Raw genomic sequence first — 144,179 nt, forward strand, 5'->3', positions numbered from 1 at the left:
TGACAATAGGACAGCATGCTCTCAAATTCATTCAGTTATTTTAAACCTCACCTTTTAACTTCATACATTGTCATTTACTTATCCACAATTTTTCTGAGACATACCTCAGGCTTGATAAACACACTGAGAGTGGCTAAGAGAGTAACTTACAAGTACAATGCCTGACTCCATTTTACATAGTTCACTGGGGCAGATCAGACATAGGCCCAGAAAAGTGAAGGAAAACATTTGAATGTAACACCTTCAGCAAACTGCCTCCACCACCTTTCTGAATGGATAGTACTTCACACCTGCTCAATGAAGGGCTTGATGAAAGAATAAATGAGATAATGTCTGTAAAGCCTGGGAGATTTCTAAACTAAGGTACCATGTACAGATTTTAACCAGATTTGATACTTTAACAAGCTGCATTATTTCTGTGCGTCACCAAGAAGACTCTTTTGCCCTGAAATTATTAGCATAGCTTCTAAGTGAAAAGGCCAGCATCTTGTCAGGGGCCTCAGTAACACGGAGAGTTCTCAGGAACACTGAATTCTAATGCTACGGTTAATCCTCAGCAATTTTCTGAAATTCTGCATGCTTCAGCTTCACCTACAAAAGACCTTAACAGTGATTTTTCTACAGAACAAACATCAGCAAAGAGAATTGGAAGGCCCTTTGTAAAAACAACTGTTAGGACTATTTAGAGAAAGCCAGCAACGTGCAAACTTGTCCCCACTTGCTGAGAAACCCAGGAGTTGTTCTGTTGAACCACCCTTAGTCACACAGTAGAAAAGCCTCCCAGCCTGGCTCATGACGGGTCTTGTCATAATTCAGCTGGAGCCACTGGTAAATATCCACCTGTCTATTACTCATTAATAGAGAGAGACAGGATGTCAGCTGTTTCCGTGACTTGGAGAAACACAGGCTTTTACCACCTTCTGGCTTACTCTCAAAGTCATATTAGAAACAATAAGACAGGCAAAGATTTTTAAAAGGACAGGAAGATACAATGTCATAAATAAAAATAAATCATCGTTGTCTGATAGATACAAAGATTATAGCCTTTAACTTGCTTTACAGGTTTTGATAATTCAGCTTTGGCAGTTTGGTCATCTTCTTAGAAGATGGGGAAAATAAAAGTCTCTAACCTGACTTACATATTAGGAAATTTTATTCTGCTTAAGCTGATACATGTTTTGATTATGGGTTGTTATTAACCCTCACCAGTAATATTTAGATTATGTAACTGATGCTATTTGGGTAATAAATAATTTATGTCATAATATGTTTCATTATGATATGATTGGAAATCTGGCAATTTGCATATTAAGCAGAACTGCTTCCTATCTTCAATTTTAATCCCAGGATGTACTTCTTGTGTCAGTAGCAATACTAGTGGTTATAACAAATAAACATGAAAATTCAGTGGTTTAATGCAACAGAATTTTACTTCTCACTCATCTAATAGTTCAGGACAGGTGTTCCTGGAGAACAGAGAGCCTCTAACAATCTGGGAGTCAAGGACCTGGGCTCTATCCATGCCATGGCTCTGCTATTCTTGAGAATTATGTCATCTGAATTCACTGGTAGGAGGGGACAGGAAGCAGAAAGAAGGCACAGCACTGATCAGATGCCTTTGCCTAGAAGTGAGATATCACATATGTGACCCAGCATAGAGGCAAAGGGACTCAGACATGCAGTCCCTTTGAGTTTGCACCTTGGAAGGAAGAGCACAAACTCTAAGGGACAGTGAGCCACCTCTGCCACAAGTATAAACCTATATAGATGAAATGCATAAAGCAAATTATTCCCAAATGCCTCCTCAACTCATTGGGTGCTGTCTGAAATTTTGCAAAGTCTCATTTATTTAGGTTAAGACTGTGACTTCCTGTTATAAGGCAAATATTCTTTCGACCGTTACAGTTATTTACATTGTGAGTGGCCTTCTGCTCTGTTCTATTTAGAAGAAATATAATAAGGTGAAAGAGAAGTGAAAAAATGAGAGCCTGAGGATATGGAGTAGAGAAGGAGGACTAGGAGGAGGGCTATAGAATCCTCTTCTCTGAGACCTTCTCAAACCTGTAGCCAGAGCCCTGGGACCCCCAAGGACCCTTTTATCCCCAAGGAAACCACAGGACAAATTCTGACCCTGGCAGTGGAAAACTGGAGATCCTGAACTCAGCTCTGGAAACTCATGGTCAGTCACACTTGCAGCCAGTCAGGCTCTTGTCCCGTAACCAGAACCAGTGTTTGGCCTTTTGACAGCTGCTGTGACAAAGTCCTTGTCTTAAACTTTTCCTGTTATTCATTCCTTTCCACAATATCTGGATAATGACTTAATTTGCGTGGCAATTTCATGAACATCAGTCTCATACAATCTTTAAATAATCAGTGTGTAGAGTAGGCATTTTTGTTCCCTTTATAAAAATAAAGTAATGGAACCATAGGGAGGTTAAATACTTATTCAAGTCAATGCAGATGGTATGTGACAGAGCCAAGACCTGAAATCAACCTCTTATTTCCATCCAATATTCTTTCCCGTATGAAATACTGTCCTACTGCCTGTGCTTCTTCCTCTAGGTCTGGAATATTTGGCCCTGTTTGCTGGCACAGTCCTCTAGCCCTCTCTGCATCCAGAGTACTATTCCTTTGATGCCTTTATCCCACAGATAATTAGTCATGTATCACTACTATGTCCCAAGCACCAGGTAACCAAACAAATAAATAGACTGCTTCTCCTTTTGGGGTTATTCTATTCACCAACAAACAAATATATAATTTCATGTGACAATAAGTACTACAAAGGAAACAAATAGAGCAATATAAGAAATGCAGATGGGAGAGGTGGAGAAACGGGGAGAGGAAACCTATTCAAATGGGGCTGTCAAGAAAGTCTCTCTGAAGGGTTGACATTTAAGCCAAGAGCTGGAAACTGATGAGTCAGCAGTAAGAAGAAAGTGGTGGTATTGGGTAGGCGATAGTCTGTGTGTCATAGAAGAGCTTAACAGGTACAAGGAAGGGGAAGGAGGCCAATATGACGGAAGCATGATGGAGAGAGGAAGAAAGATGAGTCTGAAGAATAGGCCGATCCAACCACTGAGAAGTTGAAATTCTTTTTGATTTGTGGTTGGGATCTACTGAAGGGTTTTTAACAGGAAAGTAACGGGATCACATTTATTAAAAGATTATTCTCTGTGTGCTATGGAGAACAGAGGAAAGAGGAAACAGTGAAGGCACAGAGGCACTGCGGTGGCCCGGGAGCCAGTCGATGGTACCTTGGAATGTGGGAGTGGCAGACAGATGGAGTTCAGCGCACAGAGCTGAGATGCGTTTCAGAGGTAGAATGATAGAACTTGCTGATGGACTAGCTTTGAAAGGCAAGAGAAAGGGCGGAATTAAGATTGTCTTTTCAAGCCTTTGGTTTTTGCAACAAGATCCTAGAGGTGGTATCTTGCAAGTGTTCACCCACTCTGCATGTTTCCCCATATTTTAATGTTTCTAAAGTCAGGATGTGTCTTAGCATCCATATCAAAGGAAATCTCTAGAAAAGCAGGCTGTAACAAGGTTGCCATCACTTATAAATATGTATATGAACTTGGCCTAGGATAGAAGGCATTTGCTGGTCAGATTGTCAAGTCACCTAGGTTATTTACACTGATTGCACAACAAATGGTGCATTTTAGCATGTTTTATTTAACATATTTGCATACATATTACACTATAAGGCAGTCTTAAAATAATAAGGTATTATATATGCAGAAGAACAAAAAATAAATAAAGCTGAAGAACACAAATATACCAAAAATAAACCACATATTTGACTCTGGAAAACTGATTGTTTTACTCTAAAACAATAAGCTAGTGTTTTCCAGGGTCTAAAACCTAAAAAGAGCCACAAGAAGATAAACTGGGGCTGATGGGGTAGAGGAGAGGCTGGGTGAACTGTTATTGAGATATGTATAAATGTATAAACGCCTGTCATATAGAAGGTAATGTATTAAGGCAATATAAACTGCTCAGTCCTAAGGATTTCATCATAGAGTTTTCAATTCAAAAAGAGGTTAATTTGAGCCATTCAGATATTAAACTTTTATCTGACTGAAGCATCTGACTGCCAAAAAAGCTGTTCAAATTTTATCGAGATGAAATATACCAGACAGTTCACTTGTACTTTTCCTCTGCTTTAGCAAGAGAAATAAAAGGGCCTTGACTGCCTTGTTGCAGGGAGGTGCGCTTCCACCCCCACCACCGCCAGCCATGAGAAAGCTAAATATACACGGAGCATCTAAGGCCTAAGTCCCGCCCAATCGGCCATCAAGAAGGACAATGAGGGAAAGACAGAACCAACTCTTTGTGTTCCAGGAGGTTAACGCAGCCTAATCTCCAGTGGGTGATCAGAGCTGCTAAGGAGCAGCCAACCTGTGTACTGTAACTCTGGGCTGAGGAGGCAACACCTGGCGCTGAGAATTAGCATCGTTGATCAGACATGGCACTGATGTAAGGACCGAACTTGACGAACCATGCTGACCTGTGCTAGGAGCTGAGTATGTAAATAAATAAAGGCCAACCAATTGAGAAAGGCTATTTTTTCAGACTCGTTACAGCAAGGGAGTTAGCCACTGTCGCTTGCATTTTAGCAGAGACTCAAAGGCAGGGAGAGGAGTGGAAAAGCTTTATGGTGGAAGAAAGGGAAGGCTTCAGTACACCCTGTTTGGAGGCTCTTGGAAGTGGGCTAGCTAGAAGCGGAACATCCTATGTGATTAGTTATGGGTACTTATTTGGCTTTCTCTGGATGGTCCTAAGCTAGAAGTAAAGGCAAAAATTAGGAAAGCAGTCATTTGTTAATCCAGCCCTGGGTGTTTGGGATTGATTGTTACAGGGTTGTTTTGGGGGTTTCTAGGCCGGTTGTTAGAAATAGCGGTCTGACTTCCTATAAGTCTGACTTATAGGTAGTAAGTAATAGACTGGTTCCAGGCTGGTTGCTGGAAGTAATAGGTTGGTTTCTTGAGTGGTTTGCGGCTCAGAGTTCTAGTTTACATGTGGTCTGACTATTATCCATTTGTACATTTCGGTTTCTCATTGGATTCTGGAGACCTCACTCTAGTGGGGACCAGCAGGGGCTCAGGCCAAGGAAGACCGTGCCTGGCAGCAGCACCACCAGACATAAAACTCAGATGCTTCTAGCAGCCCGTTCCTACAGGAGGACAGTGCTCACAGTATTAAATATGGACCTGAGCTGGACTATGGGCAGGGCAGATGGGAGGAGAACATAATTCAGCAAAGCAACGAAAATTTATGATAGAATAAAGCCCCTATGAATACCATCTGTTCTATCAATTTTACTTTCATTACAGCGTATGATATATCTATGAGTGTAATTAAGCAGGAGCCCTTTACCATTAAAAAATATTAGCTAATTGGACTAGGTTTAATGTTGGAATACCATCTATGGCCATGCCATCCTGAACAAGCCTGATCCAGTCTGATCTCGGAAGCTAAGCAAGGTATGGTCTAGTTAGTTCTTGGATAGGAGACCACCTAGGAAGACCAGGTGCCGTAGGTGTAAAAAATTAAAAAAAAAATTTTTTTTAATTAAAAAAAATAGAAAGGTCAAAATATCAATGAGAGTCTCACATGTAGTGTTCTTGCACATACCGCATGGTTTTTAATTAAGATAATATGGATTTATATGCTCGCTTCATTGTAAGAAAAATAATTACGAAAATCCATATTCAAAAAAATGTTGTCAATATTGTGACATTAAAGTAACAAGCATCAAATACACAGATAATGAACATGGGACTGAGAATTTCCTTGAAAAAGAATCTATTTCTCTTAATGCTGTATTTTAGTTGAAGATACCAACAATGAAAAATAATTTACTTAACCTTGTTTAATAATTATTTGAAGATGCCCAGAAAATGATCTGGGTCCACCTCACATGTACCAATATTGTACTTACTCTTTGCCTATTCTGAACAAGGCACTGTCAATGTTGTTCATTCTTCTTTAAATATTAAAATTCTATCTGTTACGACCACTGTGTTATCTCACGAAGTGTTTTCTAATAATGTTAAAACAACCTGACACAATAGATATTATTATTATTCTCATTTTACTGGAATGAAAATTGAGGCTTAGAGGGGCTTTGAGATTAAATCAAAGTTACCCAGCTAGTAAATGTGAGAGCTAGTCTCAGTTTTGTCTTCCTCTTCAAAACTTTTGCCCTTCCTATCTTTTGTTTCCTTGTGACAGTCTTCCTTGGGGAAAAAATAATTTAATGGGACTCATCAGATATATCAGAGCATATACAAAAATGAGTATTGTGCTTCAAGATATTTACTTCAGGATGGCTAACTACCTATTTCAACTTCGAACTCTTATGGAAACTGTCTTCAGAGCCTGTCTACAAACTGGAGAAGACAATGAGTCTCAAGCTTGCAGTCAATCACCCCTCATAATGAGTAAGCAGCTGCCTTCTTCCTTCAAGTGAGTTTGGAGGCATGAAAATGCCTCAGCGTTCTCCCAGATAACTCTCTCACCCATAGGGTGAAGCCTGAACTCCCTCAATAAGAGCTTAATCCTTTTTAACTTAAAAATCTGACTTGTGTTAAAGTGAAAAACTCTATAAGAAGAAGAACAAAGGATCTAAACAAAAAATGGAAAGTCAGATGACCCTCACTGCAATCTATACCGATGATCTCTTATCCTATTGTAGAGTGCTCATTTACTCACATTTTTTCTGTTTGGTTCCTAAATTTGAGGGGGGAAAAAAATCCATGCTGAATTGTTAATAATATATGTCTATCCTCAATGTCTTGCTTTATATTTTAACAGTAATCATTTAGAAATATATTCTGATTAATAAAATTTTCAAGCCAATATTAGAAAACACTTTTGGCAGAGGTGTCTTTCCATTCTGATAATCAATCTTTCTTAATCACTTCAATTCCACGTCATCTGATTAGCATATGGTTTTGGATAACCAATCCAGTTTCACATAGAAGTTTGTCTTCTAGATAAAAATCCCTAGGAATTTCAATCTATACCAATTTTTTTCAACAAGAAAAAAAGTGGAGTTATTGCGAATTATTTATTTAGAATGAATAGAAGTCTTTCAAAAAATAAGTATTGGTATAATTCATTTATTATTCTTTATAGAAGAATTATTCATTTTACTACCTATAACAGAAACTCCAAAAAAAATCTTATTTCCAAAACACAAAATATATGTTTTGGAATTTAGAATGTGGATGTTCTTATCCCCTTACATGACCAAACAGGAAGGCCTAAGCCCCAAAACCACTCAATTTAGTGCCTAAACAATCCTAAATACTTGTTAAATACTCCCTTCCCTTTGTACTGCAGAAATTCACAGCAGGTATGAATAGAAGAAACAGCCACATCTGTGTTTGTGGGACTTGGACCCAAATCAAAATGGACCATATCACATTTCCATTTTGTTGTTTCCTCAAGCTTTGTCATTCATTTAACATTTTCTTAATACTTATGAAAGATATTTGATAGAAATGATTTCTATTAAAGAGGCATAATTTAAGTTATATATTTTGCTTACTCCATTTCTGTCTTGATGTGAGTGACAGTGAAAACAGATTTATTCTCACACCCAGGCTGTAGTGGTCAGTATTTGAAGCAAAAGGAAAAAACAAATCTATAATCACCTTACTTAATCTTTAACTTGCTTTTGTTCCTATCAATGGATCCATAGTTCAGAATATTAACAGATGTTTTTAAAAATTGAAAAGAATAAAGCAAAGACAGAGGAAGGGAAAAGAAGAAAATAACATAGATATCCTATAAGCAGGATTGTACCTGCTTATAGGAAGGCAAAAAAATTAAAAGCAGTCCCTCTTTGCCTTCCATCTCTCAAGCACATGGTTAAATAATTTGCAAACTGTAGGGGCAAAGAAATTTTGCCTTTCTTCATACATTTCCCTCTCCTGATGTCTCAATAACCAAAGTAAGTTTTTTTTTTGGTTCATCAAATCACCTCCTCAGATTCTATTTAAATGACATTAACATTTGCCCACTGGGACTGACTGATATTATCAACTTACTTGACAAGGGCTATGAAATTTGAGACAGACTGTGGGAAAATGTTGTCTCAATAGATAGTACTATATTTCTGTTCCTCTTTTCTGGGCCAGAATGTCAGTGAGATAAGTCTCTGAATCCACACAAGTTACTTTCCCTGCCTAGGCAGCACATTGCATGGCAGATGGCCGAGTGCAGACTAATGTTCTTTAGTAACTTAAGTGTGGGATGGAGCCAAACCAAATCATTATCTTCACTTTTTTTCTTCATCAGAGAAACAGCCTTGAAACTCATGACTCCATTCTTAAACAGTGAAATGTCTTTTTAAAAAGCTCCTGGGTAACAAACCAGGGAGAAACTGTATGTATTTATCTCTAAGTCACAAAGAACATTCTGTAAGAGCAGAGAATTTTGATAAATTAATATTTTCCAAGTGATATTTTTCTTTCCTTGAAAAATGTTTTTATTATCTCATACATACTAAATGGTATATAAAATTATTCTTTTATGTATTTTTTAATAGAATGTATATAGAGAAATAGACAATGCTAATAGAGGGCTCTTGTGTATTCCTAACTGATCACCTCTCCCTTCTCTCTAAGGGCAATCATCATCCTAAATTTATTAATCATTCTTCTCTTTTCACAGATTAACTTCATATGTATGGATCACAAAACTATTTCCTGTTTAGTTTTGCTAGCTTTTTAGCTTTACATAAATAAAATCACACAGTATGCCTGCTTACATGATATGCATCTTTCACTCACTTTTTAAAGATTCTTTCTCTCAGTATTTAAGATTTAAGGTCTATGTTCACACTGCTAGCTTTCATTCACATGTACTGCTATATAGCATGGTATTAATACACCAAACTTTATTTATACATTCTATAGCTGGTGAATATTTGGATTTTCTCGTTCTTGACTCCTCACGAATATGCAACTATGAACATTTTTGTACATGTCTCATGATGGTCATGTGCAGGAATTCTTCCAGGAGTTCTAAATACATATTTTAGCTTTACTTGGATGGGGTTAAACTGTTTTTGCAAAGAGGCTCTACCAGTTGACTCTCCCACTAGCAGTGAATGATGCTTCCATTGCACCATATTCTTTCCAAGACTTAGTAGTACTTCTCTTTTAATTTTGCCAGTCTGATAAGTATTAAATGGTATTTCATTTGAGTTTACTACTAACAAAATTAAACATATTATATGTTTATGAGCTGGTCATGTAACCTTTTCTATGCAAGTCTATTCAAGTCTCTTACCTACCTACTATTGAGTACATTCGTATGTGCTTTATTACTTGATGAGTAGGGGCTCTTTGTATATTTACAATACCAACCCTTTGTTAGTTGTAAGTATTCGTAATATCTTCTCCTAGGCTTCTGTTCATTTTTTATTTTCTTCATGGTTTCAAATTTGTTCAATTTAATGTGGTAATTATATTATTCCATTCATGGTTTGAATTTTTGGTGTTTTCTCTAAGGAATCCTTTCTTACCCAAGTTATGGTTCAGTATTGTCTTCTAAAAGTTTTATAGTTTTGTCTTTCACATTACAAGCTTTAATCCACTGGAATGATTTATCTGCTTGCCCTCATGTTACCAATTTACATAATCAGAGTAGTTATGAAAACCAGGAAACTAACATTAACACTCCAAACTAAACTATAGAATTTATTAAAATTTCATCAATTTTTCCCCAAAAACATTTTTTTTATGTTCAAGCCTCAAATCCAAAAATTGCACATCTCATTAGTTGTATGTTCTTAGTTTCTTCTGATCTGACAGTTTCTCAGTCTTCTCTGACATTAATACATTTCATGAGTGCTGGTCAGATATTTTGTATAATGTACCTCAATTTTGATCTTTCTAATGTTTTCTTATTATGAGAATAGAATTATGCATTTTTTTTTATTAAGAATATCATAAATGTGATGTTATGCCCTTCTCATTTCCTTACATCAAGGGGTTTATGATGTCATTATCTTAACCAGGATCACTTGGTAAAGACAGTGTCTGTCATGTGTCTCTACTGTAATGTTATTTTTTCCTCTGCCATTGAAAATATCTTAGTAGATACACTTTGGATTATGTTAATGTCCTATCTCTTCGTACTTTTGCCCACTGATCTTAGTGTTTTACTTGAAACAATTTCCTGAGATGTTAACCTAATGTCATTCCTTCTACATTTATCAATTTGAATTCTTTCATAAGAAAGAGCTATCCCTTATCCCCATTTATTTATGGACTCAATTGTTAATTTACATCAATATGGACTCATGAATATCTAGTTTAATCTATGATTATAATCTAACACTATTATTATTTTATTTCTCAGATTAGTCCAGTTTTGACCATTGGACTTTCTTTCCAGGCTTATCTTGAATATTTCTTGCTCCAATCCTGTAATCAACCACTTCTCTGAGAATGTCTAGCTCCCCTTATTGGATAATGGTATTTAGAAACCAAGGTGCTAGGTTTGCTTATTGCTACTAGGGTGCCATGCTCCTAGGCCTCTCAGCAGACAGAGCTAAGAATGTGTATGTATACTAATTCACACTTACATATACACATCTATATTTATTTCTATACCTATCTATTTGTGTATATATGTATATCTCAGATACTTTGAGTTCATACTGATACCTCTGATTCTAAATTGACACAAAATTTATTTTAGTCTTCCTCTTTTTCTTATTTTTGATATCTTTTTCTGATAGAGATAAATCTGACTCTCAATATCTACAATTCATTCACTTATTCCTTCAATACTAGTATACACATAAAGTGATTCCAGAGTTTCTAACCCATAGGAAACAGATTTACTAACTTGAATACAGTTTTTGTCTAGAGGGTTTTTTTTTTTTCTTTAGCCATACAATATCTAGTCAAAATATACTTTTCCAAAGTTACTCAGATTAGTTCTTATCTTCCCCATCCCCTTAGGAGAGTTGTTATTTATTTGTAATAACAAGTAAATTTATCTGTTACTTTTTACATTTCATTTTGGGATCTCTACATCCTGGTTGATTTTGTTTTTTGAGTACATAAAACATGACTATGGTTCTTAGAGTCAAAGCTATTGAAAATTTATATTCAGAGAAGAGCATTAACTCCTCCTCATCCACACGATTCCATTCCCGTTTGTCCCTTCCCTCTGCCATTTACCTTTTTTAATGGCCTTAGTACTCTGTTTTCTCATTTAACTTTTTACTATCTAGTTTATCAGGTTTGTTTTTAGTATCCATTAATTTCCATCTATACAGCAACAGGTTTTTTCTATTTTCTTATTTTCTTCTTCCTTTTTCTCTCAATTTTTAATTACATTATTTCTGCTTTGTCATAGTATGTGACATTTGTAAATTTATTTTCTATCCTCATTACTTTACTCAGTCTTAGATGTACTTTTATATCTTTTTAAATGCTCATCATTAGTCCTTTTGCTGAAATTTTCCCCGTCACCACTTGTTTGGATAAATTTCATCCTCTAGCAGATTCCTCAAAAACAAGTAATAAGTACAGGATTCTCTCATTTCTTGTATTCTGAAAATTGTTTTTCTATGGCCTGAATAATTGACAGATACTTGGTAAACAAAACATCCTTGGCTTTCACTTTTCACTGATTTTTTAAAAATGTGCTCTCTTGTTGTCTTTGCTTTATGGGTGAGTTTTCAAAAGTCTAATGCCAATCCAACTGTTTTGCCTTTGAACGTTATTGGGATGTTTTACCTAAGGCCTTGAGAAGTTTATCTTAATCCTTGAAATCTAATAATTCATTGGTAAGTTATTTTGGCTTTTATATATAATTGTATCATCTGAGATAAATATTTTCTTCCTTTTTCTCTTTCTGTCTGCTAGTCTGACAGTCTTACTACACAGACAGGACCGCTTTCTTGATTATAGCCCAGTCCAGTCCCACTCCCTATGAATAATTCTCTGTAATTCCTGGCTCTGTGCTCTTGGTTCTGCTTTCTGAGTTACCCTATAAAAAAATGGCCCAAGGTTGCAGAGGAATAGATTTCTAAGCTTGTTCCTTTTGGCAGTAATTTAGAAATACAAAGTCCTATTTTTACTTTGTGCTGGCTCTGCCCCCTTCAGTCCATGCTAGTCTAAACATATATTTAACTTACCAATGTAAAATGCTGAGACAGGTGGCAATAAATTAAAAGCATACTAAACGCTTAAAGAGGTAATTAAGAAAATAAGCAGCTTTAGGCTCTGATGCCAGGCAGACTTGGGTCAAACACATAATTTGCCACTTACTAGCTCTGCAAACACAGTCTCATGTAAGTTCTCTATATTTCAGTTCTATCATCCTAAAATGTGGATGAGGGATGTAAATGAGTAAACTTTTAAAATATTTCCAAGGCCTGCTACATAGTGAAAACTAAATACATTTTGGTTATTGCCAAATGGTTATTATTCCTTCCCACATAGCATTCCTATTCTTCTTCGTGAACGAATTAATAAGATCAATGGCAAGAACTGAGCAGAAAGAAAAGAACTCCAAGCTAGTTAGCCACTTTGACCACATTTTTTTAAAATAAGTATAATAAATAGTGGTAGAAGTTTTCTTGCAAATTTTATTTCATTTTAGTTTTTAGGTAAAAGCAGCACCATTTAATTTTTTAAAAAAAAAAAAAAAAAAGCGCACTGACCAGAGTTTAGAAGTCTTGGCTCCTCATACTGGCTCCTTCTCAGCCAGGAGCCACTTGTAACTCACAACCCCCCTCAGGCTTATTTTCTCTGTTTGCAAAGGAGAAATTCTATCCCTGTCCTGTTCTCTCTCCGTGGTTATTGTCATTATCAAATGAGACAATGAAGCTGTCCAAAGAAGAAGAGAAACATCACTGAGTGCCCACATGTGCCAGGTCCTAAAGGTATATCATCTTGTTAAACCTCTCAAAAACCCTGAGGGAAAGTATTATTTGAACAACTTACAGTAAAACCGAGACTCAGAAAGCTTAAGTGACTTGTTTTGGGTTACTTGCTAAATGAATCTAGATGTGCATCCAGCCTACACATTTTCTCATGACATTGCACTTAAGAACAATCGTCCTCTTGGAATTATTACGTCTGGGATCGTGTTAATTAGACTGAATGAGGCTGACTCAGAGAGGCTGAGACCTGGAAGCAGGTGGACTCACTGAGGTGGGTGCGGGAAGGGCAGCCAGAGAGCCGTAGCCAGGGCGGCAGTAATACAGTCAGACAGGCAAATGTAGGAAATCAAAATGGAGAGAATAGAACATCTGGATGGAAAGGCATCCACAAGAGATCCAGAGGTATGGAAGCTTGCAGGCAAGGCAGATAAATTAGCTCCAGCATAAGGAAATCAGCAGTAGATAGTGGGACCTCTGCCACGGGTTAGAGATCACAAGGCAGGAGAGATTTTTTATCTGTTTTGCTCACTGCCACACTTCCTATGCCTGGTAGATGGTAGGTGCTCAATGAGTAATTGGATAAATGTGAGGGTATAAGAATAGAACGACAGTGTTTTAGATAGCTATTGAGATAGTGAAGCTCAGTTATCAAAACTGCAAGATGACTTCCACTTTAATAGTCTAAACTTAGTGTTGAGTCAAGAAATCCTGTTTTAGAGGGATCTCTTATTGAAAGTCAAAAATTGACCTTGCAATTCAAGTAAGGTTAAACCTGACTTCAGTGGGAAATCAAGCCCACACCTTCTCATTGCTTCATGAAAGTTTTCTCTGACCTAACCCCATTCCAGCTGTCTGTAATGCTTTTCTACCTACAACCTCTCCTAGATTAGTGAGCATTGGGCATCCCGGTACATTCACAAATAGACTCTGAAAATATTCTTTTCTTTAGTTACCCACATCCTCATTCTCAAAGTTCACCTTGGAGGAAAGATCCTAGCTCTCAATTCCGGCTGATTCTCCTGGAATTCAATCTATGTTCCTATAGGCTCAAGTTTCTGCTGGCCCTTTCATTGATACAAAACGTAAATTCCTAATTTGATTCCCTTTTGGTACAAAGCATTGCCATTACTGTAAAAAAAAAAAAAAAAAATGGAGGTGTACCATTACCTCTCCTGGCAAATAAGAACTTCCATATTGACTGCTCCCTGAGACTGGACCAGAGTCTATTCCTCGATCTGTGTATTCATGGGAAAGGACTTTGCATTACACAGTTCCATCCTTAGTTTTCACTCCCTCCCTTCCATCCCCTCCATGTCAGTGATAGGTCTCTCTTCTCTTCATCACTAAACTTTGGCAAAAGTTGCCATCTTATTTCACAGCCAGACTGACTATTTATGATACATAGGTGTCTTTCTCCTGATAATGGTTCCCAAATATGAGCTTGCTTACTTCAGAATCTCTTAACTCAGTATAAGGTCCTACGAACCATTGGAAAACTTTGGACTTTAGTTTGTGGGAACTCATAATCTACTCTGGTTATTGAAAATAGCAAAATAAAGGTCTCTGTGCTCTGTTAGTATATCTATCCCTAAACACTGAGAAAATAATGCATAAGCTGAGGCAGAAAAACGAGCTGGTTAACGATGTTGTAAAAGAACATTTAACCAGCAGTCATCTTCTGTGCAGAAGGAAAAGAAGAGCCTTTATTAGTACAGAGGATTTACATTTATTTCTCTATTATAATGAAAGCTTAATCAAATATCCACTGGTTCTATTTATATCTATCCAACACAAAATAGTTGAGAGTAAAAGAAAGCATTCTCTCTCCTCATTTTAATACCTGATATAGAATGCAAATACTTCAGTAAACTACTTAGCTTAAGATCAAATTAATCATAGCCATTTCCCATATTAACTCAGAATGTCAGACTAAAGAATAACAATATTAAATTATTATATTCTAAAAAGTGGATAAAGGGAATCACTCGCTAAGATGATTTGGAGAGAGCATAAAAGGCAGAATTCATCAGTAACTTTATACTTCAAATTTTATTTAATGTAAAGATAAAAGCATTTTTCTTTTTGCCCAACTATATTTTTTCATAGAGGACCCTGACACATTTTTGCCCCTCAGAAAACTACTGCATATGGAGAATAAAAATGCTAATAAAAACCTTTCGGATTTCTTTTAGTTCCTAACACACACTCTAGAGTTCATGCTATGGTTATCAGGAGAAATCTATGAAAAATAAAGCTGAATAGAACTGCAGGTCATTGACTGGCTTAATTTTGTCATGGAGGGATAAAACCGGAAGTGCCATGTGATGTTGACTGACAGAAGTGAAAAATGATAAAGAAAACACACTAAAGAAAAGATAGTGAAAAAATTAATGAGGTCTGTATTCTATCGTGGCCAAGACCAGATAAAACTGATATACGTATCATATGTTTCAGCAAATGAGTAGGTTCCAGTAGCCTCTTTTAACCTTTCTACAACCTTGTTCACACAATCTTGATGACAGGTAATGAGGGTCACCTGGACTTAGATAACACTTCTAATGGTACAAATTACATTATTGATGTCCTAATACCACGGCTACTACAGCCCAAATATTGTACAGTGGATTACATAAGGTCATAAATTAGAGAAAAAAAAAATTGAGGACTACAATAAAACTTTTAAATTACATTCTTTTAAAAAATTATAGTAAAATATACGTAGCATAAAATTTATCATTTTAACTATTTTTAAATGTATAATTTAGTGTTAAGTACATTCATATACTTCTGTACAACCAATCTCCAGAACTCTTCATCTTGTAAAACTGAAACTATATCTACATTCATTAAACAATTCCCCATTCGTCCCTCCCCAAGCCCCTGACAACCACCATTCTTTTTTCTATCTCCATTGATTTGACTGTTCTAGGTACTTCATGTATAAGTAGAATAGCATAGTATTTGTCTTTTTCTGACTGGTTTATTTCACTTAGCATGATGTCCTCAGTATTCATTCATGTTGAGTATTTGTCAGAATTTCCACCCTTTTTAAGGTTGCATAGTATTTCATTGTATGTTTATTCCACATTTTGTTTATCCTTTCATCCATCAAAGGACACTTGGGTTGCTTCTGCCTTTTGGCTGTTGTGAATAATGCTTCTGTGAACTAGTCTTTCTATTTTAATACTGTTTATACCTCAGACCCACACTCATGAAAAAAACTGCCATATCAAGTCACTCACATTCTTATTAAATGGGAAGACTAACCACAAAAGTGTAACATAATTTAATATATTAGCAGAAGATATCTTTTAGAAAAGCAGAGTCCCCAAACATTATATTTCATCCTCAGAAATTTTTCTTGTTTTGTGCTTTTTGTTGTCGATGTTTTTTATTTAAATGAAAGCTTCCAATGTATCATTCGAGAATATTTTATTAAGTCACTATTAATACACTCAACACCTATTGGTTAATCTTGTCAATACAACATGAGCCCTTGATTCTTAGGAGAGATAGCTAACTACCTGTTTCTCTGAAAGAAGAGAAATCTATCACAGATTACCACTATATCCTAAGGTTAACTGAAAATAGATAGATTCAAAAATGATTTTTTTAAATATAAAGCCACAAAATAAGAGAAATATATGATTAGAAAATTCTAGATATCTAAAGACTAAAATGTAAGAGTATCAGAGGATGGATAAGCATTTTTAAAAGGCAAACTGCAATAAAAGCAGGTACTCAAATTACACTAAGTCACTACGACAATTGTACTGGCACGGTTACTGTTATCTGTGTGAATCCAAGAAAATATCTGCCAGGAACAAAGAGCAAACTGTGATGGGATTCAAGATAGTAGCGTCTGACTACAAGTTAGCTTTAAAATTCCTCCAATTTTAATGAATCTCAGGGTATTTTTATGGTGTTTAAGATTAACATAAAAGGATTGTTAAAAATAACTACTATTAAGAAATGAATCAAATGATTAAATTTAGAACAAAGAAACCACTTTCTAACCAAAATAGAGACATGGTCTTGGTATATTCAGTATAGAAACCTGATACTGATCTTCATCTGTTCGAGCATGTGTGAACTTCACAATCTTCATTTCAGTGTAAGTGTCTGATCAACACTGACAAATGTATTACAAATCTGAAATCCCAAAAGGCCACTAAAGGTACAGAAGAGAAACTCATATTTATTAATACCTTTCTGTATTGGGCACAATACAAGGTATTTTTATATGCTTTTCGCTAAAGCCTATAGCAACTCTGCAAGGCAGGCAAGAGCAGCTCTGTTTTACAGAAAAAGAAATTTGAGGCTTCGAGAAATTATGCAATTTTCTCTGCATCACACAGCTAGTAAGTGATAACACAGAGATAAATATTCAACTCTGAATCTCAAACCCACACTCCTCCTTTAATGTGAGCTTAAATCTTAGAAACTCTTCCTTCAATATCACTATACTAGATGGTTGCATCTCAAGTGATTGTATTATTTTTAGCTATAACTTCACAAAGATTGAAGCAATTGAACCATGTGAATCTGATAGTTGACTGTATGCTAAAAAGAAATGTGAAATTATATATGCGGTGTTTTTTTTTATTTTCTGAGCAGCTGCATCATTCTAAATTATTAACTATTCTAGAATGTAATTTGAGGTTTTCTTTTGCATATACCATTTGTCATACAGTAGAATCACAAATTGATAGTGTTGTAGGAAGGAATGTGTCGATCATCTTATTTTGTTAATATTGTCGTCTACATTTGATGTCTATAAAAATTTTTTGAATAAGTGAATAATTGATTGGAGGTACAAATATGAATATAAACGAAAAAAAGTGATGAAATGGCATATAATCACTCTGGGGGTTTCAGAAGAGTCAGGAGTCCCATTTCAGGACACATGTCTAACACTCAGGAATCACAAGACTTTCTATGATGCACTAGATCTTTGAAGCACAGGAAATCCAAGAAACAGCTAAGAAAAATCAGATCTATCGTTTCCCTTCTTGAAAGTTCAGTAGTATTGCAGGTTCCTGCCCAATGAAAGTGAATATACCTTCCACTTACTTATATCTTAATGATGGTAAATGCACTACCTTAATCCACCAAAATATTTCAGGTGAAGCAGATGCCCTTGTATTATTTGAGTTATCCCAAATTTATTATGACACCGATTAATTTGCAGGTACTTCTCATGTTATTAGTACCGCTATTTCCTAAATTCTCAACTTCCTATTCCCTAAAATCTATTTGTGAGCCTTACAAACTAATACTATGTAGAGAGTAATTGTTCTCAAATTAGGGTTGAGTAGGTAGGGTATTAGAATGCCTAGGATTGAATGGATGGGATACCAGATGGTCCTATGTGATTTTCTGAACTACAACCCTGCCCCTGTTCTTTCTCCCTTCTGAGGTTTTGATGCGTACCTATAAGATGCTTGCAATAATCTTGGGGAACAGGCATAACAGATGAACTTTGAAAAATTTACAAACTGGCAGTTACAAAATAGTCATGGGGGATGTAAAGTATAGCATAGGGAATATAGTCAATAATAATAACCATGTATGATGCCAAGTGGGTACTAGACTTATCGAAGAGATCACTTTGTAAGTTATATAAATGTCTAACCACTATGCTGTGCACCTAAAACTAATATAGTATTGTGGCAACTATAATAGAAAAAAATTTTAATTAAAAATAATTATATCCTACCCTAGGAGACGGGGATAGGCCAGAATCTGGGGCAAAGGGCCAATGTGTATGGCTTGAAAAAGACCCAAATTTATCCTGATACACTTAACTTGAGACTTATGCTAGTGGCTCCCTGGGTTTCAGATTTCATTGCCAGTAAAATATTTCTAAATATTTCTAAAAAAAAGACATTATGTAGTTTGAAATTTAAGACAATTCCTTAAATGCAAAAGATTCAACTCCATGAAAAACTCACTTCTTTGCTAGAACAAATGAAAACTTTCTGAAGCACATCAGACAGGAACAATTTCACCCATATGGTCTGTAAAGTGTAATTAGCACCTCACTAGTTACAAAGCAAGTTTCCTTCCTTCCTGCCACATGATCTTTACTATGCCTGGAGAGAAAGAACAGAAATTGTTATGTTCATTTCAAGGATGAGAAAACTTCTGATCTGGGCTGGTAAATGTGATGCCTGAGGCAACATGATCAGGAAATGACAAAATCAAAAGTAGAACCCTAGACTTTTCTGTGAAATACAGAACTAAGAGCAAGCATTTAGAAACTTTTGTAGCAATTTATGAAGTAAATTTTGTCTGTTAAATCTAAAAATAAACTAGGGTTTGCTCTTTGTATGTCTTAAGGCTTTCTATTTCCTTTTTCTCATAATTTTACTGTATTTTACAAAGTATTGGTCCACAAGAATTTGAAAACTAAGGCAAAAAACCAAATTCTTCAGCACAGATAGTTTGAGAAATCACTGTTGGACTCTAAAATTCCTCCCAAAAGCAAATCAACCCCTGCGTGGGTATGGGTGAAAATAAGTGTATATAAGCAATTCCATATACTATTTCAAAATAGTTTATATGTAATAGTAAATTAAAGCGAATATTCAAAAAATATGAGAATGTTCTTATAAAAGCACACGATACGCAAAGAGATAAGGACTGTACCCTAAAACAGCAGAAGAGCCAAGGACAGAATCTGAACATGAAGGTTAAATGTTACCATCAAGGAAGCAGGATGAGTTTGACAAGGTGTTTAGTTCTTTTGTGGCACATGGATGAAACCACAGTCCTGCCCAACCACAGCCCCAGTGCTGACCTTTCCAGGTGTCCTCTGGTTGTCGGCTATTCCTTTAGGTCACTGAACCCCTCAGAGAGAACATCCAGTGCCCTCTGGTCACCTTGGGTCACTCCACAGGTCAGGAATGCCATCCCTGACACCCAGAGGACTAACGATGTAATCTGTTTAGTGCAATCCCATAGTGCTTTTTATTTGCTTTTTTGTTTGTTTTTTAGACAATATTTAAATTAGGGTTCAATACAATTTATAGCATTCAAATAAGATTACTTTTAGAAGTAACAACCTGTGTTCTGCAGTTTTTATCTATGGTAAGTTGGTCCTTGAAAGACACAACGTTTATAATAGAACTGCCATGAACATTCTCGTAAACATAAATTGTTTCATATTTAGGTTTCTTTTCATTGCCTTAATTTTCAGGCAATTCTTCTTCGTTCCACCCGAAGTAGCACTTTACTTTCCCTGACATTTATACATTCAAATAATTGCAGATAGTTATAAAGGCCTTTGCTGTCTCTAAGCCAAGGTGAACCCATTTCATTCCCGTCACCCGTCCTCCTAAGTCAGTCCCTCCAACCCCCTCAGTCACCTTCGTGACTTCTCGTCTGAACTTTTTTCCAAGAAAATGTCTACATCTTCCCTCATCTCAGGCTCCCAGAACAAATGTGGTTTTCAGGTGCCATTTCATCAGAATCACTTCCCTACCCTGAGGTAAATCTCTTGAATTCTTCACATCCCTTTGGTCTTTTCCCCTCATCCTAAATTCATTGCGGGTTCAAGGTATTTCACTGCCCAGGGCGAAATGAGACTTCTCCTTTTCTTTTATGCCACATAATTGGATTCATTTCAGAAAGTTCACATGCTCTTCTGTGTACTTCCCCCACTCTAGCTTCTGAATTATAGATAGACTGTTAAATTATCTGGCTATAAGGGACCATAAATAAATTCAATGTCTTGTATTCGGAAAGGTTATAGATTCTACGAGGCAAAAGTATGGAATCTGGTAATTCCCTTAATTTCTAAAAGCCTCAGCATCTTCATCTTCAAAAGTGAGCCATAATAACAAAAATAAGAATGAGTATATAACAATAAAAAAATATATATGCAAAATTACTTGTAACATCTAAGGAATTATATAAAGTAAGGCTTTTTGTTCTTTTGTTATAATAATTTAGTGTTTGCTAGAAAAAAATAATTAGGTAACAAAATGACTTAGCAAAAATAAACACTGCATGAGGAAGAAATGCCACTGGTAATATGGACTTCATGCTTTCTCCCTCAAAAGCCTTTAGAATCATGAAGGGTCTGTTGTTTATATACATAGAGTTAACTCTAGTCCTATCACACTCAGGGGCTGTGTGTTGGCTTCCATGACTCCTAAGAAACAGCCTTTTTATATCTATAAAACCTCATGTTTCAAAAACAAAAGTTACATTTTCAGTCAAAGTCTAAAGGCAAAGGAATTCAGATTTTCTGACTAATTTAAAGAACAAATTTATTTTTTCTACAGGAAATGTTTAAATAAAGCCATTTGCTATAGATAGCTTTTAAAAAGTCAGACCATTTTACTGAACGTACTCAATGTTGAACACTCTCAGCTTTTGTTCAAAAGTAAAAACATTTCCTTTCCATGTCATTTCTGACACATTCTTCCCCACCTATAACACTCCTATTGTTAGTAATGTCAGCCTACATTCAATTTCTGTACAACCTTCCCCAGGATAGAGATTAGATTAATTAGTAAAGGAAGATCCACTCACCACTCCACTCCCACTACGAATGCTTGAATGTACTAGATACTTGGCCCAGATCCTGCAGGACTGAACCTCTCACTCTATTTGTTGGGTGTGTTGATGGCCAACAGTTCTCAGTTACTGTCTATCTCCAGTAATTGCCTTGCACAGGAGAAAGCCCCTTACCCAAGGTTCATCACTCCACTCACCTCCATCCAATGACTGGTTAATTAAAGACATTAGAAGCCTTGGAATTGGCTGAGGCCTTTGTTGCAAGCAAATTGTAGTTTAACCTCTCCCAGGGTCCAATCACGCTTCTTCCTTCATTCCCCACAGAACTCACACTCTCTTCAATAAATTTTCTACACCTGAACCTCTGTCTCAGATTCTGAGAATGTGGCGTGGTCCAAGGAAGCAGACTCTGAATTGGGACTCTGAAGGATGAACAGCTGGCCCACTGGCCATAAAGACCTCCTCACTGGTAAGAGTACAGAAAGTTTCTTATACAGGTAGCAGTACAATTGTTAAAATTTTCTCCAGTGGAGATCTGGGCTTGTGTACTAGTGGAAGAGAATGCATGGAATGATTCAGTATAGCAGACATTTAGATGCATGTTGCTGGAATCAATTGATAATTTGGGAAAATAGAATAAACAGATGAGAATGAGTAATCACCAATTAAAGTATAAGTGTTCAAGCTGGTGACCTCATTAAGTAGTAGTATATATAAAGGCTCTCATCTTTTACAACTGAAAGGAAAGAAAACTTGGAAAGAAATCTACTACTTAATTTAAGAGTAGCAGGGCTACAGGAGAGATTGTATTCTCAACTTTGACACATTTGCTACTCCCAGGTCAGGGCCCTGATTGGGAAGTAAATACTGGGAACCTAAAACAGTGGGTAAGGACATCTGAGTTGATACATTTAAAAATCTTGAATCCCCAGATTCTCCTGAGCCCTCTGGGCCTGCAGAAATGGCCCACTCCTCCCTATTAAATGCTAGTGACTAACCTCCCTTTTCCAAAAATTGCAAAGAGATTTCTGCCTTGGAAGATGACACAAAGAAAGCACCCTTGATCTACTCCCGCCATCTAGCCACCAGACCAACAACTAGAGTTAAATCAAAATATAATCCCACTGAAGAAGTATTGTGTCTCCTAACAAGGTGAAGACATTACACCTTAATATTGCTGCAGGCTCCAAGAATGTACCAGCAGAAACACGCAAGACAGAATTCTGAGAGTACTACATCAACTAAACAAGAGAAAGTTTCTATTATGGCAGCACTCTTTTGTGAATAAATTTAACACAATGGTCTATAGCCATGCCACCTTGAACAAGCCCTATCCAGTCGGATCTCAGAAGCTAAGAAGGGTCGGCTTGGTTAGTACTTGGATGGGAGACCACCTGGGAAAACCAGGTGCTATGGGTGTAAAAAATAAAAAATAAGGGATTGTAAGCTGAAAAGGTCCTTGCAATCTGTGAGGTCAACCAAGGGTTGCCTCACTTAAAATTAATTAATTGATTGATTGATTGATTTAACACAATGGCAAGGACCCAGGGAGATAAAACTAACACTTTGCTTAGATGGCTCTGGGAAGCTTAGAGAAAGTGATAGCCCTCACTGAATAAAAAGACATGCCAGAACTATCATCGTTAATAGTGAAGAAGGAATCAAAAGTCTCAGAGAAGTGGGCATGTAAGAGTGGGTATAGCACTCCATAAATATTTGTCGAATAAACCAATGTACCTACTAAGCTCTCAAGACTCAGCTTTTCCCACTACTTTCTCTTCCAAACACCTGTCATTTAAAAGAACAGACAGATGACTTTCTCGCCACTCCCCAAATACAATAGCTGTTTGTAGACTGTGCCTTTGTATAAACTGATCACTGCCTCAAATGCTATTTCAACATTCTTTTATTCATTCACCCAACAAATATTTATTGAGTGCTATTCCCACTCACCCTGTCAACTCCAATTCACTCTTTATGTCTGTCATCTTCTCTGAGAAAAGGTTTGAGCCTTTTTCTACAAAAGTGGTGTTTTCTGGGCCATGGCACTTTGGACCTTCTGTCCTGGGACTCTCCTCTTTAAATTGCTCCTTTCAACTTACCTGTCTTTCTCTCTACATCACTGAGTCCACACAGAGCAGAAAGACCGCCATCTAGCTCAGATCCACAAAAGATGTGTTGCTTATACATTTTTCTTTTGTCCGCCTAGCTTCACCTACAACATTCTTCTTGTAACAACATTCCTACTTCTTTTCAGGAACTATTGACCTCGTCTCCATCTTCCCAATCTATGTGGCTCCAACTACTAATCACAGTTAGTCACAGATGTCACACGTGCCCTTGGTCACAGAGGTGGGCATGTGACCCAGCTCTGGTCAGTAGTGAATCTCCTTGCACATCATACTTGGTCCAAAGATAGAATGTGACCCGACCCAGACCAATAAGACTTCTTCTCTGAAATATTATATGTGGGCACTGAAAGGAGGAGCTCCCGCTTCCCTCTGGGGTCACTAACTTAAAGCAGCCTATGGCTATGACCTCCTGTTCTCACCACTTGAAGGAAGCCCATCGGAAATAAGGAGAATGTGGCCAACAAGCAGAGAGAAGCAGGGTGGGGAGAGCATACCTAACAACACTATTTTAGCCTCTTAAATCCCTGAGGCCAGATACACCCCTACTCATTCAAGTAAATCGTAAAAAAAAAAAAAAGTTCTTTGAATACAAATACAATTTTAAAAATACTTTTAAAACAGTGTTCTTTGTCAAAACTCAATTCAAACATGTTAAATTATCCCATAAATTATTACTGAGTCTCTACTATGTGCTGGGCATTCTTTTTAGATGCTAAGCTGACACAAACATCTTACCCTTTTCATAATAAAATGCCATTTTATAATGCTATTTGAAAATTAGTGTACCTCAGAAAAAGCTTAAAAGCCCTTAGAATATTATTAAAAATATGTATTTTAGAGTGATAAACCCAATCCTCTTTAATTGTATTTATAGTCTTAGTTATTGGGGTAATTTCAACTCTAACATGAAAGCAGATAATATTTTTTTAAATGGTATAGATATAGGATCAGTAATGTAAAAGTTAGCTAACCAGTGAAAACAATATATCAAACGAGGTCAGGAATAAAAATGTATACTGTATATATTTACTCATAAAAATTAAGATTGATTTGATTCTTGATAAAGCAAGAATGATAATGTAGGAATCGTGTTGCTTTTAAAGAACCTCTCTAACTCTGCCACCTAAATTTACAAGTTTTCCCTCAGATCAATTAGCGTGAAGCAGATGTGCCAGACTGTAGGTTCAAGTGCTCAATGTTCTTGAAAAGCATGTAATTCAAAACTTAACATAACTTAAGATGTGATCTCACTAGGACAGAATACAGGATTACTATCCTCTCCCAACCATAAGTCCTGAATGTAGAACTTTGGCATTCAAGGATTAAATACTTGAGGTATACACTCTTGAAGAGTATTTCAAAACTGTGGCATGTACTTTCCTCAAGGCATCAAATGATGAGGATTTTTCAAGCAAATTACTTAGCTAGACCTGTGTTTGTTTTCTAAATCTAGCTATGCATCAGAATCACAGTTTTTAAAAACTAGGGCTATCTGGCTACTTACTTATCAGTCTGACAGATTCTGAATTAATGGATCTGAGATAAAGAAAGAGGATCTGTATTTTTTTCAGTTCCTAAGATCATAATAATGCAAAGCCAGATTTGATATCTAGAAAACATCCCAGCACTCCTAGCTGAATGAAGCTTTCTTTTTCCTTACCAGTTATCATGCATGGTCAATTTTTCTTAATGTTTATTAAGTAAAATACAAAACTTTAACTAATATTGAAGAGATGGAAAACTTGTGTCACAAAAACATGCTTAGAAAATATGTGATGTATTTCCATATTCAAAAATTTGAGAATTCAAGAAGATCTCAGAACATAACCCTCCTGAATGTCAAGTCTACTGTTTTTTTATATATATAAATTTTAAGATTGAAATGGCAAGCACATTATATTAAAAGTTATTCAATTTTAGAACTTGAACAGACTTTGGAACTCATTCTGTCTAACTCCCTCATTTTACAGAAGAGGACTCAGAGATATTGATGTTAACATATTAATGGATTTCATTCACATGGCCAATGAACTCTAAATTGTCTATGTTAATGTAAAATTTCCAAATTCTGCTTTGTTGAGCACAGTAGTCTCTCGAATCACTAAAGCCATTGAAAAGTATTGAACCTGATCCCTGGAGTCCTTTGTTTCATTGGGTTAGTAAATAAGGAGATGGTTCCATTTATAAAAACCTCTCGGTTGACAACCGTGACTTTTTTTATCTGTTAAAATGGTCAGTTCACCTGATGGTTTACAAAACCTCTAATTTGAAAAACAAGGACAGATTCCAGAAATCAAGTTGACAAATATTGACAAATTATTATGTCGTGTTCCAAGACAGAGCACAGTATTCTACAACTGGGTAGATTATGATAGGTTTGTGGCTCAGGTTTACTTCAGAAAACATTCAAAACTGGTTAAGTTAATTAGTAAATCAAAGCAGAACAAATAACTTTCTAATCATAACAAACAAAATTTTCAAAAAGAATACTAGTTATTGGTTTTCAAGAGAATTCTACCTCAAGTTAAACATATGACATTCTTTGTAGCCATATATACATTGTTTCATCCATATACAAAGCCAATTTTTTCTAACAAGGAAAAAATACATGACAAAAATAATACTAATTCTTAAAGTCCATCTTTAAATGTTTAATGCGTTTCTAATTAAGGACACTTGTGACTTTAGGTGGCTTATATTATGTCACTATTTTTATATAGCAACACGCCAAAGAAACCTGTCAAGTTTAGACTAAATTTGTATAAGGCAAGATTCAGTATGAAACATATCCCAGATCACTTCAGACATTTTTAGCATACATATGAAGTGTGTCGGAGACAGAGTGCCCACAACAGATCTTCTACAAGTCTAGAGGGTTGTGGTTTGACTATAAAATCTGAAAGTCATATTTAGGTAAGATATACATCATTGGTCAACTATGCTTCAGACTGTGGGGGAAATATTTCTGAACAAGTAAGTGAACTAATTTGTAATGAAGGGAGAGACATATCTGAAAGGATCAGAGTTTGAAGGGAGATTATTTCTTTTGCTCATTAATTCATTTATTCAATAATCCTACATTGAGCACATTCATCACAAATATAAACTGGAAATTTAGGTCTGGGCCTTCCCATTGATAAGTTAAAAGGTTATATAGTATAGCCTTGTCTGTTCCAGATTTACTGAACTGTTCAGTTTGAAAATTGACTTAAAGAAAAAAGATATGTTCAGTTATTTATTTATACTATAGATAGTATTGAAAATATTATTTAGGAACTATAGTGAGACTGCTGAAGCTACACTCTGGGAACTTCTGAATAAAGAAAATAAATTGCACTCTCAGACGAAATTTAAACTAATAGTGCAACAACTACGAAATCAACAAATAGGTCATCCCATGAGTAAAGGAGACAAAAATTTTAGGCTGGCACAGTTTCAGAGTCCATTTGAATATATAGTCAGCTCTATTTTCAGGCAGTGGATAATCCATTTGAGCATTTTTAGGCATTAATTAATCTACCCTGATTAAGCCTTAGGGCTGGGTGTGGGATACCAAATAGGAAGAGACCTCTGAGAAGAAGAGACCATCATCTAATTTTAACAATAGCACCTCTTTCCAGGCCCTTCAATTTCCATCAGTTTTTCTAAATGTTGAGTTACACATAATATTAATTAGTTTTCAACACAAAAATAGTGGGTAGGGGCGCAGGAGATATTTATTTATTTGTTTGTTTGTCTGTTTTAGGCGAGGCAACACTTGGCTGACCTCACAGATTGCAAGGACTTTGTAAACTTACAATCTTCTCTTATTTTTTAGTTTTTACGCCTACAGCACCTGGTTTTCCTAGGTTTTCTCCCATCCGAGTACTAACCAGACCCAACCCTGCTTAGCTTCCAAGATCAGACGGGATCGAGCTTGTTCAGGGTGGCATGTCCGTAGACAGATTTTTTTTTTTAATAGTGATATCATACAATGTGTATCCCTCCTATTACTAATTTAGTAATTTCATCTTATCACATCTAAAATTGACTAGTTATTAATTCATAAGTCACATCAGAAGTAACAAATACTGCATTTAGGAAAAACAATGGCCCATGCTATGCCATGAAATTTTAAAAACTAAAGAATAGTTTGGAAAAAATAGATCTCAATATGACATCAAAAAAAATTTTTATTCTAAGTATACTAGAGCAAATATTTGGAATTCATGTGCTAACATTTCTAGTTCAGAACTTCTCTTCAACTTTCTATTCTGTCAACAACTTTCTCATTCCAAAAAAAAATCTCTAACCTCTATTAGGATGTACAATTTTTCTTGAAGTCCTCAGCTCTTAAAATGCCTTGTATCCCAAACCTTAATATTAAAAGGAGGAGAGGGCACAAAAGACAAAGAATGGCTTAATCTAATCATTTGAATTTCTCTTTTTTCCTAGTTTAAGGTGAGAAGTATTTTTAAATAAAGAGTTAGTGACTTATGGGGGAAAAAAACCTGTGTCATATTGCACAGCATAGAAAATACTTAGGATTTTTATAATACAATATTGTGTTACCTTAAAATGCTTAAGTCCCTCATCTCCCAAAAATAACAGAAAAGCTTGAAAAATCTTATATAACAAACATTTAACAGCTTAACAAGAAGATTAAGGAATAAAAATAAAATAGAAATTAATAATTGAGGTGAGCCCAAATGTGCCAACCATAAGCTGAAATAAACAGAATTGAGAGTAAAATCTGTGATCTTTCTGAGAAGTAAGGCTGTTTACAGGAAATACAGTCACCTACATCAGTGCTTTGAACATAAAAGTGGAAGCACATTAATTTCTTGAATAAAATAGTAAATATTAATATCATAGATATTATATATGGACATTGTGTGGCTCGGTAGCTACACAATGTTGACAACAGTTTTCCAACAAATATAGACATCCTCTTTCAATGACCCCTATTTTTCAGAGATCACATCATGGAGATAAAAATAGGTCATGATAATGGCGTTCTCCAATTTGATCCCAACTGAGAAAGCACAACCCATTTCAAAGGCCTCAACAAAAAGAAAAATCCCTAAGAAGTGCCTTGCTAACCATGACTTGGCATCCACCATGTTTTTTCTCTCCCCTTCCCGTAGTGATTAGCTCCTATCACTACTGAGGCCAAAAATGGCAGCTGCATCACTGTCGCTCACAGAAGAAGACATCGCCTATGGTAGACGATGACACTGCTATTACCACCGAGACCCATCAACATCCAAGTCAAGACCACCTCATATCATAAGTGTTGATATCTGTACTGAGACTGCCATCTCCCATTTCTGCAGAAGTCCTGGCATCAGAGGTAATTAATGAATCAATGGAGATTTTCTTAAAAGTGTTTATTTTAATATTTATGATGGCTGTTATTATTTCCCCCTTTACCAAGGGCCTGATTGGACCCTGTGCAGGCAAACAGCAAGAATATAGCAAATACATTTCAGGGCATTTTTCCCAAATTAAATATCTCCACAAAGTAATAAGGTTAATTCACCACTAACCTCAAATATTCTATTTGTCCCCAAAGGACAACCAATTAAACATAGAAAAAAAAATCTGATTTTTAGAATAGAGGTGTTGGCATGCATGCTGCAAAGGGATAATTTCAATTAAAACAAGTACCTCTCTGAGAAACAAGCACTCTTAAAATTTAAAGCAGTGAGGAATCAAGAAAGTTTGGCTAGCTGTGAGAGAAAGCTCTCTGCTCCATGGCAAGTCAGAGCATGCGGAGAAGTCAGAACTATTTCAGAAAATTTGCACAGTGGCTCCTTACAAACTGAGAGGTGATTTGGCAATAATCTACATATTCCTAAAACAACGACACCGTGAGTACAGCACATACCCAACATGGATAAAAATGTTTTTATTACCCAGGGCGCCGACTTCAAAAAGGTTCAAGTTTCATTTGCAGAATTTCAGACAAGATCTAAATAAGTAAATAAGTATTTGTTTAGGTTGCCCTTTTTGAATATTGGCATGAGAGCGAGGCTGGTTAGGAAATGTTAACATGCTGCGTGCCATGGTGTTACCTGAACTGGATGACCTGACATTGCTATTGGAGTACCAAGGCCACAACAAGGTATAGTAATCCTTGGAAAACACGACCATACCATACACTAGCAGAACCTGCAAACCACTGCCATGAAGCAGCAAGGACTGCTTTAGTTAGTATTTACAGTTTGTGTTGCGCGGCCAAGTCTCTTAGGACAAAAAGCAACAGCATTGCTAGGATTCATCTACCAACCCAAGCTTTCAGGACCAAGTATTCACAAAACATTACAAGAACAAACTTCCTTCCCACTCCCCACCCCAACCCCATCCCCCATTATAAAGTCAGTCATAAAATTGGTGAGTGACTTCGGGGTAACATTTTGACCAATCTTGTCCTGAAAAAGAGAATCAAATACCTTCAGTTTAAAAATGAAAACTGGACCCAAAAAACAAGTGGAACTATATACCATGAGCTCTTTGATAGAAAGGCAAAATACCAACTAAATTTTCCTAAGTTACTTTATAAATTTAGCTTAATTCTAATAATCATACACATGGAACTTTTAAATTACGTATTCCAAATTTAAAAAAAAAAACAAATAAAAATTTTAAAAAATAAAACAACAAAAACAACTACAAAATTTCTGAAATAATAATAGTAGTCAAGGAAACTAGCCCTTCTCAATATAAATTATAAAGCTACAGCTATTATAGACAGTATGATTCTGTCATATGAACATGCAGATAGATAAATAAGATAGAAATTGCAGAAATAATTACAAAATATAATATTTGATTAAAGTGACACTTCAAATCGATGGAGAAAAAGTATGCAATAAAAGTACAGGTACAACTGGCCAGAGGGAAAAAAATGGATTCTTTACTTCAGAACTGACAATAAAAGAAATCCCAGTTCAATCAAATATTTAAACATGAAAACAAAACATTAAGAGCATTAGAAAAAAAAGCGGAAGTCTTTCTATTTTTGATACAAAATCCAAAAATCGTAAAGTAAGACTTTAAATTTGATGACATAACAATAGAACATTTCTACATAGTAAACATATATATGTATGTATACCATTAATTAAGTCATAATTCCAAAACAAATTAGGAATAATATTTGAATTCATGTCAAAAAGAAGTTCGATGTCTCTAAAACGAGCTTCTGGATATCAATAAGAAAAGACCAATAAAAAGCAAAATTTAGGCAACAGACAAGTCACAGAAGAGTAAATCTCTCTTAAAAATATGAAAAGATATTCAAAGAATAATTTTTGTTTTTTGTTTTTTTATTTTTAAATTTAATTAGTTTCAAGTATACAGTACCTTGGTTAGACATCTATATATAGCTAGTAAAATGATCCCCCTAATTGCTCCCTTCCTCCCCTGACCCTCCACCTAGCCAACATATTAATGCCAACTGCATTCCCTATGCCATGCTCCCCATCCCCATGACCATCCATCAGCTACTAATTTGTACTTCTTTAACCCTTCACTCCATTCTTCCAGCTCCCCAAACCCTCCTCCCCTCTGTCTGTCACCAAATTGTCCACTATATTTGTGAGTCTGTTTTTGATTAGTTGGTTCTTTTTAGTCCTTAGATTCCACATATAAGTGAAATCATATAGTATTTATCTTTCTCTGTCAGACTTAAATACTTTCTAGGTCCATCAAAGCAATATCTTTTTCCATCCTCTTCCTTTTCACATGTAGGGGTCTTATTTTCTTATCTTTGCAGCCACTCTATGTTTTGGTTGGAGCACCTAATTCTTTTCCATTTAAAGTACTTATTGATAGGAATGTAGTTGTTACCATTCTTTACTCCTGTTTTCGATACATGATTTTTGTTTTTAAAGAGGTCCCTCCAACATTTCCTGTAGTACTGGCTTAGTGGTGATAAATTTCTTCAGCTTATTTTTGTCTGGGAAGGTCTTTACCTGTCCTTCAACTCTAAATGATAGCTTTGCTGGATAAATTATTCTTGGTTGTATATCCTGGGTCTTTATCCCGTCTATTATTTTTTGTCAAGCCCCTCTGTCCTTCATAGTTTCTTTTTTCAGAAATCTGCTGCCAGTCTTATGGGTGTTCCCTTGTAGCTAATTACTTGTTCTTCTCTTGCTGCTTTTAATAGTCTCTCTTTGTATTTAAACTTTGGCATTTTAATTATGATGTGTCTTGGTGAGGGCCTCTTTGGATCCCTGAGTTTTGGGATTCTCTGCGCTTCCTGGGGTTTTATGTCCATTTCCTTTACCAGGTTAGGGAAGTTTTCCATCATTATTTCTTCAAACAGCTGTTCAACATTTTGATTTTCTTCAGTTACACTGATCGGACGGATATTTGGAGCCTTAATAGTGTCCCATATCCTCCTTAAATTATTTTTATAGTGTTGCCATCCATTTTCTTGCCATTCTGACTGAGTGTCCTGATTGGCTGTCCTGTCCTCTAGATAGTGCATTTGATCCTTTTTAAAAATCATTTTGTTTATTCCTTTGTTTATTCTATTTAATATACTTCTCATCTCAGATAATGTGTTCTCCATTTCAGACTGGTTCCCTTTTATAATTTCCATTTCCATTTTTATGTTTTTTATCTCTTTGTTGAAGTTCTCACTGAATTTATATCTACACTTCCCAAAAGATCATTGAGCATCTTTATAACCAGTGTTTTGAACTCTGCGTCTGTTAGATTACTTAACTCCATTATATCTGGATCTCTGCTCTGTTCTGTCATATGGTTTCTGCTTCTGTGTCTTTCCATTTTGGCTGCCTTTCTGTGTCTGTTTCTATGTACTAAGTGAAGCTCCTAAGTCTCTCGGTCTTATTAGTGTGGATTTGTGAAGTAGGTATCCAGTGGCACAGTCCTGAGAGGGAGTCAGCTGCAGGCCAAACTTAGCCCAAGCCTCTACCCCTCTGGAGCCACCTGTTAGGATTTATCAAGTAATCCACAGATGCTGTGCTTATAGTTGCCTCAAACGGCCACATCAGAAACCGGGGCCAGCTGCCTCCACCAGTGTGAGTCTCAGCAAGGAGCACTATAGTTGTTGAGGATACACTTGGATGTGGCTTGGATGGGGCTCAAGTTGGGGTCTACACCATTTTGTTGTTGTTGTTCAAAGAACATTTTTTAAATGCAAATTAAAACTCTACTGAAATTTAATTTTTTACCATTATCAGATTGGCAAAGTTCAAAAAGTTTGCTGATAAACAGTACTAGCAACCATATAGTAAATAGGGAATTAGACTGCTGCTGGTGGACATGTAAATGAGAGCAATTGACAATTACTATCCAAATTTAACATCCCTCATTTAGAACAGAAATAACTTCCCTTAAGTCTTTAAGGTCCTTGTTTGCCTAATCTATCAGATCCCACAACCCTGTCTAAAATTTAACTTGGTTACCTTGATCCCTGACACTGGATTAAAATTTGTCATCTAAACTCAAAGCAGATATGTTATTGCTGAAATACTCCTTTTCCCAGCGAATTCTTTAGAAGGAAGACACGATATAAAAGGCAAAGAGAAGAAAGTTAATAGGCACTGCTTATTTATTCATTCTGTAGGTGCTTGTGTTGAGAACCTACCAGGTCTCTTAAAAGCCTGCCATGTGGCAGGTACTGTTCAAAGATCTGTAGTTGAAGTACTGATCAGGACAGACAGTGGTGGAGCTTAAATCTAGTGAGAAAATATGTGATAAATGTTACAGTTGGGAAAGATGGCAGTTGTTAGCTGAGAATTTCACACAGTCAAGAGTTAGAAACCTGAAGCTTAAAGAATTCACCATCCCAAACAGAGCTGGGCAGGACTGGTACCCAGGCATGGAGAACAGGGAAATCTGGGCCAGAGAGAGCACGGTTCATTAGAATAACTGAAAGAACTTCGTGTACCTGGAGTGTGTGAGAGGCAAAGTGGTGAGAGAAGAGGCTGGAAAGGCAAATAGCCTTAAGCCATGGAACCCCTGTCAAGGAATTCGAACTTCATCCTAAGGGCATTAGGAAATTATTAAAAGATCTGAAACAGGAGAGTGATATAATCAGATTTCTAGGTTTTTTATTTGTGTATTTTGCTCTGTTGTTTAATTGCAGTGTGGAGCATGTGTTTGAGGGGAGAAGGAACAAGGCAGAGAGATCAGGTATAATACCCCAGAAGAGAGATGCTTGTAACCTGGTCTTGTGACAAACAGGACCAGAGAGACTCAGAAAGGAGCAATCATGGTAAACCTCAGATCTGATCATGACATTTCCATGCTTGACACTCTTTGAACTTTTCCCATTGTTCTTAGGATAAACTTTCAAAAATTCTTAACATGGCTTAAAGGGCCCTTTGTGCTTTGGGCCATCCCTTCCCCTCGTACTCTGACCCTCTCTGTTCCTTGCATGTACTAAGCTCTTCGGACTTGAGGCCAATCACATATAACCTGCCTAGAAATTTCATACAGGTCATAACTTTGGTTCTGAACAAAGTGGATAATTTAAGAGGTATGTAGGAAGTCAAATCAACAACACGTGGAGAGGAGAAGGACATCAAGGATGAAACAAAGGCTTTCGGCTTGAGTTACTGGTTGGTTTAGGGAACATCTAGAGAGGAGGCAGAGAAAATGGTTCAATTTGGCTTAGATTGAGTTTGAGGTGGTTGCCAGTTATCCTAGAAGAGATGATAAATATGCAATTGAATTTAAGTACTTAGCACATGCCAGATTCTGTGCCAGACACTTTCACATATATTATCTCATATAAATAACTGAGTAAAATGTAGATAGAAAACAATTAACTATATGAGCTAATTTTGCAGTAGGCTCTACAATAATTATGTTAATCTAGACTATTCACATCTATTCATCTGAAATGAGAAATTTATTCTGAAGAAGTTAAAAACTACCTAATGATTTGAATCACTTCATTTCCAAAGTACCCCTCTGGTCAGTTATGGTAAGACTTTTTAAAAAAGTATAGATGGGTTGCTGAATAATTTTATGCTCATGGAGCAGTTTCAGCCTGTCCTAGACTTTTGCACGAGTAATCATGGAACCCAGCTTATTGTAATAAGCTCAATAGAAGTAAAGGGGAAAACGTCTTACCACTCTCACTTCCAACAACGCTCCTCATTCCATGTCACTTCTAGACCAATTTCTGTAAGGACTTCTGCTGCCTGCTTTGAGCAAACAGTTATTAAAAGCCAGATCTGTGAAGTATTTCTTCCACCTAGTTTATACATTTTATACATCTTTACATTGTGTCCAAGGGCAACATTAGCTTTCCAGAATACATTTCTTCTGTATTCTTCAAAACTTCAAGACTCAATAAGATCCCCAGAAACAGAACTCACCTCTTTGCTTCATGATAGTTTAGAATAATGTTTCTCAAAGTTGATCTGTAGCCAAGCACGCTGGCATCAACAGGATTGCTTCCTTGAAGCACAGGCTTGGCTCCTTACCCCCAGATTTATTAAGTCAGCATTTCACAAGATGAGCCCAGGAATCTGCATTTTAAAAAACTGCTCAGGTACTATTTATTCATGCTAAAGTTTAAAAATTTGGATAATTTTTTTAAAGTAGGGTAGATAATTCTCATTACACATCTTGCTAACAGAAATAATTACTCCTCACAGAGAAGTAATATACCAGAACAATAAATAGATTAAAAAAGTAAAAATTTGAATCCTTTGTTAAAAACAAGAGACTGAACACTTTAATCAGACTTCATGAAAGGTTTTAAAAGATGCTACATACCTACTACTGCTACAAGAATAATTGCTAGCGAACTGAGTTGCAAATGTTTTACATGGAACTACTAAATACCCAATAAATATTCGCTGATTACGAAAAATAATAAGTAAATTGAAAGGAGTATTTTAAAATTAAGATGTTTTCTTGAGAAGTGGGAAGATTCGCATTTCAAAGTAATTCCCATGTTATAAGGTTTTAGTTTTTAGATTTTGTTTTCTTTTTTGTTTGTTTGGCTTATGGCAAGTGCTTTTCAAAGATGTTTTCTAAAAGTAATTAGCAGAACTGACTCATTGAATTAAACTCTCAATTATCACCCACAAACTTGTATCCAATGTCTGAATCATTAGTCATAGAAAGACTGTATAATTGTATAAATATGCATGTATATGTTTATATACATTTAATACTCAAACCAAATAGTGATATTTGGTGTGGTGAAAACTCTTTTGTTTTCCAAGACAAATAAATATTGTTATTTTAAAGATATGGGCCAAATCAAGGTATATGAAACTAGATCTTTGCTTAATCTGTATTTTGTAAATCTAAAACAAAAAAGAAAAAATCCTTTCTGTGAACTTTTTCATTCAAAAACCTGTGTTTTCTAAAATTCAGATACTAAAAGGTTAATCTTTAAGTACTTTCCTTTTGCAAAAATAAATAGAAAATTTTATTATCCACCAATTAAACATAGGTAAGAAGTAACAGACATTGAACAGAAGAGAGATACATATTATGCATGCAAGGAAAATTATAACTTGGGGTGTTGCGGGGGGTGTGCTTTGATGTATAAAAGAACTATTGTCAATGTGGGACAAAACCTCCCCAGTACGGAACGGAGATAAAAAGGAGGGAGCTTCTAGCAGATCAAGGTCAACCAAGATCTATGAATAACATAAATGCTATTAATCTAGTACCAAATGAATTGCAGGAGTTCAGCAGGGTATAGTTATGTGGCAGGGTTCGTGGCAGGAGTGTTTTATGTCACTTTGTATTAGATAATGAGCATATTCATCAAGATTCCTAAATACTATCCAAACTGGCACAGAAGAAGCTTTAAGGAGCTTGAGAGAACAAATCAAAGAACTAGATCTGAGGCTCAGAAAGGTAATAGGGATGTTCAAACAGTGCAGCAAGTTTAGATATCTGCAGGCATCCGTACAATTTCACTCTGCAGGAAACAGCGTGAGAAAGGATTTCTTAGTTGGATAGCTAGCAACTTATTATGTATAATGTCGCCTCCCTCATTATGTCCTAGTTTTCTGGTGAGAAGAGATGCAGACAGCAATACCTTAAAAGACTGTATGCTGAAAAACGTGGAATTATTGTCCTCTTATGACTAATTTAAAATACAAAACAGTTAATTCTCCTTTCTTCAGGAAAACTCAATATAAAATCACTAAGTATCATTCTTCCCCGCCCCCCACCCCTGCCCCAGATCCCAATCTACATAAATGTGTGGGATCCCTTTCATCTAAGCCTTATTAAAATATACATTTGTTGAAATATATAGTAAAAAATATATATGTTTACATTCCAGGCCCATGGCTTTTAAAAGCCCGATTATAAGGAGTTGAAACAAGAAAAAAAATGGGAAAAAAAGAAAAGGAAGAACTGAGAAGAAAAAAGAAGACTTGTAACTGGTGATAGTGTTAATCCAACAGAAAATAGGAGAAAACACGAGCAAGAGCAAGAAGAAGAGAAAAAGTAAAAGCAAGGAAATAACATAAAGATGAATTTTTTTAAGTAGACTACAAAGTAATACTCTTCCAGCTAATGGAGTGCACTTCCATCAGCCCAATAAGGCATAGAACCTTACAAAACTGTACTGAAAACTCAAAAAGAACAAGTACCCTAGATGACTGTCCTATAAAAGATATCTTATTTTGATTGTAGCTGGCAATATGTATTGAACACCTACGATTTAGACCCTATTTCAACCCTATTCATTCATTTATTCAACAAATATTAAATGCTTTGAATTAGGCATTAAGGATATTGCCCTGAACAAGACAGGCATATTTCCTGCCCTCATAAAGCTTATGGTTTTCAGCTCTACTTTGATGGTTATACTGAGCTGACAGTGCCCTCCAAGCCTCATGTCTACTCAACCTCAGAATGTGACCTTATTTGGGAATTGGGTCTTTGTATAAGAAACTAAGAACCTTGAGATTATGTTAACCTGGATTTAGAGTGGACCCTGAATCCCATGTCGGTGTCATTAGAGGAGCAGACACAGAGGCACAGTGAGGAGGAAGTGATGGGAAGTTGGAGGCAGAGATTGGAGTGATGCACCCACAAGCCAGGGAATGCCAAGAATTGCCAGCAGCCACAGGGAGCTAGGAGTGAGGCATGGGATGCTTCTACTCAGAACCCCCAGAAGGAGCCCATCCTGCTGACACCTTGATTTCAGACTTTCTGACCTCTAGAACTGTGAGAGAATAAATGTGTATTGTTTTCAGTCACCCAGTTTGTGGTCATTTGTTAGGGCAGCCCTGGGAAACTAACACAATGGTGAACAGAACTGATGGAAAGTCAGCAGCCAGACTGCAGCCTCCCTTATCCCAGAGGGCCACTGAGCATGTGAGTGGCCTGAGGAAACAAAGGTGCCAGGGGGCACCCTCTTAACCAAATGCTCAGTCACGGGACCAAAGGGTGGGTTCACTAACAAATGTGCAAACTATCAGGGTTGGAAGGGATTTTGATATTGTCTGGAGTCATCCTATTTATTTTAGCTTAAGAAACTGATGTGATCTGTCGTTTGGCTTTCTTTCTCGTTTGCCTCAAGTGAGATGCAGATGGTCTGCCCTATCTCAGGCAGGAAATCTCTGTCTGGCTGACACCCTGAATGATTCAGCTGGATTCCCGGGGGCGAGTGGGGGATTTCTTGCAAGTAAGATAGCAACTATTAAATCCATTTATTCTACAATTATTCTAGAGTATCTACTCCATAAGACACAATGGGAGAAGCAAGATATATGAAGTCCTGTCCTTTAGAACACATACACAATCCCAGATATGAGACATTACATTTAAATCATAAGTGAAACACATGTATTTTTTATTTCTTTGGGTTAAAACTAAAGGCTCAAAACAAGGCAGAAGAAAAGAAAACTGCAGAACATTCCATCAGTCGCTTTAAAACCGGGGCAGGACTTTCTTCTCTGGCTCATAGTGGACCAGTTCTCCTGCTTAAAAAAAGGAGAAAAGCAGGATCCCCCCCACCCCCACACACACACACACGCCTATTTACTGATGTTGAAGAACTACGAAAGTAGCCCAGAAATCGAGGGAATCGAAATCTCTTGAAGAAGGAAATCTCTTGAGAGACTGGTCAGAAGGGGGTTGCTGATGGGCAGGGAAACTGAGCAAAACTTTGAGAAATGTCATGGGACAGAAATGTCAAAAATGAGTGAGAGTTTAAGACTATCAAGAGACCCAAGATGAGAGAAGCCAACGTTCTAGAGAGATAGAGAAGCTGATCCCAAAAGTGCCTGCTAAAAGGCTGAAACACTAAACAGACCTATTGGCAGTCTCACTGTGCTGGGAAGATAAAAAAAAAAAAAAAAAGAGTTAAGAGGCTGCCAAAGCGGAGGTGCCCGGGCAGACACTCCAGGGTTTCACTTGAGACTTCCTACACCTTAGAAGGGCAAACCCAAAATAGTCAAAGCCTTAAAGACTGAGACTCAGACTCAAGTCAGTTTGCTCCCCTGATTGGATTAAGATGATCTGCTTCTCTACTAACTGCCTTTCAGAAGCTAAATAATATTCTCTCTGAAAAATGTTCATACCCAAGGTCCAGCCTTCCCTGGAAGATTATCAGACACACCCAGAGAGAGGACTAGAGAAAAAAAAAACCGTAACAGAACCAGACCCAGTTGTGATTCAGGTACTGAGATGATCAGACCCAGACTGTAAAACAAGGACAGATTTTTTTTCCTGCTCCACCACAGATAGTTCATAAAGGACCACAGATAGTTCATAAAGGATCACAGAAGAACTTGTAATGCATAAAATTAGTGTGAGACCTTGCCAGAAATCTTGGTAACTCAGAAATGGGCTTCTCCTTGGGAGGCTGTTGTTCTGCGTGGAGGGGCCTTGTGAAAAGGAGAGACCAGTGCCCCAGAGACTCATTCCTTTACCTCTTAGTGGTTACTCACAAAGCCAGTATCTCCCCAAACTCCTGGAGTCCTGAGCTGTTGCACAGTACTTTTAAGTGATAAGACTGAATTGTGTGAGTGGTCAGGTGGAGAGCAGGGGCTCAGAATATCACCTGAGAGTGTCCTATGAGTTACAGTGGAGGGCGAGAATCAAACGGACTATAGGAAGAAAGAAAATGGAGTTCCTACATAAATTGAATTAATATCCTTTTACTTTTATCGATCAGAGTTAAAGGAGAACATAGGACAGGGGGCTTTGAGAAGTTTAGTCCTCACTCCTATCTTTTCATGCCTCCAAGTTTATTAAATTGCAAATTAAAGAATTAATATCTTTGGTGTTTTTCATCTCTCCTTCCTGGGTTCCCTCTATGAATATTGTATTTTACTTTCTTCCCCTTAAAGCTGTGCACACTGTCCCTCCCATTCCCTAAGTCCTGGCACAAGGCTGTCCCTGAAGTCACAGTCTCTGGGACCCAGATAAGCATGAAGGGAACTGAGGGGCGCCCGGCTTTCTGTCAAGCATGCTCCGACCTAGGCAAGAGCTCTCTGCCCCTGACAAGTGCACATGCGGGTTGCGAACCCTTTGCTCCCTTATACCAGGACAGATGACAGACTTTGCTCTGGTCACCACATCTGTGCTCTGTGTGTGTTTGCAAGCTGAAACAAAGGAGAGGGTTTTTACTCTCTCTCCCTTCCCGTAATTACTTTTAGTGGTGAAGCAGTTAATGCGATATTCCTCCTCTTGGCTCAGAGTTTTCATTTTTTATTGGCACTGTTTTATCCCCGGAGACAATAGCAGATTGTTCCTGCTGTGCGCAGAAGGATCTTGTTCTGGCAGGCAGGCTTTCAGTCAACAACTTAACATCCTCGACAAAGAACGTGCGTATGCCTTGTTCGAACCTGACTTTCAAGTGTATTTTATAAAGACAATCATCCTAATCACAACCTGCAAAGGCATTAGGAACTTGCACAAAACTGAAACCAAAAATGCTCTAAAGAAAAGTCTGAGGGAGAAGAGAGCGAGGAAGCTCCAAAGGATAGGGGAAGGAGGCCACCATCAGAATCCTTAAACCAAAATGCTCCTGACCTCAGACTCTCTTCATATTACCTGATTAGAAAAAGCCCTTGTTTTCCTCATACCTCTGACCTAGGTAACAGCCTTAAAACAGCTCTATTGGGTAATCTTAACTGCAGCAATCACCCCAAGATGAGGAGCTTTCCCGGCAGGAAGGGAAAGGATTCAAAGTAATTCAGAACTCCCTACTGAGGCCTAGGGTTTGTCCCAGCCAGCAGTTACCCCCTGAGGCCATGGTTCCTCCCCCACTAGTGGCCAGTGCATTGTCACTGAATGCCAGGGGAAAAGAAAGCACTATCTAAATCACCTTCAGGAAAGGCTGGGGTTAGGAGGCGTGTGGGGACAGATAACACAAAAACTCCGAACTAAGAGAAACAATTACTAAGACCTTTATATGGTCACAGTTCATAAAGCACGAAGCATTTTCACCTACCATGTCTCGAAAATGTATGTGAAAAAGACAGATTTTAAAGATAAGGAAACAAACTCATCAAGGTAAAAGACTTGCCAGAGGTCATATGGCTAGCGAACTACAAAGCTGGTTATTAAAATAAACTTTCCGGGGGAGAAAAGACAAATCTGTCATGCAGAAAAATTGCAGGTAGTTTATGGAGAAGCTCTGCCCTCCAGGCGGCGGAGCACATCCCCCTCTCCTCAGGTGTGGGCTGCGCTCAGGGACAGAGCTCACAGTGGAGGTGGCTAACAAACAACCTCAGGGCCTGTGAGCAAGGTCAATGTCAACAGTAGTACAGCATCTCTACAGCATGTAGCCTTGATTTCATGTGACAACAATGGCACTTTACCTCTGTGGCCTCTTCCCCCCAAAACCCATAACCCCAGTCTAGGCATGAAAAAATCATGAGACAAATTCCAGATGAGGGGTATTCCACACCAACCAGTACTCCTCAAAACTGTCCAAACCATTAAAGACAAGGAAAGTCTGAAAAACTATCACAGCCTAGAGGAGTCTGAGAGACATGATGACTAAAGGAAATTTGATATTCTAGATGGAATCCTGGAACAGAATAGGACATTAGGTGTGAACCAAGGAAACTTGAATAAAGTACGGACTTTAGTTAATGATGATATGTCAGTAGTGGCATATTAATTATAACATATGTATCTTACTAATGTAAGAAGCTAATAATAGAGAAAATTGCATGCTGGGTATATATGAATGCTCTGTGGTATCTTCTCAATTTTTCTGTAAATCTTAAACATTTTGAAAATTAAAAGGTCATTTAACTAAAATAGGTTCTCTGCCCCAACTCACACCTTTCCATAAATAGCACACTGTTCTGCCTCTTATTAAGCAAGTGTTTTCTTGGTCTGCAATTCATCTAATGTCTAGCTCCCCTACCAGACACTAGATTCTGAGAAGGCAGAGACCATACCTATTTTTGCTGGGCATTAGACCCCTTGCATCTTGCATACTGCCTGGCACATAGTAGGTGCTTAATAAATATATGCTGAATGAATGAAACTAAGTTCAAGGGTGTCTAAAACTGGTTTGTCTAAACACAATAAATTCCAATATTTGATCCTAGGTCAAAAGGATGCTAAAATATTTAAATTATCAAGGTGAGAAAATAATATCCCAGAGCCTATTTCAATTGTTAAAGTGTTAATTCCAGCAGTGGAGTTGAACATGGACATTTAAAAACAAAGCAGAAATGAAAGCAAGGTTACAAACATGAGTTAGACCGCACATCACAAAGAAGAAAAACAGAATAGTCAGTGCACTTCAAGATACATATGAAATGATGTAGTGTCACATTAATAGCCAGGTTATCCGCGTGTACTCACAGAAACACAACATTCGTAGGCCCACGAGTTATCCTTTCACTCTCCTGGCTTCTTGGCTTTATTCAAAATACTGTTTACAGCTCGAGATTGCCTGCAGAAAGAAGACAAATATTAAGATAATTACAGGATAGATAATACCCCATATGAGGAAAACTTTAAAAGCTGAGAAAATATAGCCAGAAAAGGGAAGAGCTAATAAGTGACTCAATAATAATTACTGAACGTATACCAAGTTTTTGTAATGAGAGAACAGACCGCTTCTGTAGCTTCCCAGAAAACCAGAGAAAAGGGAAATGAGCTTAAATTGCAACGAGGCTTTCTCATCAGAAACTTTCTCTTTTATATCCTAGATTGGTTTAAAATTAGAATAGTCAACCATTTGGCCTACCGAGAAAGAAGAGTGGCCGTCATGTAAATCTTTTAGACACTTACCAATCTATGATTCTACTGTTTGACTCTGAACATATATTAAACAATGGCCAGGATTCTTTCTTCCATCACCAAACTACAAACTTCACGTGGACAGAAACCATTTATGTTTTGCTCACCTCTCTCCTCAGCACCTAACTTTTAGTGCCTGGCAGTTGGTACTCAGTAAATACTTGTTCGACAAACAAGTTAATAAGTAAGTCAGCCTTGAATCATGAAAAAGATGACCAATTATAATCTGCTATTTTAGACTCATGACGGAGAAGAACGAGGACCAAAGAAAAGGTCTACGGCCATGCCGCCCTGAGCAAGCCCGATCCACCTGATTTCGGATGCTAAACAGGGTCAGGCTAGGTTAGTACTTGGAGACCACCTAGGAAGACCAGGTGCTGTAGGTGTAAAAAATAAAAAATAAGGGATTGTAAACTGACAAGTTCCTTTCAATCTGTGAGGTCAACCAAGTGTTGCCTTGCCTAAAAAAAAAAAAAAAAAGTTGCTATCATTAATTTCTGTTCAATCATCTAAAGGAACTTAAATATTCTTTTTGGAAGGCTAACACAGTGCCTGAAACATTGCAGGCCCTGCGGCAAAGGTATTTAATACATAACCCATCTCACAGGCCCTTCTACAGAGTGACACTGGCACATCTCCATTAGCGTCTGTGCTCCCTTTTCTTGAACCCAGGCTCACCTTGAAACTGTTCTCAATGTTGCAAAAATGATGTCACATGACTTCTGAGGCCAAGTCATTCGAGGCAATGTATGGCTTCTGCCTCCTTCTCTTTCTGTCTTTTAGGATGCTTACCTTTAACCCAGCCACCATGTTGGGAAGAACCCCAGGCCACATGGAGAAGCCACATGTGGCGGCGCCAACATTAAGCACTAGACATGTAAATGCATGAGCCTTCTGATCATTCCAGCCCCCAGGCTCTGAGTCTTCCACTCGGGTCCCCAGTCATTCTGAAGCCATCTCTCCCATGCTGTGTCGGAATTTCCAACCCACCAAAATTATAAAAGGTAATATATAGTTATTATTGTTGCAAACCACTAAGTTTGGGGTAATTTGTTTCACTGCAATAGATAACTAATTCATGTACTTACTAAAATGTTTAGTTGGCTTATTCTTTGAATATCCCCAGTTTAGCTGGTCGAATTTGCTGAATGCCTACTCCTATGTGTCTGTCACAGTATTAGGCACTATGAATACACACAATTGAGTTAGACAGGCCACTCTCTTCTGCTAAGTTACTTTCAGAAAAATATCATCTATCATATTTATTATATAAGCGAGACCTCCCTGGCTCAAACTCGGATCCTGAACTGGGAAGCTGGCGACTGCTATGGGAGCCTATTTATTAAAACTGATTGATACGTAATTTTCTGGCTTTTCTCATGATAAAGGGAACAAGAAATGTGGCTAAAGAAGAAGGCAGACATTATGTTTTCAGTGGGCTGAGGCTCTTGAGGAGGGGGAGAGATGCAGCATGAGGGTTGGTAGCTGTTCCACACCCCAGGCCTATTCTCAGTCTTTCCAAAGGAGGAAGAGACTAAAAAGTGGAGAGAGTTAAGTTCCTGAAAGGTTTTGTGAGACCCTCAGCAGCATCGGAGCTGTGGTAACGGCCCAGGTGGGAAAGGCACCTTCTATAAGACTTTAAGTGTTACTATGTTGGTTATTTCTCATTGAATTAATATATTTAAAGTTGGTTTTTTGTTGTTCTTGAAAAATATATGTAACATTTACCATTTTAACCATTTTTCAATCCACAGTTTGATGGCACTGAGTACTTTCACAATGTTGTAGAATCACTGCCCCCATTTATCTCCAGAACTTTGTCATCGCTCCAAACCAAAACTCCATGTGCATTAAATGATAACTCCACGTTCTCCCTTCCCTTTAGCCCCAGGTAACTAACATCCTATTTTCTGTCCCTATAAATCTGACTATTTGAGGTACTGATTCACAAATTCAGGAGCCTCCTGGGTGAAATCTGAAACTGGTCCTGAATACCAAGGGCAGGGAGAGACCCATGAAGGTGGCAGGTTTAACGAGAGAGGGGACTCACTTATGAGGCCCGTCTTTCATGGCCGCAAGGTGGGTAGATCTCCTTCCTTGGCAACCAGAATCTTAAACATATATGCAGGGGCCTTAATGGGGTTAAGTCATGTTCACAGTCGGGTAGTCTCAACAACACATTGGTCTCTAGATGCTATGTCCTTGAAAATGACTCTGGCTTTGGGAATAGTGGATAGAACATACACTCCAAGGACAGCGGATGGGTGAGGAGCCTCTGATTGCCCCCTCTAGCTCATGGGTCAACTGGTGGTCACATCTTCTCAATAACCTCCTCAAGCATTGTGAGTGATACCACGCAAATTTACCCTTTTGCGTGTGGCTTATTTCGCTTAACAATGTTTTCAAGATTTATACATGTTGCAGTGCAATCAGAATTTTATTCTTTTTCAAGACTGAATAATATTTCATTCTATGTATATACCACATTTTGTTTATCCATTTATTTGTTGATAAGCACTTGAGTTGCTTCCACCTTTCGACTTTGTGAATAATGCTGCCATGAACATGGATGTGCAAAGAGCTCTTTGTGTCTCTGCTTTCATTTCTTTCAGATCTATACCCAGAAGTCGAATGACACTATACCATTGATCACCTGGATCACTTTCTCAGAGGTTTCCTCAATTCTGCTTCTCCAACTTTTGCTCAGCCCTGTGCAAAACCCCATTCTGCCTTCTCAGTGCTCGCTGTGGGGGGCTGAGGTGCTGAGACATATCTTACAACCACAGAGACTTACCGAAGTAACAAAGTTACATGTCGCCAGCCTCAGCTGGGCCCACAACACTGCCGAATAATTTTTCCATTGTCCATTGGCTATTTCAAACCTTTACCACACGCCCTCAGCCCCACAATTTCTGGGCTCTCATCTCTCAATACTTCACTTCACCTCTTCTGTCAAGGATTCCTAATCACCATCACATAGCACCTTTCTTACTTTTGTCCTAATCATTTACATACTTAAGTATGTAAGTGGAACTATCACTTAATAGTTTAAATATTAAAAATACTTAATATTTTTCTTTAAATCATTTAATTTTTAATTTATTTATGTGCAACAACATCCAGATATATACTACATAAGATATTTTTTTTCTGTAACACAAGTATTAAAAATGTTCATCCATGCACCACTTATATTATTATCATCGGTAAGTACACTATAATTTGGAAAACTGTTTTGTAAATGAGAAGATTAAAGGCATCGAGCAAATGCCTGCTCAACCCCTGTAAGCGCTCCTAGATCCATACCCAGGAGATTCCACCACCTGGAATTTTAATTCTCACCTATTGTCCTATCAAGAAACCTGATCCATCAGGAGTCTCCCCTCTCCTCTGTCCTCCCAGATCCTGACCCCTTTCAGCTCTTCCGGCTCCCAGCTCTCTCCCTAGGACTCCATCGCCTGTCTCTGCTTAAGCCTCCGGGCTCTTCTGCTGTGCTCGCCTCTAACGTTTCTGCTTAGCAGCACTGAACTGCCCGAGCATGTATTGCTCTCTCTCACCTTCTTTCTGTTGCTCAGGCTCTTTGCTCTGTCTGTAATTCCTTTTCTCTATCTTCTCTCTCTATTTTGTTTTTTTTTAAATAAGAATCTGTGGACATAACAAAGAATAAGAGGTTTGACTTATTTCTTTTATGACTTCTAATTTTCAGTGGACATAGCACGTGGACAAGTTATATAAATTTGCTCAATTTTACTACAACCCCTCATTACCAGTCATCACTCTTTTATAAAACTCTATTATTTTAAAATATATATATATATATATATATATATATATATATATATATTTCCCATTCTTTACTTGCATCAAATGCCCTCTGGATTTATAATATTGACAATAACACTAATAAGCCCAAGAGCTCAGTTCTGAGTACAAAGTAAAAGAAATGTGTCAAAAATGTCTTTTGCCACAATATAACTCTCAGTAGATATGACATATACCTAATATGTAACATAAGTTAAATATTTAAACCATATCTCCTTAAAATAAATCTTCTCTCTAATCTCACCAATAGATAGATATCAGGCAATATAAATATTTAGAAAGTTCATTATACTTAATATAATAATCTTTTGATTATCAACTAAGAAGTATAGAATTGCTATATATAATATAAAATTATATTATACGCTATTATAATTACTATATATATAATTTTGTTTAAATTATTTAACCAGTGTAATTTTTCCCAAATGACTTTATATGAGTGAAAACTGTCAACCAGGTTATTGTCCATATCCTGATATTTTCAAAAACAAACCAAAAAAAGCTAAATCCTAAACTCAAAGCTAATTTTTAAAATAATTTGATTGTTTATAGGAAAGATATTTCCTGATAGAAACCTAAACCTATGTTCTTTATATGCTGGACAGGAAATAGGCAGCTCATAATTCACTCTGCAAACTTTTAAATTTTATAAATAGAACTTTATAAGTAAGACATTTACATTTTCTTCCCTTCTACCTAAGTAGTACGCTAATAGTCTCCAAGGGAAAAGAAGAGAGAGAGAAAAATTCAAAGTACTAGGAATGGCTGTGGTAACAAGTTTCCTCCAATGAGCAAAGCATTGGGCAGTTGGGCCCAGACAGGTCATTCCAGGAAGCAAAGATGGGAATCAAAAAGTAGACGTGTGCCGGACGATGCGCTGTGTAGTAAGTTCTCTCCAAACACTGCATTATTTTTTTAAAATAGTATTTTACAGAATTGGGAAGAATAAGCCATAAAAGACTACCCTGGAATTTTAATTTCACTTTCAAGTAGCCCCATGATTTTCTGATAAGGAAACACGTCAGCAGATATAAATATTCTCCAGTGCAGGTTTAAAACGCTGTCAAGAATAGCTTCACTGAAACACAGAAACATGAAAAGGGAAGAAACATTTTAGGGTCGGAGATTTTTCATAATGATAATGTATCCAATCCACTGTTAACAAGTATAACAATTATAATACTATATGGCCACTGACCTAGCTTCAAAATATATAAAACAAAAATTAGCAGAACTAAAACCCCAGGGTATGATTGCCAACTAACAGGGAAGCAACAGGCTGCTTTAAAATTTCAGAGAAATACATGAACATTTATCAAACAATGCACAAACTAGTCACAGCTTCCGCATTAGATAGCACTCCATTTGTTTTCATGGCACCATATATTTGTGAAGCTGAGTTTTCAGTGATTGCTGTGATCAAAAAGCAAGCACTACTGGAAAACCAATATGAAACAGGAAACAAGAATAGTGGTGTTGAATCTGATTCCAAGGGTCGAGAATTGTGTCTAGTATCCAACAGGTGCACACATGTCATTGGTAAGTAATTGTGCTTGTCAAAGAATAAATTAAATAAAATTCAAAATTGTTTTTCCTCTAAAATAAAAGGAAAAAGGGCTAGGTTGTACAGGGATACCTCAGCCACCTCTGTGAGCTGATTTCAGAAAGAACACTGTGATTGGGTGTGATGGTACACGTTTGAAGTGGGATGTGAAAAAGTCTTGCATATTCAGTAAGGAAAATAGAGGCCAGCCCCCCAGGGAGGACCTCTGATTTTACGGTAGGGTCTTGTTACCTAAAGTGGTAACAAGTGGTATTTCTTTCCCATCGAGTGAAGATATCATTGTAAGTAGGAGCTGAAACACTCTTTTTGTTTTAAGTACCAGAAACCAATCTAGCTAACTGAAACAAAAAAAAAAAAGATGGAAAGATTTTAGAAACTCTTATGGAATCCAAAGATTCTTGAAAACCAGGCTTTCAAGATGCCAGTCACGGCTGCTCTAGGAAACTCATCAAATGAGTTTACAGAGTCTCAGTTACCCAAAACTCAGAGGCTCTGTATTTCTAAGCTCTGAATTTTTGGAAGAGAGAATCTGATTGGCTCGGCCTGGGTCAGTTGTGCACTTTTGGACCAATTTAGTTATGGCCAGGAGACTGTAGAAACACAACAGCTGGAATAACACCTCCCAGTGTTAGGTGGAAAGTTCTTCTTTAAGAACCCACCAAATGTAGGGGACCCAGTATTTGGGATATTCGTTTTCCCACAAAGGAAGAAAAAAACACAGTTCTCACCTACTGGTTCTTCTAAACCAAGGTCCTCATTTAAACTTAGTTTTATGTTACAATATTTTTTTTTCTCCACGAAGGAAACTACTGTAACAGCACTGACATTTATGTCACAGGAAGACTGCTGAAATCTGAGTGGGAACCCCTTCCAAACGTAATAAATCTTGATGGAACTAATCTATAAAATGTATACCGCCCTCCAAAAGGTTGATACTTAAACTTTTATATGTATTTTAAGATATTTCATTTTATTTGAATGTGTAAGGTTGTGATATAAATTTTTGACTAAGTTTTTATGCTAATAGCTATGTAAAGAGATTGAATCTCAGGTTACAAATTCAAGTGGGAAAACTATTTATTTTTCTATAACTAAACTTATTTTGATCTTTGAGCCTCATTCCATTAATGACATAAAGTTAATGCTAGTCAAGCAGAATTCGCTCAGCCAATTTAGAATGTTTTCCCCATCCCCTTTCTATTTCTCTAAGATTTGTGTCTGAGATTCAGAAGGACCTATATAACAATCAGGCACAGGGGCGAAGGGCACTTGGGCCTGTGTCATAAGCCCATGCTGGGATTTCCTGCTGGTCCTCATTTAGACTGTTCCCTAGTATAGGACAATGGCCCCAAAGCACCCTGGCCATTGTCCCAGCTGGTCTACAGTCTAAACTCCTTGGCTGTTCCTCTACATCTCTCCTGTCCTGCCCTCAAGGCTCTGCATGTCCTACAGCCCTCTCTGCTTGTTTCTGTGCCCTACTCAGGGACAGAAGAAGGTTTTAGATGGTTTCCCTGACACTTTGCCTTAACATTGTGACCCAAATCACAATGCGAGAAACCTGTTGCCCTTTCAGCAAACAGAGTTACAAAGCTACGTATGGAGTTCTTCATTCTCGTAACCATGGCTTTCTTGTCTACCCTCTTCTTGTAACTTTATCTAGTCTTGGTGAGTGGGCTACCTGGATCTGTCCAAATTCTTCTATGCCTCGTCTGTGGCATTGTCGTACTTCAGTTCTTCAGAGTACTGATTTTTGACACTGATTTTCTTAGAACCCAAACTCATTTTTGCTTCAACTACTACCCCAGTCATAAACATCAATGTGCATTTGAGAATATGAAATTGAACCATAAATTTTTTTCCTTAGTCAAGCCCCTTGTTAGTCCTTGCATTGCTGCTCTAATAGCCAAACACCGAGAACTGTTAGTATTACCTTCCCTGCTGCCTGACTGGAAGGTGTATGGTACAAGTCACAAGAAGATCAAGAAAAGAGGTATAGATTAATATTTTAGGTCATTATCTCATTGCATTAAAGAAAGGTTTGCAATTATTTTTGATATTTCATTTCAAAATAATTATTGCGTTAAAAATATAAAACATTTTCCTAAACTTACCATAAATAAGTGATATAGAACATTTGTTAATGACATATCAATCGACAATAAACCTATTCATGCAATTTCTGATCCATTTCTATTTGGGGGTTTAATTTTGACATATTGTGACAAATTTAAATTCGGCATATTTGTTAAAGATGATGATGTTAATTAAAACATTTCTTAAATATATTTCCAGTGGGACAAGTATAACCAACGAAAACCCAAAAGTTTTCCTTGCCTGCATGGATACAGATCGGAACTGCAAGGATTCCATGGGCGTTAACCGCAGCGATGGCTCTTTCCACCAAGGAGCACTTGCAATTTGCTGAGAGCTAAATATTCTGATCTATATTGGACCAGGCCCACTCAGGCTGCCTGAATTCGGCTTTTTGATGCACTTAATCTATCCCAGTCCCTCCAGCACCATGTCTTTGCCTATCAGGTGACTTTTTCCTGTTCTGGTTTCCAGAGCCGGGTGACCTAAGTCAGCCCAGCACATGAGTCCTTCCTTATATAAAAACAAAATGGGAGAGGATCACAACTATACCTTGTCAACTTATCTCAGCTTATAGCACTGCCAAATTGGGGGCTATAGTTCACTTTTATTTTATTCTAAATGCCAGTGAATGGTGCCACCTCTGGGTGTCCTTTACCCATTAGTCTTCTCCTCACATTCTGTCTGCCAAATGAGGTTTTTTGTCAGAGACATACGCAAAAGGCAGCACTGAAAATCACTCAACTACTGTGATACTCAGCTTGACCATTAGTCTCTAGAGCTGACCAAAGAGCCATGATGAGAATTGTATCTTCATCCTTTCAGCCACTGTTGACAACACTACTGTGATATTTCATACAGTACATAGGCCATGATTTGCCACTGCCGGACAATGATTATATTCACTATTTTATTATTATAAGGCTGGCACGAATATCTCTAAAAGGTACTTTTTTCTTCAGTTGAATTTTTCCATTTGATAAATTCCCTAAGATGAGATTATTAAAACCACTACAAACTATAATTATGATAATTACATAAAAATAAAATTTAGGATAAAATATCATTAAGAAAAAAAGAGAACACAATTTGCCTGAGAAACTGCAATAACTATGCATGAGGTCAAAACCTGGAAGAATGTGCCCAAATAAAAATTGTATCAAGATAAAGTTAAATTTTGCTGGAACTTTTTAAAAAGATAACTTTAGTATTCTAATTGTAGGGTCACAAGAGTTTCTTATTGAAAAAGTATGTGGAAAAAGAATGGCTTTTCTTCAGAGCATTGTAGCTTTTTAATAATAATCAAACTATACTTGTATTGTTTGCATTAAATCTTAAAGTACCCTGTTTTTATGGTACTGCTCTTTCTCATAAATATGCACATTTAGGGGGTTGTAATACTAGTTGATCCACTGGTTAAACATATTTTAATAATAATTTTTTCATATTTTAGTCTTCACTCATTAATATTTGAATTTAATTTACATCTGGTATGTAAATTTCAAAGGAAAAAGAAATAAACAATAAGGAGATAACACTGAAGGTCACATGGATTTGCTTTGTGTGTACAATAAAATATTTCCTCTACTTGTAAAGTTATCTTAAAAGACAGCTAATAGCATTAATGTACTCTAGTTGCCTACAATAAATCAAAATAAGAGAGACCTCAATCTTTTCTTCTTTTTGCTTCCAAGTATCACTATGTATTACTTTATCCTTACTTCAACAATCAGTTAAACTTTAGCATTAAATACATTTTTGTTTTATGTCTAAAAACTTCCACATAGGTCAATACAGATACCATTTTTTAAATAATCAAAGTGTCTAGTTCATTTCATTCTGAAATCACAATACAATTGGCCCTCTGTATCCCCAAGTTCCACATCCATGGATTCAACTAACTATATATAGAGAATACGTACCTCAGAGATATTATAGGTTCTGTTCCAGACCACCACAATATTGAGTATCACAATAAAGCACGTTGTAATCTTTTTGCTGGTGAAGGGTCTTGCCTTCAAGTTGTAAAAAATGCACATCTGCGTAACTCAATAAAGTAAAGTGCAGTAAAATGAGGTATGCCTGTATTCAGGGGGGAGAAAACATTACGTTGTTGCTGACATGTACTTTGCCATTAGGTCTGCTATGGTTGTGTTTGTGTTGAATATCTAAAGACATTTTTTTCTTGTCACTATTCCCTAAACAATACAATATAACAACGATTTACATAACATTTACATTGTATTAGATATTATAGGTGATCTAGAGATGATTTAAAGTATAAGGAAGGATGCGTGTACCTTATATGCAAATACTACAGCATTTTATACAAGGGACTTGAGCAACCATAGATTTCGACATTCAAGGGGGTCCTGAAGCCAACCCGCTATGAATACCAAGGGACAACTCTACCAAATGCTGTAGACTGCTGCTGCTGTGAATGCTGTCTCTCGTTTTTGTTTTTCATTGTTTTTTGCTTAAGAGTTTATCGTGTGTGTGTGTGTGTGTGTGTGTGTGTGTGTGTGTCCGCGTGCGCGGGCGCTCAGCAGGGAAAACAAAAAGAAAGGAAATTACAAGAAAGACATCTGCTATCAACTTGTATTTGCCAATCCGGAAGGGGCTTTTACAAATAGGCCACTCATTAAAAGTTTATATGGTAAATTCAGGAAGGCTCATTCTGAGGAGAACAAGAGTGAAGGTTTTATGGAGCATTCTGGATGCACAGACGCATCAGGCAGAACCAGAAGCTTACGTAATCCTCTGCTCTCTCAGATACTCATCTACCGCTCAATAAACATTCGGTTATTACTTACCTTTAAGTAAACACATCTAATCATTTTTCTTCTCAGGAATCAAAAAAGCCAAACTTGGTTACAAATAAGGAAGTTATTTATTCCTCATCCTGCTTTCCAGATATGTGAATGCTAAAGAAAGCCAGACCTGATGGGTGAGAGCAATGTAAACTAAATTAAGAAATTCAGCAGTACCTTTTATTCTGTTTATTTAAGAATGTCATTTTATTCATATTAAAATCTTTTTACAATTCATCCCAAAATCTGTGAAATGATCAGCAACAATATACAATAGAGATGAAAATTTAAAAAATTTTTAAGAGCATTTTTAATTTTTACTGATGCAGGCAACTAAATAGATGTCTATTTACTCAATTAAACATAAAATACTTTTCCAATAATAGCTGAAAAAAACTGCCTCCAAAAATCTTGCTAGCTTGGTTTTCCAAGTATTTCTAGAAAAATTCAGAGTATACAGGTCCCATTGCACATCTGGACTCTGTCATCTCATAATTCAAGACCAGTACAGTACTTTGTGTTTCTCTGGATAATCTTTGCTTCATCCTCCGTCCTTGCTCTTATCACCAGGGCTCTGTCTTTTGTACATTCGACACAGTATCAAGCTCAGGGCTTAAAGACCATAGGGATTTACCTGCTTCTCTATGTTAGCATTCTTGAAGTACATTGAAATAAATAACCAATGACTGTAATCACTCTGATTTTTCTCTAGTGTGAGTTACTTGTAAGGTTAAATACTTACTTCCACAGTCACATGAGCATTTCTTGACTTTTTTTTTTCCTAGTTTAGATTTGAGTAACTGCACCATTGAAATCCTCATTATGACAAGTGATTTTTGAATGAAACCTGGACATTACGTATTATGTTATGTGATTCTGGTTCTTATTAAAACCTGTTTTAGCTGGCTTTCTCTGGTGGCAGAAAGGAGCGGCTGCTTTGTTGCTGCCAGATGAAGTAGAAGTCCAGGTCCCCACTTGCCTGGCACTGACACTCAAGGGGGGAGACCCCTCCTTGTAGCTGAGGAGGGGAGGGAGTTCCAGCTGCCCGCGTGGTGTCTACTGACACTGAGTAGCATGACCTCATTATCACTGGCAAAAGGCCTGACTCCCCACTCAGCGTCCTCTGAAACCTATTTCAAGCCCCCTACGTGGTCTTCTCAGCCCAGAGGAAGGAGGGGTATCATGCCACAGCCTGGTGAGTATGGAAGTCTAGGTTCCCCACTTTGTCTATGGAGGAAGGAATGAGATCATATTTTTCTGTGTTGAGCAGCTGGGTGGCTATTGTCCAAAAATTTTCTGTCTTGTTAGGTTGCCCCTTTCTTGGTCCCTTGGTAATCACTTTTTCTGGAGCCTATTTGCACTGGTGTCTTTGGTGTGTCCAAATTGCTGGCTTCTTCTGCTCTATATCTGACATATCCAAGGCCAAAAAACTCAAAGAGCTCTTTCTTGTGTCATTCCTGGGTCCAGAGTCCCCATCCGGTCTGCCTTCTTCTCTCCATTTTTTCTAAGGTATATTTTATATAATCTCGAGGTATAATTCTATCAAAATATGTACAAGACCTATATGAAGAAAATTATAACTCTGATAAAGGAAATAAATGAAGAACTAAATAAATGGAGACATTTCCCATGTTCATGGATAGGCACATTCAATATCATCAAATGTCTATTCTTTCCAAATCGCTCTGTAGCTTTAAAGCAATCTCGCTCCCCTAAGATGGGCTTTCACATATTTGGTCAGAACTGCTCTGAAAGCAAAATATTTGGGCTCGAAGTGAAATGGAGCTTGTAGTCATTTCACAATGGTACAGTTTCTTCAGATTCTGTTCTAGGTGAAATATAACTGGTTAATGATTTCAATTGAAGACTCCTACTTCTGGGAAATGGGGTAGCTATACTTTTCTTATTTCTTCCACAAAGTACAACTAAAAACCTTGTTTTCGCTACAAAATTTGCACTACGAATTTTGATGTTTTCATTTTTATTTAGTTCAAAATATTTTAAAATTTCTCAATACTTCTAGTTTCATTCATGCGTCATTTAGGAGTATATTTGAGTATTGTCCAGTTATCTTTCTGTTACTGATTTCTAGTTTAATTCTACTGTGGTCTGAGGACAGACATTGTAGGATTTCTATTATTTAAAAAATTTTAAGGTGTGCTTTGAATGTCAGCTATCTTGGTGAATGTCCCATGTGAGCTTGAGGAGAATGTATACTCTGTTGCTGTTGGATGAAATGGTTTATGGATGTCAGTTATATCCAGTTGATAGTGTTGCCGAATTCAACTATTGTCACATCCTGGGACAGCATTTTGGTCCTGAACCAAAGGAAATTACTCTCAAACCCAAATCATTTTGGTCTTCTCTAAACCTACCCAGGCTGGATAGTCTTATAAAACCCTGATCCATTTCTTCCCAATAACCTGGTTCCAGAGAAATTCTCACCAAAATGGTGCTATAAGATCATAAAGCAAGACATTTAAATGCTGCAAATACCAGATCCTGGAATAGCCCAGCTCCCAAAGGCCTTGAAACCACAAGTCATCTTCATTTAGAGACTAAAGAAACAAGGAAATAAATGTTGGCTTCTCAGGAGAAATAAACTACGTCTACAGTACTCTCCCCTGAGAGCTATCTCTTAGAATACAGAGCGAAAGTCACGCTATTTCAGACATAATACCTGAGACAAGAAGTCATGCTGACATCATAGAGGGAGGAACACCCTAGCAAAAAATGTATGTGGAAAATTATGTAAGAGCATGCAATAAACTGTTAACAGGGGACACTTCCACAGAGAGAAAAGGAGCTGAGAGATATGTGAAAAGCTATAAGAGGTCTTTATAACTGGAGAAGAGGATGCCTATTCCACTGTTGGCTTCTGAAGTCAATAATATCTGCAATGGCAAGATGAGTGGCTCATAATGACTTGTGAAAAAGCTTGAATTTTTAAAGGTGCTTATTACTGTGTGTAAGGCGCATTGGAGGCTATGAAGTTACAGTAGCCTAGGTCCTGCCCTCAAGCAGAAGTGATGAGGCATGAATACAATTACTGTGACACAGTAGAAAGTGGTTCAAAAGAGACACAGATGAAGAGTGGTGAGAATGGGAAAGACAATTACTTCCTTCTGAGGCGGATCAGGGAAGGAGAGCATCATGCAAGAAAGGGCGAAGTATGAAAAGTTTAAACATACTTGCATGTTTCTATTTTTTTTAAGATCTAGTTCTAGTGTCACCTCTGCAGTAAAAGGGTGCCTTGATTCTCCCAAAGTTCAGTTGCTTGGACCCATGATTTTTATTCCTATATCACGCTAATTTATTTCCCCATTTATAAACCTTCCTCCATTAGACTCTGAGGGAAAGGCGGAATGCATTTTCCATATCCTGGTACGCACGCAGAACCTGGCACTAGCACCACTCCATCCATCACATCCGTTCATTCGATTTTTCGAGTTCCGTGCTAGGTGTTGAGAAGGCATGCAAAGTGGAGTAAAATAAGTATCTGCCATGGAGGATAATAACACAAAGATGAATGACACTACAGTATCATAACTGCCTTGATAGGAATAATGCACAGGGCTAAGAGAGCCAGGAGGACCAGAATCAGAGTATAAGAGAAAGGCCTCACAAAAGACACAGTGCTTAAGGGATTTCATGTGGAGGCAAGAGCATCATCCTTTAAGAACTATAAATAGATACTCAGAAATATTTAATTGACCTAAATTATGATCAGAGGGGGGAGAATTTAGGGGACTTAACTCCCATCTAAATATTTCCCTTTCACAGTAATAGACAGTTTTGAAAATAAACCCAGGATTAAGAATCCATGATTATAGGAGAAAGCAGGTGATGCAATTTATCCTAGAATTAGAAACAACCTGCCCACCAACTTATTTTCTGATCACTTCCCAACCAGGATTTTAGTATACTGGCTCTCTAAGTAAAAGCAATGTTACCAATCATCGCATCATCTCACAGTGAAACTGAACGACTGGCCTCCAGGCCAAGAGAGACCTGTGCGAGCTTCTCTCTTCCTACCAGCTGGAGTGCTTTATTGCTCAGTAAACAGGCAACTCCCTTCCTCTCTTTGCGTGATCATGTCCCTTAATATCCATTGTCATCTAAACAACTTCTGCTTTAATTCCTCTTGCTGTGGAGAAGATATAAGGAGCCAACACTAGGTCAACATGATCCTATTATAATCATGCTTCTGAAAGGGGCTGGCAGATACAATGCCCACATCAGGCATGGGCTCATTCCAAGTCCTGGAGGCATTTGCTAACACTAACAGGCAGCCTGGTCAGGAAACACACCGAGCAAAAATGTAATAATGCCTAACTTTTTCTTTTGCATAAAGCTCACCTAATCCTCAGGTACATATTTTGCTTCCCAAAAAACAGGTAAGGAAACTGAGACTTTGGTTAAGCAAATTGCCTGAGCTTGCATGAGAGTTTATATTTGAATTCAGGGTTAATCTGGCTCCAAAACCCAGTCTTTCTGTTATAAAAAGCTGCCTCTCTTGATAATCTATAAGCTCCTTAAGGATAGAGAAGGGAACATGCTACTGGGAAGAAATTCTATTTTTTCAGGCAAGACAAATCAGCTATATGATCATCCAATTTCTGCTTGCTTTACTGGATTAGAGAGAAAGTAACTGCCTTCTCAGCACAAACGATTCCTTTCTGCCACAAGGAGCACAAACTGCCCTGCAGAACTGTGTTGTGTGTATAAAGGCATGAAAACCAGAATGACTCTCATTTAAGAGCGGTCACAAAGCAAGAACTCAATAAATGTTCATTAACTCTTTAAGATCTACTTTACCTGTCTTTTCCTTTATGTCTGACTGATATACTGATACTAACGCTTGTAACTTTCTATCACCTGTATACCAGGAGCTAGATATGGAAGATGAGAAAGGAATCACCACTGGTACGTACTACTGAGACTCGAATTCCAGAACTTCAAACTATGGGAAGGAAATGTGCTGTCACAGGGCAGATATATTGCACTGGAATCTCTGGAAATTGAAGCCAGAATGTTAATCCCACCCCACCTCATCCCCACTCCAAACTCAGTTGATTATAATGCAACAAACATATTAAGGAATTCATCCCAGGAGATCCAAAAGGATTAGGGAGATATGAGATTCAGATGTCTTTTAAAAGTTCGTAATTCTCAATGAACTGGTGCGACATGTTTTCCATAGTCTGCTCATCATTTTAAAAATCTGGATTTAGGAAGTGATACTTCACACTTAATCTATCACCAACTATTATTTTATTAGGATGAGATGTCACCAGTATTTACTAATGATTAAGAGTGTTTTGGTCTTATCTCTGAATAAGACAGGAATTAAAATTTTGGAGCCCAAATCCCATAGCTTGCATAGCCAAACCAAATCATTATGGAAGAATTCAGGTGGCTGAGAAACTTTTTGATACAAGAGGAATAAATATATTTCCACACAATGTATTTATGTACACATGCTGTTCTTGTACCTTTGAAGAGTTTATGCTTTCCAACAAGGTTATTTGCCACTTTTCACATTCTGAGGGCGGAGGCTGCCCTCTAAATTTCTTCTGAGGTTTGGGTAAACTTTTGTTTTATTTGCTATCCAACCTAATTTCACATCAGTTATTTTCATCTGAAATCTTGAAAGGTCTGCCATATGAACACGTTAGTGAGGCAAGGTGGTGATTATATATTGTGGACTTAAACTGATTTTCAAAAGGATGCATCACAAGCTCACATTTTCACATCTATAGAACTTTATTAACAAGTAAAACAAATCAGCATGTTTTATATATGGGCAAGGACATTTCTATAATAATAAATGGCACAATATCATCTAACAGTTGAACTTTATCAAGAATGAGGGTTTAAAAAATAATACACTGATATTTCATATGACTATTTGAAGAATTAAATAACTATTAAAATAACATTTAACAGCAGTTTGAAAATATAAAGCTCATTATTTACTATTTACCATAAGCTAGAATCATTCAAATACCACAATTTCTATTAAAAAAAAAGAAGATACTATGCATGTTCTACAAACCTAACAAATGGTTGGCTAGGAAAGGCTGTGACAATCATTGGCCCCTGCCCTAATACCACAGTACCTTCCTCAAAGGGCAGGAGGTTTAGGCAGTCACTTCTCAGTCCAGTATACAGTTACACATATGGTAATCATATAATCTATCTTCTAAATTATAACACTTTTGAAAGTAAGATGCCCTATTCAAGCTGAGAAAATGGGAATAACCAGGACTGTTCTGAGCAAGATCAGGATATCTGTCACTTTAGTTAAATACGGTATCAAATGCAATATCATTACTTTCGTGCTTTGGGGGACAGTACAGGCCAGATGAAAAATAAATTAAGGAACCCTAAATTTTTCTCCAATCAAACTTTTTGGACTCCACTTTTCCTGCTGTAAGAGGTCTTCTGGAAATGTTGGTGATTATTGTTTTAATGGGTTAAAATTCATGAACAATCTCAAAGGCATGAGATATAGCATATAGGCTCAAAATAACAGGCTATAGAGATTAGTATTTTTTCTATTAAACAGATTTTCATTTTTACGGAGTGTACCAAGATTTGACTTTACTTTTAGATTTCTAAAACATATCCTTAACACAGAAAAATATATTTTTAATTAGTTTATTTCATAAATACATAAAAATGAATAATCCTGGCCATAACTAGTGTATTCAAATATAACAGAAATAACTTAATTTTTTTCATTAATTTCCCAGCCCCAAGTTCACATTCACTCAAAAATTTAGACACCCTAACAAGGGTTTTGATTTTCAATCTCTAAGGCAGAGTGCAAAGTGGTTAAGTGTCCCCAAAACATCCCAGCAGCTGTTCCATCCGAGCTCACAGGAAATAAAGGGAAATATGCAGAATTTGATAAATCTGAAAGGGGATGTTAAGTTTTTAAAAATAATATTCCAATTCCCCTGCTCAGATGATATTTAAGGCTACCATTGAATTGTACAAATTACAGAGGATTAGGAAACATGCACACTTGAATCTTATAGACCTGGGGGAACAAAAATCAAAACAAAAAGTGAAGTTGTGATGTTGGATCAAAAGTGACATAACCATATTCAGAAATCAAGTATGAATAGCACAAAAACTAAAATAAACTTTTAGTAAATTGATATTTAATACTTGATCTAATATTTTAAAATTAGCATGCATTATAGCTTAATTTCATTTGAAAATTATTAAAATAACAAAGTATAGGTCTATAGAAAATTAATGAGAGAAAGAAGAGATTCAGCACGAGTTTATATTTCTTATAAGTACATTCTAATTGTAATTAATTTCCAAATCAGGCAACTAAATTAAGTACTGTTTTATTTACCCCATGCTATCGTGTTACTTCAAGGGGTGTAACATTAGGTACTTAAATCAACAATAAAAATTTTATGCAGAAGAGGATGCTCAGTGGAGGAAAACAGAAAATAGGCTCAATTAGCAAACATAAAACTGCATGTTTTATTTATCAAAGACAACGAAATAAATGAGAAAATACAGATAAATACAAAAGATGTTGTAAAACATAATAGATTTTATTTTTTCAGAAATGGAAAAATGTCCCTGAATAGTTTTAAATGTATCTTTTAGTAGTAGTCCATGTCTAATAATAAACAATCAATTTTATATGTTCTATTTAGCTGTATTAAATGATTTTTAAGTTTAAAGATGAAATAATTCCCATCATTTTTAATGCTGGCATTCAAGAGCAAAGATATAACTGAAAAGAAAAACAGATGAGACATAAAATGATTTGCAAAATGTAGTAGCTTGTGAATGTAGATTCCAGTTGTAATAATGATCACATACATACACTCTCGCAATACACATATACACCCCACATTCCTATATTCCACAGATACATTTCTCAATTCAAGATATGATTTTTACAAGTTAATCCTACAATCATAAAGCAAGAAGCTATTAAAGTACAAGTTTTTATTTGCTAAATTTAACAAACTAAACATCTAAAAGTTATTAAAATGATACTGAAAGATATTTTTATTGGCTTTTTAAAAGACAAATGCAAATGAGGATTACTTAGTCAAAAAATTAGTTTTCAAAAATGTCTTAAATGAAATAAATATAATATCTAATACAATCTCTTCCTGTAAGAATCTCTAAGACAGGCAATGCTAAAAGCCAAGCTTCTCAATTGATAATCCCTAAAATTGGCATGTCCTTTAAAAAAATTTTTTTTCTTATAAAGGACATGTAAAATACCATATTCTTAAAATCTGCCCTAAAAGAAACTATCTTTAACACCCAAATTTTCTCTATATATTAAGTTCACTTAATTTAAAATTACTAAAAAGATATCTAGAGACAATTTCTAAGAACAAAATGTGGAAAGTAACTTATGCATGGTTATTTACAGAAAAAGCTTTGCTAATGATGTAAAATCATATTCAAAAATCTGACAAAGCCTTTCTAATAATCAGCACTGCAAATTTCAAAAATCTTTATACCTAGCAAAGGATGTTTCATGTATAGAGTTACCAGATGAATCTAACAGCCAGAAACTAAAGCATTTGACATGGTTAATTTCATTTTTTATTATATTAAACTTCAGGTCAGAAGTCAATGGCATTTACATGCTGGAAGACTGCTTATCACTTAACTCTTTCAATTATATCACTGATTAACCAAATGCGACTGGACTTCACTGTTACAATTTTATGGTTTCAAGTGTATGCAAATCTTTTATATGGGCACATATGCAAATGTGCAAAACAAATGAAATATAAATATTTAAGAGAATGAACAGAAATGGCTATTAGGCATAAACCACCCTGCCATTCAATTTGAGAGCTCTATCTTTTCTTGACTAATGTGTCTTCTGTTATTAGTGGTCTTCTATATCCTATTAAAGTTGTAGGTTTACAGATGATCTGGAATTTCACATTGGCATAAGAAAGGAATGTATGGTTGATGCAAATCTAGGAACAAAGAAAGATTTAGTCTTAAAATGTATTAAGTTGCAGTTATATAAATGATAATACTATAAAACCCCATTTTACAAAGTATACCAAGTATATAATTTTTTTTATAAAGATGACAGAAGAGCATATATCAGAATATATTCCAAAGTTTAAAGCTTCTATAGGAGACCATGTACAAGACATTTACATTATATTTTAGACTCTTGAAAATGCAAACAAGATAATCATACTGACTACCCACAGAAAATCATTTAAATTAGTATAATTACTTTGACTTTTATCATATAGTTAAAACTGACAAATTCTTAATGTCACTGCATGCAAAGACATTTTACTCATTAAAGAGAAAATGGGACATCTTTGCGGGGAGATCTTAATGGAACATTTAAAATGATACTATAATATGATCCAGAAATACAATTGTATTCTTCAGTAGAAATAAATTGTTAGCTTATGTAAAATTCATATAAGTTAAAAATAAATCTTAAGCAACCAAATCACAAACTATATAATTTATGTATTAAAAGAACACTTAGTATATAGCAACCTTGAAAAACTTTGTACTTGTGGATAAATCCCGAAGTTAAGTGTTCTAGCTGATAGTTTATGCAGTTCAAATACTTTAAAAGTTCAAATCATTTATAGATATGAATTGTACAGTACCTGCTTTCAAATACAGGGTAGAAAGTAGAGATGAGGTCTCTTTATGTAAAGATACCACTACCTCCACAATAAATAAATGCTCTCATTTACTAACTACATGGCCTCCAGAAACTCACTGGATAACTAGTAAGACCTCTGCTGATTTCTTTAATTATTATTTATTCAAGTTGTAGCCTTCATTATTGGTACAAACTGGTACATGTTAAGAAAACCAGTTTGTACCAATAATGTATACCAAGTATACCAAGTTTTTCACAAAACTTCCATTCCTTAATCTAGTCTGTTAAGATCAGTGCATGGCAAACTGCTTTTGAATCACAGAATTTTTTTGTTCTTTTCACCAGATGTCGAAGTGGATTTCACATGGTTTCATGCAAAATGCCCATCCCTTCTGTGTAAATGCTTTATCATATTTTGTTTTTCATGCCTTCAAATTATTTGCTGGTAGTTACTTCATAAATATATTGTGGTCAAAGTTTCAGTTTACTCATTATACATTTTAAAAATTAAAATTTATGAAATTCAATTTTAAAAATCTCAGTGATCTTTAAAAGTTCACTTTATTAAATTTTAATAGCTGATTGTTAACAATATTAAGTGTGCTAAATTTGAGTAAATAACATGAGTATACATTAAGTATTTAATATGCATCTGATAAATTTTAATACATAAAGGGAATAAACAGTTAATACATTAATATTTCTTACCTCTATAATAAGAAGAAATATCTTGTTCTATGAGCAGCTGCCATACTTTCAGACATGTTTCTGACTTTCAGATAATTAACAAATCCTCTGAAGAAAAGAAGCAGGCCTAAGAAGGTTAAAAATAATAGAGATATTATATTCTTATACAGAAAGAGGGCATGACATAGACAATTATAAACAAGATCCTTTTGGATTAAGAAATTTTATCTATAGAATTCCATTCATTCTATAGTATATTTTACACTATAATGATAACTCCATTATGAGGAAACAGAACTTACTGCCACCTAAAATGTCTTTCGATTTATTAAGCCTAAGTATATCTAAAGTAAAAATTAAAGTAAAGCAAATCCGGCCATGAAAATCCAGAATTACATGAAAATACATTTAATAAATGACAGTAAAGTTACCTAATGCACCTAACTGATTCAACTCATAGAAATCTCATTTTACCAAAAATTTCAATTAATATAGCTACTAAGCAAACTAAGACATATCTACTGATATAAAATATTCGAGAGAGAATATGTGTATGTTAATGCTAACAACTGTGGAGTAAAACCAATAAGCCTGACTAGCAATAAATATACCAAGTGTCTGTCATCAGTGAAATCTGTATGTGAAGATATGTGCATTATGTAAAAAATTTTAATTATTAGTTCTTATTTTCAAGTAATAGTAAAAGACTAATTTATAATAAAAATTAAGATAAGAATCAGGAAAGACTTGAGAAGTAGCCACTCTAGTAATTTCTTAAAGGATATGAGTTTTATCTATCTCAGCATCCTTCTCTGTAAAAACAGTGCTTTTAAATAATAACCACTTACATCACAGGTATCTAATAATTAATAAAACAATGTCTGTGAAATGCTTCAAAGCTTCCGATGGAAAATATTAACTAAGTATAAAAAGCAGTACCATTAATAGAATTAAGTTTCTGATATACTTAAGCATGTAATTCTAAGGGAAACATATATTAACCCCAGTAAATTTTTAACCAGGTAACCACGGGGGACAAAAACAGAAGATCCTTATGCAGGTAACTTTTCTTTTATAAGAAAGAAGAGTTTGTCAATTTAAAATGTAAAGCCTCAAACTAAATCTGTACCCCAACTCGCACTAAAAAAAAAGAAGTATGTTTATAATAAAGATAGAAGAGATATATGATGACTTAAATAAGTGTTATAAATTTCAGCTGAATCTGATCCCATCTGCTTCCCAGACCCTAACTACTTCCGTTTTTGACTCCCACTCTGAATTCCACCACCATGTGTCTCCAGATGCTATTCAAAGATAATGGGATTGTGATCCAAATGTAAAAGTATTAATGAAAAATATAAACTAAAATTACTTGCGAAATCCCCTCTTTTGTCTATGAAGCTATTGTTTCTAAGACATATTTTGTTCTCCTCGAGTATTCTCTAAAATAAGTCAATTCATACCTAGGAATCACTCAGTAGCTATTGTTTCTGAGTTCTACAATGTGTTCAACATTCTTGAGTATACATGAGAGCAACATTTTGCTCATGGATTAAATTTTCACGTTCCCTTAAATGTTCGATTATGGCTCTGATGTAGAAATTGGACTTGTCCTCTGCATTCCATTCTGTCCCACTCTGTTGTCTTCCTAAGATCCTCAATCCCTTAATAATATATAAGCAAATATACTCATTTAATATGCTTAAATACCTAACAGACTTTATATGTTCTTTCACTTTTAAGTAAGAATCTCAATAAAAAGCACAGAATTCAGGCAGTCAGAATACAAAAAAACACTATAAAATCTGGCTATCCCCTGTATGTCTTACTCCCCCCAAAAATCTTAACACTAGAATAATTTTACTGTTTTTATTAAAGATAGAATCCAGATTTTTAGTGACCTTAACTGACCACTAAGAATTTGTGTCCCACAAAATCCTACACATCCAATAGCAGGACTAAAGTAACAACTCAAGGAGAAGACTGCCACCTACTGAAATGCTATTATTTTCTGGTACAATTAATTTTACTAAAGAAATGTAGGCTTTAAAATTCTATATAGAAATAAAATGTGTCCTTCATGTCAGCAAATAAATTTTAAATGTGGGTTAAAGGTAAATGTAATTTTTAAGATTAACTTAATTATCATATATATAAAGTGAAAAACACAAGGGAACAAAAATAGAAATCCATAAAATTCATCAATTTGAATAATACGGCATGCCTTATAAGAAGATAACTCAAGAAAAGTACAGTGATTATTAGGCATGAAGCCTTTCCTTATGTCTGGATGATTAATGATTAATGCAGGGCAAATTTCAAAAGTATAAAAAATGTTTCAGTGATCCAAAAATAAGAGAATGAATAGAACATTCACATTCAACTATCCTCCTGTCAACATTTTCTAAGATCATTAAAAGAAATTACGTACGTATATTTTCCAAGATAAAACTGAAGACAATTATTTTTTAATCATGTTAGTATTTTCGAGTTTTATAGTGTTCGACAGTCATTCAACTTGTATTCTTTAAATTGAATGGCTCTGTATTTTAAATCTAAGAAATCTGTAGTACTATGTAGAATTACGCGAACAGCTGAATTGATATGTTTGGATATGAAATTTTACAGTAGAAGAAATATCGAAAGTAAAACTAAATACAAATTAATCAAAGTGAAATGCATTGAGAATAAACTTACCAAGTACAAGAAATATCCACCAAAGCCAATATTGTCCATTAAAATATCCAGTAAAATAGTCAGAAAACTATGGAGTAAAAATAAACATATTAATCATATTTGTGTACCTAATTTGAAACTCAGAATAGCCTCAGTTTCAGAATGATTTACTTTAAGTAATCTCTAGTACTTAAAAATAGCACGAAAAGAAAAACAGAAGAAAAAATGATGACGTATATATAATTATTGATTTAAAAAAACATAGCAAACAAACATATGCAAAGTATTTTAGAAACAAAAATTAGTTTCAAACTGCTTGTGAGGTAAAAAAGGTAAAAGCTATATATCTGAATCCAACATTTTCTCATTAAAGAGTTCACGTCAGTTCTTTTTTTCATAATCTCCCAAAGCCATGATTACCATCCCAAACACACTGCGGCAACCTGCTGCTTCTGATATCAACACCAAAAGCCACATTAGTTTAATCTTATCAGATGGGGATGTTCTGCTGACCTCTAAAAAGAAGAGCTTTTGACCTTCCGTACACCCCCTACTGTTAATCACTGCCAAGAACACTAGGCACATAAAGACCCCTGGATCATTAGAGTCTTTTTATTTTCATACTAGTTGCTCCAGCATTCAGTTCCCAACAGTGAGCTGAGAACAGCTAAATGAACCTTGAAGTGGCATTTCAACAGTTCCTCTTAGTGGCCGTGGAAGGCAGTTTCATATTCTCTGTGAAATGAGAATATGAACAGGCATAAATAGAGACAGGGTTTGATGATACTGGACAAAGGTACTTTTCTGTGATGAGATTCTAGTCATTATGACTTATTATATTTTTTTATTACAATTACTGGGGTGACATTGATCAACAAAATCCAGTAAATTTTAAGTGTACGATCCAAAAGCATGTCATATATATATACTGCATTGTGTTCACCATCCATAGTTAGATTTCCTTCCGTCACCAAATATTTGACCCCATTTACCCCTCTTTACCTCCCTCTCACCCCCACTTTCCTCTGGTAACCACTGACCATTTTTAAAGTTTTTTTAAAAAAAATCAACCTAATTTTCTTCAGTTATTTTGGCTAATTCTTTTTTTTCTATTACCCCTTAGCATCTAATGATGCTTCAAATGATTATTTTCAAAAGTGTTTATTATAATCTATTCTAAAACTACTAAAAATTAGCTTGTTTTATCTACTGTTTCCATTGGTCTCCAAACTGAATCTGATTTAACTAAAAATGATTTTGTTCAGTGTAGATTTGTCTTCCAATCTAAAATTAATTAAAAGTATCTACTTCCAACTTTTTAGGTCATTATTTCCAACTATTCATTGGCAATTTCCATAAAAGCTTAAAATCCTATACTTTTGGTAGTAACCAAAATGCTTAAAAATTATAAGTAATGTCACTACTGAGGAAAGATATATACTAAAGATCATCTGTTTTTTTAAAGCTATTTAAGTATTTTCACAGGAAGTATTTACAATTTGTAAATGAATCATGATCTAAATTCTCAGGCCCAGAGTTTTAGAAATTTCAAAGATTAAAAAATTCCTAATACCATTAAAGATGCAAATCTCACATACACCAACACCTTTAAAATGTATAATGAATGGAGAACTAGAAAACTGGGAAAATATAACTTGTAAAGTAGGACTGCACTACATTATTTTTAATCAGTAATTAATAATTAGAAATAATAGTTTTCATATAGGTTTTAGAAGCTCTAAGAACAAGAAGAAATAAAGAACCAAAGCAATACATTTTTAACTTTCTAATTTTAAAATATATTTAATATATAGTCTTAGGTGGCAAGAAGCAACCAGAAAATTAGAACAATGTCATTCATCACCCAAGTTATTTAACTAAAGCTATTCTTTCTTTACTCCCAAGTGAAGAATATCATTACTTTCACCTCAAAGTCAAAGAGAAAGACTTACTATGTAAAAAAAATACACCAATAAGCTTTTCGGCTCATTACTGAGTTATCGAAAATGTTGTAAAATACTAAAAAATCATATGGCTGAGCCCAAATGCTGTTTCTTAAAACAAACAAATAAATAAATAAATGTTATGTTGACTGGCCAATCACGGGCAGCAGAAATCAAATTATAAAAAATAAATTAACCAACAAGAATTTATCTGATTTTATTTTATTAATATAACCCAGTGTTTTATTGTTTACATTCTACTTTCGAAAACAAAATTTGTTGGTTTTTAATAAAACCATATACATATTTAAAGAAACAAGAAAAACATCAAAAGCCTTACACAAAAATAATATCAGAATGTTGGGCTAAAGATGTTTACACTAAATCTGAAGTTCATGGCGATTCAGAAATGAAAAGGAAAGCAGCAGTATGATTTATACATTACTTATTGTCTAATAAAAGGAAACACCAGGCTTTTAGGAGAAAACCTTTCTCTTAGCACTGACTTCCAAAGAAAATTTATTGCTTGGTGCATTATAATAAAAGTCAAAGTACAGAGGCAGTACAGAATTAGGAGAACAGGCACTGAATTGAGACCAAGCTAAATCCAGCCCCCATAGAAACTGCAGGACATTAAGCAAGTTACTAGACTCTTTTTATTCTTAGTTTAATCATCAATAAATGGTTGGATTGTCACCAGCATCACTGATACACATAGGGTTAAAGAATTTAGTGTTTGTAACAAATTATGCCTGGAACATAATAAAGTACTCAGTGAATGGCAGCTATTATTATTTTATACAAAAGGTTTTAAAAATTCCTTTTCTTACATCAATTCTCAATAAATACTACTGGTATAATATTAACCTTAACTCAGTAAAGGTATTTTAAAGGGAAACTAAATAGCCCTGGTGATCAACTTGATGCAAGTACATGCCTTACAAAACTTTCAGGAACTCTATAAGTTCTAGCCTTAAAGTTTCCTATCTTATCATATTAACTGGAGTTGATTCCTAGATAATATAACCTAGGGTTCAGTTCTATGAGAGAATTAGGCCCTAGTACCCTAAAGGTATAGGTTGTATATAATGGACTAATTTCTTTATGAATCTAGAATGATATCAGCAATTTACCAATTTAAGGAGAATTGAAAAAATAGCCTCAAATCATTTTCTGAGTTCTGTGACTTAAATAAGAAATATCATTTGAATAACAGTAATTAATTGTACTAATAATATAACCAGGGTTGTACTAATCTAGCTCCAACTTTTTTGAGGTATTTTTCTACTAATAATTTCCGCAAGGCAGGGTTTGTATGTTCATAACACCCAGTAGAGTTATGCTCTTGGTGGTAACCCACTTTATATTTTTTAAAAATTAAATTAGAACACAAATCTGCCAGGGGGCAATTATTACAATGGGTCAAGTTTTAATAATTTCAGAAGAAGCCAATCCATAGGTCCCAACCAAGAACCAACTGATTAATAAGCAAAAACCTATGATCTGGTTTTAATAGAGGGTGAGATAAGATTACTGAACCCTGCCTGGGAAGTGATTAAATAAGCTTAAAAATAATGAAGAAACACATTAAATTCACAGTTTAAAATATTTCTGGTCTATGGCCATGCCACCCTGAAAAAGCCCGATCCTGTCCGATCTCAAAAGCTAAGCAGGGTTGGGCATGGTTAGTACTTGGCTGGGAGACCACTTAGGAAGACCGGGTGCTGTAGACATAAAAAAATAAAAAATAAAAAATAAAAGATTGTAAGCTGACAAGGTCCTTGAGGTCAACCAAGGGTTGCTTCGTCTAAAAAATATATATATTTTTGTAACAGGCACTATTTTAATCAATTTGGTAATGTAAGTACACTAGTGTCTGCAATACTTAAGAGCAGTTGACATATCAGGTATGTGATTCTACTGACAATCTCAGGAGGATGTGATCATTCAATTAGAAATCAGTGTTTAAATAAATACGATTTGTAGAAATATGTATTTTATTAATTGCATATTAGCACTTAAATGTGTGGGTAACTTTAAAAAAAACTTATAAAACAATAAATAAAGCCACTTTTGAACATTCTCCTAGGCCTTATCCTACAGAAACCAAAAATAAAACTGTAAAAAGAAGTCAAAAGTGTTCTTCAAGAATCCAAGATGAAGAACTGGGAAAGGCTAGGCTAACAATAGTGCTGTCTATGCAACTATTACAGAGAACTATGTTGGACTAGAAAAGCTGATGAGATACGAGAAAGAAAAGGACTTATCCTTGTTGCCTCCCTATGCGCTATCTTGTACATAAGAGGTAGACAGAGGGTAATTTCCAAAAACAGCAGGAAAATGAGAAGGCTTGGAAGGAACATAAGGAGGGAAGACACTGAGTTCTGATAGCTACTTGAAAGACCTATACTTTACTTTTGAGCTCTTAATGTTATGAAAAAAAAAAAAGAGAGCGAATGAGGAGATGTTTAAGCCCGTGATAATTTTACTAAACAATAGAAATTTCTGTTTTAACTGATTTTAGGCATGCCTGCACTATGTCACAATAGTGGTAGCCACGAGATACTGAGCATGTATATTTGTGCAGCAATTCGGCAAGGTACTTCAATTATATTATTTGCATACCTCGCAAAATTCCTAAAAGGCAGCTATTATCAGCCTATTATGAAGAAACTAATGCTCAGAACAATTTAAAAACTTAAAGTTAGAATAGCAATATAAAAAAAGATGAGATTCAAACTTAATTTTTTTCTGCTTTCGAAGCTCTTTCTGTGTACATACAGTAGTCCTCCCGTATCTGTGAGGGGTATGTTCCAAGACCCTGAAACCACAGGCAGTACTGAACTCTACATACACTTTTCCCATACATACATACCTATGATAAAGTTTAATTTGCAAATTAGGCATAGTAAGATTAACGACAATAATAAATATAACAATTATAACAATATCCTGTAATAAAAGTTAGGTAAATATGGTCTCTTTCTCTCAAAATATCTGGAATTTTCCATTTAATATTTTTGGACCGTGGCTGACTACAGGTAACTGAAATGGCGGGAAATCAAAACTGTAGATAATGGGGGACTACTACATTAACAGGCTCTCATAAACACAGTTACAAACTTTTGCACCACAGAGAGCACTATAATAGTTAAGTCTAAAAGATATATCTCAAAATAATTGAATTTATGTGCATAAAATGAACAGTTATGAACCACACAGGGAATTTCATATATTTTTAGAGACAGAAGTGACAGAGGTTATTATCAAGACACTCACCCTGACAATAAGGATCCATTTGATCAATGAAAGGCCAAATCCACAGATGGCACCATACCTTCCGGCTATGGTATTGGTGATACAGAAGGATAAGCAAAATCCAAGCCAGTTGAAAATAAATGCCACTGAAAGCAATAGAAACAGTTCTTTTAAAACCCATTGTTTGGAAACAAATTAACAGAGACTTGATATTAACAATACTTCACTGCTCAATGGAAATAGCAGTCCCCTTTCTTTTAATTCTGCACCAATTAAACCTTCTTTACAGACTGTATTTTACCTTTTGTATTTTACTTACTATACGTCAATGGATGTATAAGCTTGGCTTCTTGTCAGTTGGATCAACAGGAATAAATTCCTTAAAGCTTATCACCAATAGGTGAAACAATTTTAAACCAGATAAAAACCAGGTCACAATGTGATCCCACCCAAGAAGCTCAGTCTAAGCAATGGCTAACTAATCAGCCAATATTAAAGATGAGCCAAATAAATTATAAAATCAGGTTACCAGAGCAGATATCATCATTGCCTCTTCTTCTTCCGAACAAAACCGTGTTTTATCCCTTCTCAGACTCTCCAGGGAAGGCTGGACCCTGCACTTAGCCCCAAAAGGTGGGTCCCAAGTCGTCTGGGAAAACCACAAGAGGCCAAAACTCCCTGGCAATGTTTTTTTTTTTTTTTTTTGTTTGTTTGTTTGTTTTTTTCCAAAATAGGACTTCTGAAAAACATTTCCTGGTTCTTAAAAATACAGCAAGTAACAGGGGCTCTAAATTGATCTGTCGAAGCTGGGTGATGGATAAATGTAGATTTATTATACTATTGTCCACTTTTATGTAAAAAGAAAAGAAGAAATGGCCTCCACCTTTTCCAGTAGATGTTTGAACATGAGACCTAGAACTGCTGCAGGGATCTTGCTATCAGCCTGAGTGTGAAACCACCACTCCAAGTGCGGGAGAGTGAAGAAAAGCAGAGCCACCACACTGATACTTTCTGTGCCTTTGTACTGCACATCCAAGGACTGCCTGTCTTGTGAGATAATCTCATTATTTAAAACAGTTGAGTAAGGGTTTTCTATTACTTGTAGATGAAACCATTCTGACATAGGTCCTTGAGATATAATCAGAGTGCCCTATTTGTGCTCAAGTTGTCATTATTACTAAAATAACAATAGTAATAACAATAGTAATAATAATAATAATAATAAAACTTCTAAAGATCAATGGTCCCTCTCAGTGCCCATCCTCCTGCCGTATGTATCTCCGACTAACCCTCAGAGAACAAAGTAAATTACCTAGAGAAATTCTGACTTTTCAGAATTCTGAAGACAAAGGGGAAGCACATTAGGTTAAGTTTAAATGCAGTAGCTATTTCTTTGAAGAAATTTCCCTACTTTAGTAATTTTTTCCTTCTTAATATTTTCTAGTCTCAATTTTCTCAATCATTTATGGGAAACTGTATTATATAATGCAATAGTCAGTCAAAAGAACGAGTTTTGAAATGAGACCTGTATTTGAGTCACAGTGTACTCAGTCACTAGATATGTGACCTTGGACGCTGCTGACCTCTGTGAGCCACAGTCCAGTTTCCAGATCTGTAAGTACCCACTTCACAAAGTTGATAAGAGGATTAAGTGAGATAATGGCCGTAAAGAGTTTAACACAGTACAGAATGTGGCACATTGTGATTGTGGAATAAGTGTTAGTTATCATTACTACCCATACGAAATGGTCTCTTCACCTTACAGAGTAGGTCCTATCTTTTCTGGAAATGAAAAACTTCAGGAGACATCACTGGAAATAAAGCTTATTTAACTTTCCACTTTTCCTTTTTTTAAGCCTAGATATGGATCAGTATTTTGCTATCCTCTGTAAGTGTGTGATCCAAAGCCACGAATCACACTGCTTCTTCCTTGTGCCCCAGGAACTCTTCCTCCTTTATAACAGTTATTTAAATTTAAGTCAAATAAAACTAAATAAAATTAAAAATTTAGTTTCTCTGTAAATCCACATTTCAAATGCCCAATAGTCACATGTGGCTTGTAGCTACGATATTATCAGACAGCAGAGATACAGAATGCTTCCATCATCATAGAATATTTTATTAGAAATAGCTGCTCTGTATCTCATTGGCTAATATTTGTGTTAGCTATGTGGGAAAACATAACACTCAGCTAATCAAAAAATAATTTTATATCTATTTAAAATAAAGAATTTACAACAACGAATAGCAGTAGAGATTCCCAGCTGGTATGGCACATACAAGTTAGTGACAGGCTGAGCTATTTCTCTCCTCGGCCCTCAGGGCAGGCAGGTGAGGTCTGGGTCAGAAGACAGACTGCCACCAGCCCTGAGCACCTTCTTCCTTTATTCCAGTATGCTGTCAATATTCTATCATTTTGTAATCATACTGTTAAAATATAGGAAGCCCTGGTAGAGAAAATAAAAAATGAGAAAATATTACAAAAATATATTTTTACCTTTCAGTATGTCTACATTTAGCTTTGGGAAAAAAATAATTCAAACGCTGTCCAATTAATTTCTTCAAAATCAGACTTACCTATATCTATTATTCGTATCATTGTGCCCACACCGGAAATAAGATATAAAAGAACAAAAAGTGTTTACTGAGCCATCATGTTTTCTTTTTGCTCTCCACCTGGTATGGATTCCTATAAACTGTGCTCACATGATATAATGTGTTATGGACTGAACTGTGTTCCTTCAAAATTCATACATTGAAGCCCTAACCCTCAATTTAGAGACAGGGCCTTGTGGGAGGTAATTAAGGTTAAATAAGGTTATAGGGTAGAGCCCTAATCTGACAGGACTGATGTCCACATAAGAAGAACAGACACCAGAGAGCTCTCTCTCCACATACATGTATAGGACAGGTCATGTGAGAACATGGCAAGAAGACAGCCATCCGCAAGCCAGGAAAAGAACCTGCACCAGAAACCAAATTTTCTAGCACCTTGATCTTTGAACTTCTAGCCTCCAAATCTCTGAGAAAATAAATTTCCATTTGTAAGCCACCCAGTCTGCGGTATTTCGTTATGGCAGATGGAACAGACAAGTACATAATTTAACCATCTTTAATTGGTTTAATCACTAAGATAACAGTGAAGCTGGTGACTAGATAGACTCACTTTTTATGTCTTTTGGCCTACAAGATAGAAAGTAAAGCTGAATATATCTTAAAAGTACAGAAAAGACAGAATCATTCAATTCTGGACCCTCTACGACATGTCACAGTTGCGGGGGGAGAGTGTGGAGAAGAGAAGGTAATAAAGGTACACTAAACTTGAAACATGTAAAATCTATGAAAGAAATAATGTGTAGTAGAGGTAGGAGAACATATAGAGGGCTAGAAAAGAAGAGAATAACATTTTTCTTTTAGCACTACTTCGTTCATGCTACATTCCCCTGGAAACCTAGGGTAAAATAAGGAAGCTTAAAAGGTACAGGACACCTAACTCTCCACAAAGCAAAGCCAAAGATAAAACCAAAAAAGCAACACACTTGTATAGCCTATATTCCTTAGGAAATGTAAGATTTGGGGAAGCAAACAGCAGGGAAGCAAGGCAACAAACTCAGAAAAGTTTGTGAAGAATGCTGAGTGCTGCTCTAATTCTACTTCTCCGCATTCACCTCCAGAGCGCCCTTTTTTGGAGGAAAGCAAATCAGGAAGCATCAAACAGGTTAATGACATTTGAAAGAAGGCTGGCAACCACATTAAATCACATTACTTATTACAACTAAAAAAGGTGAGTTCCCAGTTAAGGATGGGGAAGAATATTACCACCACTTTCACTTAATAAAACTCCATAATTTATGACGTTCATATATTTTCACTCATTTGATCCTCACATTAGCTCTTTAAGAAGGGCAAGGCAGGAATTAAATCCATTTTACAGAAGGACATATTGAGACTTAGAACAGTTAAGCTCCACATAAAGTCGCAAGGCAAGAAAGTGGTATAGCTAGGACTGGAGCATCCACGTCTTTCCCCCCCTTATATAGTTATCTTTTTACCATCTATACCTCCCACTTACCCAGAAAGGTTAGCAAGATAACCTAGAAAGCAATATTGTACACCATAGTTTCTCTATTAAACAGTATAAGGCTACATTTTCAAATTTGCAATAGCTACAAGATACTTATCAAGTAAAAAGGAAAAAATAGTAACTTCATAGTAAAGAGAGCTGGCAGACATCAACTTAACCTGATGAGAGTTAATATCACCAGTAGTAAAACATACGTAGATCATCCGCTGCCCCCCCCCCTCCGCCCCAACCCCTGATATGACATACTAAGGACACATCATTTCCATGGTATTTTTGGAGAGGGGAGAGGGGAGAGGAGAATGGGGGAAGAGGGAGGGTGAAGAAAGGAGAGGAGAGAAATGCATAACCTGAATCTAATCATGAGAAAAAACTAACCAGCACTCTTCAAGAAGAATCAAAGTCATAAAAAACAAAGATTACAGATTAAAGCAGACTAAGAAAACATGGCAACTAAAAACAACGTGTAAACATGGATTAGATTCCGGACCAGAGAAAAGCCATTAGTGGGACAACCGGCAAAATTTAAATAAGGTCTGTAAACCAGTTAGTGTAAATATTAATTTACTAATGCTGATTATTGAACCAAAGTTACATAAAATGTTAACACTTGGAAAAGCTGGATGAAAGTTACATAGGAACTGTATTATTTCTACAACTTTTTCCTAAGTTTTAAAGTATTTCAAAATAAAAGTTTTAAAATTAAAAACCTTGATACTTGCTTTGATAATAAACAAATGAAAATCACAGATGAATGAATATATACATAATACAAACATTGAGAACGTATTAATTTTTTGATCACAGAAAAATCTTCATTACATATAAATGTACCATTTTTCCAAGACAGCAAGTTCTCAGCAAAGAATAATCAATTTCACACTTAAGTCTGAACTTAAATAGGGTAAATTTTGGTCTTATTCTTGGGCTTTTTGTTTAAACTATATGCCATTAAGAAAGACATGAAACTAATAATTTATTAGTTTTAAGACATTTCCACTAAATTATAAAGAATCAGATAAAAATTATTTCTCTTGTAAGTAAAACAAATTGAATAAAATTTAATACTTCATAAATATTATGAGTTTCTTAAGGTACAGTTACAATTCTTAGGTGTTCCCTTTCTAGATTCATTTACAATATGTAATGTCTTCTAAAAGCTATGTAAAAACACGGCTTTGCATGCATAGAACAAATCATTAATGTATTTTTTCATTATGTGTGATATCCAGACAACCCCTTTAATAACTGTAACTTACCTACTGTGACTTGTCCACAGTAGGCAAATTTACTGAATGAAGATCACTAAGATACTACCATACACCTATTGAAATGTCTACAGGAACTCTCATTCACTACTGGTGGGAATGCATAGCGGTATAGCCAACTTTGGAAGACGGTTTGGTAACTTCTTACAAATCAAAATTCACATTTCAAAACACTATTTTCTCTTTAAAGGTACAACTAATTTCTCTTTAATTATGTTATCCTCAAGTATAAAATGGGTGTAATGCAAATGATTAATTATTACTATAGCACGCTGATTAACACACGATACGAAAGGCTTGACCCTGGAAGAAAAAAATTCTAAATAGAGCCCATTACATTTATTTTTAAGTACTAGAGTTCAACGTCATTTTCAGACTGTCGATTATTCAATAAGCCAAATATTAATATCTAGCTTTAACTGATAAATAACAAAATTCTACTCCACTCTCTTAGAGAGAAAATCTGTTAGGCATATAATAGGCATTTTGCAATGACACTTTTAGGGTTTATGAGAAGCTAAAACATTATCAGGGATACATAAATTTCTTTCTTTAAATTTTCTGAACATGAACATGCAATTATCATACCCAATTTAGGTCTAAACTTTCTTTAGCGTTACATGTGGTAAAAGACAGAAGTGTAGATGTTGAAAACAGAAAAGGCAAGAATTAAACCAACGAAAGGTTTTAACTGAATTATTCTTATTGATATTCAATGTAGTTTTATTTGTACAACTTATATAAACAGAAATGCTTAAGTTATAAACCAAGTAAAGAAAATCTATTTCTGAATCTTAGAAATAGACAATAGAATAGAATCTAGATAAATACTAGCTGCTAGACAGACAGTTGAAGGAGAATGGAAAATACAGCAAGTTGCAATTTGTAGAATGGCCACTAGATGGTAGTGATTACAAATAAATCTATGCTTAGTAAAGCACATAAGCTCAGGATACAGTCCACCAGAAAAAAATATGTAAAGAAATAAAGATGAGAAAGAAATTTATAATTTTACTGATAATAGTGCAATATTTGTAACATAAAAAGCAAAAAATATATAAATTGCAGAAACATAATTTAGTAAAAGTCACAAAATTTACATTAAATATATACACATATTTATATTTACATTAATTAATATATGATCACTGGCCAAAAATAAAGTCACCCAAGCATCTACGTTATCATGCATTTATAACACTTACATCAGTGAAATGTTTTCAAATCTAAAAAATAAAAACTAAAAAGAAGATAGTAGGGTTTAGTAAATACAGAAATGAAGAATACTTAAGCTTTGAGTCAAATAATTAGATGGTGTCAAAAAACATGTTTTTATTCCCAAGAAACAAGTATTTATACTACAAATAGTACAACAAATTTAAATTTGTCTCTAATTAAGGAATCAATGTTTATGTGACTTCTTGTAAACAAAATATGTGGAAAGTGTGTTCTCAATGTAAAAGGTTACCAGCTGAACCAAAACCTAAAATAAAACGCCAAGGTTCACTAGACTAACAGTAAAAAACAATATTTATAGCCAAAGTGTTTATTCATTTCCTTTTCATCACACCTAATATCATATTTAATTAGAAACAGTAACTAAAACAAGACTTAAAAATTTCATATACATTAGCTGGTTGCCAACCTGAATATAATTTAATAGATTTGAAAAGAAAACTATAACTGCCAGTCCACTCTCGCCCCCATTTCTGAGTGGTTGTCTACTTCTATTCTTCAGAAGACGAAATAAAAGAAAGGAGGCAAGAAACAATTCCAAAATGGAGGAAATTGGTGGGTGAATTTTCAGACTCAAAAGTAACTCAATTCGGGAAGTATGTATTTTCTGTTTTTAAAGTTGAATGTGGCACTTTAAATAAACTATTCCTTGGTTTTCTTATCAGAATAAATCATAAATTAAAATGAATTAAATTAGCTTTGAATCAAAAAAGGTATGAAAGCTTGATCATTTAGGTTGAAGGCAGAAATTAAGCATATCATAGACTAATAAATTTACTCACATTCTTTAATATTAGGTTTCCAAAGCTGATTTTAGCAGTTTATTAAATTTCACAATATTATTTATTGAGTTTACTATGTACTAGTTAGGAATTGAAATAATGGAGACTATAACAGTCAACCCTCAAGGATCAGAAGTCTAGTTTGTAAGTTAAATATTAAGAATTTTGCAACATGTTATAAAATATTGCTTAGGTTTCTGGGCTTCTAACTACTCACCACTTCCCCCAAATAAGATTTACTCTCTCATATTTCTGTGTCTCAAATCATATCGTTCTAGTTGCCTATTTCCTTTTTCAACTTCTCTGATTTAAAGACACTCAAATGGAAGTCTTCTTTCCCCAAAGCAGAATTTATATTTTCATTCTACATGTTCCTACAGTGCTGAATGGACATTCAGCATTTCTCATACAAGCACATATTTAGCATAAATATGTTCGTATATCTCTATACAGTGAGCATCTTAGCATAATGACTATAATACATAAGTATCTGCTAAGCATTTAATAAATTCTAGGATTTGTTGTAACATACAATCACACTCAGCTAACAGCTAAACTTGGTAGAGACCTGCTAATGATACTTGCCTTTCTTCATTCACTGTCTATGGTATTTTAAATATACACAAACCAATATATGCAACAACAGCAAAAAAGTTTGTGAAAGGATGATCACTTACTAAAAAATGCCAGCATGAAAATCCCATCATTACCCACTCTGAGCTGGTCTGCATCACTGAAGTCATCTCTTGGTGGACACTCTTCCTCCTGACTCTGCAAAACATACAACAGTAGAACAGCTCACTAAAAGAATTACAACTTTATTATCTTAAATGTAAAGATAAGAATTGAAGTCTGCGGCCATGTCACCCTGAACACGCCCGATCTCAGCTGATCTCAGAAACTAAGCAGGGTCAGGCCTGGTCAGTACTTGGATGGAAGACCAGCTAAGAAGACCAGGTGCTGTAGGAGTTAAAAACAAAGAAAAAAATTCAAATAAAATCTACTATCCTCAATTTGTTGTACAAACAAAATTAAATAATGAGTACAATGTCTAACATATAATAAGCACTCAAAAATATTAGCAAGTATTAATTTTACATGGGCATGCCTGAAAAGAGTAACTTTAAAGATAAACCCAAAAATAAAAGTTGAATAAGGTCTAATTAATGAAAATAACATCAAGAAAGATAGATGTGACACTGCTGCATTAAGTGTCAAATGGGAAATAGGAACTTTCATAATCAGTGGAAGAGTATAAATTGGTACAATCTCTGGGGTTTGTGATGTGGCAGTATTTATCAAAAATAAAAATGCACTCACCCTCTGACTCAGCAATTCAGCTCTTCAAATATATTGTACAGATATACACATATATTCCCACTTAAATTCAGGGTTCCACACTGTGTGTGGAGGCATCAACTGGCCTCCCTTTAAGTTACCCTGTAGGAACTGAGGCTCAGAGAAAATGGTGTGAGAAAAGTGCTTATACTCTGGCTACTACTACTGATGTGAACAATAAAGTTTTGTTTCTAACTCAGCAGTGTCAAGTCTTCTGCCAGCATCCACAAAACTAACAAGCTAATCAGGTATCTCCACTAGTAAAATCTCAGATCATTCACAATTCCTGACAAATAAAATCAGTTTTTAGATATAAATCTGGTGAAATTCAAAAAAGCAATGTAAAAAATTTAAATAGAAAAAAACAAAAGTTCTTAATATTCTCATGTCAGTCTCCAAAATACTTTAAATGAAAATCATTTGTATAATATATCTTTTGTGTACAAAAATATACTAACATATTAATCTATTTGCTTGTAAATGTAGAGAACTTCTCTGCAAGTATATACAAAATCTGTTATCACTGATTGTCTCTAATACCTAATGAATATTGATGAAATACCCATTCTACACAAGGCTTAGCTTCCTGGTAGCTAGGATATACAAGTGTACATAAAGATGCTAGCTTTTCTGGAGCCTATATTCCAGTTATGGGAGCCAAATAACAAAGACATAATAAATGTTATTTATACAATTATTAAAAGGTGCAAATGCACTGGGGGGAAACAAGGAAAGGATGGTTTAGGAATGCCTTGAGCTTATGGGTTACAGTATTAAATGTGATGGTCAAGAAGCCTCACTGAGATAACTCTTGAGCAAAGCTTTAAAGGAGAGTAAGAGAGTTAGCTATGTAGATATCTCAGAGAAGTGATTCAGGTAAAGGAATAAGCCAGTGCCTCATGAGGACCTAATAAGCAAGGCCCTAAGGTAGAATCACACCTGGCACATTAGGGAAACCACAAGGTTTGACTAGAGTAAATAAGAGACCCAATGGAGGACTTTACTGGGATACTGGGAGGTATAAAGTTTTGACCAAATGAGTGGCATGACCTGATTTACATATATATTATCTTCATGTTACATATACATAATCTCAGTCGGGTACTGATTTTTCAATTTTTAGTGTACACAGAGGATCAGAGAAGCTAAAGGCTCTGCCCAAAATCACATAATTAATTAGGTCAGGGCCAAACTTGAATCCAGGACACTGATGCTCTTTCCATCCAGCCATGGTGAGCTCACTTACATATATGTTGATTTCCTAAAAGAAAAAGACTTTCAAAACCATATTGCTCATATTTGGGTAAAAAAATTCCTTAAACTCTGCGATTGTATCCTAGGCAACCTTCTTATAATATATGTAATGACTGGCAACAATTAAATACATATTAATAAATTTTATATAATTCCATGTTAACTGATGAAATAAATATTGAAGTACAGTATTAGCCCCCAAAACCATCATCAATATGATGGCAAAAATATTAATATTTCATACTCTTTTAAAACAGCAGTCCAGGGATTTTATCATTTTTAAAAAGACAGAAGACATATGCACAAAGATATCTTTTACAAGGTTAACACCAGCACGCGCACACACACACGATCTAATTGTTCACTAGAGAGAATGGCCACTAAATTATAGTATATCGATTCCATGGAATTTCATTCAATCGTTAAAAGAACAAAAAAAATTACATAAAATGTTTAAAAATAAAAAAGTATCTGCAATAATTTCAACTACCTTAAACATTGATTTAAAAATCCTAAAATTGGTAAAAGACACCAAAATATTTTAAAATAAGAGCTGTAATAGATTCTACTCTAGTATTTTCTTCCTCTTAATTTCCTACACTGGTTAATGTAAAGAAAGCATTCATTAACTTAATTAACTGTTATTTCTTAAACACCAATACATGACAGATAATCGCTTGGTGCTGGAAATGCAAACACATGGTCCTTGTCCTAGAGTTGCTCACAATTTATCAAATGCTAGTTACTGACACACAATTTAAAACAACTTACAAAAAAAGAACCTTACCGGGTTATGAGACTGATGAACAAGAAAAAGGCATGTTCTAAAAGTTTCATAATGTGAATTATTTGGAATTCAAATATTTTTCACAGAAATATTAAAAATGAGTATCCCATAACATACATGCAACCCTAAACATTAGAAATACAAAACAGTAGAAAATGGTGTTTCCAAGTCTCCTGGCCACCTATATACTCCCAATAAAGTGGATTCAAGAAATAAGCCTTTGAGCCCACCCAGCTGAGATTCATTCACAACTGACTATACAAGCATATCTCATTTACTGTACTCCACTTTACTGCACTTCACAAATGTTTCATTTTTTTACAAATTGAAGGCAAGACCCTTCACCAGCAAATAGATTACGACTCACTTTATTGCAATACTCACTTTATCGGGGTGATCTGGAACCAAACCTGCAATATCTCCAAGGTATGCCTCTACTCAAACTGCAAATAAGACTGGTTTTTTATCTGAATCAGATGTAAAAACACACTCAATCATTCTTTGTAGAAAGCAGGTCATGGAGCACTGGGTTAGAAGCCGATGAATTTAAAAGATTTTTTACAAGGACCTAAGTTTGTCTCTTATGTACAATTCTATTTTGCTTTCCATGAAATTGTCCATAATCCTCTCAAGCTAGAATTAGAAAGATATCAGAAGCAGGTAAAAACAGAAAACTTTTCCGTCTAGACATGTGCCAGTTCAGGCTGGGTATCACATAACTTTTAAAACAACACAATGGAAATGATGACAGAGAAGGGTTGAAATAGTTACACTCCAGAGTTTTGTCTCGAAAAGGTAAAATCACCTTTATCCTTTTCTCAGAGCACAGAGAGCAAGACTTAATGCTTACTACTTTCTCTTCAGAGTTCTAGCCTATTGCATGTAAGTTAGGGCAATAAGGATAAAAGGTCCATGGCACCCTTCAAAGACCTTTGCCATTTCATTTACAGGGTCCTAGGGAGACACCACTGGAGTAAAAGAGTTACTGTCCCTCTCCTTCACTGAGAGTGTGCGCATGTATACATATGTACAAACATGTATGTGCTAAGCAACCTAGAGTTGATTTTGACAGAAACGCCATACTTCATATACCGATCCTCTTCCTCTCATGATTCTCCCCCCGCCCCAGCGTCAAAAATCCTTATTGATTGAGCTATGTTTATGCCACTGTCTTAATAGGGACTTACTTTCTCCCTAAGAAAGAAAAGGAATAAATAATTTGGAGTTTACTGTTTTTACTTATGTGCCCAAAGCTATTTATGTTGACATTTAACTATGAGTGTTGGAGGATGACAGTGGGAGCAGGTATAGAAAGGGTTGTAGCTGATGAAAGAAACCCAACCAGGAAAAACGCTCACTTACCAGAGAATCTACTTGCTGGCTTTGGCCTGATGGTGCAAAGAGGAGAATGCTGTACACAGAAATCTCTCTCTCTCTCTCAGCCCCTTACCTAATTCTAACTTTCCCAAGTGAAGTGATTTTTTTTTTCCCTAAACAAAATAGGATGAATTCAGGGATCTAAAATTATGTCTCAAAGTCTGAAGCAAGGAAAAAAAAGCAACAAGCCCTAGTCCTGCTTGCAGCCAAACTGAAATGTAAATAATATCTGGCTCTACACTGGCATACATGTATTTCATTGATTCTCCATTACTGAGACAGCTACTCCCTTTACCAAAACAAGAAATAACACATATTCATATCATTGACTCTATTACAAAGACAGAAAAATGAGGAAGAAAGGGCAGGTATAATTCTTGACCATCATTCAATATTCTAGAATAGGATGTGTTAAAAGGACCAAAAAAAAAAAAAGCTAATTGATGAACAATTTGAAGGTTTTGAACTTATTTATCTGTGCTTTTTAATATACCCTGAGTTCCTTCATAGTTACTAGACTATGCTAATATATAAAACATGAATAGGAAAAGAGATGATTTATGATTATAGCGACAGACCATGGAACGTAAACTATATAAAGAGGGAAATAAGGACATTGACAGTATAGAGGTTCATGGACATGAGGTCTGGGTGAAGGACTGTTAGAGTGGGGTTAACTCAGGTGAGTCGGAATGATGGGAGGGAAAGGTCACCACGTGAGACGCCTGAAATCAAAAACTTAAGAAATGATCACTGTATTACTAAAGATAAGGTCTAGGATGACCACAAGCTAAGATGGGATAAAGGGGAAGATCAAAAGAAAGGGAAAGAGAAGTGAGGTCAAAGAATGAAGAAGGAGAATTTAACTAGGAGAGTGCAGATTTCACTAAAAAATATAATGACACACAAAAGTATTAAAATACTTTTAAAAAAATCTACAGGCATGAACACTCAAATACAGAATACTATTTTTGAAAATACTAAATGTACATATCAATGAATAAAAATAATATTCCTCCCAAAAGAGGAATTTTTCTTACTCTTTGAGAAGTTTCTGCTGCTGCAGCTGCCATTGCGGCAGCTTTAGCCTTCTCAGCTTCATCATACGTAGGAAGAGAGGTGGCAACACTGTAGGGAGGTGGCACAGGGTAAAACTCACTGTAAACTTCTGTGTCTGAAGAGAAAACATTTAAAAAGGATAACCATTAAAATGAACTATTTGATATAATTTTTATAGCCAAAAACATAATTATAATTCACAACAGACCACTAGAGAATTATTACTGCTTTGTATTTCTATGTTATAAGCTATATAAATTATTTTAGTCCTATAATTATTATAAAGAAAAAGGACTGATAAATATTATCTAAAGGCTGATACACAAAAGAAACTCAAGGATGAGATTTTGAAAAGGAGTGCAAGACAAGGGAGGTAAGCAATAGTGCTATGCTGAAAGAATTTATTTTACTCGCCCATAATCTCAGTCAAAAATTAAAAATATAGGAGTAGTAACTTATAGTACCAACCATTTAATATACCAGTCTATGTACATTAATCTTAGCAACTCAGGTTCAGAAAGGTTAAGTGATTTGCCAGTATCACACAACCAATTAAGTGGCAGAAGCCAGGGATTTCCTAACTCCAAATATTATGCTCTGATAACATGAGGTTAATTTTTCTACACCTCAGTTTTAGCAACTGCCCTAATCACAAAAGCAAACTCAGTACTTCTCTTTGCCAAGAGATTAATGATATTTAACTCTTTTTTTACTCTTCTCCCTTTCTCTTCCCATTTTTCCCATTAGCTCCTTTTGACTTTCTTTGTATGAATATTTTTTCTCTCCCCAATTTTTGAAATATAATCTCTAGAACTTTATTACAATAAGTACAGACTGCTTATTTGGGGGAAAAATTGTATCATTTATTGCCACCATAATTAGTATAAGTAAAATGATACTGGTCAGTCAACTGATGAGGCTTCAGCTAGAATCAGTCACATGAAAAAAACAGGTACATTCTAAAAATAGTGCATACCAAAATATATGATTATCAATTCTGTGATTTTGCCTCTTATAACTGCAGTATTTACAGTCTCTATATTGGTTTATAATTTTCTCTATCTTTATCAGAATTTCTTGCATTTCCAACATGAATACAAACACATTTTACTTTAGCAAAACTTTCCTTGTTGTCTTTTATGTATATGTTTTAAAATAAGTTTTTTAAATGCTGTCTATAAAAACTAAAGTGAGGTTGTTTTTAATCTAATGAGAGGAAGTGGTAATAACAATGCAATATAGTATGTTACCATATTATCTACCATAAGGCACAAGAGTTATAAATTCTTAGAAAAGACTTATTACTAGGATATAAAAACAGTCAAGTAAATAGATTTCTTTAGTTCTGAAGACCAGAGTAGAAGTAATATTTAAGTGAAAATAATTGTTATGAATGTTAAGGCAATAACATTAAAATGACGGATTTTTTAAACTGGAACAATGACATACAGAATCCATGGAGATTAGATCTTTTATATTAACAACGGATATTTAAGTTTTTGAAACATTTTAACATCTAAGAGAGAAATAATATTCCCACCAGTAACAGATGAAAGTTGGGAAGGAGCACTGTGCTGTCTTTAATTTTCACTTGTTAATTTTATTTATTTTTCTTCTACCTTTTAAAGCAGTGGTTCTCAACCACAGGATTTAAAGTATGGAGAGCTCCAACCTCAGCTCCTCTTCTTGAAAGTTATCTTAACTCAGGCAAATCACTTAAACACCATTAAGTTCTTCTCCTTCATCCATGAAACTGGCCCAGCAAGGCTGCTACTTACAATTAAGGGATGAAATAGATGAGTATTCAAGAGGACTCTGTAAACTGTGAAGCATTCTACAAATGTCACCTTTTACTGATGTTGCTCAGATCTATGAAATCAGCTATGAAGTTACCTACTGAAGAACATAATCTCCACAGAAAATTGACACTGATCGTGTTTAAAAAAGAACAGTGACCAAGAAGCTGAAGAAAAATAATATCAATAGTTTTCATTAAACAGAGACCCAAAATTCTAAAATTACTCAGTTCTTGTGTTCCATCATGGTTATGAATGGCCTATTAGCAAGAGTGTAAAACATCAGAAAGTCCAGTAATCATAAAGAATATTGTAATAATAACAGACCATCTAGATACTAGGCTCAACTTGTTTTACAGTTGGAATTTACTTGCCTTTAAAAATGTCATGCTTCATTTATCGAAACTATTCTAGATCATAAAAAATGAAAAGTTTCTCAATTCATTTATGTTGCTTCCATAATATTAATACCAAAACCATAAAGACAGTACATAAAATTACAGATCCCACTAATAAAGCTACAAAAATGTTAAATAAAATTTTAACAAATCTATATCCAGAAGAGATGAGAATAGGAAGACAAATAGAATCTATTCCAGGAATATTGGGATAGATTAGCATAAAGAAGAAGAAATCCATTAATAACATATTTCATTACATTAAAAACTGAAGGAAAAAAAAAAAATGTCTCCCAGGTTTCTGGCCTGGGAGACATTTATTGAAATGGGAAAGACTGTCAAAAGAGGAGGTTTGATGGTAGAAGGAAAGGCAGTATGTGGTTGTGGTGGTTTTAAACCTTATTCTATTCTTTGAAAATCTTCCCATCAAGAGGTGGAGACTAATTTCTCGATAGTCTTGAATTAACTAAACTTGGTGACTCACTTCTAATAAGCCAAATGTGGCAGATGTGACACTGTATGACTTTTGAGACAATGTCATTATAACAGGTGATGTAGCTTCTTCCATTTGGCTTTCTCTCAGAATGCTGCTTCTTGGAATCCAGGCTCCATTCAGTGAGGAAGCCCAGGCCACAACAAGAGGCCGCATAAGCATGAGGCTGATAGCCTCTGCTGAGGTTCTAGCTGAAGCCTGCATCAACTGTCAAACATATGAATAAGAAAGCCTGCAAGGCTCCTCCAGCCCCAGTCACCATCAGATAACAATCGTGTGAGATCATGGGAGAAAAGTGCATAAGTAAGCCCAGTTCACCCCCAAAACCATGAGAATTAATAATAATAAATGACGGCTACTTTAATCCAGTAAGCTTGAGGCAGTTTGGTAGAAGCAATAGCAAAAGCAGCCACAATAAAGAGATTACAATTTCACTTTCAGTATCTTCCACCATCCAGACATAGGCAGCAACAGAATTTTCTTTCTTCAAGATTACCATCAACTAAATCTAGGATAGCAAACTCATTGCACTATTCTGGAAACTTGAAAAGTTAGCCAATAATACATTTTAACAAGCACGAATCCAGCTATGAAATCTTAGAGCCAAAGACAAACCTGATGTAAACCAATACAAAAACTGTGAATCAAACTGAGTGCTAAACAAGTATATTGATCAAATAACATTATATACAAATAAAAAGACTAAGCATTTACTAATTTAACTAGTGAATACCTCCATGGAGAAGACGATTTTCACTAACTGCATAAAAAAATAAGTGAATTTGGTGTAAAAAATAGAGTCTTTTTACACATCTCATGTGATCTAGATAAAATTTGGACAAGTAAAAATGGTAACCAGAGAAAGTTGGCATGTGTATGAGAAAAAATAGATGACATTAATTATAGAATAAGAGATAAAGAAGATGAAATATTCTAATGAAAGATTTTTTGCAGTAAAATGTTTTTCAATAACTGATCTTTAAATTTTTCATAATGAATATATAAAATATTTAGGTTATTTATAATAGTGTACAAAATAATATCTGAAATATTATATAATGATTAGATTAGCATTACAGGGAGGGGGGCGGGTGGATATAAATTGTGGCCAGAGAACTAGATACGGGTTGTACTTCGGAATGACCTGAAAGGACAAGATGAGCAAGCAGGAATCACTGCCTTATTATCATGGTTATGAGATAACAGTATGTATACCTTTTACCTCCATTAATACATACTCACCACATTCCCACTCACATTCATCATTAATAACCTGTTTTATAACTATGTAAGTAGGTAAACACATGCACATGTAGATCTACACATGTAGAATAGATTCTCATAAATCTACTTTTAAATTAATATTTTAAAAGAACATTGAGATATAATGTATATCTCATATAATTTATCTCATACATTATATGAGATAAATTATTTTACAAACTATCCTTGGGAAAATCTTTTTTTAAAAAAAGTATAAAATCAAAAAAGCTCATAAAGAGAGATGATAACTACATAGAAACATATTGGTAAAAAACAAACAAAAAACTTAAACTATTAAAAACACTATTTACTTCATTGCTGTTTCATACTAAAACGACAATACCTGAAGTTGTAGGTACTTCCACAGTAATACTACTATAAGGTGGAGGAGAAGGGTCGGTTTCAAGTCCTGATGCTGAAGAAGCAGTCTGCATGATCTGCGGTGTTGGATTTGAAGTTGATGGTTGCTCTATAGCAGATGATTCTGTATTATCCTCTTCATTGTGAAGCTAAGAGAACAAAGGAAAAAAGAAACATTAATGTAATTCTAGTATTTAATTAACACCAATTTTTAAAGATTGTTGCAGGCAAAAGATCACTTTTTAGCTATAAACAAAATAGCATTTAAAAAGATGAACAAAATATTGAAGAGATTTAATCAGTCATTATGAAGTTTTAGTTATACTATATTAGTACCTAGAATAATTGGAAATGTAAACTGAATTAATGAAATGACCACGCATAAACATTCCAAAATGTGAAAAACTCTAAGGAGGCTTTCTCATGTATCCAAAAAAAAAAGTCATTAAGCAAAATGAGTCAACGTGTATATAAAATTCTGGAAAATGTCCTTCACCACAAATGCACTGAAAGTGCTAGTTAATTAGTTGAGATCTTTAATCATTTAACTCGTTTAATCCTCACAACAAACCAGTGAGATAGAAAATGTTGTCCCCATTGGCAGATTAAAAGGAAGAAAACATCTGAAATATCAGGACTTTAAGTAACTTTTGTCAAACATCACAACAGCTGGGAAGAGAAAAGCCAGGAATAAAACACAAGCAGTGTGGCTACAGACTTCTTACTTCATTTACTATAATTGATCCTTAAATATATTTGGAAAAGAGCTCTTATTAAAATATATTTAAGACACTTTTAAAACAACTAGAACCTTGATTTTCTTTTCGACATTCCATTTTCATTTTGATTTTTTCCTGTTACTTTAAGAAATTCAATGTTAAAAACAATCCCTCAAAGAAATTTTATCTGTACATATACAAATCTGAGTGTTGTGATGTAATGGAACAAACAAACAAACACGCATTTTTCGAGTTTAGAAAGAAGAGCATGCGAATTCTTCCTCCACCTTTTAGGGGCTTTGATAAACTTATCTTCTGTGTGCCTCACCATCTCCACACATTAAGTTCTGAATGTAGCCAAAATCTTCATAGAATTGTAAATAATATTTGGAAAGAATCTAGTATAATGCCTAACAAGAAGGCAGGTAATAAATACTAATTTCCCCTTTTCCCCCCTTATTTAATATACTTTATTTCATGAGCTTTATCATTTCAATAAGTAGTTACTCGCCTATAAGGAACAAAAAATTTGCAAAGTAAAAAAAGTCAATTCACTTCATTACTATTTGTATATGCCTTGGTAAGTGATCACACTAACAAAACAATTTTGTGAGTTAATAAATGTATTATAAGTTTTAACAAAACTGTCAAAAACATACCTAAAATCATTTCTCAAGTTAATAAGACAAACTTTCCCCATAACACCAAGGTTTTTATGTAATAAAACACACTCAGAGAAACCGAATTCTAAAGTTGAATAATCATAAAGAGAACTCTGTATGAGTTTTACATTTACTTGCAGTACTTTCCCAAGCAGGTGCTAAATGACCATCCTCCTGACTAGCAGCATCCTAGTCACAAAACGTGTCACAAAGCACCTCTCATGTTTCCCATTACAAGGTGCCCAGAAGAATTCCTAGTTTAGTCATCTTTGATCATACTTTTAAGAGCAAAAATGTTAGACAAGCAACGTAAGGCAAGTAAACATCAAGTACAGATATACATTTAACAATATCAACAAAACAATTCAGCAACAGTGAAGGTGACAAAAAGAGGAAATCACTTTTCCGAACTACTGTTAATGCTGCAAATGTAGATGAACTGTACTGAAGAAAAATATCCTGTATGACAAAACATTTCTCCTCTATCTCCTTACAAGAAACATTCCTTATGCATCAAATACGTAAATGTGCTCCCCTTCATTGTTAAAACCTGTCAATTTATTCAAATAACTACAATAAAAACAATAACTACAGATACTTTTACATTCGATCTCAGAAGTAAAGCTCTGGAACCTGTAAAACATACCCTAATTTATTTCAACTGCTGTACCTAATACCTCCAGTTTTATTTTACAAAATGATAATATACAGTGAACATTTGCTATATGTCAACAGTGAAACCCAGTCAATAATCTCTACCCACTACAGCAAAGACCTTCCAGTTTGCTTTAAATATAACACTGCAATATTTTTGGCACCTTGATAAATTAATCTACTTTAATTGCCTTTTAACTAAATCCATATGAGGGTTCAAATCAAATTATATCTTTATCAAATTAGCCAATGCCATTCATGGAAAGCTTTCATTTAGCACACTGCCCAATGATTCTATTTTACTTTTTTTAATGGTTACCTAAAGAGCAAAAAAAAAAAAAAAAAAGAGGGAGAAGGAACAGAATGGGACCTACATATACATACAGTCATGAACCAGGCTGTGTCCTACCCATCCATACATCACCTCCAAAGTCATCCTCCCAGCCTGTCCTATTTATAAGCCTCTTCAAAAAAAAAAAAAAATGTGGGCAAAAGCACATAAAAAACTGTCTTTAATATAGTGTCCAGGGTGGTGAAAAACTGCATATAGAACCACAATCTTTTTAAAATTTTTTAGGCAAGGCAATCCTTGGTTGACCTCACAGACTGCAAAGACTTTATCAGCTTACAATCCCTTATTTTTTATTTTTTATGCCTACAGCACCTGGTCTTCCTAGGTGGTCTCCCATCCAAGTACTAACCAGGCCCAATCTTGCTTAGCTTCCAAGATCAGACATTGGGCTTGTTCAGGGTAGCATGGCCATAGACCATGGACCGTGGCTCCATTGGGGTGCAAACCCAGGACCTTCTGCATGCTAACCACTATACTATGGAACCACGTCCAAGAGGGCTATCTTAAATGTATCTGTAGCCACTCTTTATAGATAGATATATAGTGAATGTTTCCAATGATAAGAAAACTGTAAGCATTATGGTTAACTCTAGCTGGAAGTCCAGTCTTCCCAAGTATAAACCATTCTTTCTTTTATGGTAATTGGCATGACTCCTATACTGTAGTCCTTCATTGTATCTCAAGGTGATAAAATATTAATGTAATAACCAGAAGCTTTGCTTTTGAGAAGGTAGGGAACTTCACTCGATGCTTTCTAAACATACCAAGATAAGAATGTATGAATGTGCCCTATACCAGAGCCTGGTGGATTAGCCAATACTATCGCCTTTTTTCATTTTTCTTCTTGTTCCTTTTCTCTTCTTTTTTGTTTCAATTTAGGCATTGTTGGAACTTCAGGGAGATAACTAAGATTTTTAAAAGTTGGTTTTTAAAAAAAAAAAAAAAAGCATCTAAAAAGCTGATATATTTTGTACACTATCATATTCTGATTATATTTAGTACCAGAGGGAAAAACTGGGAAGAAAAGTTAGTAGCTGCAAGGAGATCAATTTTAGCTCAATAAAAGAACTTTTAAATTTTTTTAATTAGAATTTTTGAATTATAAGAGCACCAGTTTTTCTCTGGGGCAACCAATAATTTCAGGCAGTTTGGATGATTATCTGGCAAGGCTACTGTATAACTAGGATGATCACGTACCTGTTTTTCCCAAGGCAGTCCCACTTCATGCATGTTGTTCACGACCCTACTCAATTTAACATTTTCTCCACCCCTTTCGATCTCAAAAAAATTGTACGTCAACCCACATACAGTAGGATTCTTAGTATGATATTAGAATAGATGACAACAGTTCCTTCTAACACTAAGATAATATAACTCTAGTAAAAGCCTATGGTAGTCTCTATCATTCAATACTGCCCTATTTAAAACATCTGATTGAGAAAAGAAAACAGATTAGAGTTGCAATGAAAACAACTGGTAGAGTTAAGCTATTCATTTTAGTTACTCAAGAAGAAAGTAAGCAACCTTATCTATGCTCCAAGGGATAAGGTAAAATAATAGCAGGTGCTTAGGAATCGCTGCAGGCAGCCCAAGCATTCAAAACCAACAGCTCAGGAGATAGGTTTCCACAAAACACTGATGCTTGGCAAATGGACCTAGACTTTCTACCAAATAAGTGAATTACAGTTGTCTTCCTCATGCACACACACATATACTATTACAGAATTTCTTAATTTTAGGATTTTTTCCACTAAAACTTTGCTGCCTCTGGACACTTACACTAATGAGAGCTAGCATATAACAAAGAAAAAATATAAACAATTAGGAAAGAATATATATGTGACAAATGAATATTAATTTTAAAAAAAAAAATGCAAGCTAGCAAATCATGCCTAATTCTCAGATTCTTCTTTTGAAAGTACAAAAGTTTAGTCATGTTGCTACATTTCATAATACAAGCATATTTCTGCTAGTAAAAATCTTTTGTTAGTACAAGAGAATATCATCTCATGGTGTTCCACAAAGAGCATCATGAGCTCCAGATGCTCCATCGCCTGAGCAGGTATCCAAAAATCTGTTAAAACCAAGTGTCATCAGATATTTTCTCAACTAACTTTTCTTTTAAATAAGAGTTTTTGTTTCATTTTTAAACTGCTATTGTCTATTCATGATATCAAGTGAAAGAAAGGTAGAGAATAGATACGGTATAACTGAATCTTTAAAATAAGAAGAGATATTATTTGTATAATAAATATAGGTGATTAAAATTTCTGGAAGGATACACAAGAAACAGCAAAGACCTGCAGGTGGGGGGAAGATATTCCATCATTCTCTATTATTTGAATTTTTCACAGTAAACATAAATTCATTTGAAATTTTTAATAAAACAAAAATGCAATAAAATGAAACCTCCAATTTCTGGTTTTGCATGTCTCAGAAGCAACAATGTTAAGGCAGAGACTATATGATAAGCTTTTTTCATATGAAATATTATGTAATATCATTATAATAGTTCCCATAGGTTAATGCATATGCAATTTCTCTTGAAAAATGACACAATCTAGAATAGTAACACAAAAAGTATAAAGAACGCAAATCAGAAACTGCATCTGTTTTTTTAAGGTAAATAAAGAAAGGGATAATTAATGTGGAAATAAAGTGATTAAAGAATCGAAGACAAAGTTTATACTGCCAAACTAGACTTTTTCTAAGCTTCGGACCAGTATGTCTATTCATTAATTCATTTTTTTAATTAAAATTATCAGGGTGACATTGGTTAATAAAATCAAATAAGTTTCAAGTGTACAATTCATTTCTTAAAAGAAAATTAAACATAATCACATACAAAAATGGACTCTGGGCTATGCAATTCTTTGTGTCCCCTATTGCACTGCCTAGCTAACTTCTAGCTAAGCAACTTGTTCAGATCTAAGGCTTAAAATCAAGTTCTCGGGAAAGCCTTTCTTATCTCCTAAAGGCAGATTTGGATACTCTGACATAATTTTAAAGTATTCTGTTCTTCAGAGCAGGTATCACAATAGCAATTATTTATGTAAGCATTTACAATCTCTTTTCCCAGCTAAAGTAAAAGCTCTACAAAAGCCGAAGTTATATATGTCTTGTTGAACACTGAAAATAAAAGTTCCGAAGTTTTGGTTAAAATTAAAAGAAAATGCAATATAGGTCCCCAGTCATAGTAGTAAAAACTGTAAAGCCTTGAGAGAAAATAACCTTGTTAACTCAAGTATTTTAAGCCTGTAACAGTCAGTTATTATCTAAGTAAGTGAAAGAAGAGCATTTTCACATTCCGGAGACCTCCAAGGAATAAATATGCCAAACAGATGGATTAAAGATCTTATATAAATTTGTATTTTCAACCTCTGGTTAAATTCCTTTTTATATGCTAAAACTGCAATTAAATATGCTAGAGCCTAAAATTCCATCTTTGAATACAAACTGCTCTCTATATGGCACACCCATTAGTTGTATTCATTGTCCTTTAATTAAAAGACAAATACCTGACCCGATTCTTAAATTTTTATAAAATATCAACAGAAAGATACTCTTTTCAAAATTCTATTTAGCTTACTCAGATTTTACCTAAGGAAGACCTGCCCATTAATATTGTCTTTATCGATAGGACAATATGATTTTAATAAAGATTATTTACAGCTTGTTTGAGCTCACAGCCCTCAAAAGACAAAAAGAAAGAAAGAAAAAAGACTACAAAAATATCTGAGTGTGATGGGTTGGCACCTTTTCAAACTTTCATTTAAGGTTCTCTGCCTTCAGAGCACTGCTCCCCCTACTGGCTTCCACTTACCTTCTCAAGGTCTCCCTATAACCTATTAGTCTAGCTCATATCAACTTAGCATGAGAAGACCATAATATATGCCCATCAATGTCAATATATTTCATCGTAGGAAACTGTTCAGCCTCATCTTTGTGCTTTTATACCAAAATACATGTTACATATAATACATTTTAAGTTTACTTTCAAAAGACTGCATTTTTCAAAGTCTGGCCACTAACTTGGGTTTTTGTCTCTCTACAATGCAAGCAGCCTTGCCAAATATACTTATTGGTTACCATACTGTGGTCTTAAGCAGTTTGGTTATCTGTGGTAGACATGTGATAATTTCCCCAAAATCCCTTTCACTCCTCTTTCACTACAGATTCACAGTGCAGGAGTTCAGAAGAAGGCATCCCAAGATGTGCCTTAGTGGTAGGTAGCAGATTATTCTGACCTGAAGACAACCAAGGCCCTGTAGACTCAAAGGAAAAAAAAAAAAAGCTCCTACATGCTCCCTATCTAAAAGATTTTAAATTAGGAGCCTGGCCCACAACAAGAATTATCACCAGAAATGACTTTTTAATCTATCTATATGGCAGGGCAAACTAATAATTACTGAGCATGTGTTCTCTCTGCAATTACCTTCTGAAGCCCCAAGGTGCAATAACTCACCTCATCCCTAGCTCAGAATGTTTTATACACTTTGTCTCTAAACTTCTCAGGTATGCAGGGTTCCCATACATATATACATAATTAAATCTGGTTATTTTCTCATGTTACTCTAGTTCATGTTTATTTGATTATTCGACCAGCCAAAAGAACCTTGCGACTACAGAGGGAAAAAGCTTTATCCTCTCCAACAGCAGCAATTTGGGTGGGACTGAAGCCACTCTACTCAATGACTAGGTCCTGACTATCTACGTCAGTCTGAATAATGCTCTTCTTTGGCACAGCAATCGGTTCCCAACCAGCATAGCCCTCCTCCTGGGCAAGATGCCTGAGTCAAAGGAGAGCAATAAAACAAGCTAAAATGATCCACTCCGAGGATTTCCAAAACTCCTGCGGATGGTCAAGGGGAGAACTGATGACTAGAAAGAAAACAGATAAAGTTGAAAGAGAAATGAGACCCTCTTCACCTTCCTCAACACAGCTGAGGAAACACCACGAACTTTTAGTATTTGTGTAAATCAACATAGATGAATAATTCCAGACAAACCTGCCTTCCATCAAATTATGCTTTATTAGAAATAATGATAAAGAGCAATTTTAGTATTTAAGATTTCCTTAACTGATTTGGGGACCATAATTTAGAAACCTCACTGGAGAAGATGCTCTTGTGCATTTATAAAAACCAGAAGAAATTATAAATGATAATGTTTTAATTTATAAACTATTCAAATCCTGAATTTTAAAATAGTCCAATGCTCTGGTTTTTACAAACTAACACACTGGTATCCTACCCAGCATAGGCACTGATAAACATAATGGTAATGGCAATTTGTAATGAAAGGTTTTATTCATTTCTGCTTCCTTAATCAAATTACATTAAAAAAGCTTTGACAGATTCTTCAGAAAGTTTCTGATTTGCATGCACCAAAACAAATCAGAAAACATAGTAGCTGCTAAAGTTGAAAAGTAAAATTGGCTTAGAAGTATACTTCATAATAAATGAGTTCTCAGACATTAAAGATAGTAAAAATATCAAAATAGATACCATCAGGCTTAAAATATGCCCCCTTTCAGCAATCAGAATCTGAACATTCAAGAGGATTTAAAAGCAAAACTATTCAGGCAAAAAAAAAAAAAAAAATGGAAAATGAGAGCTAGTATATTCTAATTGCAACCATTTCCTTCCAGAAAACTACCAGTTGCAAGTTTATGCTGTGCTTCATGAGGCCCTGGAGGCTTAGGGACCCCGGTAACCTCTAATTGGATTTGGGGATGTTTCTACTTTCCCAATCAGATCATAAGCTTCTGAAATTTAGAAAATATGCTTTATTCACAGAGTTTAGGGCATAGAGTAAGCTCCATATTAACTGCACAGTGTCCCAAGCCACCCAGTTTTTCTTTTACCAAAAGGCGGGAGAGAGCTTAGTCAATAATGGGTGCACTGAACATCTCAGGATCATATATTTCTATGATTTCCAGGTGCTTTACACATAGCAGGAACTTGAAATATTTAATCATTCAACTTTTGGGGACAGTCACCATCACTCAATAAGCAAATATATATTCCTAAAAGTTTAGCTAATTAAACTGTTTTCCAAAAACCATATATCACTGAATTGCACATCCTAAACAAGAATATAAATGCCAACCCCAAGTCACAAGTGAATAACTACTCTAAAGACAGTCATTCTTATCACAGATAGACAAGATGGCCAATATTAGTCACAAAAATGACAAGGAGCTATCCTCTCTCACACAAAATCAGAGTTGACAAGGCGAAGGTCACTAGATTAGAGACAGTGACTCTTTCTTTACACAGTGATGAAAGGTATCAGTGACAAAGCACAGAACAGTACAAAGTATCCAGAGGACTTTTATTCATCAAAAAAAAAAAAAAAAAAAAAAAAACAGGTTTACTATTGAAGAATATAGTAGAAAAACTAAAAACAGGCACAAAAAGGGTGATCTATTGATACAAGTTAATAAAAGTGAAAACTCCAGGAAAAACAAAGATTATTGGACAAAGAAAATTAATCAGCAGTACACAGGAGGAATATAAATGAATGGAAAATATTTCTAATAATTAAAAAAATGAAAATTGTGTGTTAGAAAGAATTAAAAAGAAGTAGAACTGTTGCTACTAAGAACAGAAATTCATTTAAACATCCAGAAGAGCAATTTAGCAATTCCTAGTAAGGCCAAACATGGGTGGTACCCAATAATTTTACTTCTAGATGTCAACGCTAGAAACTTTCACACTTGCACATAAAGAGACATGGACAAGAATGCTCACGGCAGTACTATTTGTAATTCTGAGACACTGAAAACAACCATTTGGCCAGTAGAAAATAAATATTATTCCATGATTTATATACCACAAAAAATAAATAAATAAAAACGTTTTAAATTGATGAATTAGATCCACATGAACCACCATAGATAAATCCTGACATGCTAAGTGAATAGAGCAAGCTGAAAAAGTATAAAACATAAAAATACTATAACAAATACAATTTCACATAATTTAAAACTAAATATCTACTTTATACAGACACAGATATGTAATAAAAACATTCACAGATATATACACCAACTTCAGACAGTGTAATGGGAAGAGAGAGGGGCAAGGCATAAATGTAGACTTCAGCTTATCTTTCTTACAAAAAAAATTTTCAAGATCTAAAACAAATATGGCAAAATATTAACATCTATTATCTCCATGATGAATATAACAATCTTTTACATTATTTTCTGTACTTTTCTTTATGCCTGAAATGTTTCATAGTTTTAACGTTTATTAAAAACCCGAAGTTTAGCTAGCCAAACTGTCTTCCATGTATAAAGTATATAGCACTCATGCATCCTTGGAAAAACTACTCTATGATGAAAACAATGCAATCAGAAAATTGATCAAATAAAAAGCAAATGAAGAGAAAAGCAATGGGAAAACATATGGTGCTTAGCACTGAATCCTTTTAAATACAGAACTAATGCTAAATATAGAGCTAAAGACTAAATAGTTGCTGGTAAACAGAGAGCAAACATATACTCCTGAAAATGTAAAATATACGCAAACTAAAAATCAGAAACTAGGGAAAGAAGAGGTGAGAAGTAATATTAGTGCCACTCATCTCATATTTCACACCAGGGACTTAATCTCGAATATTCAAAATTAAAATATGCTTATCAATAGCTACCCATTTTAATATTTAAAGATATTTTTAAATAAAAGTAAATTAAAATAAGCAGTTTTTTAAATAACGCCAAATTCTTACTGGTTTTTATACTCTTTTCTTAATTTTCGTGAAATCCTACAGAATCTAATGGTTCTGTGGTTTAAAAAGAAAACTCCACCTAGAATTCAGCAACTCTTTAAGGTATTTTCCTTGTTGTTAAATTAAAACAAAATCATATTTCATATTTTGATTTCTAAAAATAGCACAAATAACATTATCTCATTCTTATATAATCTTATCCCTACCTATAAGCACAAATGGAATGATGTTCTACAAATATTATTAACATAAATTATTTTTGGTTGGTAAGATTTGGGTGTCTAGACTGATTCTTGCTTTGTACTTATGCCCCCTGTATTTTAAAAAATAAGTATATATCACTTTTTATAAATTAAAAAAGGTTATGAAAACATTCACACTTTAGCCTACCAATTCTCACTTTGACTATACCCCAAGAAAACTAATCAGAAACTTAAAAAAAGAGCTTTTTTCTCCATGATTTCAAGTATTCTTTATTAGATTTCGATTGTGTCACATAAACATCCTTTAGTTTTGATTTTTTTCGTCTAAAATGATTCTTGCACTCAGGAAAAACACACCTATTTTTTTCTTCTTTTAACTTTTCAACCTAGGTGCTTGAATTTGAAGTTTAGATAATAAACATAACTGTTGTAGTCATGGTTATAATCATGCTTTTTTTTTCTTTTTTTTTTTTCAATTACAGTTGACATTCAATATTATATTAGTTTTAGATGTATAGCATAGAGGTTAAACATTTACATAATTTACAAAGTGATCCCCCCAATTAGCCTAGTACCCATCTGATACTATAAAACAGAATTTCTTTATAAAGCTGTTCATCATAATGTTGTAATAATAGAAAACTGGAAATAATCTATTCATCCAAAATAAAATAAAAACATAATCAATAGAATAGAATATTAAAGAGCCATTTAAGATGGAGTTTTGAAAGGATACTTAATTACGTAAGGAAATGTTCATGATACAGTGTTAAAGAAGTTAACAGAATCGTTTGTGTGTGTATGTGTATAAAACATATATTATTCCAATTTTAAATAAGAGAAAAATGTTAACAGTTTCAAAACAACAACAGGCAAAATGGATAGCCAGTTGTTATTTTCTTGTTTTTTTTAAAAAAAAAAAATTCTGTATTTTTCCAAGTTCTCTAGAACAAAAATGAAATTTTAAAAAATTCTCTTGTTCTTAGTGTAGAACAGAATGTAGATATGTTAAAGACATTTCTGTCTATGCTTAAAGGAATAAGCTTCTGTAAGTTAGAAAACTGACATTTGGGAAATTTCTCACAGATTCCACACCCATTCAACAACCTTTTATAACCATTATCATCTTTACAAGAAAAGAAAGTCAGGTACATAAACTCAGATATTATCATGTTTGTTATTTTCCATAAATCGGTTAACAGTACTAACACACAAAATAACAGCAGCATGTATCTATTTTAGTGTGATGATTTTCTAATGAAATCTATTTTTGAGGTCACAATGATTCATAAGGGCTTTTTGTCTCCCACCTAACAAGAATCTTATTCATGGTGCCTTTTTGCCTTAACTAGCTGTTAATCACATTATATACTGCCTACATAATCTACAAAGGCATTCTGTTTTCACAGTAATACTATCTCTTAGGATTCCAATTTTAAGGATGGCACAATAACATTGTAAGCAACACGCCACCAATGTTCCAACTGCTTTATCTGACAACCCAACTGATAAAGGGCTCTGCAAACTCCACAAACTCCACAAGGAAATGCTCATTAAGCACCCAGCATAGCAGCAGTAAGCTACTGTGGCAATAAATGTTGTTAGTTGTCCTCCACGTTACGTGTAAACAGTGGTTCCTCAATCCAAACGAAACTTTAGAAATCAGATAGTGTCACAATATTTAAGTGCTATATGGTAGGAAAGTGCAAAAATGATAGGGACATGTCACAAGGTCATAAGAATAGATGGAAGATGTTCCCGCTAGTCAAATCTAGGGTGATCTGAGCCTCAAAATAAATGATGATAAGGTAAGATTAAAACTAATAAAATAAAATAAAAATCCATGAATTCATACTGACATAAACAAATAAACTTAAGGCAAGGGAAAGTTTTTCCTTATAGAATTCTAAATAATAAATGTAGAACAAATTACAGAATTAGAAAATTACCATTTGACAGCAACCATAATTATAACTCTTTTAGGCAATAATAACTTACGAATTCTAAAACCAATGGGTGAAAATATAATTTTTTTAAAGGACATTTGTGGGGTATACTACAAAAAAAACTGACATGAACCTTTCTAAAACATTAATATCATGAAAGATAGAAAAAAAGATTAAAGAACTGTTCCAGGTTAAAAGAGACTAAGAGGTATAATATCTAATAATGGAGTAGATCCTGATCTAAAAAAAAAAGGTTTTCTTTTGTCATAAAAGGCATTAGTAGAAAAACTAGTGAAATATGTTTATAGATTATAGTAGTTTCAATGTTACTGATTTTGATAATTGCACTGTAGTTTTAAGAAAATATCCTTGTTTTTAGAAAATATAGACTTATTGTTTCTATTTACGAGATTCCAAATCATTCCCCAGTAAGACTAATTAGCCAGCTCCCTACCCACAATATCATCCCCTCTACCTTAAATCCTATTATAATACAAGACAGCTAAACTGACTTAATATCTCAGCTATAAAACAGGATAGAAATGATATCCAGAGTTGAGTAGTCCAGTAACTAGAATGTTTCTCTTCTTCCCTGACTTGATCATCATCCAGAACTGTTTCTACATCTTACTTTCTGGTCACGACCTTTTACTTTGTACCTTTCTCACTCCCTTATTTCCACTAAGTCTATTCTTTGGGCCCTCCATTTGCTGCCACCTGGTTACTTTCTATCCTATGTAGCTTGGACTACATAGTGAAAAACTTGCATGACACTCACCCTGTTTCCTAGTTCCCATATTCTCTGCCACATCTACTCCACTGAGACCCAATATGGGACAAGCCTGTCTACTATCTCCTGGTAGAAGAAGGGAAACAAGTCACATAACTTTGTAGGTTGGTCCAGTACAAATTTAGTTTCTAATCCCAGCAGGGCTTTCAGAACTAGTCATCGCCCTGGCAGGTGTTTCAGTTCCACTGCTCTCCTATTCCCCACTTCCAGCTATGAAACAGTCAAAATCTTTGCATCCTAATTCACAGAGAAAAAACAGGTTTTCAAGCAGAAATTATCCCCTCAAATCTCTAAATTTAGCATTATGGCATCCATCCTAACGTATATTCTTTATTCCTAAATGCCAGAGAACTGTACAGAGACAATCCTGCCTCCCAAAGTACCGTTTTTCCTTTAAATAACATGTCTCCTTTTCTCCACTAACTTCTTTCTCTCTATTCACATATATTCTATTCACGCCATACTTAAAAAAAAAAAAAAAAAAACCTGCCCCCAGCTAAAATTAAATATTTTTTCTCGTGATTTTTGAATTATTTTAATCTCTCCCTTCTTTCCTTCAGATCCAAAACACATCTATCCTCATTCTGTGCACTTCTAATGCTCATTTCCTCCCTAATACATTACCAACTGGCTTTCGCTCGAACAGCTCTTGCTAAGAATGTTGACCTTCTAACTGTTAAACCCAAAAACCTTTTTTCTATCCTCACCCTACCAAAAATCTTTAATATATTCAACACAGCTGAGTGTATTCTAATTGGTTTTCCTTAGCTTCCAGAGAACTATATTCCATTCCGGGTTTCTTCCTACCTTTGACTATTCATTCTGTTTCATTTTGTAGCAGCCTTGATTTTCTTCTGCCAACTTTAAAGAGACTTAGCTAAAACTGAATCCACAGCTGTAGATATTGCCTCTGACAGAGATACTGGAGAGAAGCTGAAAGGTGTATAACTGGTCTGATTTAGTTTCATTTGCAAGGCCATAAGACTACTAATCCTATGCGAAATTGTTAAAGTTACTATTATAAGCATTCGTCATTTGAAAAATTAGTAAGGTGTACTCTGGTTTGATTTCACATTTTTTAGATGGACATGTAGTTGCTATATGAATAAACTAGAAAAGAAGATAATTCAATGCCAGAAGACCTAAATTTAAGATACAGATCTACCATCTCCTAGCTGCATAACCTTGATCTTTGAGCCTCATCTTCTTTCTGTGATTCGTTAATTTTCATTCATTCAGTCAGTCAGTTATCAGTTGCTCAACCAACTTTACTAAATTATATGTTCTAGGTACTATCTTGGGTGGAGGAAACAGGCAAAACCCCAATCCATCGATCCCTAGAATGTCTAACTTCTAATGACTAGGAGATCTGGGGCAAGGCCATGATACAGTATGACTAGGGCTGCAACAGAAGGAATAAAGGAAAATAAAAGTTTATATATTCTATCATAAGTAAACCAGAGAGCTAAGACTAGCAAAAGACCAGGCCTGAAACACCAAAAACAGAAAGTTTTTTCTTCCCTCATAAAACACAGAGAAGCTAATAAGAGAATCCTCAACCAAAACTAAATGGAGTAATATCAATTACTAAGATGCTGTTATTGATGATTCATCCCGGAAACACAACAAATGCCAAGAAGCAGGCAATAGTTAAAGGGCTCATCCATCGAAGTGTTATTTGCCAAAGTAAATCCTCAAAAATTGGCTGATAAATCTCAGAACATAATGTGAATAATTTCATAATATCAGAAGCCAACCCACTCCCCCTTCTCTCTCTCTCTAAAGTAGCAATCATGTGCCCCTATATTGATTCATCCTATATATTTATTCCTGTACAAATAATACTTATTCTCATGTTACAATGATCACTACAATGCCACATTTCTAAAGGTACTAGTCAATAAACAGTTACATCAAAGTTTTCCACAAAACTTTCCATGATTGGCATGTTCTAGAAAAAATTACATGAATTCTATTACTGCATTAATTTGAACTAGAAGTAACGATGCACAAGACAAAAATATCTTATAACTTGTGCCTTTAAAGAAACCAGAGCAAAAATACTATCCAGAGAGAAACTGAGTAGGTAGTTCTCTGTGGTACTCAAATTCCAACTGTCAGCACACACGATAAAACAAATTTACCAAATAGTTTTGGAGGGGGAAAAAAACCCCGGATATCTAAATGTTTAACTACATTTTGCTTTAAAGAGAAACCTTTGTTAGCTTAATAAAATACTGACAGACTTAAAACTATTTCATTATACAATAATTTTGCTTTTAACAAGATCAATGAAAAGCACTGTATAATAATATATTACATACAGATAAATGAAATAACAAAATGCTGGCACACATATTTTTAAGCCTACTCAATCACCAATACTGGGCTAAGAACAGAAGCACACTGGTTAAGTTAGTACACAGGAACTGGAATAAACTTTTCAAAATTGAAACCTAGGCTCCAGCACTTACTAACTCTGTGACTGCCTGAGCCTCATTTCTACCTATAAAGTGGGGTATGTTTTCTCATGTGGTTTTTGCAAAGATTACAAAAATTAACACCTGTACATATACTTAGAATAATGCCTAACATAGTAAAGCCCCAATAAATGTCAGATTTTTTTTTTAAGCACTTTATATATATATCATCTACTTTAGTTCCTAGAATAATCCTCTGAGGTGAGTACAATGGAAGAATTTTAAAGTAAACTGACACACTTAATTAGGGGCAAAGAAAGATTCAAACTCAGTTTTCAATGTCTCTAAATTCAAGCTCTTTTATTTAAAGATGCCTCCAATAAAAATTGACAGGTAGTAATCTACCCCACTTTATGAGTGCTTTTGTTGATTCAAATCACGTACCTACTACACATACATCTTTAAATCTACTCATCTACTTCTCTTTGATGCTACTATTCTAATCCAGGCCACCTAAAACTACTGCCATTATTTCTTAACTACACTGCAAACATGGACATTTGGGAGGCCATGAATGAAAAGGTTAGCTCACCAAGAAATGACACAACACTGAAACCTACCAATCAACATGTCAAAACACAAAAGCACAACTCATAGACTATAAACAGGCAGAGAAGGAACACCAAATTTAAAGAAAACCTCCAACATGAAAGAAAAACAAAATAAAAATATTAGGAAGAAAGTTAATATAGGAAGTAAAAAACAAAAATCTCAAAAATCTAGTTAGCTCAAGTTCCAGAATGACAGTGCAGGGCCCCTACAGTCCACTCTTCCCACTGACGGCAACTATAAACTTGCAACAAATGTTTTAAAAAAATTTTTTAAAAAAAGAAAGAAAAAAGCAAACCCAATTACCTGAGCATTCTGGACTAAAGAAAACAGAGAAGTAAAGGGAAGTTAAGATCTGAAGAAGCAACCTACACAAGTGAAGGTGCCCCCCCCCCTTTTTTTGCAGCGTTGCTCTGAGGCAGAACCATAGCTGTGAAGAAGCACCCAGCCTAGGCTACTAAAACTCCAATAGAAACCTTGCCATTTCTAGCCAGAAGCAGCACGGAATGGAGTCCAGGCAGGCCAGAAAGTGAGGAGAAATCATTAACCCTCAAACCAGGCATGTGTAGGACTGACCTAAAACAGATTAGTAAAGGCCTAACAAATTAAGCTTAGATTTGAACCCTAAACAGAGTGTGAGATACTGTTTACAATCTAAAGCTGAGTTGACTGCCTCTAAAACAAAATATTTATATTCTTCAAAGAACCAAGCAAAACTCATAATATCCAGTATAAAATCTTAAATTACTAGAAATACAAAATACTAGGAAATATAAATCAGACTCCAGGGAAAAGGCAATCAAGAGATGCCAATTCTATGACTCAGATTATAGTCACCAAAGACTTTAAAGCAGCTATTTAACTGCTCCAGTAAGTAAAGCAAAATTACCTTGAAATCAATGAAATGACAGGGACTCTCAGCAGAGAAAGAAAAAACAACAAAAAGAACCAAACAGAAATTTTGGAATGAAAAAATAAATTATGTAAAATTAAAAAATCCACATGGGATCCACAGTCTAATAAAAATAACAGAGGAAAGAGACAGTGAATTTAAAATCGATATAATGATTGATAGAATTTATCCATTCTAAAAAAAAAAGGGTGGGGGGAAATTGAAGAAATAAATAAGCAAATAAATAAAGAGCCACAGAGACTTTTAACATTTATAAGGTCTAAAAAACATGTAATTTGAGGCTCAAAGGAAACAAAAAAGGGAATGAAGGAGGAAAAAATTCTGAATAATTTCCAAAATTCTTCAAAAGAGTGAAGGAAGTAAATTTACTAATTCAATTTCAGTGAGGCTAAATTATATTCAAAGAACACCTAGATACATCATAATAAAACTTCTAAAAATCAAAGATAAAGAAAAGTTATTAAAAATATCCTGAGGGAAAAAAACAATGTATCATATACAGAGAAACAATGATTCGAATAACTACAAGTTTCTCAGCAGAAACCATGGTTATCAGAAGAAAATGGAACATCTTAAAGGGCTGAGAGGAAAAAAAACTGAGCCAAGAATTTTACAGTGAAGTATATATATCTATATACTTCAGGGATGGTGGCAAAACAAAGACATTTCAAATGAAATAAAAATAAGAGAATTTATTAGCAGATGATCTGTACTTTAAGAAACGGGAAAGGAAGTTCTTAGGCTGAAAATAATAGATAATGAAGAAATTTGCTTTTTCAGGAATGAAGAGAGAGCATAGGAAGTGATAAATATCTAAGTATATATAAAAGATTTTTTTCCTCTTAAGTTTTTAAAACAAAACTTGTAACATTGTTAGGGTTTTCACTGAAGGTACAGGTAATACATATGATAACTATAACATCAAGGTTGGTGGCGGGAGAGAGTTCACCAACCTATAAAGTTATAAAGTCTGACATTTTACATTAAGTGATATGACATTAACTTTTTACTGTCATCTTACAGCAAGCAAAAAAATAATAATGTAAAGAAGAATAGCTTTTTAGGCAACAGAAATATTGAAAGGGACACTGAAATATTTTTTAAATCAAATGATACAAAAGACAGCAAAAAAGAGTAAAAGGAGGAACCACCACCACCAAAAAAAAAAAAAATCAGAAAGATAATGGTAGAAGTACACCAACCATATCAATAACTGTATTAAACATAAACACTCCAAGTAAAAGGCAGAGCTGTCAGAGGCAGAGTGAATAAAAAAGCAAGATCCACTTACAGACTACCAAAAAAAAGACACAGTTAAAAGATTCAGACCAGATGAAAGTAAACAGAAAAAGATATGCCGTGCAAAAAAATAAGGAATGGCTCTATTAATAATAAATAAAAGAGACTTGAAGACAAAAGTGTACAACCAGAAATAAAGAGAGGATCTTTCATAATAAGAGTCTCAAAATATAGGAAGCAAGAAAATGAGATAATTAAAAAGAGATAACTCCACAATCATAGCAGATTTTAAAACTCCTTACTCAGCAACTAACAGACTAACACAAATACAAAAATCGGTAAAGACACAGATCAGAATAATACTATAAACCAACTTGATCTGACATTTATAGAACACTATATACAATAATAGAAGAGTATACATCTTAAATGCACAGACTACATCACCAAAATAAATATACTGGGCCATAAAACAAGTCTCAATAATAAAATTAAAAGAAATAAGATTAAAGTAAGTGTATTCTCTTACTACAAAAAAAAATTTTGAAAATTTAAAAAAGTTATCTAAGAAAATCCCAAATGGAAAATTAACACACTTCTATTTATATACTGTTCGAAGAAGAAATTACAAGAGAAATTAGAAAACATCCTTACTAACAGAAATATTACATCAAAATTTTCAGGATATAGATAGCAAAACACTTTCTTCTGAGAGGGGAAAAAATCAATGACCAAAATCAATGACCAAAAATTCTACCATTAGAAGCTAGAAAAAAGTAAAGTAAATCACAAAAAAAGGAAAGAAATAAGGTAATATGTAAATGAGGTCAAAGCGGAAATCAATAAAATAGAACACAGAGACATTTAGCAAAGCCAAAGGCTGGTTGGTTCTCTGAAAAGATCAACAAAATTGACAAAAGTCACAGACAATTCAAGGGGAAAAAAAAGGAGAGAAAGCAAATCCCTAATATTAAGAATGAAAAAGGGGTTATCACCAGAAACCTACAGACAGTAAAATGATTTTTTTAAAAAATATGAACTTGATGACAACAAATTAAATAGCCCCTTCCCCCCCCCCCCACCGAGGCATTTTTTCTTGGAAACCTACTGGGAAATATGTTCAACTAAAATAAGAGAGTAAATCAAAAGAGGCTCCACATAACAAAGTTATAAAGGAAAAAGTCTCAGTATGACAACTGTGCAACAGTACAAATAGAAACAGGAGGATGGAGGGTTCTAGGAAGAATGTCTTCAAAGAAGTAAATAAAGGCACTAATTATCTGAAGCATTTGACCACGCAAAAAAATATATATATATATAGCTGAAGAGCAAATTTTGAAAAAATCACCAGAGGATATGCAAAGAATGAACAACAGATTCATAGAAAAATAAAGATTAAAAATTAGAAAACTCCCTGAAAAATTTAAAGTTACAGAAAATACACTATCTGACACAGTAAACAATATTTATAGTAATAAATGTAAATATTAATTTCTGATTTAACTAAAAATTAGGAGTTTTCCATGCATTTATTCCTCACAATAATTCTATGAGGTAAATACCTGTATGATCCTTATTTATAGATGAGGAAGCTTTGGCAAAGAGAGGTTAAGTAATAGGCTCAAGGTTATACTGCTTAAAAGTGAGGAGCCAAGATTTGAACCCAAGATGTGAGACTACGAAGATCATAATTTAAGGGAAAGCAGGCCATGTAAGAAAGTAAAATTAATAAATTAACAAGTAACTGAATATACATATCTGTTAAAAATAGAGTCAAAAGAGTTAAAAAGTTAAAGATTAATTTCTTTTAAGGAGAAAGGCTTGGAGGAAAACGGATGGAAAAGGAGACTACTATTTCTCCTTATTTGTCTTTCGGTACTCTTTTTAACTTCTGAAACTGCATACTTGCATTATTTTGATTTAAAAAAAATACATGCTAGTCAAAGAAAACTTGTCACAAGCTGAATTCAGCACAATGAACTGAGTTGTGGAGCTCTTTCATTTATTAGCTAGGTAATTAACTATGCCATACCTATTCCAAGTTTTCCATGTCTTGCATCACAATGAATAAAAGAAAGTTAACTATAATGAAAGTTCTTTTTCCCAGGATCTTTGATATATTTTAACTCAGCTGATACATTTAGAATAACAAAATAAAATTTGTCCTCCCAGCTTTGCTGGGTAACTGATCAGATTCTCCCTCAGACAATCTGCAACAAAATGAGAAGGTTGAAGAAAATGATCACTGACTACTTTCACAATACGCAAACAGTTTATTTTCCTTCTTTCCATAGGTAGACCAAATAACCTAACCCAACTATTTTGCAAGTGCAAGCCATCAATCAGATGAGACATTATAAAAATACCGGAATTCACCTAAACAGATTCCCTGGCACTACTCTATAAGTGAAGTACATACCCTAATTATGGAAATCAAAAATATCAATATTGTATAGGCTAGGCAACACACTGTTACTTTTACATAAGAGAACTCTGGAAAACTGTTCACTTTATAAATATATACCAGTAACCTCATGCATACTCTTGAAATCAATTCAGAAAGACATTCACTTAATTTCTTCAATAAGTACTATTTACCGCATATGTGTAATGGGCCCACAAAACTATGTTATAAACATATCTATGCCCTACTTCCCATTGAATTTACAAAGTAACATACCATAGAATAAGGACTATGATAAGAATAAGTGCACACTGTTAAAAGAGCACACAGAACTTGTTAGTAAAGGGTGGGAAATTGGAGGTGGGGAGGTAGAGGGGTGAGGAAAGAATATCTAAATAGATTTAAATAAACAGGAATTAGGCCTAGAGGAAGGAGGGAGAAAAGAGAAAAGGAGAATAATATGTTCAAAAGTCGGAAGGCAAGAGAGACCACAGACGGTTTGGAGTGATGGTTGGAGAGGGGTAGAACAAGATAACAAGGTCTCAAGTGTTATTCAAGACCCTTCCCCTTTGGGGAAAAATCTCACAAAACATCATGATGATATGGGCAAAAGCTCTACTCAAGTGAGAACAAATGTTTTGTGAAAACTGTCACTATTGGATTTCTTCAGTCCGATATCCAAAAGGCTACAAGTCCTAAGAGCCTCAAAATTAGTGAAGAGGTAAAACCATGCAGTTTATTTCCTTATTCTCAAAGCCTCTGCCAAACAGCATGATTGCTTTACATAATGTAACAGGTAATTCTGGAGAAACATCATAGACAAACTAAACCACAGCACATTCCTAAACTTAAAATGTTAAATTGTTCATGCTCAAACAAATCTTAAAAGCAAGCAAGTCAAAACCCTGAAATAATCTGATAATAAATCTTAGATGACTGCAGCATTTCCCAACTTGCATTTGGCATGTCTTTAACAAGAAATTTACCCACACCTTAATTCCAGCTAAGTGATCAAACTTTTGAAGAAACCATAACAACATGACATGAAAACACAGACGCAGGCTGTTTTACAATCACGTGATAGGTAGGCTAGCCTTAATTACAACAATCTTGTCAGTAAATTCACATTTATTAAATGTCAGAAGAATGCATTCTGTATTTAAACTAAGGCCTACATACATAGAATATGCATAAAATTCTAAAATAACACTACTAATACAGAGACAGAATGTAGGTCTAATATTAAAGAAAAATAACCATAAAATAGTCACTAAGTAATCAATATAAAACAGATGAGGAAAATCAAAGCAGTATCCACAACTCCAGTTAAAGAAAGTACTAAATAAGCAGGGCCACTGCATATGACTTCATAGCTTATTTACTGAGCTGTAGGGGGTGCCAATCATATGTATGGGGGCAGGGGGACTGGAAAGAGCAGGAAGGGAAGGAGAGAAGAGGGAGGGAGGGAGAGAGGGAGGAAAAAAAAGACACTAAGCAATATATGTTAAGCTGTAAGGCAATAAAAACAATAAAACTTTAGAGAGCCAAAGTCTCAGCAGCAATGAATATAAAAACAGAAATTGAAAAAAAATAACATAGGCAAAGTTTTGAGTCTACAAAATTGGTCTTGAACATTTTTATCAAATATTATCAAAGTGCCTACCTTATGCCAGGTACTGAAAGAGACAGCAGAAAAAAAAATGCCTGTCCTCATGAAGCTTACACTTAGGGAAAAGGTGGGGGAGGAAGGAATTAAATAAGAAAAATATTTAGAATTTCAGTTGGTGACAAGTATTATGGGAGAAAACATTAAAATAGGAGGAAAAAATTAAAATAGGGAATGGTATTGTGATGAGGGTATAGTGATTTAAATAAGGTGATCAAGAATGGCTCAGTGTGGTGAGCAATCCAACAGAATGAATTTTCTATCAGGCATGAGAAATTTGTCTTTGCCATTCTTACAGAAAATTTTATACTCTATTCCACTATTCATTCATCTCTACCTCAATTCTAGTGTCAGACTAGGTGTCTGCTAATTACTAGATACAAGTAAGTTATGCAAAAAAACTTTATCATATTCCTAAGGGTTTATTTCAAGACTAGGTGAAATAAAAAATTAATTTGCCAGATAGTCCTAAGGGTTTATTTCAAGACTAGGTGAAATAAAAAATTAATTTGCCAGAAGTATCCTACAACAGACCCAAGCTTCAGGCCTGTATGAGGCACATTCCTATCATCTACCTCAGGAGTGGGTACAGCCAGCAGGCCAAATCCAGCTCACCGTTTCTAGAAATAAAGTTTTATGGGAACATGGCCACATTAATTTGTTTACATATTTAGTATGAATACTTTTTCACTACAACAGTAGATGTGAGTAGTTGTGACAGACCACATGGCTTGGAAAGCCTAAAATATTTACTGTCTGACCATTTACAGAAAAAGTTTGCTGACCCCTGCTCTAAATCATTACCACCACCACCACCACCCCTACAATGAGACTACTTTCAGGGGCATCTTTATGAGCACATAACATGTATAGTCACATGGAAACTTGCTTCAGGTGGGCCCCAAACTTTTTCAAAGCTCTGTGGTCACCATCTTGAAATTCTTAATAATTTTATCTTTGAATCTGAGTTTTATAAGAGAACTCCAATGGGACAAAAAAAGCATGTGCCAGCTTAGAATCTCAGCTCACAAGCAGTCTGTCTACCCAGGAAGGATTTTCAGTCAGCTGAACCCCTTGGCTCACCTTAATCTCCTCATCCTGTAGCCAAGGGTATGGCAAGGCAGTGGCCATCCACATTCCAGTGTGGCATCACAATGACACATTTGCACGTAAACCAGCAGAGTCTCTTGCCTATCACCAATTCAGGTATTGAGCAAGTACTAACGTGGAGACTACAATCCTTGGGGGGCTGTCAGTCTGCTGTGAATTGTAGGAAAACAAGAATAACTTACCTGTCCCAGGACAGAACCCTGCATTTGCATTTAGTACTGAGACTTACAAATTATGTACCTGGACTTGATTCCTTTCTTGAAACAAAAATTAAAAGCTAAAGAAAGCTATAAATGAGAGTTCCATTCTATCAAATTCAGCATAAAATGTATTTGTTTTGTCCCATTCCACCCTGAGCCATTCCTTTTCGCCTTGTTCTAGCCACACAGTTTTCTTCGCATTTCTTAAACCAATGGACTCATTTCCACTACAGGTCATTATCATACCTGAAATATTCATCAACTATAACATTTCAATCAAGTCTCAGTCTCAGAGAATGAATGGAATTCCCAGATAATCCTGATTCCAATTAACTGAGGCGGTCAAACTGACTGATGTGTCATATCATCTCTAAAGATGGCCACCATGAACTCCTTTCTTCCATATGTACATGCCTCTCCCTCACTGAGAGATGAAGTTTATTTCCTTTCCCTTTAAATCTGGGTTGGACTTATGCCTACTTTAACCAATAGAATGCAGTAGAAATGACATTCTGGACTTCGAAGCCCGTATCTTAAGAAGAACAGCAGCTTCCACTTCCTGCTACAATATGAGAAGCCAAAGTCACATTGAGAGGACACATGAAGAGGGCACACAGGGAAGTAAAATGATCCCGTCAACAGCCCCAGCTGAGCTCCCAGTCTATAGTGAGCATCAACTGCTAGCCAAGTGAGTGACCCGTCTTGGGCGTTCCAACCCAATGAGCCCTCCAAATAGCTATAGCCCCAGCTAACATCACATGGAGCGGAACTGCTCTGCTGATCAAAGCCAACAGGAGGGAATCTTGAAACATAATAAAATGCTTGTATTTGGAGCAGTTTGTTACAAAGCAATGTAAAACTGAAACACCAAGATTTGAGTATCAGATCCATCACAGCTGAGCCTATTATTTAACCTCGTGATGTCTCATTTTTCTCATTTGCAAAATGATGATCATGACATTATCTATTTCACAGAAGTGTCCTAAGGATTAAATGTGCTCACGTGTAAAGTGCTTAGCAGAGTTCTCAGCTTATTCCTGACATAATGCAAAGTCATTATTGCTCTATTGCTACAATGTATGATAGGATGTATTGTTAATATTGATAGGATGTATTATTAATTCCATCAACCTGCTTCATCTTCTTTAAACCACCTATTACTACCTAAAGTTATGCTTATTTATCTGCCTCCTCTTCGCAAAAGTATGAGCCACAAGACAAGAATTAACTGTCTTGTTCACGAGCACTAAAACAGAATTTGGCAGACTAAAGATACTTTCATAAATTATTATATATTGAATAAATGAATAAATGAATCCTAGGTCTTGACATCTAAATAGAGCTCCCACACATTATTTTCAGCATACATCTGACAAGAGGCACTCAAAACATAAACACATAAACTCTATAATGTGGTATTGTCATGACATAATGCCAATGCATTTACTTGTTACTCCACAAATATTACACCATTACTAGATTATGTACTGCTCAAATATGCCTAAACTATGAGTAGCATTTGATTCAACATTATTCAGGTGTGCTAAAGTAGTTTACTTATTTATACATTTTTTTTTTAAAAAAATGAGCTGCACCCAAATCACATCAATGACACACTTATAGTAAATATCAGTAGATGCATAGAAATACCAGAGAAACTTTTAATCTGCTGTCCATTCAAAAACAAATTACCTTGGCAACACAAATTAACATACTAGTCTTCAAACTGTGGAAATTAGTATAAAATATACCTGAATATGAATTTCCTCAATTATAATTTTTTAAAAGTTTAAAACCTATTTTAAAAAAGAAATAAAGATCAAACATTCACAGAACCCTCAAACATCTCTGAGGAAAAGCACCAGTTTAGAAGGTATAAACACACACAAAAACATAATTCAGTATGACAAGTTCTCCAATACTGTGAGTTTCACCTTTTCCTCTGCCTAGATGATGACAGATACAAGAAACTCGCCCTGCCTCCCTCTTCCAATTATAGTTTTGTAGGACTTTTTACCTTTAAGAACAAGATTTTATGAGGCAAACAAACCAGAAGGGTGTGTGGTACAGAACTTCAGATGAGAAATAAACATATGTGAAGAGAGAATACATTACGGTTGAAGAACTAATAATAAGTAGGTTCTGCTAGACTCCAGAAGTTAGTGCATAAAAATTAAGAGGTGGGATTGCTAAAATATAAGGAAAAACTAATACAAAGAACTTGTATATATAAAAGAAATTCATAGTTCAAAAATCCAATAAGCCTACCCAAATAGCTAAAATTAAAAAGAAAGACACCACCAAAATTTTGGAAAGGTGGTGGAGCAACCAAAACATTCATACATTGTTCGTAGTGAAAAATGGTACAACTACTTTTGGGAAAAGTCTGGTGGTTTCTTACAAAACTAAACACACACCTAACCTAATGCCCAGTAATTCCACCCAAGAGAAATGAAAACATATGTCTACAAAAATACTGTTTGAAAATATTCTTAACAGTTTTATCCATAATAGCCAAAAACTAGAAAGAACCCTATGTCCAACAGAACAATGACTAAACAGAGGTATAGTGATACGATTTACATAATTCATACAAAATACTATTCAGCAATAAAAAGGGGTGACCTACTACTGATATACACGATAACCTGACTCAATCTCCAAAACTTGACTCAGAGTGAAAGCAGCTTTGCAGACTATATGCTGTATGATTTCAGAATAGGCAAAACTAATTTAAGGTGAAAAGAATAAGAATAACTATTACATGGGGAGTAAGAATTGAAAGGGAAGGGTCATGAGGGAACTTTCTAGGATGATAGAAATGTTCTATATCAGGGGTCAGTAAACTTTTTCTGTAAAGGGCAAATATTCTAGGCTTTGCAGACTGTCTCAAATTCTCAATTTTACCACTGTAAATGAATGAGTACGGCTGTGTTACAATAAAACTTTGTTTACAAAACCAAGACTTGGAAGTTAGTTTGCTGATTCCGCTTGATATTTTGAAAGTCATTTGGGTTAAACAGGTGATTTGTCAAAACCCATCCAATAAGATTTGTTCACTTCAGTTTTTGTCAATTTTTACCCTAAAGAAAAAGAATCATAAAGAAATATTAAACTCTAAGCTAATGGTAAGCAAGCAGTTTGCAATGAGGTACATTTATATCTGTGACTTACTTTGAAAGCACCAAAAAAGGGATTGACAGGTGTACAGTAATACAAATATAACAAACTGTTGGTAACTGTAGACCCTACTTGGTTTATGGAGGCTAACTGTACAATTCTTTCAACTTTATATAGTCAAAAAGTTTAATGTTAAATATGGGGACAGAGCGAATTTAATAAGATGTCACTGAAGATTTCTGAACAACAATAACAAAAAAATGAATAATCTAACTTACATTCTATAAATATGACTCATGTAATGCAAATGATACCCTGAAGGTCAGATGAAGGAAGGAAGTAGTAACCAGGCTACTACAATAAGCCATGCCATAGAAAGCATCAATATTTAAGGAGTTAAGTACAAATTAAGTTCATGAAGAGAGGAAAAATCAGAGTAGAAAGTTTCTTCTTAACAAGGAAGAAGTTTCAAGGAGGAAATTCAAAGTGCCAATGTGACAAAAATGAAGCAAGATAAAGAGCTGAAAAGTATCTTAGATTAGATTAAGCAATAGACAACCCTGATGATGTAAAAGAGGCGTGGTAAGAATATAAATCAGATAAAGAATATTGGTAAGTTAAAAAGAAACAAACAAGTGAAGATCAAAGGAACTGAATTGGGCCAAGAAAAGAAGAGCAACTGAGAGCAACTGAGTGGATTCACATAATAAGTCACATAGGCAACAAAGGTAGTCAAGATTACCACCACAGCATGTCACTGCCTTCCCAGGGAGAGGTGAACTAGCTTGTTTGTTGTTTTACAATGTTTGCTGCTTGCTAAAAAAGTGCTTGCGCCCTTGTTCTTGAGTTCCTCAGCTGTGACCCGCTAGTGCATCCATGCAGACCCATCACCCTCATGGGACCTGGGCAGGCGCAAGGAAATCCTGTACAAATATGCTAATATTCACGCAGCTTGCCGTGATAATGCCATTTGTTGCTGACCTGGGAGTCTCCTGTTTTCTGCCAGCAACCATGAAATATTAACAGATTAACTTATTAGCTTCTAAATATGGTAAAATAAAATTTAAAGATTTCACAATTCTTGACATGAACGACAAAGAACTAGCTGACATTAAGGTTGCTAAATAAAACAAGACACAAAGGTGGTCACCAATAATAACTGAAATACATAAAATATTTTATAGTTTATTTTATATTATTCATAACAATACTTATTTTTCATGTACCAGCCTCTATGCTCTTATATGCATTTATAAATTCTCTAATAATCCTAATGAAGTGAGTACTAATATGAGGAAATTGAGGCTTCAAAGTTCTAAGTAACTAAACCAAGGGCTCACAAATTGTAAACAACACAACCTAAATAAAAGCCCAGATGACTTTGTAACATGTTTTTTTTTTCCGATCATCAATAGTCAACCTTCTTATTAGCTGATTTATCAAGGGCAACTCTCATTCTCCGGATACAGAGCTAAGTGTATAGATCTTCACAGTTATGTTCATTATGTTCACAGAAAATGAACATTTTGGAAATATTAATATAACCTTAAATTTTTCTTTAAAAATCTGTGGCCAAGATTTAAGAGTCTGGTTAAACAAATCCAAACCAACGACTTCAAGAAGAATTTCTCATGGTTTTAATATGTAAATTATGCTTTAATATGCTAATATGTTCTAAATCTTCTAAGACTCTTATCACTCAGGAATACAGTTTGAGAAACCTACTGCTGCAACAGAGTGCCGATTTAACAGTGCCAATTTAACTGAACACCTTTGAAATCTTAGAGTAGCTTGGTACAGGTACATAATTCTTTAAAATAGAAAACATCAAAGTTAGAATGTGGCTTAACAGCTTCAAGTCAAGTCAACTACTTCATAGTTTGGCAACACTGCTCATTTCCTACAAAACAAAACAATTTCTCATAACACAATGAAACTACACATAATACCTGGCTTTTTCTGAAATTAGATGGGTAACGGTCAAGGCTTTTTGTAGCTCTAACCAATTATCCACTGCTTTACTTAACAAAATTTGTACTCTTTTTAAGTGGGAAGGAAAGAAGACACCACAGAAAAAGCAGTTTCCACATAAAACTTGTGCACTTGCTAAAGGTAGTAAGTCATTCTGATTGTCCTGGTAATCACTGCTAACTTTCCAATATGGAAAGCTAAATTTTAACTCTACCAGCAAGTGATAAATTAACATTGCATACTATTTCACCCCTAAGCATGCTTGCCTGTCTCCTACTTTAGTCATCACTTAACACTCAACAACTGAAATTGTTTACTGCTCATGTTTATTAAACCTTCCAGAGTTTTCAAAACACCTGAGCTAAAGGCAGCCACACAACACAGTTGTGTTGAGCCACAACTGCAGACTGGTCCCTGGCTAAATAGTCTACTAGAGAGCAATTCAGCAGCTTCTCTGACATACACCTTGATCAGGCCATTTTCAACAAAACCAGGAGTCATACTAGACAGATGAAATTACTGTATAGTTAAACAGGAATTAAATTCCAAATTTAAACTGTGCTAAGATTCTTAAACACTTTGCCTTACAAGAAAAAATTTATGTCCCAACTACTTCAATCATGAGTAGTATGATTTAGAAGGACTGATTTTTGCCCTTTGCTCTGAAAGAATGCCTCCACCCATTCAAAGTCTGTGCAAGACTCATCTCCAGTTTGGAAAAAAAAAAAAAAAAAAAGAGCATTAAAATATAATATTGTCTACTTATTTTGAAATGAGTTGTAAAGGAAAAAATACCTTAAAACTGGGAGAGCAAATGTCAATATCTTGGCATTAGGCATTTTTAAAAATAAGTCAAGTCTTAACTACTCATAACTACTGAAAGCAAATGTGACAATATAATAAATTATTTTAAGGCACAGCTACATCACTTAAAAACGTTTAGTGACTTGTATATGAGAACATGGTTGATTCTGATATAACTCCCAAAGAGAAAAAATTCAAATCAGCTAATGTCATTAAGGGAAACAAATAAGAAAAAGAAAAATACATTACGAAGAGAAACAAGTATTCAATATATACCTACTGTATTTTCTTTTTGTTAATATCTACAAAAAAGTAAAAATGCTTTTACAAAAAAATAAAACCAACAAAACTGTATACACTGACAACTTGAAAAATGCCCTACATGCTATCAGTAATATCTTCCAAATTGTCCAGAAAATACTGATAACTTTGCACATAATTCAGAATATGGATCATTTGGAGGAATTACAGGAAGTAAAGCAGATGAAATGTATTTCATCTTCTGTAGCCTTCATTATTTGTCAAAACACACTTAATAGAAATTCTTAACTCACAACTGTTTCACATGTGTAAACAGGTTTAAAAGGCGAAATCCCCTAACATACACATTTGTAAAATGTCACAAACAGTACTATTAATTGCACCATCAGTGCTACATATTAATGTTTTTCTCCTCTCAGTGAAGAGATTTAACTAAACTACAGTCTCAAACTTTATAGAACAACATGTTACCTAGATGCAACAAAATAGTCAACTATTGCTGAGTCCATTTTATTAATAGTATTACAATAGGAATTTCCAATTAGAAAAATTAGACACTGAAAATAGAGAAACACTTTTCACTCATTTCAATATACAAAGGTTTATACAGTTAAGCTGGAAAATCTTGTACTTAAGGGAAAATAATTTTCCCAACAATATTAGCATTTTTCTAGTAAAATTTCCTGTTTCTCCTCGCCCCCTCCCCCCAAAAAATGAGATAGAAAAAATACACTCACTTTTAATACTAACAAAATGGAAAACGACAAAAATGACAAGGTTAACTAGAGCTGACAGACGAAATCAGCATCACTACTCTCTACAGTTGCACAATTTTTAAACCTACATTTGTTTTTTGCCAAATCCACATCCTACCTTACGTAAAGCTTACATCTCCTTTACCCCACCCACTCCGTTTATGACGGTGATCACCTTCGCAGAAGGTACGTTAAACTCAGTACCATTTTCAGCAAACAATCCACTAGAATATCTCAGAAGTCACTTGGTCAGGGAATAAGGAAATGACCCAGAAAGTGAGAAATAAAACAGATATAAGTTTTAATTGGGAGGGGAGGTTACAGCAGGGTGTAGGATGGGGGTGAGGGTTGGGGAGCTAGGAGGAGACGGGTGGAAACGGAAGGGTCTCAAAGGAGTCAGAAGCAGGCTCCACAGGAGGCGTGAAGGAAGCAGGTCCGGCCAGAAGAAACAAAAAAAAAAGAAGGCCAGCACGTCACCTCCGGGAATAATCCGAGGCAAGAGACTCGGAGACACGGAGGGAGACAGTCCTGGGGTTCCCAGGGACCGGAGCGGGGGCCTGGAACTTACCACCTGGTAGCGGCCAGTCCCGGGCTGGTGATGATCCATCCTACCCGGCTCGGGACCCGGCTTCCCAGCGGGCGAGTCTCCTAGGTGCTCAGCCCCCTCGGCCACCCCAGTCGACGACGTCGTAGCCGTAGGGCTCCTTCCGCCACTGTTTGTGCCGCCGCAGTCACCAGGACAGGCCGCTTCACTTCCTGTCGCTCCCGCAGCAGCCGCGGAGACCTCCGCCTCTGCCGCGACGCGGTGATGCTCCGGCGCGCCGCGCGCGCTACGGGGCATGCTCGGGCTGGTCGCGCATGCGCGCTGGGGCCTCCGGCGTCCCATCCGCGACGCGAGTTGCGAGGGTTGGCTGAGTGGGAGGAGATGGAAAAGTAAGACTAGACGGAGGAGCTGTCTAGCTTGTCACCCTGTCGGGAGTGGGCGGTGGCAAAAGGAACGGAGAAAAAAACCGTCCTTGATTGGTCTTTTTTATTGGATGGTTTTCACCCAGGCACTGGGGAGTGAGGGATCACACCACGGCAGAAACAGATATAGAGGAGGGAGCAAACGCATTCGTAGAATACCTGAGGACAGGTCATTTACCGACACTTCCCTTATTACTCACCCAACCTAGGACAATGCAGGGAGATCCATCTCTAGAGCATTTCTAAAATGCTCAAAGTCATTAGCGAGGTAAGATATATCTTTTTAAATATTTTTTGTTTCCCTCTTGGTAGTAAAAGACTTAATCCCAACAAGGACTTCAGCCATATTCATCTCAAGGAAAGAGGCCTGTAGAGCCCTAACTTACTGGAAGTATACAAGAAAATATTGAGATAAGATAGGACCATTTTATTTTCATACATAAATAATTTGGGAGAGTCGAACAGTAACGAATCACTTTGTGTGCAACATTGTAAGACTATCTCGATGTCTGGTTAACAACACATAACCTGTGTCCACCTAAGAAACCTGTAGAGAATTTTTATGAATTTGAGCCAAATGGACGACATGTGAACAAGATCTCAAATACTCCAGAGAATAACAGTTTTGCAGTTTCTTTTATGCATTTGAAATTAAGGAAGGGACATAAGACAGATTGTAGAAAAACAAAGCAGGAGTTGGATTACAGGATAGTTAATAAGATGATGTGTTCTCTTGAGGGTTACTACCCCTTCGAGATGTATTACTTCTGTTATTTCAGAAGAATCCACAAGAACAACAGACAGGGCTAGTATAAATTCTTTCAATAATGAAGTTATAGGCCTGGGACCTGACTACCCGCCATGACCTGTCCAATTGGGAATTTATGATCAAATCGCCCTGTGAGGTTTCCGTAGAACCCCTTTTGTTCTGTCCATGCGTACTATGTCTATCTCTCACAGCGCACAAAGAGTATGATGGGGCAGCATAAAGTATCTTATACCCTGATTTTGGATTTTAATAACGTCTACAAGATAGCTTCATAGCAATGCTTATAGTACTGTATGATTGAATAATTGGGTATATAACTAACCAAGATGACACTGAAAACTATCCCATGTTTATGTAAATGCTACAAGCTGAAATTGTCTCTGTATAATAAAGGATAAAGACAGAGGAACAAAAGAAAGAGGTACCAGAGAGTTAGTTTAGAGGTTAAAACAAATTTCCATATTAAGTATTTCCTAACAGCTACATTTTCTATACGTACTTTTATATACACGGAGACATCATCAGGCAACAATTAGAAACGATTTGGATTCTGATTAACTGCATCCCAGTCCTAACACTTTTATTTAGCATTTTAATTGTTCCTTTGTTTGGTCATGAGCAACAACTGTGAGCAAATCAACAGCTATTTTGCTTTAGGAGCTACATATTTTACACTGAACTAAGTTATTAGTTATTAAATGGTCTACCTTGAGTACAGAAGGCTGTTCTCTGACCATACATAAAAAACTTTATGTGTTGTATTTTTCTCCTTTTTTTCTCTGCAAGCCTAATAATCACTTTCATCACAGAAGAGTAGGGTTGGCACTGAGAATATTGCCTATTATAACAAGTTTCTCTTGACTAACTAATGTATGATCATGTTGTAAGAAGACAAATACTATATGTATGCTTGTGAGTGTGGGTGTGTTTATAAAATACTGGGAGAGAAAAATGTCTACACTTCAAGCTTTCCTTAACATGGTAAAAATTGTTTGCTTGCTTTCTTCTGTAACAGTAACCAGGCCTCATTTTTTAAATAATCTTCTCAACTAAGAAATGTCCAAACTTGTAGATAATTTTTTAAGAGTTTATTTGAGCCAAACAAAAAAACACACACATAAATATTAACACATAGGGTAGAAAATCAAAATGTTTTTTGTTTGAATGGGACAGATGATTTATCTCACTATATAGGCCCTTGAAATTTCCTTAGAACTCAGTTGTCTATAAAAGACAATTTCATGGAGTTATAACACTTTAGAATTTGTATGGCCCTTCATGATAGCCCATCCCAAATCTTCATTTGAAGGTCTCACCGTTGGGGGTAATCTACGTTCTTCTTGCCCCGCTGGCACTGGGAGCCTCAGTCCTTTCCACCAATGCAATAAAGAATTATATAGATCTGTGAAGATTAGGAAAAGTAAGATTAGTTAAAGTATATTTCAAGAGAGAAATGTGCTACACCAGAGAAGGCTGTAGCTTCATAAATGTGGGGAAGTCTGTCTTATATTTGGGCTGATAGATGATTACAAGGATGGTGCTGGCTGATCGAAGTGTGAGGTAGTTTTGATTGACAGTTGACTGTTATATAAGCTATTGTTAACTACACGTGTTCCTCCCTGGAATTCAGTCTGTTATAGATTCATGAACTTCTGGGTATACGCATGATATTATAATGATGGTATAATGAGGCTGAGTTGAAAAGGTCAGAGTACTCCTTACTGCACGTTTGTTGCTGGCCTAAACCGATTGCTATGCTAGGGTCATTTATTTCCTTGTGCTCTAGGATGTAGAAGTTCTCGTTATTTGAAAAATGAGTTTTTCTCTGGGAGGGCCGAAGGGCGGCCTCTTGGGTTGGGCTATCAGCATTGTCATTTCTATGGTTATGGATCTTGGCTTTTGCTCCTATTGCTCATGGTATGGAAACTGAGCCTCAGGTAAATGCAGTCATAGAGCGATATCTAGCCCATTCCACTTCCAGCTGTACCAAGTATGGTAACTCATAAACAATCCAAAATACTCCATTGAGTATTCCCACAAAATCCAACAAGAAACAGCCCTCCAAAACAGTACTACTAAAAATCAAAAAATATAGAACTCCAATACAAAATGAACTCAACATGTCAAAATTTCTTATAGAAGAAATGCTATAGTTAAGTGTATTACAACCAAAAAGGATAAGTTCTAGAATAGCTGCTAATCCTTTCAGGGGTTCCTACTCTGGAACAAGTAAAACATGTATGTTTTAGAATACAGTAAGTGGGCTCTCCAAAAATATGCAGTATTCCCCCTTATCAACAGTTTCACTCTGTAGTCTTAGTTACCTTTGGTCAGCTGTGGTCCAAAAAGATTAAATGGAGAATTCCAGAAATAACTCAAAAGTTTTAACCTGTGCGCTGTTCTGAGTAGCATGATGAAATCTCACACTGTCCTGCTCCGTCTGGCAAGAATCGCCCTTTTGTCCAGTGTTTCCACCTTTTATGTGCTACCTACCTATTAGTCATTTAGTAGTCATCTTGGTTATACTGTTGAGGTATCACAGTGCTTGTGTTAAAGTATCTCTCATTTTGCTTAATAAAGGCCCTAAAACACAAGAGTGGTGACGCTGGAAATTCAGGTATGCAGAAGGGAAACTGTAAAGTGTTTCCTTTAAGTGAAAAGGTGAGTATAGTACAATAGGATATTTTGAGAGAGAAAGAGCTACCACGTTATTTACAAAATTTTTATTACAATATATTATTGTGATTGCTGTATTTTATTATTAGTTATTATTAAGCTCTTACTGTGCCTAATTTATAAATTAAACTTTATCATTGGTATGTATGTATATGAAAAACATAGTGTATATAAAGTTGGGTACTATCCGCAGTTTCAAGCATCCACTGGGAGGTTTGAAACATATCCCCAGTGAATAAAGGGAACTACTGTAGTCTTGGAACATATATAGATACCTAACATTAGTTATGTGGGGAAGGAGGAAACTTTTCTCTATCTTCAAATTTCTTTCAGCTGGTCTAATAATCAAAGAGAATGAGATAGATTTGCAAGGGAAAATGACCAAATTGAATTATATACATTTGTATGGGAACTCCATATATATGAGAAAGTCAGAGACTCCACATTGCATTAGTCGCACAAGAGTAAAAAAAAAAAAATGTATATATATGACATTCTGAGCTAGGGATGAAGTAAGGTGCCTTGGGACTTCAAAGGGTCATTGCACAACAAGGAGAAGAGCAGATATTTAGTAAATAGAAGTTTGCCCTGCCCTACAGGTATGTCAAGAGGTTATCTCTCACAATCTCTTATTATAGGCAAGGCCCCTAATTCAAGTTCTTCAAGGCAGTTGAGGGGCAGAAGTTTCCCTTAACTCACAGGGTCTTTGTTCCCTCTAGCTCAAAAAATCTGCATACCACAGAGGCACATCTTGAGGTGACTTGTCTTGAACCCCCGCATATATATTTATTTTTTAATATTTCCTGAACCCTCTAAAATGTACACATTAGGATAAAATTTTTCATAGCTCAGCCAGCAGAAATCCTATAGCATAAGGTCAATGTCTTATGAGTAATAATGATATAAGAATGTACAAACCTGTCAAGAATTTTCATGAAAATATATTCGAGCCAAACAGAATACACCTGGAAGGAGGACATCAACAGACGGAGAAAAATGCTTCTCAGATGGCAGTGTGCAGCTTCTCTTATCCATTTTGAATTAAGAAGGAAATGTAAGGAAGATTACATGAAGGTGGGAGAAAGCAAGGTAGGAATTGAATTATAAAATAGTTAATAAGTTTATGTGCTCTCTAGGGTGGTTTGATTATTTAAAGGTGTGTTAACCTAGGTGTTTTTGCTTCCGAGTGGTCCGAAAAGAGGCATTTCAAAGGCATGTTAACCTAGATGCACAGAAAAATGGACAAGGTTTGCTTAAGACAAAGATAAACCTTTTATTAAAGAAGTTTTATGTCTAGTTCAGGACTACTCACCATGACCTGCCCAGTTAGGAATTTATGATAAGGTCGCCCTGTGAATTTACTTTCTGTAAAACCCCTTTTTTTGTCCACACGAGGTGTGTAATTCATAATTGTACAGCTTAAAGATTATTCATAAACTGAACAAACCCGTGAGACCAGTATCCATATTTAGAAATAGGATATTTCCAGAACCCTAGAAACTCCTTGGTTCACTTCCTCTCTCTACTTGCATACAAAGATTAGCCATATCCTGACTTATTAGTTTCGACTAATTTATAGTTTTGACTTTATATACATGGAATCATACTATATGTACACTTTCAAGTATGATTCTTTTGTTTAACTTTACATTTGTAGGATTCATATTGTTGAGTTGTAATTAGTTCATTTTTATTGCTGTATAGTATTTTTAGATGAAAAAAGGGTTTCTAGGGCAAGTCACCTCACAGGGTGATCTGATTATAAATTTTTAACTGGGCAGGTCATGGGGTCATGATGTGTAGTCATGCCCAAGGCATATTACTTCTTTAGTAAAAGGTTATCTTTGCCTTATACAAGTGTCCATTGTTTCTGTGCATCTGGGTTAACACACCTTTGCAGTAAGCTGTAACCACCCTCAAGAGAGTACACTGTCTTGTTAAATATCCTGTAATCCAATCCCAACTTGTTCCCCCCTCCCCCCCACACCCCCATCTTTACCCCCACCCACCTCCATGTAATCATCTCTCCTTAATTTCAAATGCATAAAAGATGCTACAAAACTATCATTCTCTGGAGCATTTAAGATCTTGCTTCCTGGTGTATGTCATCATTTCGTCTCAAATAAACTCATAAAAATGCTCAACAGGTTTGGACGTTTCTTATGTCAACATATTCCATTGTGTGAATATATCATACTTTATTTACTTGTTTTACTAAATATATACAACTAGCTCGGAGTAACAAAGGGCTGCTGTAACAAAGTACCCAAAACTGAATGGCATAAGCGACAGATATTATCTCACAGTTGTGGAGGTTAGAAGTGAGAGATCAAGTGTCAAAAGGGTTGGTTTATTTGGACGGATGTGAGCAAGATATGTTCCTTGGCTCTCCCCACTAGCTTCTGGTGGTTTTGTGTAATCTTTGCTGTTCCTTGGTTTGTAGCATTACACTGATCTCTGCCTTCATCCTCACATGGCATTCTCCCAGTGTGCATGTCTGTGACCAAATTTCCCCTTTCTAAAAGGTCACCGTTCACATTAGATTGGGGCCCCACCCTACTTCAGTATTAACATCTTAAGTATTAACATCTGCAACAACTCTATTTCCAATAAGGTCACAGTCCGAGATACTAGAGGTTAAGACTTCAAAATATTAATTGGAGAGAAGGGCACGATTCAACTCATAACAGGGCTATTATGAACAATATTGCTAAAAATATTCTTGCACATGTTTTGGTGAATATTTGTATTCATTTCTAGTGAGTACATTCCTACAGTGGATATGCTGGATTATAGAGTATGTATATGTTCAGCCTTAGTAAATTCTACTAAACAGTTTTCCAGAATGGTTATATCAATTTTGGCTCCCATGATTAGTATATGAGAATTCCAGTTGAGCCACAGACTCACAAACTTTTGATATCATCTATCTTTTTTATTTCAGCCTTTATGATGAAAATATAGTTGTATCTCATTGTGATTCAATTTGGATTTCCCTGATGACTAATACAATTAAACTCCTTTTTATATCTTTATTGACTATCTGGAGATCATCATAGCCTACTGTACACGTGACCAGCATCCATATAAAAATTCTCGACAGGTTTGTACATTATGTCAGCACTACCCATAGAACATTAATATTGCCTATTTATCTCTTGAATTGCATGAAATTTTCTTGGATTTGCAACAACTCATTATTTTCCCAGAAATAACTGGTCCTTTTTCCGATAGATTAGATAGATAGATAGATAGATAGATAGATAGATAGATAGATAGATAGATAGATAGATAGATAGATAGATAGACAGACAGATAGATAACTCCTTTATTCTTTTTGACATTAAGAACCAGGCTTCAGGTAGGTGGACAGGTATAGTTGATTTGCTTCACTTTCTGCCTCCTCTTATGCATGTGTTTATAATACCAAAGGTGAGGATGGATTATATTCCGTAATAGGAAAAGGAGGAATAAATTGCAGAATTATCCATCAACAACTGGTCTTTAAAAAAAATTTTTTTTAATCTGACTTTTACTTTCGGAGAGTGAGAATATACATGTTTCTCCATATGAGTGTCAGACTGTTTATCTCTCTGTCTATTCCTTTCAGTGTTCCCTTCAGAAAGCTTTATCTATTTGGCCTGCTCACCTGTCTTCTTTACAGTTTTTTATCTGGGCTTACTTCTCCTGCCTTACAAAGCTTGCTTCAGATAAGTATAGAATGTGTCCACTTGCAATACTTAACACAGAATCTTGCATAGAGTAGGCCTTCATTGTTGATTCATTGGCCCTATAATTGATTGAAGCCTCCATTTTATTGCTATACAATAGGTGCATAGCATTTGTTCATAGAATACTCTTGTTTTCTAAGAATTTTTAGTATCAACAAGGAAATATTCTAAGAGGTAATAAAACTATCATACTTTATGAATGAAGCTTAGGCAATTGCAAAGAGTTTTCCATGACATTTTCCCCAATTTACTCCAATGTAAGTAGAACTAGGTTTGACCACATAAATGACATGTTATTAATAACCTCCTTCCCACTTGCATTTATTATTATAGATAGTCTTTTATGATTCTCAACCACTATCGGTTCTATAATGGGCTAGAACTCTACTAATAGAGTTTTCATAAGTTACTTTTTGTCATGGTGGTGTAACACAACATAAAATTAACCATCTTAACCATTTTCATTTTTAAGTGTACAAGACAGTGGCATGAATACATTCATATTGTTGTGTAACCATTACTATTATTCATCTCCAAAACTTTTTTATTATTCTCAACTGAAACTCCCTATTCATTAAACTCTAACTCCTTTTTCTCCTCCTAGCCCCTAGCAACCACCATTCTACTTTCTATGAATTTGATAATTTTAAGTACCTCATATGAGTGAAATTATACAATATCTGTCCTTTTCTGCCTGGCTTATTTCACCTAGCATGATGTCCTCAAGGCTCATCCATGTTGTAGTATGTATCAGAATATCATTTCTCTTTTAAGACTGAAATTTTATATGTAAACATAGATATATCACATTTTATTTATCCGTTCATCCATCAATGGACATTTGGACTATTTCCACCTGGGTTATTTTATTTAATCCTCACAGTTACTACCCATGGTAGACCTTAATTTAAAAGCTGATTCTATAGCTTATCAACCCTAGCCAAGTTGAATTTTTCTTTGCATATTCGTTCCCTCATTTGTAAAATAAAAATAAAATCACTCACTTCAGTGGACTGAAATGAGGATTTAATAAGATAACAAAATACCTAGTATAGCCCCTGCCATATGGTGGATATTCAATAAATGGCAGTTAGTAACATGATTCATGTTAATAGTAACAATTCAAGAGTCTGTTTCATACCTTCTAGGACTAGTCTAGACTAATGTATGCAATGTATCTCTTGCTTCATAAAAAATCATCTTCGGTTATACATACATGTCATATCCAAAAGATATTCTTAGCTTCTAGAGTACTGAAATCAATGAAGGATAACAAGAATCAGTTGTGAAACATGTACTTTTTATTCCACCCACAATCTATTTGCCAACATCAGAGAGATTAAAGTGTCAGTTCAAAGAGTTCAGTTTTATGGAGTACTAATGATTTGTCTCCTCAAGGAAAAAAATGTTTAATTTTATTTATCTGACAAATAAGTAAAATAATTTCTTTAAGGAGTATGAGCTTAATAACTTATTGGTAATAGAAGCATCTTCAGACTCAACTAAGACCAATCTCATTCTCAGGGTGAGCATTTGGAAAAGTAAATGGCCAAACTTCTCAGGAGAATTTTTTTAATGAACTTTTATGATAATTTAGATCTAGATTATTTCTAATATAAAATACTAATATAAAACATAAAGAACTTTTAAATGTGCCTTATCATTTTAATAGCTAAAGCTTTATAATAAACTTTTTTCTGAATATATAAATTTTGAACATACAAAAAATAGATAGACGAAGATTTATTTCTTGGTTTTTTTCCTAAGCATAGTTTTTTGGGAGGCCAAGAGGAGGAAACATAGTGGATGATTCTCTATATTCATTTTATATTCTTTTCCCACTTAACCTTATAATACCGTACCCTACCTAGGATTTTTCCAAAGTAATGAGAAACTCTTTTATTAACATATTGTAAGAGAGTAAAATAGCAAAGCAATTGAGAATGTGTACCTACATTTAATAGGGTTGGTATAAAAATAAAATTTGTTCATCTTTAACACATTAAATGCATATAAAATTATTGAATATATATAAAGTATTTTAATAGTGCCTCACATATGGTAAGCATTCTATAAATGTCACCCATTATTATCATTAGCTATTAAATACCCTTAATGTGGTACTGAAATCTTAAAACAAGACATATATAATAATTGACTACACTTAAAATCTGTAACATTTATAGAAAAATCATTTATAATGCTTTCTCAGTTTAAATTTTAATATTTATAAAGTGTATCAGGTCAAGTACTATGACTTCTAATCCCTAATTTTTAACTTATGGACTAAGTTTGTGATCTTATTTTTCACTTGTCAGACAGATACATATCTTACCAAAAAACATAATTTGTCAGAACTTTTAATGAAAATTACTTAAAAATGCAAATGAAAATCAATACAATTTAAACTTCCATTCCCTAGTCTACTAACCACTTGTTCATATCAACCAGTTCAACAGCCATATAGGCTAGTGGCTTCTATGTTGTACAGAGTAGACATTGAATATTTCTATCACTGTAGAAAGTTCTGTTGGACAGAGTTGTATTATAATCTCTAGGCAAAAAGTGGCATATTTGGATTATGCATCAATTCATGAGTAAAGTGTTTGTGCTGCACTTTCATTTAACTATACAAATTTAGTAATTTAAAATTTTTTCTAATATGATCCAAGTTTGATATCATTTGAGACCTAGACCTAGATCATCTATGGTAAAGATCACATACAAGAAAAGCAATATGTGAGTGTAATATGCAGATTTTATTTCACATTTTTCTTCATTAAATGAAGAGCTTCTCTCACTATACTTAACAAAGGTTTTATTTTTAAATAATTAATAATTTAACAGATTAAAATGTTTTTATAATGAAAAATCACAATTTATTTAGAAGTAGAGACTAATATAATAAACCTTCCTGAATCTATCACCCAGTTTCAACAATTATCAATCAATGACCAATTTTTTTTCATCTATAGCCTACTCTCTCCCATCCTCCAACCTCCACTGGATTATTTTAAAGCAAATATCAGACATAAATTTCATTTGGTTTGTAAACATTTTAGTAGGTATCTCTGAAAGATAAGAACTCTCTTTTAAACATAATCATAATATCCATTACCACAGTTAAAAAAATTACCTATCAGTAATTCTTAACATTATCAAATAAATAGTCATTAAACAAACAAAAAGAGTCAGTTTTTCTGATTTTTACATCATATTTTAAATTTGAGAAGCACATGTGATATTGTCATCAATTCAAGGTTACTGATCATTTCGTGTCAGAAGCACTATAGATCAATATTCAGGAAATGAGAGTAGTATGTTTTACCAACTATTTGCTAACAGCTAAAAGCTTCATAAATGAACTAAAAACTTAACCTATCAAATTATCCAAAGTAGGCCAAATAATGTTAATAACGTAAACAAATTACTTCCTCATATCCATTAGAAAGGTTACTATCAAAAAACAGAAAAAAAGTGTTGGTGAAGATGTGAAGAAATTGGAACACTTCTGTACTTTTGGTGGGAATGTGAAATGATAATAGCTGCTATGGAAAGTAATATATGGTTCTTCAAAAAATTAAAAATGGAATTACCATTTGATTCAACAATTCCTCTTCTATATACTCAAAATTCCTTTATATACTAAAAAGAATTGAAAGTAGAGTCTTAAAGAGATATTTGTATATCCATGTTCAGGGAGCATTATTCCAAATAACCAAAACATGGAAGCAACCCAAGTGTCCATGATAGATGAATATATAAACAAAATGTGATATATACATACAGTGGAATATTGCATACCTTAAAAAGAAAGGAAATTATGACATATGCTACAGCATAGATGAGCATTGTGGACATCGTGCTAAGCAAAGTAAGCCAGACACAAAAGGACAAATACTGTACAATTTCACATACATGAGGTAGTTAGAGTAGTCAACATCATAAAGACAAAAAGTAGAATGGTGGTTGTCAGAGATGGTGGAAGGATAAAATGGGGAGTTATTATTTAACGGGATAGAGGTTCAATTTTGCAAGATGAGAATTCTGGAGATGGATGATGGTGATGACTGCACAACAATATAAACAAACTTAATCCCACTAAACCATACACTTAAAAATGGTTGTGATGGTAAATTTTGTTATGTGTATTTAACTGCAATAAAAAAATTTGGAAGACAAACAAGTTAACACACTACACTATGCTATTTGCATACAGAGACAAACTGTATAACGGTAAGACAAGATAGATTCATAAATATTTTGCATATGTACTTGTAAATCTAGCATACACAAATATATAAGTGACTCCTGTATATCTTGAAGGACAATATTATATAGGAACTCATTTTTGCTTGGAGATTTTCCAATTTCTAGTTAATATGGAAAAAAATGATTAATAGTACAAATGTAAGGAAAACACAAAAAGTTGATGATAAATACCTGCACTGGTGGATCAAAATAAGTTGTTTTGCTTCTCTAAAACATCCTACTCACAGGCCAAAAGAGATAGAGAATGGATTGTGAAACCTTCGCCAATTTAGCACAGAGATTCATATACAGGAATGAAGAGAGAAAATATACTGTCATTTGGATTGGGGTTACTAGTTGAATTTACTGGATGCATTAGGAAATTGGATAGCCATTGTAGGATTTTATAGTAAAGGGAAAGATAATCAAAAGAAAGGCCAAAGAATCAAGGATACAAATAATGTAAAAACAGGAAGCATAGCTGAATATAAACCCAGTTGATTCTGATGAGGTATATGTGTAAATTTGAGTTACATTTTATTTTTATGTTTTTTAATCTGTAGGCATTTATAAAATAGGCTATATGAACTCTGAGATCCTGTCCACTTCTAAGTTTAATAAGTTTCGATAAATTTTCTAGATTTCAATTGTATTTTGAAATTTTAATTTGCATTCTTACATACCTCCCATGGGAAATAACTTGTTGGCTTTTTGATGTTTTTAATTCAATTGTCCAGTAGTTCATACAGGTATTTTTTCTTTTACGAAGTGCCTACAAAAACATCTTATGCCATTGTGTTATATTATGTGCAGTCACATAATGAATCAGACACCTTGCCTGCCTTCAAGGATCTCAGAATCTGTAGCAAGGGCAGACAAATATACAGGTAATTCCTTTATCTTAAAAAATAAGGATGAATAAGGTTAGAAAGTGGGCTAAATGAGTTCCAGGCAGGAGGAGCTTTGAAGATGCACAAGTAAAACCCAGGAAAAAGAATGTCCGGTGCCTAGAGAAATTGCAGGCAGTTAAGTATTCTTGAAGAGAAGAGTGATGAGCAATTGGGCTTCATGGTTAGAAGTGGCCACATACTTAAGAATTCTACTTGGCATGCTAAGGAATTTGGATTTTATCCTGAAGGCGAAAGAAAGTTAGTTAGAAACTCAAATGAGGAATATGACAAGGATTAGGTGGAAGTGTATTCAGGAAGTTTGAGGTACATACGGCAACTAAAAGAAAGTGATAGTCACGCTTACCTGGACCAACATAGGGACTGTGGTCACACAGAGGTAGAACTAGAGCCCAGAGATATAGAAGAGGTAGAATTGGCTAGATGCGTTGAGGGTCTCACCCCAGGATTTAGTATTTAGGACCAATATTTCAATAAAGTTTCCCAGGTAATGCCATAGTTTAATTAGATGTGGGACCCAGCAGTGCAGACTGCTTCTCAAGCAGTCGGAGGGTCAAAGAAAAGGAGAGAAGATGGCAGTTAAAGGGTTGAAGGGCGCCTTTGTTTAAAAATCTAAGAACCTTGACTGTTCACATGACAATGAAAGAAAGAAGACCAGCAGGAAGGGAAAAACTGGAGGAGCCAAGGTCATGAAATCTATTTTGCAGGGAAAAGATTTCAACAGGAGGAGGATCTCAGTGCAGAGACAGGAACTAAAGAAGAAAGGATCGGAACAGAGACACAAACAGTTGGAGAGAAGGGATAGGAACAGGGTTGAGAGAATTCTACCTTGAACCCCCTCCTTTTTTCTCAGTGAAAACAAGTGATGAACACCCTTTCTACTAAACCTATTTAGTAAGGACTAAGATTCATGAAAAGAATAGTAAGGACCATGGAAATGAGAACAGGCTCACAAGAGAAAGATGAAAGTGCTGCTTTCTCTCAGGGAGACTTGTTGAGGGAAAAAAACTGTATTTACACTGGTACCAATGGGCACACCCTGTGATTTTCTTCCTAGAGGGTTTCAAGATTTAGCAAATAAAAATGCAAGACACCCCCCCCCCCGTCCCAGCTAAATTTGAATTAAAGATAAACAATGGATAATTTTTTAGTATGGCTTATGCAATATTTGGAACATACTTAAACTAAATTATTAGTTATTTAAAATTCACATTTAACTAGACATCTTGAGAACTAGAAAAATCGGATGTGTAGATTATGACCTAATACTTAAAGTTAAGTTTGAAGTTTTCTATGAAAATCCTCTTGATTTATTAATGTTTCTTTGCAAGCAGGACTTACTGTCAGCAGCTGACAGGACCATAAACACATGCTTATAACATAGCAAAAACTCAAGCAAGATTGATTAGCTTGTAGCTGCTGAGCTGCTTTTTTCCTATCTGCTTCTGCCCTCCTTCCAGGCACATCTACCTTGACCTCTGACTCCAGGAATCAGTGTTTCCTATCAGTGAATCATGTGTTAGGTTTTTGTTATCCAGATCTTAAAAAATCATTTCTCTTATATTACCCTAAACCAGCTACCTTGATATTAGCTTTCAAAAATAGGGTAACCAACTGTCCCAGTTTGCCCAGAACTAAAGGTTTCCCAAGATTTAAGATTTTCAGTGCTAACACTGGAAACATCCCAGGCAAATTAGGATGGTTGGTCATCTGCCTTCACCATGGTAGATTCTTCTAAGGCAATGATGTCTCTATGTTGATTATTAACCTTTAATTCTTACAAGAAAATTAAAATTTTTTCTCCTCAAAAACTTTGTCTTCATTACTTAAATTATCTTTCTCCTTTATATAAAAGATAATAATTTATAAAGGAAAAGGTACATTTTTCACATTTTATGCCATATCTCAGTTCTTAAAACATTGTTAGTGGAAAATGTCAATTATAAGACCATAATTTTATGAAGCTAGTTATTAGTGCTGCCATTTTTAAATGGTTGGGTCAAGAAAAGAGTTCATCCTTATATATAGGCTGATTTTATCCCTTGTATGCCAATTTAAAGTTACCCTATGACCCATGAATAATACAGAATGACACAATACATGTATTTATCTGTATATATTTGTCCTGAAGGCAAGGGGAAATCCAAGATATAAATGACTGGTAACCTGTCTTATTTTCAGAACTCAGAAATTTTACTTTTGTATCTTGAATGATCTTCACACAAACTTTAAGACACCTTGCATTCCACTGGTACAAGCATATCTTTACCACAGGGCAAAAACAAAGAAATCATAATTTTGGAGTACTGCTTAGATCAATTAAAACCTTCATTATGATCCAATGTTAGGATCCTGATTTAGTTATGAAAAGTTAGCTGTCAAACCAATATTGATTCTCTTCTTACTTAATAACAAAACTTTGATTTTTTTCCAGGTAGCAACATGACCAATTAAAAAAACTCCTTTTACAACCTCTTTTGAAGCTAGACATGGAATTCAAAAAGGCTCCTTAAGAAAGAGATAGTCATCTTGCATGAATTCTTTTTACTTTCTTTCTTTTCTTTTGCTTGCTTGGAACTCAAACATGGTTGATGGAGCTTCAGCAGCCATCTTGGGTCATGAGAAAAACCTTGAATCTAGAAGGCATGGCTATGAAAAGCATGGATTTTCACAGGAATATAAAAATAGGTTTAGTTTCTGATTATTACAGCACCACCCTATGAGATTTAGACTACCCACCCCCAAATTTCTTTTACCTGAAAGAAAAACAGTTAAAGATCCTGTTATTCTTGTAGTTTGTGACTAGATGCCAAACATAAATTCTAACTGATAGAACTGTTAATTGTGAATATTAATAAAGGTGAGGTATTGCTTCGATTAGTAATAACAGTAAAACTTATTGAGTTTTTACTATGTAATATTTTCTGAAATACTTTTTAAACATTATTTAATCCTCATAAAAACTATGAAGTAGGTATTATATATACTCCATTTTTCATATGGAGAAACTGAGCTCAGGAATGTTAAGTAACTTGCTCAAGGTCACAAACTAGAAAGTGGTGGTATTGGAACTCAAAACTGGACTTTGGGTGATGAGCATGCAATAAAGTATACACACATTGAATTATTATATTGTACACCTGATATTTATGTAATGTTATTAACCAATGTTGCCTCAACATTTATTGTAAAAAATAAAAACAGACTGTTACAAGAGCCCTGGCTCTTAATTTCTCAAAGGTGAAAGAAATATAATCCTAGTAACAGAAAGCAAAGATTTTAATTCATACAACTGAACAATAATAACAATAATAAAAATCCAATTAAAAAGTGGGCAGAGGACCTAAACAGACACTTCTCCCAAGAAGACATACAATGACCAACAGATATGAAAAGATACTCAACTTCACTAGCTATTAGGGAAATGCAAATGAACACCACAATGAGATACTACCTCATACCAATTAGAATGGCTATTATAACCAGGACAAGTCATAACAAGTGTTGGAGAGATTGTGAGGAAAAAGGAACCCTCATATACTGGTGGGAGTGTAAATTGGTACAACCACTATGGAAATCAGTATGAAAGTTCCTCAAAAAACTAAGAATAGAATTACCATAATACCCAACAATCCCTCTTCTGGATATTTACCGCAAAACCTGAAAACATTTATCTGCAAAGATATATGTACCCCAATGTCATAGCAGCATTATTCACGGTGGCCAAGACATGGAAGAAACAAGTGTCCTACAATAGATGTCTGGATAAAGAAGATGTGGTTCATATACAATGAAATATCACTCAGCCATAAGAAAAGATGAAATACTGTTTGCAACAACATGAATGAATCTTGAGATAATCATGCTAAGCAAAATAAGTCAGAAAAAGTTGAGAGCCATATGATGTCATTCATATGTGGGAAATAAAACTGAAAGCAACATACATGATAAACAAAGAGAAACTCATGGACACAGTGGATTAGTGGTTACCAGAGGGAAAGGAGGAGCAGGGAGATTGATGCGGGAAAGGAGATCAAATATTTGGTGACCGAAGGAAATCTAGCTTTGGGTGGTGAACACACAGCACAGTATACATACGACATGTTGTTAAATTGTACACTGGAAACTGATTTTATCAACCAATGGTATCCTAGTAATTTTAATTTTAAAAAGCTAAGATTTTATAATTTTTAATACATCAATCATTTGTGAAATTATCATTTATCATGAGCTTTGCTCTTTAATAGAAGTTATGTAGAAATGAATAAGATATCCCATTTTTATAGCACCTACTTTAGGAGAAAGGAATCGTCTAAATATTCCTGGGAATCTGCTTAATAATCCTAAGGAAGTTATGAAATAGAAAAAGTTCTCCTTCTGAGCCCTTGAATCCTCGTTAGTTCTTCCCTAATCTCCAGTTACAGGGAGAGCTGTTACCTGATTATGCTCTGAACTAGAAGCCTCTGTTCACATTGTAGTCATCATCGATTTGTGGCTTTAGATCCATGATTTTCTGGCAGATGGCAGTAAAACGTGAGAAAGCGTTTTTTTCTAAGTTTCACAAGGACACCATTTGGGCTAGTGGCAAGGGTGCTCCAGGCACTGTAATTTGTAATCTCCCACCCAAGCCCCTCCCAACAGCCCTAGCCCCAGTCATATTCTAACCTTAACCCAACAAGGTATGTCCCAGAGAGCTTTCAGTGTCCTGGAATTAACCCTCTCATCTGCATTCAAGGTCTTGCTGTCATTTAGCTGTCAAGGCACAGAAGTCCATAAGCTAAATTATGATAACAATGGAAATTACTCTTTGTTCTCGTCAAGACACACTTGGATATTCAAAGTCTTAATTCACATATGTGTGCGTATGTCTGTGAGAGAGATTTTAGTAAAGCAATAGTTGTTTAAAAATACAGTATTCTTACTCTCATTACCATAATCCCTTGTCATTTCATTTTTCAGATGAAACTTTTAACACACTTTTTTTTTTTCTGGTATCTACCTCCACATTTCTAAATATTCTGCTTGTATTGGTATGTCTTATTTATCAATTTCAAATTTATTAATATCCTGTTATGGTAAATGATGATTTACATCTCTTATATCACCATTCCCACTTTCCTCACATCTGCCACTCTCCCAAGATAGTTATATCATCATTTTTAGTTAAATTGATATTCAGTGTTCATTTGCATGTCTATATAAATGTTGACACTTCAGTCATGTTTTTTCCTGTAAAACTGTTTTTCCTAGCATTAATAATTGCCATGTTTTGTCATTTTTTAACATTAATAACTGCCTCATTTCTCAATTTTCCATGAGAAATTTTTATACATGCTCCATTATATCTCTTAAATATCAATGTTTTTCAAGTGCTTGAATACATTAAATAATCTATCGATTCTATTTTTTTCCCCAGAAGCTCCCCTCATCCTCCTGCTACAATCTTGACTAATTTACTGTTGTGTTTTGTTGCACGGCTGTCATTTAGGGTGTCCTTTTGCTATTACTCTGGGACTTTCCTTTGCTTCCTACCCATGTTGAAACCCTTTCTTTCTGTGGTCCCTGAAATTTGCTGTCACAGATTCTCTCATCTGTTGGAGTATATTCTCCAGTAGTTTCCAACAAAAGTTATAAATTTAAATTCTCATGTGTCTTCAAATGTTTTTATTTACCCTTATATTTAACCATTAATTTGTCAAGGAGAAAATGATTGTCTCACAAATGTTTGCAGAATGGCTTCATTATCTTCTAGGATACTAAATTGCTACTAACCAGGCTGATCTCGTGCAATATCTATTCCCTTGCATGTGACCTGATTTTAAAGACACTTCAAGATTCTTTCATCCGTGGTGTTCTGAACTTTTGTAATTATATTCCTTGGTGTGGATCTTTTTTCATTTATTCTGCTGATACTTAATGGTGTCCTTTTAATTTGAAGACTCATGGCCTCAGTTCCAGAAAATTCTCTTGTTCTCTTTTTCTGGAACTCCCCTTTCTTCAGATGTTCTCCCTGATTAATCCCTAGAATCTATATTATATTTTTCTTTATAAATGTTCTTTTCTTTGTCATTTTTTTCTTAGTTTCTGGGAGATTTTCTTAACTATTTTTCATCTCTTTTACCTATCATATTGTTGATTACTAAGAGCTCTTCTTTGTCATTTTGCTTTATTATTATTATTATTATTATTATTATTATTTATTATTATTTATGCCTACAGCACCTGGTCTTCCTAAGTGTTCTCCCATCCAAGTACTAATCAGGCCCAACCCTGCTTAGTTTCTGAGATCAGACATCGAGGTTGTTCAGGGTGGCATTGCCATAGACCATGCACCATGGCTTCACTGGGACATGAACCCAGGACCTTCTACATGTAAAGCAGACATGCTAACTGCTATACTATGGGACCACATCCTTCTTTGTCATTTTTTATTGCATTCTGTTTTTGTTTTTATTTTTCAGATGAGAAAAGAGTTAAAATAAAGAATATATAAAATAGAATCATTTCAACCAAGCTGTGAAAATTATTAACATTATGAAGGTTGTGCCATATGGAAAGACTCCATTTTTGTTCTAACTAGCCTAGAAACTTAAATTTTTTTTGAAATTTCCAGTCCTGTGTTGTTACAAGCAAGGAAGGCAACTACCGAAAGGACACTTTTGAACACATTTGTGTCTTTCCACAGTGCCAGGTTTATTAAGAAGAACATTTTCAGATAACCAACCAGGTACCCACTCAAGTTTACAGGGGATGTACAGAGTCTTACACGACAGAGCAAAGGAATGAAAGTCCTTCGCATCTCCAAAGCGAGCTCTGTTGGCTGGCAGCACCAGCTGCTCAGTGGTTCCAGGCCAATGTCTATAACTATGGGTCCGAAGGTCAGAGTCTTTGGCTCTAGCACACCTGTCCATGATGCTATGTGGTCAGGCTTGCGCATCATCTGTCTGAGGTGTTCAGCTTATGTGGATCTTACAAGGTGGGATCCTTATGCTTATAGACTCCTGCAGATGGAGGCTTATCCGGAACAGTGACATTTCTGTGGTTTGGGGTGGTCCAGTTACACTCTACGGATGTCCTCATTATGTGCCAGTTGCCAATACTGTCACAGCTCCTCTGAAATCCATTTTGTAAAATCCAAAGAGTCCTCATTTCTTTATACTCTATATATGTGTTAATGCCTGGATACACATTTGGACTTCCAGGTAACCCTCTAGTTAGTCCCTGAAGGATTCATATTCCAGGACTCCCGATTACCCTGTGAAAGACTCATGTATACATCCATTAGATATCCATCATCCAGCCTAGCCTGAGACTGACCAGATCTCCTGGCACCCATCTTCCCGACCACCTGGCATCCATCATCCTGACTGCCTGATATCTATCCGACTGATAACTGTCCTGGGCCAATCCCAGGCTAAGAATGCAGGACTGATACTTCTCAATAATGTACTTTTTACTATAAGAACTTTTAACTTTACTTTCTTCTTTGAACACTTCTGGGGGTTTGCCTAGCTGTATATCCCATTTGCAAACTCCAAAACACTTGAGTAAATATCTTTTATATCTAGGAAAGCCTCCAGATTCTTTTTGAGTTCTTCAACATTGAGGTACAATGTCTTAGAGGAGGTTATATATGCGCCAGGATATTAATATTTGGAGATCAAGTCAGGAAGAGATGGCTGACAATCCTCTTTATTGGGGTTTATTGGGGTAATATTGGTTAATACAATTATATAATTTTTGGGCATACATTATAATTCGACATATATATTATATTGTGTGATTACCACCCAAAATCCAGTTTCCTTCAGCTACCACATATGTGAATCCCCTTTACCCACTTCACCCTCACCCAAGGATTAGATTTCTTCTCAAAGTAGCTTCATGACTGCCTTTGTTTGCATCAATGGAACAAGTGTTTTTGAATTCAGATACAACTCAAATATGTAGATTAGGTTACAGTAGGCATTAGACAATCTAATGGATGGAAAATGGTTTCAAACAAAATAGACTATTTTCTCATTACTGAGCTCTGACCAATACCAAAAGACCAATTTAGATTTCATTTTGTCTTCTAATTTTCTCGCTAGGATTCCTTAGGTTCAGAGGTAATTCACAGTGCTTCACAGAAATGATAGCTATTTGCTCAGTTTGTTTTGATATTATGCACAATAATAATTGAGGTCAACATACTTCATCTGTTTCTTTGTTGTTTAAGACCCTTCCTTTTAACTGGGCTAAATTTACACTTTGTAGTTCTCTCCAGGGTTTTTTCTTTGTTTGTTTTTTGTTTGATTGCGTTTTTTTTTTTTTTTTGATTTTTAAGTCTTTCCTAAAAGACCAACCAAGCAGCCAAAAATCTTTGCATCTAATCTAGCTGTCAAATTAGCCTCAGATTAGTCACACTCTTTCTTTTGTTATTCTTAAAATAATCTAACTCTAGAACAGTTTGGGCAGGGGCAAATATCACAGCCTCACCCTTCATTTTGTCTGGTTAGCCAACATTTTTATACAGCTAGAACTGCATTTAATGTAAAAATCAGAGTCACCTGGAGTGTTGTTTAAGGAGAATAAAGGACAATCTAACGCTTTCTTTTAAAGACAAAAGAGGCTAACGTGTACTGATTATACAGACACAGATCAGAGGACTGTTTCTAACAGTGGCTGAGCCACTTCCTCTCTCTCTCAGAAGAGTCACTGTCCTGAGTCACTGCCCCACTGTTGCCAGGTGCTTGTTTGCTAAGTAGTAACACACTCCACCCCCACTTCCCCACACAGAGTTCTGTGGAATTGCCCTGATTTTCAGCTCTGCTGTGGTGGTTTGTGACTCATTGTCTTTTCTCTTTAGCAACATTTTAAGGAGACAGGAATAACCCCTATTTTATTTTATTTTATTTTATTTTATTTTATTTTATTTTATTTTATTTTATCTTATTATTTTATTTTATGTTTGTCATTTCTCTTGTAGGCTTCCTTTTATTTATTTGAACACAAGCTATAATCAAGTCTAAAATCAATAACTTTGTTTTGAACATCATTTATATAAAATTGACTTTCTATTCTGCTTCTCAGTTAAAATATTTTCTTTCCATAGTGGGTAAAAAATAGTGCAGGAGAATCTTATTTCCTACAGGAACGTCGACTGCATTTCCCATTAAATGCTATCAGTAAGTGTCCAAAATAAGAAATAGAATTGCAATCCTAGGAATTCTATTTAGGATCTGTTTACCCTTAGCTTTACACACAATACCTCTCTGGGAAGACAAGGATTGCCAGGTTGTAACATCTGATTTTTGCACTATTTTGCAATGCCAAGTGATTTTTAAAAAATATTTTAATTACGGTATATTTATTTCTTCGTTTTATTGTTGTTGTTTAAAACTCATCATAATGAAATATCCACCTTTCAAAATTTAAAATCCCCTTACTGATATTTTATGTTAGAATTCTTGGCACTCTCATTAGCAATTTAATCTCCCATAAAGTGGAGAAACCCATGTGGATGGGCAGTGGAAGATATGTCTTTGTATATGTACTTCTATCACCAACCATGGAGCCAACTGGATTAGAGAATTTTAAGCAGCTCAATTTTGTTGGAACATAAGGTGTGAAGGTGGAAATGGCAGGAGATGATGTAAGAGAGTGTTAAAAGAACCTAAATTTTATTTTAGAGTTTGTCATAGGTCTGGAGAGAAAAGCTGGGTGTAATCTAATTTTAGAAAATCTAAACTCTAAATTACATCAATTTTGCTACATTTAAGAAACAATATTTCAAAAAAAATTAGAGGAAAAAAGTATAAAGTTCCTATGTAGTTCAAGAAATATATTTCTCATTATATAATTCACACTAATACTGAGTAGATACTCTACATTATAGTGTTATTGGTTTAGTATATGTGTAAATGAATGGGAGATATCAAAAGAAACAATGTGAGTCAGGAAATTTTTTGGTAATCTCACATTTAAATTATATATATATATAGTTTTGAATGGAATATTATCTATATATACACATATCATATATAGCACATAAAGCATATAGCATATGGTTTTTTATATAGTATATAAAGCATATAACAAGACAATGCCAATGGGCAGCAATATGTCTAAAGGATGAATTTAGATTATTTTTTAAATACCATAAATAGCAAGTTGTTTCTTTTTTCCTTCCTTCTTGCTTCCCTACCTCCCCCCTCATTTCTTCCTTCCTTTTCTGTTATATATGACAAAAAAAAAAAAATTTTTTTTAAATAATAAGTAAATAAATTAAGGCAAAGAGAAGTTCTAGCTCTTGAAGCTGTGACCTGTGGCAGCTCCCATTCAGGCCTGCCATGCCTCGTGCATGTTTGCAGGCTGGTCATTGTTGCGTAGAGCCAATGAGGCATGACTGTGGTGTCATTGTACATATAACCTATGGACCAGGTAACAAGATGGCATCTATGACACAGTAAAAAATTCTACCTAGGACCTGGATGAGATGCAGGTAATATAGTTTGCTTAAGACAGTTTTAGAAGCTATCTAGGTAATTTCAGGTGGACATGGTTTAAATAAGAGCAGCAGCAGATCCAGGTTTTCTGGAGGCTGAAACTCAATTTGGGAGGAGGACCCTGTTCAAAAGAAATAAAACTGACAAATTCAAAACTGTGGTCTCTCCCAAGGCGTTAGGAAAGGCTTGTGCAAGTAAGGGACCCTAAAGCTTAAGCTTAAGTCTGCCTTTCTCCAATGGGCAACTTACCCTGACATGGCAGGACCTTATCCTGGACAATCACAAAACCATTGCCACTACCCTAACACATATCCTCTGAGGGACTCAAAAAGCCACATTTTCTGCTCATCTGTGCCACAGAACATGGAAAAATGATTTAAACAACAATTTAATCAACTCTCCCAAGATGATTACATAACTAGTACCACTCTCTAGATGCATAGCAAAGAAGTTTATTCATTGCATTCAATAGATGCCTTAATGCAATAGTGCAATAAAGCCCAATTCTCTCACATAACTAGTTGAGAAAGGGTGCCGTAGCTTCATATCTTCTGTTATTCTTTGCTGAAATTTTATCACTGGACATTACACAATAAAATGTATAAGACAAATATGTCAGAATGCTCACTTTTGGTCTCCTCAAAGCCTATTTCTATGAAACTAAGTCATCATTGTAGACCACGGTCCCAGAAATAGGGCTTACTCAGAGTGGACGCATGCAGGCAGATATGCTCCTCTGGTTAGTATCAGAGGAATAATATCAATAATTAGGGCCAAGAGACAAAGATGAGGTCATGAAAAGGAAGTGAGGAAAAGCATCAGGCACCGTGGTGGTTAGGAAGGTGATATCGAATCTGAATACAGAGGAAATGTTGCAACCGGTGTGTGCTGAGGACACAGTGAAAACATGCTTCTCATTTCCCATGCTGTTCCAATTTTTCCCTCAGGGAGAACAATCTTTTGATGGATAATCATGAAATGAATATTACCAAAGAACAGAAACCCACAATTAAAGAAGAGTTTTCAAAGAACATGCCAATCCTCTAAAGAAGATGAA

At 35.1% G+C, this 144,179-nt stretch overlaps 1 protein-coding gene and 4 pseudogenes across 1 annotated transcript; 2 read left to right on the forward strand and 3 right to left on the reverse strand.

The window, feature by feature from the left end:
• Window positions 1–27,403: 27,403 nt before the first annotated feature.
• LOC118609716 lies at window positions 27,404–27,522 on the reverse strand (annotated as a pseudogene).
• A 31,316-nt stretch (window positions 27,523–58,838) lies between these two features.
• On the reverse strand, window positions 58,839–120,235 carry NDFIP2 (Nedd4 family interacting protein 2). Its single transcript, XM_016160994.2, has 8 exons — window positions 119,903–120,235; window positions 88,783–88,948; window positions 84,471–84,604; window positions 79,352–79,445; window positions 71,329–71,453; window positions 66,128–66,194; window positions 63,452–63,557; window positions 58,839–62,078 (listed from the first exon to the last, which is right to left on the reverse strand). The coding sequence occupies exons 1-7, from the start codon at window positions 120,218–120,220 to the stop codon at window positions 63,454–63,456; spliced, it is 1,008 nt and encodes a 335-aa protein (XP_016016480.1). The 5' UTR covers window positions 120,221–120,235; the 3' UTR covers window positions 58,839–62,078; window positions 63,452–63,453.
• On the forward strand, window positions 69,664–69,782 carry LOC118609502 (annotated as a pseudogene).
• LOC118609843 lies at window positions 79,525–79,643 on the forward strand (annotated as a pseudogene).
• On the reverse strand, window positions 91,487–91,602 carry LOC118609767 (annotated as a pseudogene).
• Window positions 120,236–144,179: the final 23,944 nt, after the last annotated feature.

The sequence above is a fragment of the Rousettus aegyptiacus genome, unplaced genomic scaffold, assembly GCF_014176215.1.
Source record: "Rousettus aegyptiacus isolate mRouAeg1 unplaced genomic scaffold, mRouAeg1.p scaffold_m13_p_11, whole genome shotgun sequence".
Classification (NCBI taxonomy): domain Eukaryota; kingdom Metazoa; phylum Chordata; class Mammalia; order Chiroptera; family Pteropodidae; genus Rousettus; species Rousettus aegyptiacus.

What these genes read in the sequence shown, in the direction of transcription:
- NDFIP2 (XM_016160994.2), bottom strand. Translation starts at nt 120,220, where the DNA reads ATGGGACGCCGGAGGCCCCAGCGCGCATGCGCGACCAGCCCGAGCATG. An exon ending in GGAAGTACCTACAACTTCAG is followed by an intron (nt 84,605 to 88,782) that starts GTATTGTCGTTT and finishes TTTTCTCTTCAG; the next exon opens with ACACAGAAGTTTACAGTGAG. An exon ending in TTTCATGCTGGCATTTTTTA is followed by an intron (nt 71,454 to 79,351) that starts GTAAGTGATCAT and finishes TATTGCTTTCAG; the next exon opens with TGGCATTTATTTTCAACTGG.